At 43.3% G+C, this 104,920-nt stretch overlaps 6 protein-coding genes, 1 long non-coding RNA gene and 1 pseudogene across 10 annotated transcripts; 4 read left to right on the forward strand and 4 right to left on the reverse strand.

Annotated features, from left to right (window-relative positions):
* Window positions 1-2,507: 2,507 nt before the first annotated feature.
* On the reverse strand, window positions 2,508-14,852 carry LOC120031054 (WD and tetratricopeptide repeats protein 1-like). Of its 3 annotated transcripts, none has more exons than XM_038976599.1 (16): window positions 14,796-14,852; window positions 13,897-14,032; window positions 13,599-13,682; window positions 13,373-13,419; window positions 13,166-13,277; window positions 12,872-13,059; window positions 11,891-12,073; window positions 11,474-11,568; window positions 11,136-11,251; window positions 10,851-10,923; window positions 10,360-10,453; window positions 10,018-10,188; window positions 9,535-9,770; window positions 9,090-9,258; window positions 5,092-5,284; window positions 2,508-4,633 (listed from the first exon to the last, which is right to left on the reverse strand). In XM_038976599.1, exons 2-16 carry the CDS (start codon window positions 13,960-13,962, stop codon window positions 4,430-4,432), a joined length of 2,031 nt encoding a protein of 676 aa, XP_038832527.1. In that variant the 5' UTR covers window positions 13,963-14,032; window positions 14,796-14,852; the 3' UTR covers window positions 2,508-4,429. The 3 variants fall into 3 exon arrangements, with proteins under 3 accessions (XP_038832527.1, XP_038832526.1, XP_038832528.1); XM_038976598.1 differs by lacking the exon at window positions 14,796-14,852 and adding an exon at window positions 14,523-14,787; XM_038976600.1 differs by lacking the exon at window positions 14,796-14,852 and adding an exon at window positions 14,425-14,508.
* Window positions 14,853-18,150: 3,298 nt separating this feature from the next.
* On the forward strand, window positions 18,151-31,303 carry LOC120031515 (centrosomal protein of 85 kDa-like). Its single transcript, XM_038977296.1, has 13 exons — window positions 18,151-18,289; window positions 20,177-20,308; window positions 23,408-24,210; window positions 26,273-26,406; window positions 26,833-26,950; window positions 27,091-27,276; window positions 27,486-27,638; window positions 27,909-28,063; window positions 28,270-28,387; window positions 28,522-28,572; window positions 28,683-28,790; window positions 29,120-29,363; window positions 29,822-31,303. The coding sequence occupies exons 2-13, from the start codon at window positions 20,191-20,193 to the stop codon at window positions 29,983-29,985; spliced, it is 2,352 nt and encodes a 783-aa protein (XP_038833224.1). The 5' UTR covers window positions 18,151-18,289; window positions 20,177-20,190; the 3' UTR covers window positions 29,986-31,303.
* Window positions 31,304-33,091: 1,788 nt separating this feature from the next.
* Window positions 33,092-44,458, reverse strand: LOC120031582 (annotated as a pseudogene).
* A 1,998-nt stretch (window positions 44,459-46,456) lies between these two features.
* Window positions 46,457-51,429, forward strand: LOC120031542. The gene is made up of 3 exons (XR_005473743.1): window positions 46,457-46,565; window positions 46,761-46,787; window positions 51,140-51,429. It is a non-coding gene; the product is annotated as an uncharacterized LOC120031542 (long non-coding RNA).
* A 3,690-nt stretch (window positions 51,430-55,119) lies between these two features.
* Window positions 55,120-70,928, forward strand: LOC120031583 (vegetative incompatibility protein HET-E-1-like). Its single transcript, XM_038977392.1, is given in 12 exon segments — window positions 55,120-55,138; window positions 62,965-63,078; window positions 63,352-63,483; window positions 64,706-64,796; window positions 64,954-65,042; window positions 65,584-65,619; window positions 65,622-65,662; window positions 66,945-67,164; window positions 67,291-67,407; window positions 67,596-67,756; window positions 68,651-68,738; window positions 70,840-70,928. Coding segments are annotated over 12 exon segments (1,197 nt in total).
* A 1,812-nt stretch (window positions 70,929-72,740) lies between these two features.
* On the forward strand, window positions 72,741-76,213 carry LOC120031584 (PILR alpha-associated neural protein-like). Its single transcript, XM_038977393.1, has 3 exons — window positions 72,741-73,089; window positions 73,710-73,788; window positions 76,066-76,213. Exons 1-3 carry the CDS (start codon window positions 72,741-72,743, stop codon window positions 76,211-76,213), a joined length of 576 nt encoding a protein of 191 aa, XP_038833321.1.
* A 4,389-nt stretch (window positions 76,214-80,602) lies between these two features.
* On the reverse strand, window positions 80,603-91,902 carry cops7a (COP9 constitutive photomorphogenic homolog subunit 7A). Of its 2 annotated transcripts, none has more exons than XM_038976856.1 (8): window positions 91,798-91,902; window positions 90,254-90,376; window positions 90,045-90,120; window positions 88,934-89,022; window positions 86,747-86,949; window positions 86,235-86,340; window positions 85,259-85,428; window positions 80,603-81,197 (listed from the first exon to the last, which is right to left on the reverse strand). In XM_038976856.1, the coding sequence occupies exons 2-8, from the start codon at window positions 90,374-90,376 to the stop codon at window positions 81,158-81,160; spliced, it is 807 nt and encodes a 268-aa protein (XP_038832784.1). In that variant the 5' UTR covers window positions 91,798-91,902; the 3' UTR covers window positions 80,603-81,157. The 2 variants fall into 2 exon arrangements, with proteins under 2 accessions (XP_038832784.1, XP_038832785.1); XM_038976857.1 differs by having other exon boundaries at window positions 90,254-90,425; window positions 91,798-91,871.
* A 2,751-nt stretch (window positions 91,903-94,653) lies between these two features.
* On the reverse strand, window positions 94,654-98,517 carry LOC120031003 (C-type lectin domain family 4 member E-like). The gene is made up of 6 exons (XM_038976518.1): window positions 98,199-98,517; window positions 97,369-97,479; window positions 96,778-96,909; window positions 96,004-96,155; window positions 95,798-95,919; window positions 94,654-95,470 (listed from the first exon to the last, which is right to left on the reverse strand). The coding sequence occupies exons 1-6, from the start codon at window positions 98,284-98,286 to the stop codon at window positions 95,308-95,310; spliced, it is 768 nt and encodes a 255-aa protein (XP_038832446.1). The 5' UTR covers window positions 98,287-98,517; the 3' UTR covers window positions 94,654-95,307.
* Window positions 98,518-104,920: the final 6,403 nt, after the last annotated feature.

Below are 104,920 nucleotides of genomic sequence, written 5' to 3' on the forward strand. Positions count from 1 at the left end.
ACAAAACTGCACATTTTAGAGTGGCCTTTTATTGTCCCCAGCACAAGGTGCATCTTGTCATATTTGAGTAAAAGGAAATATTCCTTAATAGAAAATGACAAGTGAAAGTCACCCAGTACAATACTTCTTGAGTAAAAGTCAAGGTATTTGGTTTTAAATATACTTAGGTATTGAAAGTCAATGGAATATCTAAAATGTACTTAAGTATCAAAAGTAAAGGTATAAACCATTTCAAATTCCTTATTTTAAGCAAACCAGACGGAACAATGTTATTTTTTTTATTGACGGATAGCCAGGGGTACACTTCAACACTCAGACATAATTTACAAATTAAGCATTTGTGTTTAGTGAGGCCGCCAGATCAGAGGCAGTAGGGATGACCAGGGATGCTCACTAAGTGAATTGGACCATTTTCCTGTCAAAATGAAAATAGTACTTTTGGGAATCAGGGAAATTGTTTGGAGTAAAAAGTACATTATTTTTATGAATGTAGTGAAGTAAAAATTGGCAAAATAGTAAAGTACAGATACCCCCAAACAACTACTTAATTAGTACTTTAAAGTATTTTTTACTTAAGTACTTTACACCACTGCTGAATGGGTTCCTGTTCCCAAGAAAGCTAAGGTAACTGAGCTAAACGACTACCGCCCCGTAGCACTCACTTCCGTCATCATGAAGTGCTTTGAGAGACTAGTCAAGGACCATATCACCTCCACCCTACCTGACACCCTAGACCCACTCCAATTTGCTTACCGACCCAACAGGTCCACAGACGACGCAATCGCAACCACACTGCCCTAACCCATCTGGACAAGAGGAATACCTATGTGAGAATGCTGTTCATCGACTACAGCTCAGCATTTAACACCATAGTACCCTCCAAACTCGTCATCAAGCTCGAGACCCTGGGTCTCGACCCCGCCCTGTGCAACTGGGTCCTGGACTTCCTGACGGGCCGCCCCCAGGTGGTGAGGGTAGGTAACAACATCTCCACCCCGCTGATCCTCAACACTGGGGCCCCACAAGGGTGCGTTCTGAGCCCTCTCCTGTACTCCCTGTTCACCCACGACTGCGTGGCCATGCACGCCTCCAACTCAATCATCAAGTTTGCGGACGACACTACAGTGGTAGGCTTGATTACCAACAACGACGAGACGGCCTACAGGGAGGAGGTGAGGGCCCTCGGAGTGTGGTGTCAGGAAAATAACCTCACACTCAACGTCAACAAAACAAAGGAGGTGATTGTGGACTTCAGGAAACAGCAGAGGGAGCACCCCCCTATCCACATCGACGGGGCAGTAGTGGAGAAGGTGGAAAGTTAAGTTCCTCGGTGTACACATCACGGACAAACTGAATTGGTCCACCCACACAGACAGCGTTGTGAAGAAGGCGCAGCAGCGCCTCTTCAACCTCAGGAGGCTGAAAAAAGAAATTTGGCTTGTCACCAAAAACACTCACTAACTTTTACAGATGCACAATCGAGAGCATCCTGTCAGGCTGTATCACCGCCTGGTACGGCAACTGCTCCGCCCACAACCGTAAGGCTCTCCAGAGGGTAGTGAGGTCTGCACAACGCATCACCGGGGGCAAACTACCTGCCCTCCAGGACACCTACACCACCCGATGTCACAGGAAGGCCATAAAGATCATCAAGGACAACAACCACCCGAGCCACTGCCTGTTCACCCCGCTATCATCCAGAAGGCGAGGTCAGTACAGGTGCATCAAAGCAGGGACCGAGAGACTGAAAAACAGCTTCTATCTCAAGGCCATCAGACTGTTAAACAGCCACCACTAACATTGTGGCCGCTGCCAACATACTGACTCAACTCCAGCCACTTTAATAATGGGAATTGATGGAAATTATGTAAAAATGTATCACTAGCCACTTTAAACAATGCCACTTAATATAATGTTTACATACCCTACATTACTCAATTAAACAATGCCACTTAATATAATGTTTACATACCCTACATTACTCATCTCATATGTATATGTATATATTGTACTGTATATCATCCACTGCATCTTGCCATCTTTATGTAATACATGTATCACTAGCCACTTTAAACTATGCCACTTTATGTTTACATACCCTACATTACTCATCTCATATGTATAGACTGTACACTATACCATCTACTGCATCTTGCCTATGCCGTTCTGTACCATCACTCATTCATATATCTTTATGTACATATTCTTTATCCCTTTACACTTGTGTGTATAAGGTAGTAGTTGTGGAATTGTTAGGTTAGATTACTTGTTGGTTATTACTGCATTGTCGGAACTAGAAGCACAAGCATTTCGCTACACTCGCATTAACATCTGCTAACCATGTGTATGTGACAAATAAAATTTGATTTGATTTAGTTGTGGACCTGTGTGTAGCCTATTTCTGCACCTGGAACAGTGTGCAGGTGGAAAACATTAGTAATACAATCCAAATCATCATTACCCTGGTTAAATACAAGTCGGAGGTGAAACAAACTCAAGACACGTGGTTCAACAATATTAGACCTCTTTTATTTTTCTCTTGCAGCAAACTTTGTAGTTGGATTTTTCCCAAAGAAAAATAAACATGAAACATTTCTTAAATACATTTTTTAACAAAGAAATTACACATGGAAGCCTAGTGTTAGAGGACTCCATCCTTAGGTTTTCTTTGAACCCACATGTCATCAGTGAGCTGGTGGTTTGCTGGTCAGCTAAAGGACCAAGAGGCTCATTGTCCAAATTTGCCATTTACAATGTTACCTTTAGACAAAATGTCATAACCTTATAAGTAAAACTCCAACTGCAGCAGAGGACTCATGCTGGGTCCAAAGCTACAGGAAGGGAAAAAAATCCCTATTCCATTCAATCCCCAAAATGTTCTGGGGAAAGCTGAAAGTGCTTGTATAGGGCTCCTGAACCCCAAAAGCCACCAAATGGATTGCGTCTACGAAATTGTCTCTATGCCATGCATGAGTGATATTAGGACTGGTAGTATTGCCCTAGGATAGTGAAATACCCTTCTCTCTTCATCACTTTCCCTCTCTGTTCAGAGCATTAGTCCAACATAGGTTAACCTTCCCATAATTCCCAGGTTTTCCAGAATTACTGGTTGGAAGATTCATGATTTCATGCTTATTCCATCCAGATCCTGGTTATCTACCAACCGGGATATCTCCTAAAAACTGGGGATTTTGTGGAAATTACCAGAATCTTGCAACCTTAGTACAACAAAGTTCGACAGATTCTGACCAATCAACACCTATCAATTAAATCAAACCCCCTAAACTTAACCCCACAACCCTTCCGGTTCTACATCGTTATCAACAAATGACAGAGGAGCAAATGTCTAAGTGTTGGAGAAAATGTGAGGAGCTACTGCTTCGGTTTGACAGCTTTGTCTTAACCTACATAATAAAAGTAAAAGGGAAACATTTTGCATACCTGTCAATAAAATAGGCATATAGAGCGACAAGAACTTCTCAACAACAGACAAAGCAAATGCAACATGGATCCTTGGCCATTATTTACTCTTAAAACTAATGAAGAGAAACGTTTCTTTTGTTGCCAGACCGAGTTTAAAAGAAACAAGGTGCACAGCCCTATCAACACATTTAATTTGAGTTGGAGAAACACTTCAAGACTGGGTAACACTTAAAGTCAAGACTTCTTATGCTCTCTTCCTGTTGACCAATATTCCAACTGTAAATCAAAAACTTTAGGTAGAGACTTTCAGAGCTGGAGAGGGGCTGAGAGTGACCTCTTATACTCCAATTGAAAAGCCCACTAGAGATGAAACAAAGCAACTTCCTGTGGCCTCAAGTCTCATCCTCCAATGAGGACACTGACTATTGGGGCCTCGCTTTGACCTCTAACCTCTGAGCCGTCTGCAGGCTACACTACCAGAGGCCTGGGGCTTCTGCTTGTAGTGTTTCCCTCCAACGCGCTCCCTCTTGAGGAGGGTTTAGAAGTGGTTGACTCCTAGCTCATAGTGAGAGATTAGGGAGTGATGGAATACTCTCTTCTTTACCATATAAGCCCAATAACTCCAGCCTTGGAGCAACGGAGGGAGAGGCCGAGGTGATGTCGTTGGTGTTCTTAAAAGGGGTGAAAGGTCGTCATCGTCACCCCCGTGGAATCCCCTCGCCAAACTGGTTTCCTCCAATCCTGCCTCGGGACGGGATGTGAAGGAGGAGGGCAGTGCATAGTGCAGAGCTGTGACATGACATTCACTCGATGTTGCTTTCGTTTTAGAGGGGCGAATGAAACATTGACAAACGGAATATCTATGGTGCTTTTTCCCCCTCCTCACAGACACACACACAGACGTACACACACACACACAGACAGCCTCGGGGTTTGGGAGGGGGTAGGGGAGGAGTGCCTTGCATCCTGCTGCCTCCATACTGTATGTGGTGTTGGGCCTGCTAGTCTAGCTGGGCCGGCACTGCACCTGTCCATCTGAGCTGTCCTCATCGTCTGAGCCCTCTGGCCCGCGGCCGCTGAGGCCCGTGATGCGGTAGCCCATGTTGAGCAACATGACCTCCAGGGGGTCGGCATTCATACGCCGCTGGTTGGCTGCAGCGGCTCCCTCCATGTCCTCCACCACCCGACCGTTCCCACTCTCACTCTCCGTCTGGATGACAGAGGGGAAAAGGATATAGAGAAAGAAAGGTTAAAAAAAAAGGTTAACTTCTGGTGTTTTGTAAATATAGCCTTTTTTTTTTTATTTTTATTTTTTTTACATCAGACTACTACAAAGGAGGCCATAGGAAAGGACAGGTGCAGCCCCAATTGTGACAATCCAATAATCAGATGTATAATTGTGTTTATTTATTGCATAATCCTTGATAGTTTTTAATGCATGTATTGGCGGTAAACATTTTTTTTATCATCAAATACAGTCAATCAAAGAATCAATCATGTCGGTGATTGAATGGATTGCTTTTTAAATGCATCTCCTCTACGTATAGTGTCCTTGGTGCTGAGGTGTGTTTTTACATCCTGTTTCTTGCTGTATGTAGCCTACTATTCCACACAAAAGAAGTTTGCTCGTGGGGAAAATGAAGTTATTTGAATAATGTTGTTAATGACCTCTGGCCTGGGGTTCCAGAGCCGCACCACAGGGTCGATGCCGCTGGTAGCCAGGAAGCAGTAACTGGGGTGAGGCTGCAGGCAGTTGACTATGGACTCGTCCCCCTGGAGGATCCGCACCAGGTTAGCAGTCTCCTTCTCCCAGATGAAAAAGGAGCCATCGTCGGAGCCGCTCACAATGTACTGGCCTTTACTGTGGGTGGGGGGGGATTATATATTCACTGAACAACAATATAAAAACACAACAATTTCAAAGATTTTACTGAGTTACAGTTCACATAAGGAAAATCAGTCAATTGAAATAAATTCATTAGGCCCTAATCTATAGATTTCACATGACTATAAATACAGATATACATCTGTTGGTCACAACTTTTTTTTAAAGTAGGGGCGTGGATCAGAAAACCGGTCAGTATCTGGTGTGATCACCATTTGCCTCATGAAGCGCGACATCTCCTTCGTATGGAGTTGATCAGGCTGTTGATTGTGGTCTGTGGAATATTGTCCCACTCCTCTTCAATGATTGAGAAATTGATGGATATTGGTAGAAACTGGAACACTGTCGTACACGTCGATCCAGAGCATCCCAAACATGCTCAATGGGTGACATGTCTGGTTATGCAGGCCATGGAAGAACTGGGACATTTTCAGTTTTCAGGAATTGTTGACATCAGCAAACCGCGTGCCCACATGACACCATACACATGGTCTGCAGCTGTGAGGCCAGTTGGACATACTGCCAAATTCTCAAAAACGGAGGTGGCTTATGGTAGAAAAATGAACATTAAATTCTCTGGCAACAGCTCTGGTGGACATTCCTGCAGTCAGCATGCCAACTCCACGCTCCCTCAACTTTTGACATCTGTGGCATTGTGTTGTGTGACAAAACTGCATATTTTAGAGTGGCCTTTTATTGTACCCAGCCCAAGTGGCACCTGTGTAATGATCATGCGGTTTAATCAGCTTCTTGATATGCCACACCTGTCAGATGGATGGACTTTCTTGGCAAAGGAGAAACGCTCACTTAAGGATGTAAATACATTCGTGCAATTTTTGGTTTTTGAGAAATACGCTTTTTGTGCGTATGGAACATTTCTGGGATCTTTCATTTCAGCTCATGAAACATGGGAACAACACTTTACATGTTGCGTTCATATTTTTGTGAGAGTGAAGCAACTATTAGACCTTGTTTGATACTGCACACAGGTGGCAGAGACATTTACGTAACATTTTAATTTGAAGGGTACTTAAATAAGGACGCCATAAAGCATTCATAATCAAAACGTTCAGAAGCAGTACATGAGCATTCTTTCATTCTTACGTCAACTACCCCAATTTGACACCTTATGAACTGCTCATGCGTTGTGAAGTTCTTCAGGAAGCACCGCTGTTTCTATAGAACATCATCATGTGTTTTGTCTTCAAACGTCTAAAAACAATTATGCTGCACATTTACACTGCCGTTCAAAAGTTTGGGGTCACTTCGAAATGTTCTTGTTTTCCATGAAAACATATGAAATGAGTTGCAAAATGAATCGGAAATAGTCAAGACGTTGACAAGGTTATAAATAATGATTTTTAATTGAAATAATAATAATTGTGTCCTTCAAATTTTGCTTTCGTCAAAGAATCCATTTGCAGCAATTACAGCCTTGCAGACCTTTTGGCATTCTAGTTGCCAATTTGTGGAAGTAATCTGAAGAGATTTCACCCCATGCTTCCTGAAGCACCTCCCACAAGTTGGGTTGGTTTGATGAGCACTTCTTACGTACCATACGGTCAAGCTGCTCCCACAACAGCTCAATATGGTTGAGATCCAGCGACTGTGCTGGCCACTCCATTATAGACAGAATACCAGCTGACTGCTTCTTACCTAAATCGTTCTTGCATAGTTTGGAGCTGCGCTTTGGGTCATAGTCCTGTTGTAGGAGGAAATTGGCTTCAATTAAGCACCGTCCACAGGGTATGGCATGGCGTTGCAAAATGGAGTGAGCCTTCCTTCTTCAAGATACTGTTTACCCTGTACAAATCTCCCACTTTACCACCACCAAAGCACCCCCCAGACCATCACTTTGCCTCCACCATGCTTGACAGATGGCGTCAAGCACTCCTCCAGCATCTTTTCATTTTTCTGCGTCTCACGAATGTTCTTCTTTGTGATCCGAACACCTCAAACTTAGATTCTTCTGTTCAATCTTCCTCTGTCCAGTGTCTGTTCTTTTGTCCATCTTAATCTTGTCTTTTTATTGGCCAGTCTGAGATATGGATTTTTCTGTGCAACTCTGCCTAGAAGGCCAGCATCCCGGAGTCGCCTCTTCACTGTTGAGACTGGTGTTTTGCGGGTACTATTTAATGAAGCTGCCAGTTGAGGATTTGTGAGGCGTCTATTTCTCAAACTAGACACGAATGTACTTGTCCTCTTGCTCAGTTGTGCACCAGGGCCTCACACTCCTCTTTCTATTCTAGTTAGAGCCAGTTTCAGAAGAAAGTTATTTGTTTCTGGCCATTTTGAGCATGTAATCAAACCCACAAATGCTGATTGTCCAGATACTCAACTCATCTAAAGGCCAGTTTTATTGCTTCTTTAACGAGAACAACAGTTTTCAGCTGTGCTAACAATTGCAAAAGGGTTTTCTAATGATCAATTAGCCTTTTAAAATTATAAACTTGGATTAGCTAAAGTGCCATTGGAACACAGGAGTGATGGTTGCTGATAATGGGCCTCTACGCGTGTGTAGATATTCCATTATAAATCAGCCGTTTCCAGCTACAATAGTCATTTTCAACATTAACAATGTCTACACTGTATTTCTGATCAATTTGATGTTATTTTAAATGGACATAAAATGTGCTTTTCTTTCAAAAACAACAGTAGTGTATATACAGTGCATGTGAAAGTATTCAGACCCCTTTCCTTTTTCGTTACAGCCTTATTCTAAAATGGATTAAATAAATAATCCTCAATCTACACACAATACCCCATAAAGACAAAGCGAAATACCTTATTTACATAAGTATTCAGACCCTTTGCTATGAGACTCGAAATTGAGCTCAGGTGCATCCTGTTTCCATTGATCATCATGTAGATGTGTCTACAACTTGATTGGAGTCCACCTGTGGTATTGATTGGACATGATTTGTAAAGGCACACACCTGTCTATATAAGGTCCCACAGTTGACAGTGCATGTCAGAGCAAAAACCAAGCCATGAAGTCGAAGGAATTGTCCGTAGAGATCCGAGAAAGGATTGTGTCGAGGCACAGATCTGGGGAAGGTTACCAAAACATTTCTGCAGCATTGTGGGTCCAAGAACACAGTGGCCTTCATCATTCTTAAATGGAAGAAGTTTGGAACCACCAAGACTCTTCCTAGAGCTGGCCGCCCGGCCAAACTGAGCAATCGGGGGAGAAGGGCCTTGGTCAGGGAGGTGACCAAGAACCCGATGGTCACTCTGACAGAGCTCCAGAGTTCCTCTGTGGAGATGGGAGAATCTTCCAGAAGGACAACCATCTCTGCAGCACTCCACCAATCAGGCCTTTATGGTAGAGTGGCCAGATGGAAGCCACTCTTCAGTAAAAGGCACATGACAGCCCGCTTGCCAAAAGACATCTAAAGCCCTTAGACCATGAGAAACAAGAACATTTCCAAAAACCTGTTTTTGTTTTGTCATTTTGGGGTATTGTGTGTAGATTGCTGAAAACCCCCCCGATTTAATCCATTTTAGAATAAGGCTGTAACGTAACAAAATGTGAAAAGTAAAAGCATCTGAATACTTCCCCGAACGCACTGTACTCTCCCAAAAATGGAATGGGGAAACACAACCAACGTTTCAGAATGCAGTGTCTTCTTCAGTGTTGACTATACGTTTAGTCAGCACCTCGACCAAAAAAATGTGTACGCCAGCTCATGCTTTTTACTTTTCCCTTACAGGTCAACAACTAATATTAACAGTGTTTTTAGAATGTATAAGATATCCGTGTCCAAAATGCTCCACTGACCTGCCAAAGAAGTTGGCCTCCTTGATGTCTGTGGTGGTGTTGCAATGACCACAGTAGCGGTGTTTGTAGTCGTAGCTGCGCTCTCTCAAGACGACCTCGTCTTCCGGGATGGACTCCTTCCTGTTGAACGCGTGGAAGCGGATTGAGCTGTTGCCCTTTTTGTCCTCAGCTACGAACAGACACGGCATGGAAATAAACACAAAAAAACGAATTAAACAATGCATTATATCAAATCCATACACTAATTAACACTGTATTCATTTGCATAATTGCCCTGGTGGAATATATAAGGTATTTTGAATTGAATCAACATGTAAAAAACATATTGTAAGTCAACGTGGAAAGGTGATGGAAAAGTCAGAGGTCAGCCAAAATCAACACTTTATTTTTGGGGGGGAAACAGACGATTACCCAAGCCAGCATCACAATTAAAACCCCTTCTCACCAGAGTCCATCTTGGAAAAGAGGGCGGCCTTGATATCCTTATCCAGGGCGTCGCAGGCGCTGCTGTGGGCTTGCTCGGGGAACTTGCCCTTGAAGTCATCCAGGCACTCCAGAGCCTCGGCCACGTACTTCAGCTCAAAGAGGCAGCGCGCCAGCCGGAAGTGGGCCTTCAGGTGCCCAGGGTTGAGGGACAGGGCCTTCAGACAATCCCTCAGCGCATCATAGTGGTCACCGTCCCTGGGGGAGAGAGAGAACACATCACACACACAACCGTATATACCACACAGTCACACACACGTGTACCAGCATAGTGGTAAACTGTTTTAAACGCGATGAAACAAGGACGTTATACCTGAACTCAAATGTTTTGTTTTTCGCTGCAAAACATTTTGCTACAGTATGCCCTACTGAACATGACCATGTTCTGTAATAGGAGAAACACTGAAAAAGAGTGAATGAGGCTAGGGGTTAGCTAGCTGCCTACCACTTGCGCTTCATGTAGGCGGCGGCGCGGTTCCCGTACAGCATGGCGTTGTGGCTGGCCTCGTGGATGCCCAGACTGTAGAACTGGATGGCCTGAGTCCACTGCTGCCGCGCAAACGCGTCGTTGGCCTGCTGCTTTATCCGCTCCAAGTGAGGCGGCAGCTCACCAGAACTAGGGAAGAACGATGAGAGGAGGACACGATGAGAGAGTGATAAGAGAGAAACTAGGGATGTCACACCCCATAGCGTAGTGTTTTTATAAATACACTAGGGCTAGGCTGTTGCTAAATGTAATATGTGGGTGAAAATGAACGAATAAAATCAAACATGAGAAAAAGGTCACCCAGAGAAGACTTTGCTTTCTGCGAATCGAAGTCGGCTGGCTGGCAAGTGAATTCCATTTGACACACCGTTGGTTGTCTTTCCATTCTGAACATCTGTTGGGATATCAAGATTTTAGAAATCCCCATACAGTTCTGGGCATTCTGCAGCACAGTAAAGAACGCTTGCCGCAAAGTGGATGTAACTGCACTGTCAGGAACATTTTTCAAAAACGCATTTCATCACATGGGTTATTGTCGAGTGATTGATAATGACCTTGGTGGTTGATGTCACCCTCCGAGAGAGTAATTTGTCACATTGACAATGTACCTTGATGTACATTGCTGCTGCAATTTTTAATGCCCAGATCTGTATATAAACTATGGGCAGACTTTTAGCAAGCAACTTCACCCCTCCATATAACTCATTGGTCATAAATAATACATACTGTATATGTCATTTTAATGACCAAATACTGTAGTAAGCGTTGGGCTATTTCCATAATCATAATACCTGTTGATTGACACTTTTTGGGAAGCAGATAGGTGTACGGCTTCTGTTTGAACGTCAAGTCAAATAGATACACCTGCAGACAAGAGAAAACACATTCCTGGCAAAGTTACCCTTTTGAACCAACCACAGGTAATCATCAACTTTAATGATTTGGTTTGAGAGTTAAAGTACTATGCTTGTTGGAATTCAAACCTGACAATCTGAGAAAGAGATGGATTTTTGCCTAGTAGGCTGACCCGGAGGTTTGACCAAAAATAAGAGTTTAACTTCTAAAGCCGCCTTTACCTGTTCTCCTCCCATGTTAACTAGCAGCTCGGTGCCGTCGGGGCTGAAGGTGACGTAGGTGGCCACTAGGACCCTCAGGCGGTTATTGTAGTCAGGGAGCTTCACTGGCAGGTGCCCTGAGGTAACGGAAACAAGGAGAACAAGTTGGGTGAGAGGCATACAGAATCACCTTACCTGTCCCACTAGTTCAGTTCCATGTATTGTAAATGACTGCGTTATAAACGCACATATTGTCCATGTGTGTTTTACCTGTTTATAATACATTGTAGATACTGTATGGGCTGTTTTTTATTAATACATTTGGTGCAATAAGCCAAACCATACGATCACACACACACCTGCAACATAATACTGCCCCGCTCCGTCTGGGATGGGCTTCTGCCTGTCGCAGAATGTGTGCACTCCTGCCGATGTGCTCTGACTCGCAGACTTCCTGTGAATGGGAGTGGAGGAGAGAAACATAAATGATTACCAAAAACTCTCAAAGCTGAGAAAATAACATTGGTATGACTTATGATAGCCCAGACTAGTAGGGAGACATATTGGACGTTCTATCCAATATACTCCTTATGTGATACAAAATGAAAAACTATTCAATTAAAAACTCAAATTTGACAGTCAAGCAGTGAGAGCGAAATCCTAACTTCAGATTTGAGATGTCTTGGACTTTCAGGTAAATTATGTATTGATGCCAATGGAAACATGAGCCACAAGCGTCGATCTCAAGTTAGGATTCGAGCCCGACTACTACACACCTGTGGTTGTGGATCATGCGCATGTCGTAGAGGCGTACAAAGGGCCCGTTGGCCCCCACTGCTAGGTAGTTATTATTTTGCGGGTTGACAGCCAAACACTTGGCCTCCACCAGCTGACCACAGTATTCCGTCAGGTCGATGAGCACTTCTGAACGCTTACTGCTCTCCCTCAGGTCATATTGCCTAAAATAGTAGAAGAAAGCACATCATGAGGGCATCAATCATCTCCAGAGAGTCAGAACGTAGCTCTTTAAAATATTGTTTTGAATTCTAATCAAATACTAAACTTTTTGGCAAGGTTTAATTGCAAGGTTGAATTAAAACTGCAATTTGTGTCCATAGCCAGCTTGCTCAAAAATAAACAACTAACTACTATACTCTGTACGTGGGAGCCATATTTTGAGGTTGTAGACGACTGGTTGGGTTAGTCAAAAAACAAAAACACAAGCCACTAATTCAACATTGGCCCTTTGAGTCATAAGCAGAGGCGGCAGTCAGGCAGTGACGCACTGTAGAGAGAGTAGGATACTAACTGCCTGGGTCTGAGCTGAGCTGAGCTATGGGAACCATCGCCTGAAGCCAACCATGCATCTGCAGTAGTCCACAATGCCCACTGCACACCTGAGCTTTGAAGGGTAGTTAAAGGGTATTCTCTGGAGATACAATAACCTCCCAGACAGGGTGTGTGATGGAAGTGCTGCAGGAGGCATGTGGCCACAGAGACCAGGGAAGAAGTCCCTGGGAGAGCCAAGGAACTGACAGGGAATACAGCTTGAGGTAAGAAAGGGGCTCATGGCATAACACTTCCATTCCAACCTTACTGTTTCACGTCATCTTTTCACCTTCGATATTCTACTACAAGCCAGTAGAAATAACATGATACTTCTGACAATGTATCTGACACAGTGTCACCTTAACCAATGAACATCTTTGGATGCGACAAGGATGCTCCAATGGTTAGCTAGCTACTGGGGCTCTGACCTGATGATGCCGTCCTCCGCAGCACTCCAGAAGATGTTAGGCCACATGGGGGCTGTAGCGATGCGCTTGACTCGGTTGGTGTGGTCGGAGAACATGTGGATGGTCTCCTTGACAGACACGTCATGCACGTGAACCTTGGTGTCCGCTGCACCCGTCACGAGGATACGGTCACCTGAGTGAGGGAGAAACTGCAAAGGGGGACGGGAAAAACAAGAGGATAAAATAAGAAACAATAAGAAAGAAGCTTCATTTCTACGCACATAGACTTTCCCATCAAGCAGTTTCTGTTTTTACCTTCACAGAGAAGATGTTTGCTGCATGCCCTGTGTGCATAGTGGTGAGCTTCTTGTGTTTGAAGGGGTCCCAGATGATGCAATGTTGGTCATCTGAGCCCGATGCCAGCAGACTGAATAGAATAAATATTACAGATAGGCCAACATAAAATGTAGAAGTGGTAAATACGGTCATTAAATAGAACCCTGCTTTCAGCTCAGGACTTACTCTCCTCGTTCGTTCCATTCCAGGCAGTTCACACACCCAGTGTGGCCCTGTTGACACAACAGATACAGGCTGTCAGATTGGCAAATACGTTAATGCTGTATGTGCGCAGAAACACACACACACACACACACACACACACACACACACACACACACACACACACACACACACACACACACACACACACACACACACACACACACACACACACACACACACACATCACCTGCAACTCTGCCTCCAGTCCAAGTCTATTGATGAAGGGGTCTGTGACATGATACTGCCTTTGGAAGCCCAATGCTCTCTTGTCCTGCAGACATTAAGGCAAAACATCACCTGTCTCTCTCCAAAATCTCCTGTCTCACTCTGTCCAACATAAATAAAGCATTTTTGGTGAATACTGGTGTTCATTATTGAATAGATTGCAATGCAGATTGCATTTCAGGGTTGTTAGCTAGGGCAGTTTGTTTGGGTAAAATAGTACAGTATTTCATAAAAACAATGTCTTAAAACGTTGGACCCACCCTGATCTGCCTGTGCAAGATGTCTCTGGTGATGTTCACAGCAGACATGGCCTCACAGCAAGTCATAGAGCACGGACTAGAGGTGCAGGGTCCGAGGGTCAAAGGTCAGATGGCATCTGCAGTCTCTAGGAATGGACTGCAATTTGAGAAATAGAATAGAACTGACATCACACAAAGAACAAGCTTACTTAGATAGGATTAATATGTAAACAGAGATGTTTGTTTCTCTACTAGGTACATCAGTCAATGGACACTGGAGTAATGTACCCCTAAATTGATGAGGGGTTCCCAAGTGTTTGAGGTTTAAATACTGAAACTTAACTGTTAGCTAACTAGAACAACAATTGGTTATATCTCAGCTAGCCAAGTGGTGGTCTTCAGATAGCCATGTACACACAATTCCTTCCTAATACTAGCCATTGCGAATGGTGATGTTTACGTTAGCCAAATAACGTTAACGATAGCTAGCTGGATTAGCTGCTGTGATGCTAGCTACCAATAGCCAATAATAACAAGCCGTATACGCACAGTGACAGCAGGCTGGGTTGGCCTCCCAAAAAGACAGACATACAGCTCCGTCACCGTAACTAGATATTTCTGACATTCCCTAAAAAAAAGCGTTGTACCTGTGTCGTCTGGCATTCAACTCGAAATCGTTCCCAATCTTTGCCCAAGTTTCCAGATAACGATAGAGCCAGCTCAGCTACTGAGCTACAGTAGCTAGCTAGCTGAGCTAACGTGAGATGATTTATTCAAGAAACAGGGAATTCTCAATGCTCTAGTTCTCTATCTAGCATTTAAGCTAGTCCTTACCAATGAAAGTCAAACTGTAACAAGAGCGCTTCATATTAAATATTTTGGTAATAATTTACAAGTGTTGACTGTCACTGCTTACTTACATGGGTTTATCAACTGACTGAACCCTCCCACTACCCTTACGTGAACTAGCTGACGTGAACTAGCCTTTGGATATGAATTTTAGGAAGAAAATTATGAGTACACCGCTCTGTGAATTGCACCGCTGTTGTTTTTCGTTGCACGACTGTAGTGTTGAGTGACAGGTCAATTAGACAAATGAAAAAGTTGCAAAGTTCCTTCGAATGTTTTTATTTTTTTCCAGTGGTGTAAAGTATTTAAGTAAAAAATACTTTAAAGTACTACTTAAGTATTTTGGGGGGGATATCTGTACTTTACTATTTATATTTTGGACAACTTTTACTTCACTACATTCCTAAAGAAAATTATATAATTTCTACTCCATACATTTACGTAGCAGGACAGAAAAACACCTCTGGTTATCCCGACTGCCTCGAATCTGGTGGACTCGCTAAACACAAATGCTTCATTTGTAAATGATGTCTAAGTGTTTGAGTCTATCCGTTTTCTGTCTATCCGTAAATAGAAAAATCATAAACATTGTACATCTGGTTTGCTTAATATAAGGAATTTGACATTATTTATACTTTTACTTTTGATACTTAAGTATATTTTAGCAACTGCATTTACTTTTGATACTTAAGTATATTTAAAACCAAATACTTTTACTTAAGTAGTATTTTACTGTGTGATTTTTACTTTTTACTTGAGTGATTTTCTATTAAGGTATCTTTACTTTTACTCAAGTATGCAAATTTAATCATTTTTCCATGTCTGTATTTTTCGACTTATTAACCTAATATTAACCTAATATGAGATCACCAGTGACATTCAGCACTGTTTTCCTGGTGAGATGTATGAACGAGTGTGGACTGTGGGACAAAATAATGAATTAATAATAAATTAATCCTGAAATAATTAATAAAATAATAGATATATCCTGATACATATGTACTTGGTCTTTCATTACTTTCAATCATGATATTACTGCATGTCAGCGAGACTTGTCCAGTGGCATGGACTGGTCCAGTGGTTATTGACTGTACGTTTGTTTATCCCATGTGTAACTCTGTGTTGTTTGTGTCGCACTGCTTTGCTTTATCTTGGCCAGGTCGCAGTTGTAAATGAGAACTTGTTCTCAACTGGCCTACCTGGTTAAATAAAGGTGATATAAAAAAAAATGACAATTGTCTCAAAGTGGAAAGCACCTGTAGACATTCACCAGTGCTCACTGTTGTATCTACATTATGATATCAGATCAGTGCAGATGAGGAGAGGAAGCTGCTTTCGAGTATTGACTTTTTGAAATAGAGAAGCAAAGAACTCGGCTTTGTGGAAGTCACAGGTGAACCTTGCTGCTTGTGCAATTAACATAACAACCAAAGAGGTAGTGATGAATTTCCTCAAACTTCTTTGCAGCTTCTATTTATTACAGCTGATGGTCTGTCTTGGTGAGGCAAAGTGTTCAGTTCACAAGCTGGAGACAGGCATCTAAGGGTAAGCACCCATTCTATGGATGTTCAACTTCTTAGAGAAATTCTGAATGTGTTATTTAACCCTTGGCAAAGCTTGGTACAGTGGCTTCTTCTACACACTCTGAAGAAGGCATAGTAGCCAAAACACATATGTATGTAGTTTTAATTATGCTTGTGGACATGACAAGATCATAATGGCATTAAATTGCACCAAAAATGAAGAGTGACATGGTATTTCTTCAAATATGAACATTTTATCACGAATAATCCAAAGACCACCTTCAAAATGTTTGTACACCTGTATTCACACAGGCAGCAACCTCTGCCTCTAATTAATTCTATGATCGATTTGATGTGCCATAAACTGAAACTTATTTTTTTCTTCTTCTGTGCATGTCAAGAAGTCAATGCCATGGTTCTGGAGATTGTGTGGAGACTATTGTCACCAGTGCAGTGGAGTCTGTGTCTTTTATTCCTTCTCCTGCTTCTCATAGTATCAATGTTATTATGTGCGATCCGTTCAAAAAGGTAATACTTCCTCCTGTATTATGGCAGTTTATGAGCATTTTTAAGGTATTGCTGACATCCTGTCTGCATTTTCCATTAGTAGAAAGACGTCCAGGTTGTCATTGGCTGAAATGGGACCGATCTCTGGTGAAAGGGTCAGTGTACAAAATACCTGGGAATGTACCATTCACCTTACCAATTCATTTACATGACCATTTGCTGTTGTTTGTGGATGTCCTGCTCCAGAAAATAGTCAAACTTAATGTAAAGCTGGAATTCAAATGTATGGAATAATCAAACTGAACTGAAACCAATGGCTCCCTCTGCTGGTACTTATATGATTGCTCATTGCAGCCTCCAGATTCAATTGAGGTCACGACCTCAGAACTAAGGAAGAACATCATTGGACCAGCATCCTCAAAAAGAAAGTCAACCCAGTCCCAAAGAGAACACAGAGGTCAGAGTCAGTTGTTCATCACACTTGCAGTTGGACAAGTTTCCCCACATCACACTCAGCTCACTGTTTATGTTTCACTCTGTGCAGGGTCTTTCCCAGGGCAGGATACCCCAAGGCCGGTGAAGAAGGCTTTGAGGCAGTTGCCTCCCTTACCTGAGCTGGAGAAGAGCAGTGTCCGACGACACAGCAGCTACACTGGGTCCGTAGTGTACGACGTTGTGGCCACACAGGTCTGTAATCCATGGCCCACTACAGACAACCAGGCTTCTCAACAACAGACAGCAGGCTGCAGCAACCACCTGGAGGAGGAAGATGAAACTGGGGAAATTCCGTTTCCTGTCTATGCCAAAGTCAACAAAACCAAAGTTTGCTCGAACTCATCAAGACGTTCACCACTGTATGCCAAAGTGAACAAGACTACCTCCCGGACTGTGAAATCTGAACTACTGTTCTGCAGTGACTGATAATAAATCAACACGGTGACTGGCATGTCCTCCAAATGCTAAATAGTCTACTATGTTTTACGCCAAAAGCTTATTTGAGATAATTGCTTCAAATGCCAATCTGATTCGTGTAAACGGATGACACTTAATCCAATAGACAAGAAGAGTAAAAAGTATCACTCAATCACTGAGCCAAATGCATCAAGTTGTTTTGTACTTTCCTAAATGTTTACATGCGTATGTGTTTCGTATGTTGTTTCTCAGGCCCACAATGCTACAAAGACACATAAATGACTTCTGTTGTAATTTACTTGAGTCTCAAGACAAGGAATTACGTTTGTTTGCTCTATGTTCAATAATTCTACTGCACAATCTACCAATTCTATCATAATCAGATCAAAGGACTAGGCCAGACAAATGGAACGTTCCCATGTCTCCCTTCTATTTTAAAATGGGCGGGACTCTGAAGTTGCTAACAGCTTGTAGTGTTGTTTGAGTCAAATCAGAGACGGTTAGCTAGCTAAACTCTAGAACAGCAGCTGGCAAAGGAGAACGATTTCTTGAGAGCGACCGAAATTACACATGTGCTAATCTCGGCACACTCAAGGAGTTAATTTTCAAGTATTGCAGAAAAGGTAGGTTTAGGTGACGAAGTTCTGTTACGCTGTCGCTATGGGATGCTAGCGTTACTGATAGCTAATGTTATGTCATTAACGCAACTTTGTTAGCTAGCTAACGTTGTTTGTATTGAGCTAGCTAGCTAATTTGCTAGGCTATGCAGCCGACCAAACTTGGCTTTTTATTAAACAAGATAGATAACTAACAAACACAATTAACATGTAAGTTAGCCATCGACTTTATATTACAGTTACGTTAGTTAGGTAACGTTAGTTAGTTGAACTAACGAGATAGTTAACGTTAGCTATCTCGTTAGTTCAAGGGTCCGTGCTATTCTTTCCCCCCAGCATTGAAGTTAACGTTTTAAAATGGTTAAGATAAGGTTTCGGGTAGGGTTTAGTGAAGGCACGTCCCAAGAATCCCGGATTGCACTGACCGTGTTCGCTTGGTAACGTTATTTAGCTGACCAATAGCTAACTGGCATAAACTATATCTAGGTAGATGGTTAGTTACACAGATCTCGCTTTCTAACTTAATCAGAGCGAGAATCATCTGTTTTCCAGTCATTTGGGCTAACTTCAACTGGAATATGGTATCTTCAGCAGATGACATTGAGTATTTCTGATACAACTGTGTAACATTCCCCTCGCCCCCTTGGCTCTTAAATTGAGTTTAGACTCTGTCACACCCCTCCATTAAACCACTCAAGCTCCCGTTATGTAATCTCGAGGTGTTTGTTCTTGCCAGCACAGTTGATCTGTGTCTGCCCAGAAATACTCCCTGAAATTCCTAATGTTCCTGTGGCTCTACTTTGTGGTCTTTTGAGCAATTGCTGTGATCTTTTTTTTAACAAGGGGGAGGGAAGGGCTTGTGTTTTGTATCTTCCTATACTTTTCTCTCACTGTTCTGCAGTTCACATTGCTCAAGGGCTAGAACAATCTGTGCTATTTGTCCACTCAAGGAGCACCTTCAGCAGGACACAACATTTTGAAACGTTCAGATATAAATATATTATTTAGAACATATTATGGCATTTCTATCTGCAACTGAATGTGGCCCAGAACTTCACACAGATGTTCATAATATCACTCTCCTTTCTTGACAGGTGACATTTATTTTTTATTTATGTAGGCAAGCCAGTTAAGAACAAATTCTTATTTACAATGACGGTCTAGGAACAGTGGGTTAACTGCCTTGTTCAGGGACAGAACGGCAGATTTTTACCTTGGCAGCTCGGAGATTTGATCTAGCAACCTCTCTGTTACTGGCCCAACGCTCTAACCACTAGGCTACCTGCCTGACGTGAGTGGAATGACCACCTCACAGAGATACCTGGAGACTTCCCAGTAACAGTTTGCGCCTATATTATGACATTTTGGTCTTTGGCAGGTTTCTTCCCCGGCTGTTTGCACACTCATATATATATATATATTTGTAGCAATTTCAAGTTTTGTAGCCGAAGTCTACGCCCATTCGTTGGTGATCGGTCAACAGTACTACTCCTAGTAGGAGTGGGAACAGGAAGTGTTTGTCACCCCACAAAAAAATATGACTAAGATGTCCTCTGAAAAATCATCAAAATGAATTACAGTTTTCTTGATTTATCTTAGATTAATAAAGACTATTTTGAGAGTGTTTCTGGCAGTGTTGTTGCTACGGTGGCTCAAGTGGGACAAACAACAATATTGCCTTGTTTTTCTTTAAGCAGAGGTCTTTAGGGAGTATGAGAACACACTCGCTTCGCCTAACCAAGTTCTGCTAGGAGCAAACAACCTATGTAGCTATGAGGACGCCTTTAGCCTCCATCAAAATGAAGAGGGGGGGAAATACCTGCTTGTCGTGAAATGCTATTAGTGTCATCTTGTGGATGTTGGTTGTACTTTTCACACATGTATGTGTTTCAGCTGGGATTCCTGACATGGAGTGGCAGACGCCAGCTGTGTCTGAGAAGTTCCAGAGCCGCTTTGGCCGCCGACCTGGGACAGCGGACAGTGGGGACACGGGGCTAGGCGTCACCCCATCTGACAGCACAGAAGGTGAGAACGTTCCCTCTTGCTCTGACTTCCTGGCGTGTACTACCGTAACACCCATGCTTATTATACAGCACGTGGTATAGCTCAGTTCTGTAACACCCCCACACAGCCGTACACAGTACACACTGTTCTCTATGTTCACCATGGTGCGTAATGTTAGTTACACTGCTGAGTGCTGACTAGCTCACAATTTTAATGTCTTGTTTTTTAAAATTTTACCTTTATTTAACTAGGCAAGTCAGTTAAGAACAAATTCTTATTTTCAATGACGGCCTAGGAACAGTTAGCTTATAAAAGTTCGCTTTTTGTTCACATCGACCTCTGTGAATATCAATTTGAAATGCCTTAGTTCCAGAGATGCCAGACATTCATAGAGTTGGAAAACGATTATCAGGTGTATGAGGTGATTGTCAGGTTTATTGGCTTATCACAATGCTGTTGTCAGATTAGCACAGATCAAGGAATGTGTGACTCGCTGGACTTACATTGAAGTCATTTTGCAGATGCTCTTATCCAGAGCGACTTACAGGAACAATTCGGCTTGGGGGGATTCGAACCAGTGGCCTTTTAAGTGACTGGTCCAACACTCTAAACCGCTAGTCTACCTGCCGCCCTACCTACCATATCAACTTGAGAGCAGTCGATGGGAATGAAGAGGAGAAACCCACAGCAGGTTGCTGTTTCTCTCTGCGACTGTTATGTTTGGAACAAGGGGTCGGAGGTCAGCATCCTCTGTTGTTGAGTACAGCCTATTTATAGGCAGGGTGATGTGCTCAGGAGATTTACAGGGGTAGATTATATTCCTTACCAGGTGGCTCTGCCAACCTAATTGAGGGATGGGGGGGGGGGGGGGTGGAATGCCAGGGGCTGGACAGCTAAATGGAAACATTGAACCCTTGCCCCCTTTGCTGAGTGATACATGTAATGCTCACAGATTAGCTGCACCCGATGGGGTTTAAATGAGAACATCATTTGGGAAGTACTAAGACTGGAGGTGTGTGTACTGTCTGTGTGCCCTATTGAAGGTGAGACTGGAGTGCTTTAGTAGTGTGTGTGTAGTGTGTGTGTGTGTGTGTGCGCACGCCTGTGGTAAGCCTACTTGTGATTCTATAGTTCCTAATAATTGGGCGTGAGTCCATTAAACTATTGTAATCACGCCATGCCATCTGCCTTCACAATTGAACACCTAAAAGGAGAATTGCATTTAACGAGCCATTTCTGTTTGGGCCCAACTGTCAAGCAAGCTAGTGCAGCTGATTTTCCCCCGTGCTGTAACTGATAACGGTGCTTAGCAACATGAGTCTTGACTCCTTCAACTCCCTTACTCCAGTCTAAACTGTCAAAGGAAAGGGTCAGTGTGGACATAGTGTCATGTCAGAGAGTTCAAAGGTCAGTCTGACAGGTCATCTTTCATAGGCACTGATGTGTTGTTTTTGGGGCCCTGGATGAAGGTGTTTGGTCTTTGAATGCCCCTGATTGTATCCTACTATCCAATTGTCTATTTCTATTTGTGATACATTTATGTTTTGGTCACAGTTATTCCGGTACTGCTGGAGTAGCATTTTATATTAGATCTTTGCCAAATTAGGTTTTGAGTGAGTTTACAATCCATTACCTGCTGGAGAATTAACTCTCAACTTCAATTCCACATAGGCCTAGTTTGTTCTCCCTCAAAACGTCAGAGCAGTTTGGACTTGTTCTAGCCAGACAGACTCATGAATCAGTCGAGCCTTGAGGGCACCTGAACGTTTAATTTGAAGAATGTTTTCACTGGAAGAGCCTCTCTTTGCCAGTTCCTTCCCGTTTTCGTGCTCACTAATTGTTATTTTCCCCTGCCATTGCTAAGCATGGCTCTGTACAAAATGAGCCGTGTTTTTGGGGGGGAGGTTTTTAGCCTCCCTCACTGTTTTTAGTCTCGCTTTTGGGGTGTACGCATGTGACGTGCGCGGGAAGGTGGGCGAGGACTAGGTGCTTAAATAAGCAGCCAGCACGGATCACTCTGTAACCTGAGAGTGGGGCTATAAATACCCCTAACCTTTCCTGCCTGTGTCTGTTTGTGTGTGGTTGCTCCGAGCGCTGTACAGGGCAGCCTGGCTTGGTTATTCTCTAGGACAATACTCCCTGCTGTACAAGACACTACACTGATGTCAGCCTAGAACCTTCGAGCCTCCAGAAAAATGCATTGGAAGGAATTAGGCAACCGCATTTAACATCTTGCTGCTGCAGCTCACCCCTTCCACTGGGCTGTTAAATGTCACGGTTAATAAGACGTTTCTCCCAGTGTCGGAGTGAGTGCCAGGTGAGCAGTGCTGTCGGTTTCTCTTGAAATAGCTGTAATGAAATGGGGCTTGTGTATGGGGTCTGCTGTCACACAGGCCTAGTTGTTTTTTTACTCGTTTCCAGTGCTTTAAACGCTGATGTTTCTTCATTTGAAAACCGATGTGTCTAACGGTTTCCATTTCAAAATATTGCTTTGTAGACGTTATCACACTTTGTAGCCGTTATCTTTGGTGTGTGGTCTCATGATCTGAGGTTAGGCTATTTGCCTGTCTGTTCTTGCATGTGGTAAGGAGGCCGCGATGGGTTTCTCGGTTCGTGCATGAATGGTCTTTCTGTTGGCAATGAAATAAAAGCAAACACGTCTCGTTAAGGTTTATTTGAATTATACGCTGCCCTTTTTTTTAAATGCATTGGGATGGACCAGGGATGACCCCCTAAGACGCATGTTCTAGACCTGTTACTTTTAAGTTGAGTTGGCTACGGTCTACTTACTAGGTCTGTCAGTACTAGCGGTGTCACCTGACAGGCAAAGTGGGCCGCCCACTGATGCTTCACATCACCATCTGAAAATAGTGTGGCTGGTATTGAGTAGGTATATCATACCAGCTCATACCAGCTCTCTGTAAAGGAATCTTAGGCCAGAGATTGTTTGGAGAAAGAAAGAGTTGTACTCTAAGGCCATTCACTGAGTTCAATGTCACCCGAGTGGCAGTTTTGTTCACCACTTCCCAGTGAAAGCAATGTACCTTTTTATTGTTACTGAATGAATGCTGCTTCAAATTCGTACCCAAATCCAATGGTCCCTTTCTTTTACCCCTCCAGATTTCTGCAGTTCCAGCAGCAGCCCCTCGTTCCAGCCCATCCGCAGTCAGATTCCCATCCCCACTGCCCATGTCATGCCTTCCACGGCCGGACCACCGGCCTCCAAGCCCCAGCCCTGTTCCCAAGAAGATTGCCAGGCTTCTGCCGAGGCACACAGGCCCTCCTCGGGCTCCCGAACCTCCAGTGGCACCTCCAGCTCGAAGTCGTCCTCCCTCTCCAAATCAGCCTCTTCCCCCAACCTGGACATGGCACAAGACGGCATGGGGGGAGCCGAGCCCACCGGGCCCAAGCCAGACTGCTTGAGCCGCTACCGCAGCCTCGTGAACGGACTAGACCACTCTTTGTTCCCCTCGGGGGACCACTCTTGCATGGAAGAGGGCCAGAGGTTTGACATGCCCGCCATGGAGCCCACAATGAACCAATCTGCCCTGCTGGCGGGCTACTGCCCCGACGTCCGACTCAGGCTCCAGATGACCAGCCTGGGGGTGACTCCCGAGTGCAGCGGAGAAGCCTACAGGGGCGCCATGGAGCACTCGTACAAGGCTCTCCCAGAGACAAGGCCAGGGGTCCCCGGAGCTCCAGACCCCTACAGCCAGAGGAGCAGCCAGCCCGGTGGAACTGTGGCTGGGTCAGCAGGTGTGTACCCCAGCTCTCTGTATCTGCAGACCCAGGCTCTGTTGAGAGAGGCCAAGGCCTATGAACCCATGCTGCAGGAGAGATGCAGCGAGCTGCTCAGTTGGCAGCAGCAACAGCAGCACAAGCAGCAGCTGGAGAGTCTCCGGGTGCAAGTGGAGCAGATGCAGGTGAGCTGAGCATTTAGACGTAAGAACAGCTAGCTTAAGACTGACCCATTTCACTCTGGAGTACACATGTAGTTAACATTAGACCTGCTCAAAATGCCCATGTTAGGACAACGAAAAACATTTTAAGTGAGTAAAGTGGTTGAATGTTGCCAAATTTAGAGAAGATGGCCTCCTTTTTTACATTTTTGTATTTATTGTAGCTTCCATCAGTGTTATTGTCTGCATCACTTCCAATCCCCCATATGCAAAAAAATATATACATACATACATACATACACACACACACACACACACACACACACACACACACACTACCAGTCAGAAGTTTGGACACACTCATTCAAGGGTTTTTCTTTATTTTCTACATTGTAGAATAATAGTGATGACATCAAAATGGAATAACACATATGGAATCATGTAGTAACCAAAAATTTGTGTTAAACAAATCAAAATATATTTTATATTTGATTTTCTTCAAAGTAGCCACCGTTTGCCTTCATGACAGCTTTGCACACTCTTGGCATTCTCTCAACCAGCTTCACCTGGAATTATTTTCCAACAGTCTTGAAGGAGTTCCCACATATGCTGAGCACTTGTTGGCTACTTTTCCTTCACTCTGCGGTCCTACTCATCCCAAACCATCTCAATTGGGTTGAGGTCGGGTGATTGTGGAGGCCAGGTCATCTGATGCAGCACTCCATCATTCTCCTTATTGGTCAAATAGCCCTTACACAGCCTGGAGGTGTGTTGGGCCATTGTCTTGTTAAAAAACGAAATTATAGTCCCACTAAGCGCAAACCAGATGGGATGGTGTATTGCTGCAGAAGGCTGTGGTAGCCATGCTGGTTAAGTGTGCCTTGAATTCTAAATAAATCACTGACAGTGTCACCAGCAAAGCACCCCACACCATCACACCTCCTCCTCAATGCTTCACAGTGGGAACCACCCATGCGGAGATCATCCATTCACATACTCTGCATCTCACAAAGACAAATTTTGACCAAAGGACAGATTTTCACTGGTCCAATTCTCGTGTTTCTTAGCCCAAGCAAGTCTCTTCTTATTATTGGTGTCCTTTAGTAAACAATAAAGAAAAACCCTTGAATGATTAGGTGTCCAAGCTTTTGACTGGTTATATATATATATATATATATACACACACACACACACACACAGTGGTGTAAAAATACTTTAAAATACTACTTAAGTAGTTTTTTGGGGTATCTGTACTTTACTTTACTATTTATATTTTTCACAACTTCTACTTTTACTTCACTACATTCCTAAAGAAAATGATGTACTTTTTACTCCAAACATTTTCCCTGACACCTAAAAGTACTTGTTACATTTTGACAGGAAATGGTCAAATTCACCCACTTATCAAGAGAACATCCCTACTGCCTCTGATCTGGCGGACACACTAAACACATGTTTTGTTTGTAAATTAATGTATTGTGCCCCTGGCTATCCATTAAAAAAAAAAATTGTGCTGTCTGGTTTGCATAATATAAGGAATTTGAAATTAATACTTTTACTTTTGATACTTAAGTATATTTAGAGCCAAATACTTTTACTCAAGTAGTATTTTACTGGGTGACTTTTACTTGAGTCATTTTCTATAAAGGAATCTTTACTTTTACTACAGTGACCTTTGAGTACTTTTTCCACTTGTGTGTGTTTATTACCTTACCACCCCTCCCCCAACTGGAGCAAACTAGTGAACAACAACACTTAGACCCTGTATTTCCAGCTTATACATACTATATACATTTTATAGACACTAATTCTATTTTGCTTGTTTTTAGTCCTGGCCTTCCCCTCCCATCTATTTGTGATGTCCATCTGGTTTGATTTCTATTTGCCATATCTTTCAAACTGAGCTCTTTCCAAAAAGTTCTTAACCTATATACGTTTTACGGACACAGTATGTTTCACATTTAGTTTTCTTTCTATTAGTTATTAGTCACAACCTTCAGCTCCATTCAACCCCTCCTTGGTTATAAGGCTGTTGGGTATTCTTTATAGTTGAGTCAGACATGTCCAATACATCGTGTGTGTGCAGATGATGACTGCTGGAGTGGGCCAGTACCCTGCTCTCTACTCCACCCCCTCCATGCCACCAGAGACCAGGAAGTGGGAGGCGGCGATCAAAGCCAACGAGAGCATTCTGAAGGAGAAGGAGCTCGTCATCGAGAGGTACACACCTATTACTTCAGATTGAAAAGGTTAACCAAACTCACTTCGGCCTTGCTTGAACAAAAGAATCAGCTGCGGGATAATCCCAAGAAAGTATTCCTTACTCCAGGACACTGCAACTGGTGACTATCCAGGAATATAAGGAAAAAGTGCGTGCGTAGATGTGTTTTTTGGGGGGGGGGGGGGGACGACAAACAGGCTTACGTTCTGGCGTAGTGCGCCTTTATCAGAGCCTTGGGTAGGCTGAAAATAATCTCTGATCCATGAAGATGCTCCTTTTAAAGTGTCCTGGGGTAAGAGATATCTAATGACCTACCTGGAAAAACAAAATATTTTTTATACACTTACAGCGGGCTGTATTAGGGGAAGTGTGTGTGTGTGGTATCTGACCATGTCACTGGTGTTTTACTCTGGGCTGTGTTGTAGACAGAAGCAGCAGATGTCTCAGCTGGAGCAGCGGCTGCGGGAGAGCGAGCTGCAGGTCCACGGAGCCCTGCTCGGCCGCGGCGCTCCGTACGGCGACGTGTGTCTGCTCCGACTGCAGGTGAGCTGAACACACACTCGCCCATCCTTTCACGTTTTGTCACTTAGCAGACTCTCTTATCCAGAGCCCCACACGCACTTCATTGAGCTGAAACTGCACGACCACGGATGACCTCGAAGTCTTCCCTGTGTGTCTTCCAGGAGGCTCAGAGGGAGAATGCCTTCCTGCGGGCCCAGTTTGCAGAGCGCGGGGACTGCGCCGCCCAGGAGAAGGCGGAGGCGGAGCGCCGCCTCGGTGCCGTGGAGGCGGAGACGCGGCGCCTGAACGAGGCGCTGAGGGAGACCAGCGAGCGGCACGCCGAGGAGCTGAAGAAGCAGGAGGAGAGGGTGAGAAGCGGAGCGTCGGGCCACAACATCACACTGCTACATTGGTAGTCCAGTTGCTAATTACATAAACTGATTCCCTTTTCGAATTGCATAACGTCACAGTTATTTCATGTGACTTAATAACTGGGTGTGTGTGGTGTTGCAGTCTGGGAATTTTTCTATTTATGAAAAGTGACCGTTATTCCATACTTAACGTTGCGCGTGTGTAGATTCGCAGCCGGGACAAGCACATCAACAGCCTGAAGAAGAAGTGCCAGAAGGAGGCAGAGCAGAGCCGAGAGAAGCAGCAGCGCATCGAGACTCTGGAGCGCTACCTCGCTGACCTGCCCACTATGGAGGACTACCAGGGCCAGAGCAAACAGGTCAAAACCAGCACAGACTGCATTAAACACACTCATACCTTCATCTCACTCAACACAGCTACGTCCTACCTCGTCAAAATGACTGGGTGTTTATGGTCAATTTCCAGGTCGTCTTTTTATTGCTGTCTGGCGATTTTTTTTTTTTTTGTGTTCACTGTCTCAGGAATCGCATTAATGAGATGTATAAATCGTCTGATATGCGCAGCTCCGGCGCAAAAGCCACACACGAGCGTGCCCTGAGTTTAGTGCTGACGTGCGTGTGTGTTTTAGCTGTCGGAGGCGGAGCAGCGGGCGTCCCAGCTGCAGGGCCGAGTCAGAGAGCTGGAGGTGTGTCTGGAGGAGGGTCGCTCACACACCCGGGAGAAGGACTCCCAGCTGGAGGAGCAGAGACGCAGGGAGAGGGAGCTGCTCACCACTGTCACCAGGTACACACACACACGCCAATCTAAGTTCGAGCAAACTCTCTGAGCTAACCAACCAGGGCCAAGTATTTTACTACCCCACACACAGCTATACACTGATCTTATACCAGGTATACCACGCACACTGATTTTAACATGCACGCATACTCTTATAACCTACGCTGTTTGTATAATGACCCGTTTTGGTCATTCATTTTTGTGTGTGTCAGTTTACAAGAGCGGGTGCAGGAGGGCCTGGAGGACGGGGCAAGGTTACCCTCCCTGGATGTGGAAATACTCCGAGGGGAGAACATCAGCCTGAGAGAGGAACAGCAGAGACTTAAAAAGGTCAGTCTTTTCATCTTGTTCCTTCCTTACATTGACATTTTCACCCGGTACATTACATTCTGAAATGTTGCTCTGCTTTTTGTGGTCGTCGTCTAGTGCTGGTTCTAAAACGTTCCCGTTCGTCTCTTCTCCAGGTCCTAGAGAAGCAGCTGAGGGTGATGGAGAAACTGGGCGCCCAGATCGTAGTACGTGATACGAATTCAATCAGTTCACACCTCGGATGATATCTCTATGAGTAACCAAGTGGACTTAGTAGCCATGCCTAACCCATGTCCAACCTCTGACCTGTGTGTAGACCCTGGAGGAGCAGCTGTCTCAGGAGGAGAGCAGCTCCCATGCGATGAGAGAGGAGGTTTGTTCTAAAGAGCAGGGTTTGCTCCAGCTCCGCACAGCCATGAAGGAGGTGAGATGGTAGGACAGGGCTACACCGCTACTGGAAATAATGCTCTGCTCCATGTTCTGATGGGAATCCTCTTGAGAGCCCCAGAGCTCATGTTCTGTCCTAATGCATAAAATGATGAACTGGACAGTAGGTTACATTTCGATGCTTATTCATTAACCATGCACATACGTATTGAATCTTTTGTAACGCTGTAACTGTCCATTTTATTTTACATGGAGTATCTATGACGAGTCTCCAGCACCCAACAATTTTAGGTGTAGAAAAACTTTGAGTTGAATATGTTGCTTATTTCTGTCATTCCTAACGGTGTGTTTTCTACGTATTCCCAGCTGTCGGCCCAGAACCAGGAACTAATGGAGCAGAACCTGACCCTCCATGAGCGTCTGGAGGACTCGGAGAGGGTGAACCTGGACCGGACGTTGTCCTCGCTGCGGCCGGCCGGGGCCCGCCTCACCCAGCGTCTCCACGGGGAGATGGCCTCGTGCCTCTGTGACCTGCGCTCCCTCTGCAACGTGCTGACCCAGCGGTCACAGGGCCGAGACCCCAACCTCTCGCTGCTGCTTGGCATTACATGTGAGTGATGACTGCACTGCAGGGTTTAGTAGCATTTTTAAAAAGTCTGCCGCTATTTTTCACTTAATCCTGAAACGCTTATCAGTTGTAGCTTGAGCAATGGTAAAAGATGAATGTTTGATCAATTTAAGTGCTGTAGCCACAGAATACTTCCAGCGTTGTAATACGTTGTCACCCTACGTCATACTTCCAGGTCTGTCACTTATCTTTTGAATGGGCTTGATGATTGTATCATCAATTTCCTTTCCGTTTGGTTATTTAAGGTCTGTGTGTTTTTTTTATGGTTGATGAATTTACTTCAGCCAGAGGCCTTATGTGTTTGTGCTGAAACCATATGCGCTACATTTTTGCCCGTTGAAGACCATTCAAAAAGTAAAAAAACGACACGGCTACATTCTGAAGAGAGAGGAAAAAAGTCACTTTCATAGTGTGTAGTAACTGTTTCTTCTTCACCCCAGCTCCCCCGCCCATGGCAGAGCAGGTGGAGGATTGGCTGAGTTCTGAGGTCCTCCAGAGGAAGTTGACTGAAGCCCAGCAGCTGCGTCGTGACGTGGAGGAGCTCCGCACCACCGTCTCAGACCGCTACGCCCAGGACATGGGAGAGAACTGCATCACCCAGTAGCCCCAGCTGCTAGCCTGTCTCTAAAACAGACTGAACCATCAGGCTAATTGGTTAAGGGTTCCATGTTGGCCTTGCTTCTTCCATACTCCATTGAGTATGAACTGGAATCTCATATTGGCCCATTGGGGATGGAATCCTTGATCAGGTCATGCATTTCAGTCAAAGGGCTTACGGTGAAAGAACTGTTCTCAAACCAGTGTGTTTTTTTGTTTTTATAAGTGTTTTACTGATACATTTGTGTCTTTGTGATGTCAGAGGCCCTCCCCTCTTTTTATGACACACATGGATAGGGTTGTCTTTTTAAATGTAACACTATTTTATTATTTAAATCTTCCCTCTGGGGAAGTAATGTTGGATGTGGTTGACAATCAACTGAAAATATTTAAATCTGTTTTTGAGTGATTCAACAGGGAATGTTACTAACCCAGTTTTTTATTTTTTATGGCATATTTGTAGCATTGGACTCGGGCGTGTGGGTGGCTTTTAACAGTGGTAGGGCTAATACTGAAAAGACATCCTGTCAGCATTATAACTGAGATATTGTTCAGAGCCATCTGTCCCGTCTGTAAATTATTATTTTTATGTTAGCAGATATTTCTCTCAGGTAGTGGGCTTGCTTTGATGTCCAATCGTGCCTGTCTGTGCTTTTGCTGTCGTCACCATGCAAGCCAATACACTCCCAGGCAAATTTGCTAGTGGCTTTCTTTCTCTCAACTTGACTTATTTTGGTGTTTCAGCCGACCGATCATACATTCCTTAAACATTGCTCCATGGGTTGTCCTCGAAGAAGAAGATATTTGTCACAGTTAGTTATGGGGGAAGCCATTTTACACACTCCTTAACAGTGTTTGTGGTACTGGTTTGTTGGTAAGGGTCTGTTCAGTCTTGCAGAGCAACATACTGTAACCTAACAGGTGAGTCCCTGTGCCTACTTTGTCCTTATACACTGTTCACTTTGGTGCCCTTATCTGTACTAGCAAAATGCTATCTAATAGCAAGAAATGATTGGTTTCAAATGAATAACTTTAACTAATGGATGTCAGTATTTTGTCATAAAAAAAATGTGCGACATGACTGAACACTAACTTTATTCTAGTTTGTTTCAGTGGTCGAAGAGCAAAAAGAGTTCATTTATTGATGGAATGTCACGTCAAATGCTTTCCTTCAGTTGACGAACATCATGACACTAAGTTGGGACAGACTTGCCTAGATGAGACTGAGTTGTCATTTGAACTTTAACCAAGTTAGACAATTTGCCTCATGTCATATTTTTATATTGAATTTATCCTTAATTGTATTTACTGAAATAAAGTTTGTTTTCAATAAGTTGGCTTGGCGATCTCCACATGTTGAATTGTAATTTACTTTGTTTTAAAATCTTTCCAGCGATGTAACGTAGATGCAGTGGGTCAATTTTCCGCAACAACTAAGATCATTGGAGCGCCAGGCTAAACGTCTCTGCTGTTTTGATCCCTTAGCTACCACATAAGATCTCTGCTGTTTTGATCCCTTAGCTACCACACAAGATCTCTGCTGTTTTGATCCCTTGGCTACCACATAAGATCTCTGCTGTTTTGATCCCTTAGCTACCACATAAGATCTCTGCTGTTTTGATCCCTTAGCTACCACACAAGATCTCTGCTGTTTTGATCCCTTAGCTACCACATAACGTCTCTGCTGTTTTGATCCCTTAGCTACCACATAAGATCTCTGCTGTTTTGATCCCTTAGCTACCACACAAGATCTCTGCTGTTTTGATCCCTTAGCTACCACATAAGATCTCTGCTGTTTTGATCCCTTAGCTACCACACAAGATCTCTGCTGTTTTGATCCCTTAGCTACCACATAAGATCTCTGCTGTTTTGATCCCTTAGCTACCACACAAGATCTCTGCTGTTTTGATCCCTTAGCTACCACATAAGATCTCTGCTGTTTTGATCCCTTAGCTACCACACAAGATCTCTGCTGTTTTGATCCCTTGGCTACCACATAAGATCTCTGCTGTTTTGATCCCTTAGCTACCACACAAGATCTCTGCTGTTTTGATCCCTTGGCTACCACATAAGATCTCTGCTGTTTTGATCCCTTAGCTACCACATAAGATCTCTGCTGTTTTGATCCCTTAGCTACCACATAAGATCTCTGCTGTTTTGATCCCTTGGCTACCACATAAGATCTCTGCTGTTTTGATCCCTTAGCTACCACACAAGATCTCTGCTGTTTTGATCCCTTAGCTACCACACAAGATCTCTGCTGTTTTGATCCCTTAGCTACCACACAAGATCTCTGCTGGTTTGATCCCTTAGCTACCACATAAGATCTCTGCTGTTTTGATCCCTTAGCTACCACATAAGATCTCTGCTGTTTTGATCCCTTGGCTACCACATAAGATCTCTGCTGTTTTGATCCCTTAGCTACCACATAAGATCTCTGCTGTTTTGATCCCTTAGCTACCACATAAGATCTCTGCTGTTTTGATCCCTTAGCTACCACATAAGATCTCTGCTGTTTTGATCCCTTAGCTACCACATAAGAGAGTGAAGCAAACCCATGCCCATGTGCAGATACTGTGTGACTGAGAGCGAAGTCTATTTTATTATTTACCTTTATTTAACTAGGCAAGTCAGTTAAGAACAAATTCTTATTTTCAATGACGGCCTAGGAACAGTGGGTTAACTGCCTTGTTCAGGGACAGAACGACAGATTTGTACCTTGTCAGCTCGGGGATTCGAACTTGCAACCTTTCGGTCCAACGCTCTAACCACTGGGCTACCCCGCCCTGCCGTCTTGCATCTTGCTCATTGCAATATCTGCGGTGCTTCTTGTGCACCGTTATTTCGTTAACTCTACCTTTTGTAAGCAGTCATGGTTCAAGGTGAATTATCTACATCCACATCAATAATTATGCAAGTATTCCTATGGAAATTAGGATTTTTCCCATGTCATGATCCTGAAAAGGATAGTTCTGTATGTAAGTGTTGGCACCCCCTAGTGTGACATCCCTATCAGATCTGAATATACATGCTTATGAAAGTAAATACAGTATTTCATAACCACGAGGAGAGCGACAGGGCGATTGTTGTTCTGTCATTGAGGTGGGCCTGGCTTAGTTCAGAGCAGCATTGGGAGTGAGCCCACAGGAGAGGAGTGTCAGAGTCCTCACTGTACCAGCGCTGTGGGAACGCACTGATGTCATATGCTGGGGCATCTGTCCATCTGAAATTGTGAGGGGAGAGAGAGAGTTGATAGTGATGGCACAGGACTGGGCTTTCATAACATGTCAAACAGACTGGGATGCGACTTAGTTCTGGTATGCAGATTGTCACTGATCATTTGGACAAATCGCGATTCCCCATTTAGAGGAGTGGATACTTCACTAGCCTCGTTGGTACATTTTCTAGCACGTCTCCCTCGAATTTAATTTTTTTCAATGTAGGACGTGGATCAGCTTTAATATTGCAAATAGAAGCCACAATCAATGTAATTGTCTACATTTACTTTTTATATATATATATATATATATATACATATTACCAGTCGAAAGTTTGGACACTTACTCATTCAAGGGTTTCTTTATTTTTACTATAAATCAAAATATATTTTATATTCTTCAAAGTACCCTTTGTGTTGATTACAGCATTGCACACACTTGGCGTTCTCTCAACCAGCTTCACCTGGAATACTTTTCCAACAGTATTGCAGAAGTAACCACAAATGCTGAGCACTTGTTGATCTGCTTTTCCTTCACTCTGCGGTCCAACTCATCCCAAACCATCTCAATTGGGTTGAGGTCGGGGGATTGTGGAGGCCAGGTCATCTGATGCAGCACTCCATCACTCTCCTCCTTGGTCATAAATCCCTTACACTGTCTGGAGGAGTGTTGGGTCATTGTCCTGTTGAAAAACAAAAGATAGTCCCACTAAGCGTGAACCAGAATGGGTGGCGTATAGCTGCAGAATGCTGTGGTAGCTATGCTGGTTGTGTGCCTTGAATTCTAAATAAATCACTGACAATGTCACCAACAAAGCACCCCCGCACCATCATGCGGAGATTATCCGTTCACCTACTCTGTTTCACAAAGACACGGCGGTTGAACCAAAAATCTAATTTGGACTCATGAGACGAAAGGACAGATTTCCACTGGTGTAATGTCCATTGCTTGTGTTTCTTGGCCCAAGCAAATCTCTTATTATTATTGGTGTCCTTTTTGTAGTGGTTTCTTTGCAGCAATTTGACCATAAAGGCCTGATCCTCTGAACAGTTGATGAGATGTGTCTCTTACTTGAACTCTGAAGCATTTATTTGGGCTGCAATTTCTGAGGCTGGTAACTCTAATGAACTTAATCTCTGCAGCAGAGGTAACACTGGGACTTCGTTTCCTGTGGCGGCCCTCATGAGAGCCAGTTTCATCATAGCGCTTGATGGTTTTTGCGACTGCACTTGAAGAAATGTTCAAAGTTCTTTAATTGTATATATTGACTGACTGTCAATATGAAATGTCTTAAAGTAATGATGGAATGTAATTTCTCTTTGCTCATTTGAGCTGTTTCCATAATATGGACTTGGTCTTTTAACAAATAGGGCGATATTCTGTATCCCACCCCTACCTTGTCACAACACAACTGATTGGCTCAAACGCATTAAGAAAGAAATTCCACAAATTAACTTTTAACAAGGCACACCTGTTAATTGAAATGCATTCCAGGTGACTGCCTCATGAAGCTGGTTTAGAGAATGCCAAGAGTGTGCAAAGATGTCATCAAGGGAAAGTGTGGCTACTTTGAAGAACCTACAATATATTTTTATTTGTTTAACACGTTTTTGGTTACTACATGATTCCATATGTTATTTCATAGTTTTGATGTCTTCACTATTATTCTACAATGTAGTAAATAGTACAAATATAGAAAAACCATTGTCAACATTTGAATGGTACTGTATATGTTATCCTTAAAATATATAAATTATATATATATATATATATATATATACACACAGTTGAAGTCGGACGTTTACATACACTTAGGTTGGAGTCATTAAAACTCGTTTTTCAACATTTCTTGTTAACAAACTATAGTTTTGGCAAGTCGGTTAGGACATCTACTTTGTGCATGGCACAAGTAATTTTACCAACAATTGTTTACGGACAGATTATTTCACTTATAATTCACTGTATCACAATTCCAGTGGGTCAGAAGTTTACATACACTAAGTTGACTGTGCCTTTAAACAGCTTGGAAAATTCCCGAAAATGTCATGGCTTTAGAAGCTTCTGATAATCTTATTGACATAATTTGAGTCAATTGGAGGTGTACCTGTGGATGTATTTCAAGGCCTACCTTCAAACTCAATGGCTCTTTGCTTGACATCGTGGGAAAATCAAAAGAAATCAGCCCAGACCTCCAAAAAAAATGTAGACCTCCACAAGTCTGGTTCATCCTTGGGAGCAATTTCCAAATGCCTGAAGGTAACACGTTCATCTGTACAAATAATAGTACGCGAGTATAAACCCCATGGGACTACGCAGCTGTCATACCGCTCAGGAAGGAGATGCATTCTGTCTCCTAGAGATGAACGTACTTTGGTGTGAAAAGTGCAAATCAATCCTAGAACAACAGCAAAGGACCTTGTGAAGATGCTGGAGGAAACAGGTACAATTATATCTATATCCACAGTAAAAACGAGTCCTATATCAACATAACCTGAAAGGCCGCTCAGCAAGGAAGAAGCCACTGCTCCAAAACCTCCATAAAAAAGCCAGACTACGATTTGCAACTGCACATGGGGACAAATATCGTACTTTTTGGAGAAATGTCCTCTGGTCTGATGAAACAAAAATATAACTGTTTGGCCATAATGACAATTGCTATGTTTGGAAGAAAAAGGGGGAAGCTTGCAAGCCGAAGAACACCATCCCAACCGTGAAGCACAGGCGTGGCAGCATCATGTTGTGGGGGTGCTTTGCTGCAAAAGAGACTGGTGCACTTCACAAAATAGATGGCATTATGAGGGAGGAAAGTTATGTGGATATATTGAAGCAACATCTCAAGACATCAGTCAGGAAGTTAAAGCTTGGTCGCAAATGGGTCTTCCAAATGGACAATGACCCCAAGCATTCTTCCAAAGTTGTGGCAAAATGGCTTAAGGACAACAAAGTCAAGGTATTGGAGTGGCCATCACAAAGCCCTGACCTCAACCCTATAGAAAATGTGTGGGCAGAATTGAAAAAGCGTGTGTGAGCAAGGAGGCCTACAAACCTGACTCAGTTACACCAGCTCTGTCAGGAGGAATGGACCAAAATTCACCCAACCTTTTGTGGGAAGCTTGTGGAAGGCTACCCGAACCATTTGACCCAAGTTCAACAATTTAAAGGCAATACTAATTGAGTGTATGTAAACTTCTGACCCACTGGGAATGTGATGAAAAAAATAAAAGCTGAAATAAATAATTCTCTCTACTATTATTCTGACATTTCACATTCTTAAAATAAAGTGGTGATCCTAACTGACCTAAAACAGGGGATTTTTACTAGGATAAAATGTCAGAAATTGTGAAAACTGAGTTTAAATGTATTTGGATGAGGTGCATGTAAACTTTCAACTTCAACTGTAGGTGTGTCCAAACTTTTGACTGGTACTGTATATTTTCAACTGTGCTGTTATGTTTCACAAAAATTCTGAACCTACTGTATATACATTTTATGGACACAGTATATTTTACATGAGTTTTCTTGTTTTTTGGTTATTTTTAGTCCCACCATTCAGCTACCCTCAACCCCTCCCAATATACATATTTGAACACCATCTAGTTTTGATTTCTATTTGCCATATATTTTTCAATTGTGCTGTGACGTTTCAAACAATTACTGAACCTTTCTATTCTCATAGTTTCTACAGATTGTAAATCAAAGAGAAACATTTTTGCTAAGATATTTATATACAGTATTTTATACAATTGATCGATTGTCAATGACTTTTCAGATCACCCAGTAGTGCTATTTGCAGAGTTAACACCAGGTAAATTCCTGAACCTGCGACCAAAAACAAGCTACATATGGACAGTACCAAAACAAATTATGTAATGATTCTGTCTCTTCGCAGCAAAATCTGAAGAGCTGGGATGGTTGTATCCATCATATACAGTGGCTTCGGACCCCTAGACCTTTTTCCACATTTTGTTAGGTTACAGCCTTATTCTAAAATGTATTTAATTGTTTTTTCCCCCTCATTAATCTAAACGCAATACCCCATAATGACAAAGCAAAAACAGGTTTCGAAATGTTTGCTAATTTATGAAAAATAAACATGTTACATTTACATAAGTATTCAGACCCTTTACTCAGTACTTTGTTGAAGCACCTTTGGCAGCAATTACATTCTTGCGTCTTCTTGGGTATGACGGCACACCTGTATTTGGGGAGTTTCTCCTATCAGGCTGTCAGGTTGGATAGGGAGCGTTGCTGCACAGCTATTTTCAGGTCTCTCCAGAGATGTTCGATCGGGTTTAAGTCCGGGCTCTGACTGGGCACTCAAGGACATTCAGAGATTTGTCCCGAAGCCACTCCTGCGTTGTCTTGGCTGTGTGCTTAGGGTTGTTTTCCTGTTGGAGGGTGAACCTTCGCCCCAGTCTGAGGTCCTGAGCGCTCTGGAGCAGGTTTTCATCAAGGATCTCTCTGTACTTTGCTTTGTTCATCTTTCCCTCAATCCTGACTAGTCTCCCAGTCCCTGCCGCTGAAAAACATCCCCACAGCATGATGCTGCCACCAGCATGCTTCACCGTAGGGATGGTGCCAGGTTTCATCCAGACATGATGCTTGGCATTCATGCCAAAGAGTTGAATCTTGGTTTCATCAGACCAAAGAATCTTGTTTCTCATGTAGTCTTTACGTGCCTTTTGGCGAACTCCAAGCGGGCTGTCATGTGCCTTCTACTGAGGAGTGGCTTCCGTCTGGCCACTCTACCATAAAGGCCTGATAGGTGGAGTGCTGCAGAGATGGTTGTCCTTATGGAAGATTCTCCCATCTCCACAGAGGATATCTGGAGCTCCTTCAGTGACCATCGGGTTCTTGGTCACCTCCCTGACCAAGGCCCTTCTCCCACAATTGCTCAGTTTGGCCAAGCGGCCAGCTCTAGGAAGAGTCTTGGTGGTTCCAAACTTCTTCCATTTAAGAATGATGGAGTCCACTTTGTTCTTGGGGACCTTCAATGCTGCAGAAATGTTTTGGTACCCTTCCCCAGATCTGTGCATCGACACAATCCTTTCTCGGAGCTCTACGGACAATTCCTTCCACCTCATGGCTTGGTTTTTGCTCTGACATACACTGTCAACTGTGGGACCTTATATAGACAGGTGTGTGCCTTTCCAAATCATGCCCAATCAAGTTGTAGTAACATCTCAAGGGTGATCAATGGAAACAAGATGCACCTCAGCTCAACTTTGAGTCTTATAGCAAAGGGTCTGAATAATTATATTTTTAAAACATTTGCAAAACTTTAGAAAAACCTATTTTTGCTTTGTCATTATGGGGGTATTGTGTGTACATATTATTTATTATTCCATTTTAGAATAAGGCTGTAATGTAACAATATGTGGAGAAAGTCAAGGGGTCTGAATACTTTCAGAATGCACTGTATATACTATTCTATTGGTTGCAAGAATTTTGTATAATTTAAATTGAAAAAACTATTAAGTTTTGAGTCTGGTGTCGTTTTGTGTATCAGTTCATAAACCATGTGCCAGGTACATTGAAAATCTCTTCGCAACTATTTTGCAATCTGTATGGCACAGCTGTCCATTTTTTGGTCCTTAAATGAAACTGGTGTACTTTTTTTATTTATCACAATTTTCTTGAACCTATTTTGGTTTTTAATGCAGGGTCGACAGACAAGTTCCTTGCCTTCTCCCTTTTCCATTTGCCTCTTCCATTTTTGCGGTATGCAAGATTTTAGTTCTGGGTGTCCGAGATTAACATGACCCAAAAGTCACTGTGACTAAGATGAAGTACTGTGAACCTGATGGACTTCCTGGGCAAAATACTCTGCACAGCATTTTGTGGTAATGGCTCCCAACCCACCTGTGCTTGTCCAGATACTGGTGCAGGTGACCTATGGTCTCTGAGAAGTGCATTTTCATGATGTCGGTGTGCTCACCCTCCTCTGACTTCACCCTCAGTGTGGTGACATCACGGGCCGTGTTAGGGGGATCAGTCTCATGCAACTCCAACCTGAGTTACAGTAGGAGACAACAGGTTCATAACCCACATTAGCAAATGTGTGTCCCTCTTCCAGGGTCTCCTCTGTCACAAGGTCCCACAAGGCCCCCTAGTGGTGGAAGTGAAAGTATTGTGCATAGTTCTAGAGGGAGACGGCACAGTACGCGTGTTCTAGGCTGTCTGTTGATTTCTCCCCCTCTGTGCATCCAACCACAGCCTGCCCCATCCCAGGGAACTCCGCCCACGGTCGACTCTCTTGGAACTCCTCCTCTCTCCTGTCGTGAACCTGTGTACACCAAAAGACGACGTGCCACTACTCACCACATAACAAACAGGAAATACATTGTCCATGTAGTCAGTTTTCCTACCGTAAGCACATTTGAAATTCACGCGTGCACACAAAGCACACACACACACACACACACACCTGAAAGGGCACCCCATCTGCAAACCTGTCCTGTAGCTCAGAAGGGAAGTATCCGTCCATCAGGTCTTGCATGCACTGCTGTAAAGTCACGAGCGGCAGGGTGTCAGACACACTGGACTGAGATCCAAACGGAGCTTTCTGTACTTAGTTATTCTGTCTGCTACAATCTGAGAGAGAGACAATATATGGAAACATTGAAATCAAAGAATGTTCAGTGAAAATGTATCTAAAGCCATGTCTGGTTCAACTATCTAGTCTGTTTCAGGGCCTGGTCTAGGTATGTTGTACTCTCTCGTAATAGCCTTAACAGTAGCTGATTTGGTTCTGGGTGCTGAGACTATGTACTGACTAGCCAGTCAGAGTGTAGCGAGTATTCCCTATACAGTCTCTGTCTGTACCTGTGTGCTGGCTTCCTGGTAAGAGCGGAAGGGCCCATTGAACATGAAGATGCCATTGCTCTAGAGTCTTAGTGGAATGAGGTGCTGCTGGGCCAGCTGTGCCCCTCTGGACGTGACCCTGACGAAGGACTCTCCCTCCCCAGCCAGGATGTTCAACTGCTGGATGTTCTGGAGCACCAGGTCAAAGTTCATCTGGACGTTTCTCCTGGCCACAGAGGTCTCTGCAAAACACAGGCCACCATAATAAGTGAATGCATAATTAAAGATGTTCTGTTTGAAAACCACCCGGCATCACATGAACACAGCTCTGTAAAACTTTACTGCTGCATTGAAAAAAACATCAAAGTCGTGAAAGAAACCACTCTTCGGTGTTGTTTGGCAGCTGCTTTGTACGGTTGGAAATGGCAGTTTGAAGATGTGATTTGATTAGGTTTCACTTCACGTGTATATTGAAAGTCAGGCCTAAGGTGAGGATTAGTGGGTTACTGAGTACTGGGGCTGCCTGTTAAGGAGGGTGTACTGTTACAGCATGTTCAGATAGAAATGTATCATGTAGAAAGAATATGACTGTCAGAATAGGGAATCTTAGCAGCTCTATTAACTGCTTTTTCAGTCACTGCAGGCTTCCCTTTGTGGTCTCAAACTGGTCTTGAATGTACAAAAAACTCAATTCATGACCTTTACCAGAGCTAGAACTCTGCCATAGAAGGTTAGCATTGTCACATCTGGTGGATTAACCATTGAAAAAGTGTCATCCTACAAATACCTAGGTATTTGGTTGGATGACAAGTTGTCCTTTAAAGTTCATGTGGATGATCTTGTGACAAAGCTTAAATTGAAATTGGGTTTTTATTTTCGTAATAAGGCTTGCTTCCCGCTTATGGCTAGAAAGAAGCTTGTTCAGGCCACTTTTCTCTCTGTAATTGATTATGGTGACTTGTTGTATATGCATGCAACCTCCTCTGTCTTAGAGACTGGACTCTGTTAATCATGCATCCTTGCACTTTATTACAAATGCCAAGTCACTTACCCACCATTGCACATTGTACCAAGTGGTAGGTTGGACCTCACTTTATATGCGCAGAAAGATACATTTGTATGTGTTCATCTACAAAGCCCTTCTGGGTAAACTCCCTCTTTACCTCTGTAGTCTGGTCTCCTTCACCACCAGCAGGTAAACTCCCTCTTTACCTCTGTAGTCTGGTCTCCTTCACCACCAGCAGTTACCATACCATGTTAGGTGGTTGCTACTAAAAGTCCCCAGAACATTCACAGTATTAGGCAAGACTGCCTTCTCTTTTTGTGCACCAGACTCATGGAATAATCTACAATCCATGCTTCATCTAGATATGTTAGTGCCACTGAACGAATTTAAAATATTGACGGGAGACTCTGTTACAGAGGAGTGTAAATGCTTTTTTTAGGCTGGATCATGTTGTATTGTATTGTTGTATGTTTTAATTATGTAATGTAATAATTGTTGCTGCTTTCTTGGCCAGGTCTCCCTTGAAAAAGAGACTCTGGGTCTCAATGGGCTTTTCCTGGTTAAATGTCTATCTGCAACATAAGGTTCAGCACTTAATACGGCCCTGGTTTCTTTACCTGGCTGCCACCCCTCAGAGCTCTGGGTCTGCTCAGCTTCCTTTACTTCCTGTTGTGTTGAACTCCTCTCCGCACCCTAGATCATGCTGTACTCATGCTGTACTCATTCAGAAACCACTGAGTGGTTAAAAAACCCACTGTGAATTAAAAAAAAAAACTTTTCAGTGACATTGGTTAAAGAGGTGAACTAAACTATAGAACAGACTTAAATATGAGTCAACCACCACAACTCAACTTCTATGTTATACTGTATGTAGAAAAGTTCAAGTCTAAATTGGACAAGCACTGACTTCGTAAGATATATTGTGAATCACACAGACACAGGTTCGTGCTTCCATGGCTTTCAATACAGTGCGGTCCATCCATGTCTGTGCAATGTACCAAACTGTTAGCTGAGGACCAAAAAAGACATTGCAACAAAAACATTGCTCCGTTGTATCACCATGGCGATGAGAACACTACATGGGGCTGTATTTTGTGACTGGAGCTCTGTGGTTCCAGAACTGTGTGAGATATACGATAGGCTGAAATAACTTTTTCCCCATTTTGTTACGTTACAGCCTTAATCTAAAATAGATTAAATAGCTTTTTTTCCCCTCATCAATCTACACACAAAACCCCATAATTACAAAGCAAAAACAGGTTTTTAGAAATTGTAGAAAATGTATAAATCATATTTTTTTACTGAAATATCACATTTATGTAAGTATTCAGACTCTTTACTCAGTACTTTGTTGAAGCACCATTGGCAGCGATTACAGCCTTGAGTCTTCTTGCGTATGACGCAACAAGCTTGGCACACCTGTATTTGGGGAGTTTCTCCCATTCTTCTCTGCAGATCCTCTGAACCTCTGTCAGGTTGGATGTGGAGCATCGCTGCACAGATATTTTCAGGTCTCTCCAGAGACGTTCGATCGGGTTTAAGTCCGGGCTCTGGCTGGGCCACTCAAGGACATTCAGAGACTTGTCCCAAAGCCACTCCTGCATTGTCTTGGCTGTGTGCTTAGGGTTGTTGTCCTGTTGGAAGCTGAACCCTCGCCCCAGTCTGAGTTCCTGAGCGCTCTGGAGCAGGTTTTCATCGAGGATCTCTCTGCTCCGTTCATCTTTCCCTCGATCCTGACTAGTCTCCCAGTCCCTGCCACTGAAAACATCCCCACAGTATGATGCTGCCACCACCATGCTTCACCGTAGGGATGGTTCCAGGTTTCCTCCATACGTGATGCTTGACTTTCAGGCCAAATAGTTCAAGAGTGATTATCGGGTTCTTGGCACCTCCCTGACCAAGGCCCTTCTCCAACGTTTGGCCGGGCGGCCAGCTCTAGGAAGAGTCTTGGTGGTTCCAAACTTCTTCCATTTAAGAATGATGGAGGCCACTGTGTTCTTGGGGACCTTCAATGCTGCAGAAATTTTTTGATACCCCTCCCCAGATCTGTGCCTCGACACAATCCTGTCACGGAGCTCTACGGACAATTCCTTTTTGCTCTGACATGCACTGTCAACTGTGGGACCTTATATAGACAGGTGTGTGCCTTTCCAAATCATGTCCAATCAATTGAATTTACCACAGGTGGACTCCAATCAAGTTGTAGAAACATCTCAAGGATGATCAATGGAAACAGGATGCACCTGAGCTCAACTTCGAGTCTCATAGCAAAAGGTCTGAATACTTATGTAAATAAAGTATTTTCTACAAACATTTCGAAAAACCTGTTTTTGCTTTGTCATTATGGGGTATTGTGTGTAGATGAGAGAAAAAAAACTATTTAATAAATTTTACAATAAGTCTGTAACGTAACAAAATGTGGAAAAAGTCAAGGGGTCTGAATACTTTCTGAATGCGCTGTATACCGTATATTCCTTTGGCGAAACATTTCATGGGTAGTTGAGGTAGTTAATTACTTTTTTGCCATGTTGCAGTGTAGCTAACTACTGAAAAGACTACGAAGATTTGAATTTAGGTAAACTACCACCAAGCTACTGCAAAATGTAGGTAAATGACTATTTCAATGACATAGTGGAACTACTCCCAAACACTGTCTGTTTTCAACTCGACAGCACAACTTTGGAAAATATGTGGCTGTTTGAGGAGGTCTCTTATTACCTCATCACACAAACTATAATAACTATCTTGTCATTCAATATATGAGAAGTGTCTTATACAATCCATAGTATAAGGAATCTCTTGTCAAGCAAACTATAAGGAACAAAGGTCAACTATAGAATACCAATGCAACATTCACACGTTTGGCAGATTTTGTGTAGAAAACATTTACCGGCACCTCACACATACTGTAGCAGGAATATGTGTAGACTTAACACTTGTACGACAGGCATCCTGTATGTACAACTTCATCAGCATTCTGTGGTTGAGCTTTCCTTTAAAATGCATGCTTTTGATTGGGTGTTGTGGAGGATCACAGAGGTTGATGTGGTTGAGGTCGATTTCAGATCTAACCAAAACCCTTGTCACAGGAGCTCGATGCAGAGTTGTTACCGTTTTTTCCCATCGATTGCAACGGAAAGTCGCTCTGGATAAGTGTGTGCTGAATGACTCAAATGTAATGTACAATGTAATTTGTATGTCTGAAGGTGTGTCGTACTTGGCTCCCCTTGTGGTCAACGTCCAGGGCTTGGGTCTTCACCTTGGTGAAGGGTCAGCCTCTGTATCATGGAGGGCATTAGCTCAAAATCACTAAGGGGTGCACCTGTAGGGTTCAGTCAGAATTCACTAGATCAGGCAGCGCAATGCCTGTATAATAAAGGCACTCGGTATGACACTCGGATGACGTTTTTTTTCTTCCCCCAAAGCGTCTTACGGCACAGTGATGCATACATTGTTACTCATTCTGAGAACACTGTTTGTTACTGTCCATTATCAGAAACCCAAGCTGTCTTTTTTGAAACCCACATTTGTGACCACAGTGCTGTATTAGGAAAATGAGACACTTTATTTTGTGGTCCATGCACACAACATACAAATCTAACAACCATGCATGAGATTTCCAGTGTTATCGAAATTGTATGTGCTCACTGCACTTATTTCGAACATGACGGATGTGACGTAGGTTGTGGTTGTGAATATTTCAGCACAGGGAAAGTTGCAAGGACATCAAAGAAACATACAAAAGGAGTTGCTTTTCCTTTGTTTGGCCTTTGATTTGGAAGGACAGGCAATATCAGTGGCTTGAGTCTGAGGCGTAAGGTGATTCAAAGTAGATACATCATTCAGCAGAGTAGCTTCATATTCTAAAGAAAAAATAATATATATATTTTTTTTTAAACAGAATGACCCCAGGTTTTTAAAGAACTATATTCAGAGGCAGCATAGGTTTCAAATCATTGGATATCTCATAGTTAGACTATAGCATGATTCCCCAACTGGCGGCCCGCTGGACGAATTTGGCCCGTGGGTGATTTTATTTGGCCATCCAAGTTTTATGAGCAATAAATAATACTAAAATGTTTTTTTGTTTTTGTTGTTGTTCATAAACGACTAAAAACACCAGCAAATCAGCTCCAAGTGATTTTAATTTTGGAAATCTATTCCAAAGTATTCCCACGCACCAGAGAGATATGTGATCTTATACAAATGTATGCAAGGTTTGAAATTATTATGATTAGTAAAATAGTATATCTTCTTGTGGTCAATTTGCAGTCTACAAATGATTTGTAATATATTCCGCCCTCCCCCCTGACCATCTGCTCTAGAAAATAATCTGCTTTTAAATACCTTCATTCCATACCTGCAAATGGATTCTCCTTGAAAGGCACTCATCTCTTATTTGAGCAAAATTAGCAATCATCAGTAACGGAAATAAACATGGACATCCATCTAATTGCAATACTTTTTGTCTTGGAAAAGATCCACTTTGTTTTCTCTCGAACATACCCTTGATGATTCCATGGGCCCAGGAAGAGGAACCTGTCGGTTTTTCCCCAACATTGAAAGTGGTGAGCTCATCTCCTGACATTCATAAAACACTTGGGGTCGATAGGATGCACAAATGGCTAGCAGACTAGTTTACAGAGGTCATTTTGTGATTCAACAACGAATGTAAAAAACACAATATTTATGAGCACCTGGCTGACATTGACATGGTTGACGTGCAAGCACATAGCAGCTAAAAACGCTAAATAAATGTCCTGAAAGTCTACACTTGTTTCAGTTATTAAACTCAATAAACGAAAGTAACTTTTATTTGCCATGCAATGATTTTATAATTACTTACAAGTGAATGGCTCTAGATTCTGTAGGTTGGAATATTATTACTAAATGATTGTTTGGAGTTCATTGCGATTGTTAACGTGGATCGTGACATTTCAGTGGCTCGTTGCTGGTTCCAGAATTCAATACACCCTCTTTCCAGCCGTGAGGAACCCGCCAAAGGGATACGTTGTAATTGAAAGTGATACATTGTTATTCAAAGTATGACATTGTAATCAGCCATCGACAAACCTTGACATGAATTGAACGATGTATCCAAACACCAGTCTACTTTTATTTCAAAAGTTGTCACACACCTAGCCCTAGATCAGACCACATACTAGGCATGCTATACAAAACATAACAGCACAATACAATAACCTACAATACAATGCAACACGATACAATAAATAGGCTATCGACCTATATGGAAAAATAGAAGAATAGAAAAATACCCATCTGTTTCATTCGTGCCAAATAATTTGTAGGCCCTATTAAAGTGAATTTACACTGCTCATGACTGTAAAACAAATGTCTGTTCTTGTGCACATGCAGTCATGGTGCACACACCCCTTTCAGACCCATCCTCTTCTAGCTGAAATAGACACAGATACACTTTTGCTGTTCAGAGACTCAACCCTCTTCAACATGAACAAAGCTCTGTTCTGTGCTGTCTTCATCTTGCTGGTGCTTTCTGTGTTCACAGAGGACATGGAAGAGAATTCTCCAAAGGCCAAGGTAAGAACCAACATATCAGTATTAGTAAAGTATTAAGTAGAGATTAAACATTAATTGTAGAGTTCAGCAATTGTATACATATCATCAATAGCACTAACTTGTGGTGATTAGTTTCCAGGTATTGTGTTAACATTTAGGTAACAGCCTAAAGTGTTGTGAAATGTCTAAAATGGTCCTATGTCCTTCGTCTTTCAGGTGAATGGAACCAGCGTCTCTGACAAGGTATTCCCATTTTTTACAAATTGATTGAGCTAATCAGTGAATTGGAGATAGAGAGGGGAATTGTAAACTAAGAAAGTGTCTATAGGCCTACCCACCATAAGGGTTGTTCTTGAATCGCGGTGTTATTTGGGTGTGGCATTTTGGAGAGAAAAAAATGAACTTCATTTTTCTCTATTTTTTTCAATATATGAGAAGTCTCTTATACAATCCATAGTATAAGGAATCTCTTGTCAAGCAAACTATAAGGAGCAAAGGTCAACTATAGAATACCAATGCAACATCCACACATTCACACGTTTGGCAGACTTTGTGTAGAAAACATTTACCGGCACCTTTTAGCTACTGCTCACACATACTGTAGCAGGAATATGTGTAGACTTAACACTTGTACGACAGGCATCCTGTATGTACAACTTCATCAGCATTCTGTGGTTCAACTTTCCTTTCAAATGCATGCTTTTGATTGGGTGTTGCGGAGGATCACAGAGGTTGATGTGGTTGAGGTTCATTTCAGATCTAGCCAAAACCCTTGTCACAGGAGCTCGATGCAGAGTTGTTACCGGTTTTTCCCATCGATTGCACCGGAAAGTCGCTCTGGATAAGTGTGTGCTGAATGACTCAAATGTAATGTACAATGTAATTTGTATGTCTGAAGGTGTGTCGTACTTGGCTCCCCTTGTGGTCAACGTCCAGGGCTTGGGTCTTCACCTTGGTGAAGGGTCAGCCTCTGTATCATGGAGGGCATTAGCTCAAAATCACTAAGGGGTGCACCTGTAGGGTTCAGTCAGAATTCACTAGATCAGGCAGCGCAATGCCTGTATAATAAAGGCACTCGGTATGACACTCGGATGACGTTTTTTTTCTTCCCCCAAAGCGTCTTACGGCACAGTGATGCATACATTGTTACTCATTCTGAGAACACTGTTTGTTACTGTCCATTATCAGAAACCCAAGCTGTCTTTTTTGAAACCCACATTTGTGACCACAGTGCTGTATTAGGAAAATGAGACACTTTATTTTGTGGTCCATGCACACAACATACAAATCTAACAACCATGCATGAGATTTCCAGTGTTATCGAAATTGTATGTGCTCACTGCACTTATTTCGAACATGACGGATGTGACGTAGGTTGTGGTTGTGAATATTTCAGCACAGGGAAAGTTGCAAGGACATCAAAGAAACATACAAAAGGAGTTGCTTTTCCTTTGTTTGGCCTTTGATTTGGAAGGACAGGCAATATCAGTGGCTTGAGTCTGAGGCGTAAGGTGATTCAAAGTAGATACATCATTCAGCAGAGTAGCTTCATATTCTAAAGAAAAAATAATATATATATTTTTTTTTAAACAGAATGACCCCAGGTTTTTAAAGAACTATATTCAGAGGCAGCATAGGTTTCAAATCATTGGATATCTCATAGTTAGACTATAGCATGATTCCCCAACTGGCGGCCCGCTGGACGAATTTGGCCCGTGGGTGATTTTATTTGGCCATCCAAGTTTTATGAGCAATAAATAATACAAAAATGTTTTTTTGTTTTTGTTGTTGTTCATAAACGACTAAAAACACCAGCACATTCTCCAAAATGTGGCATTTTGGAGAAAAAAAAATGAACTTCATTTTTCTCTATTTTTTTAAATTAAATGTATTGGGTACATCTTCCCATTGTAAATGAACTAATATGGTAGCTTAATGACTTTTAATAATGATTTACTATTATGATAACATCGTGCCACCAGCAGGAGTAGTTACACCAGTGACGGTAACTCCAATGGCAACATTTTGGTAATTGAGGATTTTCGAAAATGGAGGGCACAGATGCTCGAATCGAGTCATTAAAACGTAAAAAATAATTGACCAAAGTGTTTTTGATTCATAATTTTGCTCACAGTGTAATTTCCCTTCATTTAACATTTGTAACACCAATTAATCTATTTAGACACACCAAATGATCAATGGAATCCTCAAATGTATGAGACACTAAAAGGGTGTGATTAGCTAATAATTGTATTTAATATAGACCTTTCCAGTGCAACACTTTTCCACTGGAGGTCAATGCAAGGTCCGTGTAAATCTTTGTAATGAGTGATTTTCAAGGTGGTTACACCAATGGGGATAAAACTTAGGGACACATATTATATTTGTAAAATTAGTAATAGCCTGTTTTGTTTTTATTGATAAGTACAATATACAGTTGATGTCGGAAGTTTACATACACCTCAGCCAAATACATTTAAACTCAGTTTTTCACAATTCCTGACATTTAATCCTAGTAAAAATTCCCCTGTCTTAGGCCAGTTAGGATCACCACTTTATTTTAAGAATGTGAAATGTCAGAATAATAGTAGAGAGAAAGATTTATTTCAGCTTTTATTTATTTCATCACATTCCCAGTGGTTCAGAAGTTTACATACACTCAATTAGTATTTGGTAGCATTGCCTTTAAATTGTTTAACTAGGGTCAAACATTTCGGGTAGCCTTCCACAAGCTTCTCACAATAAGTTGGGTGAATTTTGGCCCATTCCTCCTGACAGAGCTGGTGTAACTGAGTCAGGTTTGTAGGCCTCCTTGCTCGCACATGCTTTTTCAATTCTGCCCACAAATTTTTTATAGGATTGAGGTCAGGGCTTTGTGATGGCCACTCCAATACCTTGACTTTGTTGTCCTTAAGCCATTTTGCCACAACTTTGGAAGTATGCTTGGGGTCATTGTTCATTTGGAAGACCCATTTGCGACCAAGCTTTAACTTCCTGACTGATGTCTTAAGATGTTGCTTCAATATATCCACATAACTTTCCTCCCTCATGATGCCATCTATTTTGTGAAGTGCACCAGTCTCTCATGCAGCAAAGCACCCCCACAACATGATGCTGCCACGCCTGTGCTTCATGGTTGGGATGGTGTTCTTCGGCTTGCAAGCATCCCCCTTTTTCCTCCGAACATAACAATGGTCATTATGGCCAAACAATTCTATTTTTGTTTCATCAGACCAGAGGACATTTGTCCAAAAAGTACAATCTTTGTCCCCATGTGCAGTTGCAAACTGTAGTCAGACTTTTTTATTGCGGTTTTGGAGCAGTGGCTTCTTCCTTGCTGAGCGGCCTTTCAGGTTATGTCAATATAGGACTTGTTTTACTGTGGATATAGATACTTTTGTACCTGTTTCCTCCAGCACCTTTGCTGTTGTTCTGGGATTGATTTGCACTTTTCGCACCAAAGTACGTTCATCTCTAAGAGACAGAACGCGTCTCCTTCCTGAACGGTATGACGGCTGTGTGGTCCCATGGTGTTTATACTTGCGTACTATTGTTTGTACAGATGAAAGTGGTACCTTCAGGCATTTGGAAATTGCTCCCAAGGATGAACCAGACTTGTGGAGGTCTACAATTTTTTTCTGAGGTCTTGGCTGATTTCTTTTGATTTTCCCATGATGTCAAGCAAAGAGGCACTGAGTTTGAAGGTAGGCCTTGAAATACATCCACAGGTGCACCTCCAATTGACTCAAATGATGTCAATTAGCCTATCAGAAGCTTCTAAAGCCATGACATAATTTTCTGGAATTTTCCAAGCTGTTTAAAGGCACAGTGAATTTCATGTATGTAAACTTCTGACCCACTGGAATTGTGAGACAGTGAATTATAAGTGAAATAATCTGTCTGTTAACAATTGTTGGAAAAATTACTTGTGTCATGCACAAAGTAGATGTCATAACCGACTTGCCAAAACTATAGTTTGTTAACAAGAAATTTGGGGAGTGGTTGCTAAATGAGTTTTAATGACTCCAACCTAAGTGTATGTAAACTTCCGACTTCAACTGTATGTAATGCTTTTGTTAACTTTCTAGAATTCAAAAATAATACATAGATTGACAGCTTTAAATCCCCAAAAATATGTCATTATAACTGTACATTAAACAATGCATAAACATAACGTTTTGCATTATAAAGCACTTGCAGTATGTTTTATGACTGATAAACAGTCCAATTTAAACAGAAAACATGTATAATGTGTAACTATTTGTCATTTCGAAGTGTTTTTTCTTTGGATGTGAATGCCACCGCAATTCAAGACCGACCCATAAAGGGTTCTTCGGCTGTCCCAGAGAACCCTGTTTGGTTCCAGGTAGAATCTTATCACCAAAGGGTTATTAAAAGGTTATACCATGGTTTGTTGGGTAAGTTGGGTTCTACATTGGTTCTACATCGGTTCTACATGGAGCCAAAAAGGGTTCTCATACAGGGACAGCAAAAGAACCCTTTATGGTTCTAGATAGCCCCTTTTCTAAGAGTGTAGAAATTCAGTTCTTTCTCTCTCTGTCTCTCTCTCTCTCTTCCCTCTATCTTCTCTGTAGGCATCGGGGGCAAGCACCTTGGCACTTCCGTTGTTGCTGCAGTTGGTGCTGATGGTTGCACCTGCCTTACTTCAAACTCTACTGTAGCACTTGCTATGCTCTCCTTCCACAAGACTCTGCAGAACTTCTGCAAGAACGGGCGCAACAACAATAACAATAGCTTCAATGACTAGGCCTACTATATTTACCGGTGCTGTAGACCCTAGCTGACCCGTTTCCATGATTGAACACCATGAAATTCTTAACCCAAATGATCTTGTAATAATCATACAGATCCAGAAATAAATGTGTGTATCTACACTCTTCTTGATTTTTTCTTTCTCTGTCTGATAGATGGAGCCGTGTGCAGACTATGCCTATGACATATTGTGGGCTAGGGATAGGCTAGGCCTTGAACAGAAATGACAAAACGTTGATAGTGCCGCAAAACGCACAGCAGGACATAGAAGAGACAAGATGTCAAATGAAAAGCAATACCTCCACCTGGTTTCAAAAATGCTTTCACACATACAATATTGAAAGTCTATACCCCCTTGAACTTGTATTTATTCATTTGGCATTACATAGCGGGATTGAATTATATTTCATCGTAATTCTTTGCCATTGATCTACACAAAATACTCCATAATGTCAAAGTGAAAAGAAAATTCTACACATTTGTACAAATTAATAGAACATGTGTAACTAAACAATAGTTGTCGCATAAGTATTTACCCTCTTTGTTTAGGCAATCCTAAATTAGTTTCTAAGTCAAATTTGGGGCTACTCCCGAGTGGCGCATCTGTCTAAAGCTGCATCGCAGTGCTTGAGGCGTCACTACAGAACCGGGTTCGATCCCAGCCTGTGTCATAACCGGCCGTGACCGACCAGGAATCCCATAGGGTGGCGCACAATTGGCCCAGCGTTGTCCGGGTTAGGGGAGGGTTTGGCTGGGAGGGGGGCTTTACTTGGCTCATCGCACTCTAGCGACTCCTTGTACCGGGCCGTGCGCCTCCAGGCCGATTTCGGTCTTCAGTTGAACAGTGTTTCCTCCGACACATTCTTCTGGGTTAAGCAGGCGGGTGTTAAGGAGCGTGGTTTGGCGGGTCATGTTTCGGAGGACGCGTTACTTGACCTTCGCCTCTCCCGAGCCCGTTGGGGAGTTGCAGCGATGAGACAAGATCGTAATTGGATAACACGAAATTGGGGAGAAAAATAAGTCAAATGTAACAAATCACATATTAATAAGTTATATGGACTCACTCTGTGTGAAATAATAGGGGTTGACATGATTTTTGAATAACTAGCCCTTCCTCTGTCCCCCATACATACAACATCTGTAAGGTCCCTCAGTCAAGTATCGAATTTCAAGCACATATTCAACTAAAAAGACCAGGGGGCTTTTCGAAAGCCTCATAAAGTAGAGCAGTGATTGGTAGATGTGCAATAATAACAAATCAGACATTAAATATATCTTTAAGCACGGTCCAGTTAATAATTATGCTGTGGATGATGCATTAAACTACTTAGACACATCAAAGATGCAGTCTTCCTTCTGAACTGAGCTGCAGGACAGGAAATAAACTGCTTCGGGATGTCATGAGGCCATGGCCATTGGTGATTTTAAAACAGCTGCAGAGTTCAATGGCTGTGATGGTAAAAAAAAAAAAATGAGGATGGATCAACAGCATTGTATTAACCTAATTGACAGAGTGAAAAGAATAATACAAATATACAGACAAAAATATTCCAAAACATGCATATGTATGCAACAAGACACTAAAGTAATACTGCGAAAAAAATACGCTCTAAAGGAATAAACATTTTGGCCTAAATGCAAAGCCTTATGTTTAATGCAAATCCAACACAACACATCACTCAGTAACTGCCTCCTTATTTTCAAGCATGGTGGTGGCTGCATCATGGTATGTGTATGCTTGACATTGACAAAGACTGGAGAGTTTTTCAGGATGAAAATAAATGTGATGGAGCTAAACACAGGCAAACTCCTAGAGAAAAACCTGCTTCAGTCTGCTTTACAGCAGACTGGGAAAGGAATTCACCTTTCAACAGGACAATAACCTACGACACAAAGCCAAATCTACACTGGAGTTGCTTACCAAGAAGACAGTGGATGTTCCTGAGTGGCCAAGTTACAGTTTTGACTTAAATCTACTTGGCAAGACTTGAAAATGGCTGTCTAGCTATGATACCCAAAACCTTGACAAAGCTGGAAGAATTGTGAAAAGAACAATGGGCATATATGGCACAATACAGGTGTGCAAAGCTCTTATGAGACGTACCCAAGAAGACTCGCAGCTGTAATCGCTGCCAAAGGTGATTTTAACATGTATTGACTCAGGGGGTTGAATACTTATCTCATCAAGGTATAGTAGAGTTTTATTTTTCATTCGTTTAAAAAAATATATCACCTTTTTCTTCCACTTGGATATTATAGAGTATTTCATGTAGATAGTTGCCAAAAAGGACAATTAGTCTAAATCTATTTTAATCCTACTTTGTAACACCATAAAATGTGAAGAAATCCAAGGGGGTTGTAGAATTTTATAGGCACTGTACACAGTGTAGTGAAAATGCTTGTGCTTCTAGTTCCGACCGTGCAGTAATATCTAACAAGTAACCTATCAATTTCACAATAACTACCTTATACACACACACACGAGTGTAAAGGAATGAATAATAATATGTACATATAAATATATGGATGAGCGATGGCCGAACGGCATAGGCAAGATGCAGTAGATGGTATAGAGTACAGTATATACATATGAGATGAGTAATGTAGGGTATGTAAACATTATATAAAGTGGCATTGTTTAAAGTGGCGAGTGATACATTTATTACATCCGATTTTTAATTATTAAAGTGGCTAGAGATTTGAGTCAGTATGTTGGCAGCAGCCACTCAATGTGATGGCAGTGGTGGCTGTTTAACAGTCTGATGGCCTTGAGATAGAAGCTGTTTTTCAGTCTCTCGGTCCTAGCTTTGTGCACCTGTACTGACCTCGCTTTCTGGATGATAGCGGGGTGAACAGGCAGTGGCTCGGGTGGTTGTTGTCCTTGATGATCTTTTTGGCCTTCCTGTGACATCGGTGGTGTAGGTGTCCTGGAGGGCAGGCAGTGTGCACCCGGTGATGCGTTGTGCAGACCTCACTACCCACTGGAGAGCCTTGCGGTTGTGGGCGGAGCAGTTGCCGTACCAGGCAGTGATACAGCCCGACAGGATGCTCTCGATTGTGCATCTGTAAAAGTTTGTGAGTGTTTTTGGTGACAAGACAAATTTCTTCAGCTTCCTGAGTTTGAAGAGGTGCTGTTGTGCCTTCTTCACCACGCTGTCTGTGTGGGTGGACCATTTCAGTTTGTCAGTGATGTGTATGCCGAGGAAATCATGTTTACTATGGAAGTTATAACAACTAATTATAACAAATGGGGCATATTGGTGTTATGATTGAGCACTTATTTGTTATTGAATTAAATGGCTATTTAAATATTTTATCTCACAAACTGAATTATTGAAGACCAAGTCCCATTCTCATACACTGAATATAAATAATGATTAAGTTATAACACCAAACACTATTAGGCTAGAACAAAAGGCACACATTGGCACAGAAATTAAATCTTATCAAAACAGTCACTGGAGGGGAGAAGTGAACGAGGGTAGAAATGAGGGAGCACATTTATTTGAATGAAACGCTGCCTTGATATTTGGATTTAGTAAATTAAGTTCCTCTCCATTCCACCTGGTGTCACTGTAAATCAGAGCAATGTCTGTAACCATCCGGAAGACCAGAGAAGTTAATAAAGCGCCTGTGCTTGTTTGAGATCTACAACATTGCAGTCGGACTGCGCATAATCACTAATCTACAGAAATCATCTTGGGTAAAACAACTACTCATTATGTGATGAAGATTAGCGTATCTGCACAGATCCTTGCTCAAATGTATCCCCTCAAACAGGCTATCTACCAGAGGTGGGACCATGTCATTACAAGTCACAAGTAAGTCTCAAGTCTTAGCACTCAAGTCCCAAGTCAAGTCCCAAGTCAAGACCATCAAGTATCAAGTCAAGTCTCAAGTCCTAAACTTTGAGTTTCGAGTCCTTAACAAGTCATAATGTGCTCTTCACCAAATGTAATACCATTTCATATTTTTAACAAGAGTAATAGTATATTACATTTACGCAAATCATGAATGCTTTTAAGAATATCTATATTTTTATTACATTCCAAATAAATGTTATATTTCCATGGAAATACATGGGTAGCCATGAGAAAGAGCCCCCCCCCCCCCCTCTCTCTCTCTCTCTCTCTCTGTGACAGCGGGAGAGGCGTGGTAGGTTGGGTCGGGTCGTGTGGGGTGGGGTGGTTGCATAGAAATACATCACCTACAACAGCCTTTGCCGTGTAGAATAGAGAATCGAGTACAGATCTATATATTGCATTTCTATCTGGAAAACTGTATCTGAATGCGGTGCCTCAGATGAAATAAGCCGCCGTTCTTCATTCATTATCAATGGAGAAAGCGCAAAACTGCGGAGGACAGCAGAGAGGGGGAGGGTGGGATTTGTGTGAAGCATAAACACAATCAGAGGTTCAAGCACTCGCCGTAATCAGCAGGTTAGGAAGAGTACACAACCATTCTAGGAGGCACTCTGCCACAAATGTGCTCATTTGATCTTTTCCAGCTCCAAACAGCGTGGTGGCGAGTCAATCTGCAAGTCTAATCTAGGCAAGCAGGGAGGATCGCACATAACAATACAGGCTACAGACATCACAAACCAGCAAAAAGAAACTCATGAAACAAGTTACACACACTCATAAACACACAACCTCGTGTGATGGATAGCTGTCGGCTATATTAGCCACGACTTACCGTTCTTTGTGCAGCTTCAAATGTCGAACGAAGTTGGAAATTGTTGCGCCTCCGTCTAATTTTCTAATTTTGCAAGTTGCAATCTGTTTTTTGTTGATACAGCGTTGTCTTTATATCCGAAAATAATAATTTTGGGTATCATCTTTCCAAGGGCTCCATCTGAATTTACCCGCCGACGTTCCTCTGCACTGCCATGCCCAATTTGATTGGCCGCTGTCCGATTCAAACTGTAATCCGTTAAATGAAGAGTTGATGCGCTGCACACCTTTTTTTAATAGCATAATTTTTAACATTTGGGCTTGGGGAGGGTATCAAGTCAGGTCGAGTCATAAGGCTCACGTCCAAGTCAAGTCACGAGTCATTGGTGTTAAAGTCAAAGTCGAGTTGCAAGTCATCATATTTGTGACTCGAGTCTGACTCGAGTCCAAGTCATGTGACTCGAGTCCACACCTCTGCTATCTACCATTGTTGCCATCAGCGATGAGACACGTCTATGGAAACAATTGACTGTACAGAGAGAGGACAGCAAATTAGTGAAACACGGTAGAAACACTTAAAAAATAAATGTTGCATGACCCACAAGCATCGTGAAACATTGTACACAGAATAATCAGGAACAGATGTTGGTGCTTGTAGAATAGGGGTTTCAGATGGGGGCGGTGAGAGAGCCCCAGAAGAAACTGAGACAGATTGAGCATCTGGAGATCCACATTTCACAATCTCTCACTCCAGAAGAAAGAGTTAAGGCACAGAACACGACTTCACTTCTCATCTTCATCCGTAGTTTTAATATCAGTCGTGTCGTGAGCGCACCGGTGCTTATTCCACAATCCTGAATAGATTTCCCTTGGTACTAATACTCCCGGATATGACTGTACTCGCTCCCACGAGAGATCTTGATGGAGCACCTTAATCCCCCAATACCATTCTTGCAGGTTACATTTGACATTATTACACTCTCGATCGTGAGTGGGTTCAATTGAGGCCAACCTAGCTGGAGCACACCGAGACTGAACAGCTGATCATTAAATCATTTCACCCAAGTGAGATAGAGAATTGGCTCGCCTGATCATAATCTTTACAAATATAGTGGTAAACAACTTGCGTTCTCATTAGGCTTTGGCCGAGTTTTAGATGTGGTTTTAGATGTGGCTTTAGATGTGGTTTTAGATGTGGTTTTAGATGTGGTTTTAGATGTGGTTTTATATGTGGTTTTAGATCAACCTCATCTACACTGGCACTAATTGAATATACCAAATGTAAGCATAACACGATACCCTTCTCTTGTGTCGAAATGTATCACGCCTTTCTAATCTTGATTGAGTGTCATTGTCATAGGGGCTTTGGCAATGAATCACCATGTAAAGGGGGGGGGGGGGGGGGGGGGGTTGCGTTTATAAACCCTGTATTGCTGATGCTATGAGAGGCTTTGAAGCCACCGGTCGGCCATATTGGCACTCCATAGCAGGAGACCTTCATAGAAATGAATGGAATTCTACAGTATTTCAATTCAATATTTCTAGGACAAAGTGACATGTATTTAAGTATTTTTGTTGTTGTAGTGGGGACAGTAACATTAGTACTCGCAAAAAAATATACTTTGTAGATCTTTTATTTTTATTAAACATAGCTCACATAATATAATTTTAAAGTATACATTAAGGTGCCTGTAATAGAATAATCGTGTCAGAAACGAATGTAGACATTAATAAATACATTTCTGTAGCTTCCAAAATATACTTTTACAATTGAGGAGTGCCAAGATGGCTTCGCGGTGGCTTCAATACAGCGCCCCCTGTCAGTCATTCAGGGTTTATACAAATTGTTGGGAGGCACATATCAATGGTCTACAGTGGTCATTTTGTCTCCTTTCCTTCATCAACTCTGATCTGGAAACACATAGGATCGGTGACAGTACTATAATGGATGGATGTCTACTCACTGTCTTTTATCAGTCCATCTCTTCTCAGATCAGTCCGGATGAAGGAGGGGCGACGTTAGACTATTGAGACGTACCCAGATTTCTACGGTCATGCATGTTATTATTAACCTAAATGATGTTCAAACAAATCTAAGCCCAACCCCCCCCTTCCCCATCTTCAGATCTCCAGGAAGGCGGAGCTCCGCACCAGATTGGCTGAACTTCTGCTGCAGCTTTCTGGCCCCCAGCAAACTCCGGGGATTGTGGGAGAAGGAAAACATGAGGAGATGAAAAAGTGCAAGGAAAGAGAGAGAGAGGGAGGGAGAGCTAGAGGGCGATAGGGGAGATTAACATCCCTGTTCACAAGCTGTAACATTCACTTTGATGCTTTGATCTGGCTTGAGTCTAGCCGACATAGGTCAAAGTCAGCCAGTCTTTCTTTCAAGGCATCCTAATGTATGGGAGTAGTAGAGGGGATAGTACGTCATGTAGCCATCACTTAGGGATTCCTTCCACACAGTCACGACCGGGCACACTCTCCCAGGGCTTTGAAATACCAAGGGAATACCAGGGGAAATGTCATTATCACAAAGTAGTATAAAGACATGATAGTGATAATCCGTTAATCAACGTTAAACAACGACAACATCAATCTGTCTTCCACGCCATGGCTACAAATGTATATTTATGCACTCTGAGATTATACTACATTGTTTGTAAGCTTGCGTGTGTGTCTATGGCTTAGCCTATGTACTGTCCTGTATGTCTGTGCACGTGATGTTTTCCTGAATGTGACTGCACTGTCAATTCACTCTTGGTATTTGGTGTGTTTTCTTTTTTTGCTCGGGCACAGTGAAGCCACCTCTGAGGCTCTTCCGTCGCACAGCCCCTCTCCTACCAAGATCCCCAAGGGAGAAGCAGGGCCGACAGAAGAAGACAGGCAGTCAGAAGGAGACGGTAAAAAGGGGAGAAACAGGAAGAAAGGAGGAGACGGGAGGACGGAGAGAGACAGGAGCAGGGGGAGAGCAGTCAGAGCTCCTGTCTAGCTGTGACCGACACAAGCCCCAAGGAAAACCAGGAAGGCTGGGTTATCTTTCAACTAGGGTTTGTTAGATTATGTAGACACATTCTCACACTCATTGGTATCTCACAAATGTACTGTGATTGAAGGAATCGAAATATGGTAACAGCTTGGTAGGCTCCCAGAAATCATATCACAAAAAGTTTACGTTTCGATCTGTCCTTCCCACCTGGGTTGTGTTCATTAGGGTCCACTGTAGGCACACTGAAGCAAAACGCTTCACAACGACAAACCAAAACAACCATTTCATAAGTTCAGATCGTACCTACCTGTTTCAGACTGTTTTCTTCTGCTTTGTGCCTACTGAACACAAGACTGATCTGTCTGTTTCCAAAAAACAGAATACAGCCTGGATTTGAACCAGGGACTGTAGTGACGCCTCTTAGACTGAGATGCAGTGCCTTAGGCCGCTGCGCCACTCAGGAGCCCCCTTAAAGGCAAAACGGATCCTAGATCAGTGTCTATTTTGACTTCATTCGCTCATAATGCCACCGCCTTTACGTGCGATGAAACAATGAATAAGGTTGATGCAACCTGTCGGTTCCAAGTGGAACAACGTATTTGTTATTTTTTCTGATAGATATAACACCATTCTCCATGCACTGTAATTTACAAATTGATAAGAGCTATTGATAAGAGATAGGTAAAGTAAGCCGCTGTTACGTTCTGACCTTTATTTCCTTTGTTTTTGTCTTTATTTAGTATGGTCAGGGCGTGAGTTGGGGTGGGCAGTCTATGTTTGTTTATCTATGTTTTTCTATTTCTGTGTTTGGCCTGATATGGTTCTCAATCAGAGGCAGGTGTTTGTCATTGTCTCTGATTGGGAACCATATTTAGGTAGCCTGTTTTGTGTTGGGTTTTGTGGGTGGTTGTTTTCTGTCTTTGTGTGTCTGCACCAGACAGTACTGTTTCGGTTTTTCACATTTGTTGTTTTTGTATTTTGAGTGTTCACCTTCATTAAACAAGATGAACAATTACCACGCTGCACCTTGGTCCTCTTCTTCTCCTCCAGACGACAACCGTTACAGCCGCTTAGATAAGGGGATTGTAAATATTACTGACAATTGTTTCAGATCTATTTTGACTTATGATCGCTGGAGACAAATGTGAAACCTGTCATATGGCAGCAAACTAAAGCATATCAACATATCAACTTTCCCACAGTGATGTTTATACAATTTTAGCCTTGTAACTTGCAAGAATGACATTTGGAGACAAACTATATGTAGCGACTCCTACCGAAGGTGGCTCCCCTTCCTGTTCGGGTGGCGCTCGGCGGTCGTCGTCACCGGCCTACTAGCTGCTACTGACTTTTCCTCCCCCTCCTTTTTTGTTTAGTGGTTACACCTGTTTGTGGTTAGGGTGATTAATGGGGCTTTATTACCCAGCAGCCCGGCCTGCTGGGTGTGCGGGATTGTTTTGTGTACAGGTTGTACGTGCTTGTGTGTCACGGTTCGTGTACGTGTTCTCATGGTATTTCGTGTTCTCGTTTATGCGGTGGAGCATTCATTTTAGAGTGGCGTTGTGTTCACCTGTTTGTGGTATTAAATTAGAACGCTACTCTGAACTCTCTGTCTCCTGCGTCTGACTCCTTCCTCCACTACACCCCGGGCATTACACTATAGGCTTCTGTAGCCATGCGAAAATTAGTGTACAGAGCCAAACCTAGAGAGTTGATTTATGGTTCCTAGAATGTTTTAATTATATAAACAGACTTTTGACTGTATGTTTTATAATTTGTATCATGTTAAATATTAGCCAATATTGGTAGCCACTGTCAGTTATACCCACATACATTTATAACTGTCACTAGTGTTAGTTTCCTTACATTTATAACTGTCACTAGTGTTAGTTTCCTTACATTTATAACTGTCACTTTAGTGTTAGTTTCCTTACATTTATAACTGTCACTTTAGTGTTAGTTTCCTTACATTTATAACTGTCACTAGTGTTAGTTTCCTTACATTTATAACTGTCACTTTAGTGTTAGTTTCCTTACATTTATAACTGTCACTAGTGTTAGTTTCCTTATATTTATAACTGTCACTTTAGTGTTAACTTCCTTACATTTATGACTGTCACTAGTGTTAGTTTCCTTACATTTATAACTGTCACTTTAGTGTTAGTTTCCTTACATTTATAGCTGTCACTTTAGTGTTAGTTTCCTTACATTTATAACTATCACTTTAGTGTTAGTTTCCTTACATTTATAACTGTCACTAGTGTTAGTTTCCTTACATTTATAACTTTAGTGTTAGTTTCCTTACATTTATAACTGTCACTAGTGTTAGTTTCCTTACATTTATAACTGTCACTAGTGTTAGTTTCCTCACATTTATAACTGTCACTAGTGTTAGTTTCCTTACATTTATAACTGTCACTAGTGTTAGTTTCCTTACATTTATAACTGTCACTAGTGTTAGTTTCCTTACATTTATAACTGTCACTTTAGTGTTAGTTTCCTTACATTTATAGCTGTCACTTTAGTGTTAGTTTCCTTACATTTATAACTGTCACTTTAGTGTTAGTTTCCTTACATTTATAGCTGTCACTTTAGTGTTAGTTTCCTTACATTTATAACTGTCACTTTAGTGTTAGTTTCCTTACATTTATAGCTGTCACTTTAGTGTTAGTTTCCTTACATTTATGACTGTCACTAGTGTTAGTTTCCTTACATTTATAGCTGTCACTTTAGTGTTAGTTTCCTTACATTTATGACTGTCACAGTGTTAGTTTCCTTACATTTATAACTGTCACTTTAGTGTTAGTTTCCTTACATTTATGACTGTCACTAGTGTTAGTTTCCTTACATTTATAACTGTCACTAGTGTTAGTTTCCTTACATTTATAACTATCACTAGTGTTGGTTTCCTTACATTTATAACTATCACTAGTGTTAGTTTCCTTACATTTATAACTATGACTAGTGTTAGTTTCCTTACATTTATAACTATCACTAGTGTTAGTTTCCTTACCTTTATAACTATCACTATAACTGTCACTCTCCTTACATTTTGCATCATTCCATTACACAGTTAGTTCACCTTTCTTTCCTCTGTCACATTCGTGTGGTTGTTCCTGAGGATCGCTAGCAATAGTGGATCACATCGGGCTAACGTATTACAAGTTGTGCAATCATTTGGGACATGTAGCCTATTGGAACCATTATGAACTGTAGACCATACATACAGTACATGTAGCAGGTTGAACCTGGAGACTGGCGCACTGTTCACGACAGCTGGACTGTTCTCATCACAGTTCCATGATTAGTGAGGATTATTAGGGTAGATTGATAGGACTACTATTCAACCCCTATTGTACACTTTTCTCACCTTTCAATATTTCATGGATTGATTCATTGAATATGGCAACGTTCAGGATGAATCAAACAACAGTATTTTTGATTCACCAATATATTTTTTTGCGTAAAGGCTCTCCAAACCTGTTTTTTTTAATTATTCATAAATGCTTTCCTAACTCTAAAAAGATCAGAGTGTTTTTAAATTGACCAAGTGGTGCTAAAAAGCAGATAAATACGTATGTACTTACATGGCTTTCTTTAATTGATCCCTAATATTCTGAACAGTTCTCTCAATATATTCTAGTGAGTCTGTCGACTAAATTCTAATTAAAGGTACACCAAATTTAAAGGGATGGCTTTATATAAATGTACTGAAACCCCTATTGGATGAAAACTCCAGGGGAAATCTGTCAGCCATCAAGTGGAAGGATTTTCAGCGGTTGATTTAAATTGATTCAGCGCACGCAAAGGAACCAAACCTATAAAGCCTGTTACGCACCTGCACAAAGCCCGTTATGCACACACATCTGAATACCAACTACTGAGAAGTGCATAGGAAAGGCGTACAAGTCTGAATTTGTCCCTCTGTAAAAAAAGTTCACCCAAGACTTGGGTTCATAGTGATTATGATGGGTCCCTTTTTTTTCAGATGCCGAGTTTACATCTCTCAAAGCATCATGGGAGAGAGCCAAGTTTCGCTTGAGGTCGATGGAGGGTCACAGTGACATCATCACCTGTGTGGTTACCGTCGACAACCTGGTGAGTGAGTCATTCTCCAATTAAATAATAGATCTCATAACTGTGGATAATATAATTCCATGAATTTCTTTCTTTCTCCCTCCTCCTCTCTCTGTAACTCTGACATGCTAATTGTCTCCTCCTACCACTGAGAGCCATTCTCGCCTGAACAGAGTGTTATTGAGCCACTTGAACCTTGTCTGCTCTCACTCTCGCGGTCTCTCTCTGTCTCTCTCTCTCTCACACTCATTTCATCGCTCTCCGTTGTTCTCGCCATCTCTCTCTCTCTCTATTGCTCTCTCTCTCAGTCGAGACACAACAGTAAAGTTGTGGCCCGTTCCTACGGCAACAGAGCAGTGGAATCTCGGAGGTCACACTGGTGGAGTCACCTGTCTGTCTGCCCCTCCGCCTGAATACTGTAGGAGACTAGGTAGGGAATGGACACACACACACACATGAGCACGCGCACACACACACACACACTGTCACGCCCTGACCTTAGTTATCTATGTTTTCTTTATTATTTTGGTTAGGTCAGAGTGTGACTAGGGTGTGTATGCTAGTTTTGTCTTGTCTAGGGTTTTTGTATATCCAGGGGTTTTGTAGGTCTAGGTATATACAGTGGGGCAAAAAAGTATTTAGTCAGCCACCAATTGTGCAAGTTCTCCCACTTAAAAAGATGAGAGAGGCCTGTAATTTTCATCATAGGTACACTTCAACTATGACAGACAAAATGAGAAAAAAAATCCAGAAAATCACATTGTAGGATTTTTTATGAATTTATTTGCAAATTATGGTGGAAAATAAGTATTTGGTCAATAACAAAAGTTTATCTCAATACTATGTTATATACCCTTTGTTGGCAATGACAGAGGTCAAACGTTTTCTGTAAGTCTTCGCAAGGTTTTCACACACTGTTGTTGGTATTTTGGCCCATTCCTCCATGCAGATCTCCTCTAGAGCAGTGATGTTTTGGGGCTGTTGCTGGGCAACACGTAACACATGTAAAACATGTACACACACACACACACACACACACACACACACACACACACACACACACACACACACACACACACACACACACACACACACACACACAACACACACACACACACACACACACACACACACACACACACACACACACACACACACACACACACACACACACACACACACACACACCCTTATTCTCAGTCAGGCATCCTGATTTCAGGCAGTGTAATTATAGTTTTAGTTCATCAGGTCAAATCCACGGAGAGAACTAGCAGCAGACACTCTGGGTTACTCTCATTCTGACTGAAGGAGGGATCGTTCCACTACTTGAACTTCTTTGCCCTTTCCGTCTCTCCTCCCACGCTCCCCCTCTCCGTATCTCTATCTCACTCTCTCCAGGTTTTTTTGCTCAGGCTTACATTGCCAAGACGAGAACTCGGAAGCATATCATATTAAATCAACAACATGGATGATAATTATATGCATAATGACTATGAACTGTACAATGATAACAAATAAAATTATTATTATTCCCTCCCCCACATTTCTCTCCATCTCAATCTTCCGTTCAACACCCCCTTGTCTCTTCCCCTCTTTCCCTCCTTTCCCCCTACTGTCAATCTCTCTCTCTCTGTCTCTGTCTCTTTCTCTAGCCAAGGATCTGTCTCCGGGAGACAAGGAGAGGTTCCTCCTGAGTGGCTCAGCAGACTGCTGTGTGAGGAACTGGGCCTTAAGTACTGGTGAGTTCACTACACACACACACACACACAGTCTGAGCCCTACAGCTTTGTCTGGGTGAGTGCTTGTGTGTGTCTGTGTGTGTGTGTGCCTACGTGTTTGCATGTGCCTACGTAATTGTGTTGTGGACAATTAAATCAGTGTTCCCCTCTCTCCGTCCAAGCCAGTGTGTAAAGTCCATCTATACCTTTAACGTTGTGACTGCTCTCTGCTTCGTGCCTGAAGGCGATGGCTACATCATCACTGGATCAGGTTTGTGTGGATGCAGTTTCTGTGGGGGGATGTGTGTGTGTGATGTGTGTGTGTACTCGGTAGACCAGGGGTAGACAACCCTGTTCCTGGGGTGCCGCAGGTACTGCAGGATTCTGTTCCAATTGGGCACCACACCTGACCAACTGAGCTAATTGATCAGTTCAGTGATCGCCTAAATTCAACACACCTGGTCTTCCAGGTTGGTTAAATCAAAAACATGAAGTGCCTGCGGCCCTCCGGGACCAGGGTTGCCTAACCCTGCAGTAGACAGTAAGTGTGGTCAGACTGATAGAGGCAGACAAGTGAGGAGACTCAGGCTCACAGGTATTTATGCAAACCATGAGTAATGTCTGCCAGCAACTGTCAGGCCTAGTTAACCTCTCTTTCTCTCCCTGACTCTCTCTCTCTCTCTCTCTTGCTCTTTACCATCCCTCCCCTCTTTCTTTTCCCGTACTTCGTCTCTCTCTCTCTTTCCCTCCATCTCGCTCTCTCTCTCTCACTCCTCCTCCCTTCACCCCCCTCTCTCTCTGTCTGTCTGCAGATGGGGGTAAAGTTCAGGCCGGGAGCTGGACAACTGTCAATCAATCAACGCAAATGAGGAGGCTGTGACCTCCCTACAGGTGGCTGCCATTATCGAGGTCCAATAGTGTCACATTCTATGCTTTTAAGCTATAGTGCTTCTATAACTATGGTTGTGTTCAAACGGGAAGAAAATGGACTGAAACTGGTCCAATAACAAACAAACATTTTTGTTTTCTGTTGTGCGCCCCAATGAACATGAACTTGTGTTTTCATCAAGGCCTTGCTGAAATATTTCCACACCGTTGCCAGATCTGTGTGTGTGTTTTAGCCAACGTAGTAGTTGTTGTCACGCCAAATAAATTGGCTGAGGCAGAAACAAAAATGCTGCCTGAAGGAACACATATCTTGTTCTCCTTATAGGCTACACACTTGTAGGCAGTGTGGAAATAAATTATTATTTAAAATAAATGATTAAGAAGATATATAGATTCCAATGAAGTTCAAACGAGTATTCGGTGCTCTTTTCCTCGTTCTTCCTTACCTTCAAATACAAATGCATTATATTTGCTAGGATAGAGGATCAGAAATGGTTTATACATGTTTGGCTAAAATACTTTGTAAGGTCCCTTGGGGGCGTAAGCTGTTAAAATACATAGTTTAAAGGTCCAATGCAGCTGGTTTATCTCAATATCAAATAATTTCTTGGTAACAATTAAGTACCTTGCTGTGATTGTTTTCAATTAAAATGGTCAAATAGAAACAAAAATTGCTTCTTAGCAAAGAGACAATTCTGTCTGGGAGTGGTCTGAGTGGGGAGGGGAAAACTAGAGAGATTTGGAACTGTCTTTCTTATTGGTCTATTAACTAATTTGTCACCATCCCACCAAAACAGGCTGACATTCTTGGCGACCTTTTCAAACAGCAATATAAGGGCATTATCATAATTTGAGCAATTTCACATTATTATTCCAACATCATAGTCTGGAAATATATAAAACACAAGAAAATCAATTTTTTGACTGCCCTGGGCCTTTAAGACTTACATTTATTTAGTGTTACAGGCTCAACACAGTTAGGCCAAAGCAGTGAAAGCACCATCCCCACATTTGTTCATTAATCATGCAAAACCATGTGAAACCACGCACACACACACAAGCATGCATGCACGCACAGACACATACATGCACACACACACACACATACACACACACACACACACACACACACACACACACACACACACACACACACACACACACACACACACACACACACACACACACACACACACACACACACACACACACACCGTATCCATGCATTGTATTCAGCCACTGCATTCTGTCTCCATGACAACTGCCCCCTATCTATCCTCTGCAGTCCCAGGGTCCCCTGGTGTTCAGCAGCTCAGCAGAGGGTGGGGTGTCTGTGTGGGAGGGGCTCTGCACCAACCGCGACCCCCTGCAGCTGTTACATCCTTGGGACGCAACGGTAACGGGCTGCGGGAGTCAGGGAGGTCGTTTGGCCCTCTGTCCCCGTGGTGACAGGCTCTCCGTTGCCTACGGCAGAGCCAACCTCGGGATCCTCAACTGGAGGATAGGTGAGAAGCAGTGTGTGTGTGCGTGCGTGCACTATATAGAAGAGCCAGTTTAATACGGTACTGTGCTAGACCTTACAGATCTGTGTACTATCTGATGTTTACCGTTCTGCTGTCCAATCACCACAGGCACCGTGTCCAGGCTAACCAATCACAGCAGCTTCGCTGGAGTAACAGATTGTGTACATCAGACACTCCTCATTGGCTCATGCTACGATTTGGCGGATGGGGAAAGCACCTTGAACTGTGAGTAAAGCTAACACAACTGGTTGTTCCCTCAATATTATGGTACAATTGCCAACCTATAGACCCACGCTGTTCGTAGAATGCATCGTTCCCTAAATCTATTTTGGTTTTCATCAACTTTTTTCTCTACTTCTCTCCTTCCCCTCTCTCTCTCTCTCTCCCTCCTTTTCTCCTTCCATCTCTCCCAGTGTTCTCTCTACCTCTGTGCCAGTACCTGGCCTCGCTGACCTGTGCGGATGCTCAGAGAATCGTCTGCTTTGCGGCATTGCTCACGGGCCGTGGGGGTCACCGCTGGGTCACCGGGGGTCGTGCCCTTACGGTGTGGGAGCAGCTCCCTAGCTCCGGGAAGCACCTTTCTGTCGGTACTCATCTAGATGAATGAATACTGAACTGATGATTTAATGATTTGCAGTTTAATATAACTTCTTTATGGGTGCACCTGACAAAAAGTTCACTATTACTCATGTGTCCCTATCCTCACTTCTTCATGTACTTTACACTAAACCAATGTCAGTTGAATAATATTTATTTGTAGTTTTTGTAAAAGAGAGGGGTCTCCCTTCTTTTTTGTGTGTTTTTTTTGTTGGTTTGTTTAACATGTAGGACAGTGTAGAATAACAGGGAAGAGAGAAGAGAGTTTCTTCCGAAGTAGCAATGGAACTGGGATTTGATCCCATGCGTACAGGCTACTGACATGAGTACCACAAGTAGTACCACAATGGAAATACGCCTTCGGGCTTTATCCTGTTTTAATCCTCCATCATTTTTTATGTATGCAATGTTGTCTCTGGTTGTCTCTAGCAGCCTGACACTTTTAATTATCAAAGCAATTCAATTCCATATTTGTGCTGAGGGGGTGGTGCTAATCATTAGACCACCCCAGGCCACAGTTTAAAGAATATTAATAAACAGTAATATATATGCAACAATATAACAAGAACAATATGGACTGTCAGTGTCAATTTGAGCAATAAGGCATGAGGGGGTGTGGTATATGGCCAATATACCACGGCTAAGGGCTGTTCTTATGCACGACACAACGTGGAGTGCCTGTACACAGCCCTTAGCTGTGGTATATGGGCCATATTCCACAAACCCAGAGTTGCCGTGTTGCTATTTTAAACTGGTTACCAACGTCATAAGAGCAGTAAAAAATAAATGTTTTGCCATACCCGTGGTACACGGTCTGTCAGCCAATCAGCATTCAGGGCTCAACCCACCCAGTTTATAATGGTGATGTTGTCACAGGGGTGATGTCACAACGAAGCGAGACAATCGATTGGACGCCTCCCTGATGGAATCAGAGGGAGATTCTGAGGAGGACAGTGGTGGTGAGGAGTGGGGTGACAGCGGGCTGAAACACACGCACAAGTAATATACAGTTGAAGTCGGAAGTTTACATACACTTAGGTTGGAGTCATTAAAACAAATTTTTCGACCACTCCACAAATTTCTTGTTAACAAACTATAGTTTTGGCAAGTCGGTTAGGACATCTTCTTTGTGCATGACACAAGTCATTTTCCAACAATTGTTTACAAACGGATTATAAATTCACTGTATCACAATTCCAGTGGGTCAGAAGTCTACATACACTAAATTGACTGTGCCTTTAAACAGCTTGGAAAATTCCCGAAAATGATGTCATGGCTTTAGAAGCTTCCGATCGGCTAATTGACATAATTTGAGTCAATTGGAGGTGTACCTGTGGATGTATTTCAAGGCCTACCTTCAAACTCAGTGCCTCTTTGCTTGACATCATGGGAAAATCAAAAGAAATCAGCCAAGACCTCAGAAAAAAAATTGTAGACCTCCACGAGTCTGGTTCATCCTTGGGAGCAATTTCCAAATGCCTGAAGGTACCACATTCATTTGTACAAACAGTAGTACGCAAGTATAAACACCATGGAACCACACAGCCGTCATACTGCTCAGGAAAGAGACGTGTTCTGTCTCCTAGAGATGAACGTACTTTGGTGCGAAAAGTCCAAATCAATCCCAGACCTTGTGAAGATGCTGGAGGAAACAGGTACAAAAGTATCTATCTCCACAGTAAAACGAGTCCTAGATCGACATAACCTGAAAGGCCGCTCAGCAAGGAAGATGCCACTGCTCCAAAACCGCAATAAAAAAGCCAGACTACGGTTTGCAACTGCACATGGGGACAAAGATTATACTTTTTGGAAAAATTATCTGGTCTGATGAAACAAAAACTGTTTGCCCATAATGACCATCGTTATGTTTGGAGGAAAAAGGGGGCGGTTTGCAAGCCGAAGAACACTATCCCAACCGTGAAGCACAGGGGTGGCAGCATCATGTTGTGGGGGTGCTTTGCTCCAGGAGGGACTGGTGCACTTCACAAAATAGATGATATCATGAGGATGGAAAATTGTGTGGATATATTGAAGCAACATCTCAAGACATCAGTCAGGAAGTTAAAGCTTGGTCGCAAATGGGTCTTCCAAGTGGACAATGACCCCAAGCATACTTCCAAAGTTGTGGCAAAATGGCTTAAGGACAACAAAGTCAAGGTATTGGAGTGGCCATCACAAAGCCCTGACCTCAATCCTATAGAAAATTTGTGGGCAGAACTGAAAAAGCATGTGCGAGCAAGGAGGCCTACAAACCTGACTCAGTTACACCAGCTCTGTCAGGAGGAATGGGCCAAAATTCACCCAACTTATTGTGAGAAGCTTGTGGAAGGCTACCCGAAACATTTGACCCTAGTTAAACAATTTAAAGGCAATGCTACCAAATACTGATTGAGTGTATGTAAACTTCTGACCCACTGGGAATGTGATGAAATAAATAAGAGCTGAAGTAAATCATTCTCTCTACTATTATTCTGACATTTCACATTCTTAAAATAAAGTGGTGATCCTAACTGGCCTAAATCAGGGAGTTTTTACTAGGATTAAATGTCAGGAATTGTGAAAAACTGATGTAACGTTCGTCGTCTGAAGATGAGGAGTCATCGGACCAAAGCGCAGCGTGGTAAGTGTTCATGTTAATTTATTAAAACAGAACACTAAACAAAATAACAAAAGAGAATGAACGAAAACGAAACAGTCCTGTCAGGTGCAGCAACACAAAACCAAAAACAACTACCCACAAAACACAGGTGGGAAAAGGCTACCTAAGTATGGTTCTCAATCAGAGACAACGATAGACAGCTGCCTCTGATTGAGAACCACACCCGGCCAAACACACAGAAATAGAAAACATAGAACACACTTATTAAAAGAGCATGAACTGAAAAAGGATCGTTTTGGTCCATTGTTAGCTGTTGCTGTTCTCTAAGGAAATAATCCCTATCAACAGGTTCCTACTGTATTCCTAATTATCTATATCATTGTATATCTATATCAATCACAAATCCATTATTCGTCCACCGTTTGACACACGTTTAACTATGACTCCCCACGTTACTGTAGATTACGATGATGACAAAGAAGAGGACTGCACATCCCAAGATGCATCAGAGTCGGGCTCAACGTCGGGGCTTCGCTGTGTTCTCCAGTGAGAGCCAGTTTCACGCCACCCGCCACCACCAAGCCCAAGACGCTGCGCCTCACAGCATGAAGAGCAATGAAGGCGAGAGGAAGGGAGTGAGGGGGACAGAGGAGAAGGAGAGAGAGAGGGGGGAGTGAAGTGTGACAGATTGAGAGTGGCGGAGGTGGAAGGAGAGCATACGGAGAGGGAGTGAGTGCGAGCGAGAGACAGATAATTTTCTATGTAAATGTTGTTGTTTCGTGTATGCAATAAAGCTGTCATACTGTGACCTTCCTGCCTCCAAATATTTCTCCTTCACATTGTGGTGTCACCTCATTTATTATGAACACGAGTTATTCTGTTCATCACCCCACTCAACCTGTCCTTGTGTAAATTAATGTATATTCATTTTCCTCCACCTCTCTGTCTCGCCACTCTCTGGCTCGTCTCAGTTTTATCGAAACATAACAGAGTAAATGTTTTCCTCTGCTCCCAAAATGAGAGTATTCATGTAATTTTCTGTATCTTCGTTATTTCCGTCCTCAAATGCGTTTCATCTTTTTTTTTTTTTGCTGTCCATTTAATTGAACGAGTTGAAAGCGTAATAAGCATTTCAATATCTTTCCTACAGTCTCCCTCCGTCCTCCTCCACTCGCTCTCTCTGACTCTACATGTCTCTGTCGCTAAGGCAACCAATGCCTTTTCCGACTCGCTCTCTATATCTCCCCCTTTCTCACTGTCTCGCTCATTCCCTCTCTCTTCAGCCAGAGGTAGGCATGTTCACTGGTATCTGTCTGAGTGAATGTGGTATGCGTGCTGGTGTGACAGTGAGTTGTCTGCTGGTGTGTGTGTGTGTGTGTGAGAGAGAGAGAGCGATAGTGCGTGTGTTCCTGTCTGTGTTTGACTGAGTGACAGTGGTAGTTGATATGAAGTCAATCTTTCTCGAGCTAAAAGTAGCAGCATATGGGATGTTGGCTACATGCGTGCCTATGAGGAATGTTTTGTGCACAGGTGTGTGCGTGCAAGTCTGATGTGCCAACTGTATTAGCATGTGGCATAATTAAGCTCTGATTTTTGGACAGCCAGGACCGAGAGAGAGACAGAGAGATGTGTGTGTATTCCTGTACTGCCTATGAGTGTCTGTTTACGTTTTCAATAACAGTCAGTGTCAGAAGAGAAGTGAACCCCCCCTCCCCTCTCTCTCTGTCTCTCTCTCTGTCTCTTTCTCTGTCTCTCCCTGTCTCTCTCTCTCTCTCTCTCTTTCGCTCTTCCTCTCTTTTCTTTTTTTTCTTTCCTCCCAGAGAGAGAGATGATCGGAGGATTGGGGGCTCAGTGAACAGAACGAAGCGATGGAGAGATGGTAAGATGGAGAGAGTGAGCAGATGTTAAGACAGACACAGAGTCAGACCCTCTGGTTGTATGCATGTTACATGAGGAGTCCAGTTAGACAGTGGACAATGCATTTGTAATGTTAATCGTGCTCTAATTCGCGTTCTGTCTCCCTCCTTTTCTCTCCCACCTCTTTCTGCTTCTCTTTATTTCTGCCACTGTCTCTCTCTTCTTTTCTCTCTCTCTCTCTCTACTTCCTTCCTTCCTTCCTTCCTTCTCTCTCTCTCTCTCTCTCTCTCTCTCTCTCTCTCTCTCTCTCTCTCTCTCTCTCTCTCTCTCTCTCTCTCTCTCTCTCTCTCTCTCTCTCTCTCCTTCTCTCTCTCTCTCTCTCTCTCTCTCTCTCTCTCTCTCTCTCTCTCTCTCTCTCTCTCTCTCTCTCTTTCTCAGCTCCATCTCTCCTGTCAAACGACTGACCACCCTCCGCTGCCTTTTCTTCCTCATGGTTGCCGCGGTGATGCGACCCTCAACCTGTAACCGTGACGACGAGGGCGAGGGGAAGGTGGAGGCCCTCTCGGCCCAGCTGTCCGTCCCAGGACAGGTCACACCGACCCCTATTTGGTCCGTGGACTGGGGCCCCACACTAGCCCTGGAGGACGAGACGCATCACATCCTGTCCAGCCAGGAAGCGGACCTGCACCACCATGGCCATGAAGTCCCCACGACAACCGCCGAGGCCTGGCCGCATCATCAGAGTGCACCGGGCAGCGCTTTGCCCCAGGAGCCCTTGGACCTGCTGGAGGCCCCGGACGCAGAGGGAGTGGAGGATGGAGGAAGTGAGGCGGAGGAGAGAGAGCCTGAGGAAGGTGGGCACCGTAGAAATAAGTAAAAAAAAAAAAAAAATACGATTTGTGTTGGTGGGCATGAGAACAGAGTGTTTTGGAATAAAGACATCAGAAGAACTCTGGGGGCATCAGGGAGAAACTTCAGGGAGTAACAGCGGTAAATTCCCGCTGGGCTGGCTTTGTGTGGATGGATGGCTGTGTCTTGGTGATGGAGAATGGTTCATAGAGCTTTCTGAACTCACAAAAACACACAAAAAGGAAATGGGTGACATCACACACCAAGCGATGGAATGGATGACTTCATCGGCTCATTCTCTTTTGAGTTGCTTTACTGACAGTATGGTAACTCTCTAAAAGCAGAGTTGTGTTTTTTTCTTACATCATTGCAGTTAACCTGGGTTATATTCATAAGGCACCAAACGGAAGAAAAAGTACCGAAACAGGGACGGTCTACCTGGACTTGTCCAATAAGAAACGCTCATTTTTGTTTTCGGTTGCAAAACATTTCAAAGCGTTCTCCGTTGCATGCTCTAATGCACATGACCCTGGTTGCCTTCTGTTGTGCTGATTTGATTGTTCCTTCTAGTTGTTCTGATTTCCAACCATGTGAAAGGTAACTCCTCTGTGTGTGTGTCCTCCAGTGGACCCTCAGTTCTACGTCACAGTGACCATCTCCTCTCTGCTCATCCTGACTGCTGTCATCATAACGGTCAAACTCTGGTAAGAATCCTCTCTCTTTCCCCCATCCCCCCCCCACCTCCTTTCTTTCTCTTTCTACCCCTTCTCTGATACATTTTTTTTTAATGTACATCAGGGAACTTCAACGGTGTTATTTGTTTGAACGTGGGAATGGTTAAAGTCGGATCTAGATAGCGGATGAAAATACCTTCCCAATGTTTAAAGGCTTTCAGAGGTTTAAAGTGGCGCAATTTCAACCACTCGAGGTCTTGATATCCATGACACTGTGTTGCTACATGCCGGTACCATCTAAACAGTTTGTGGGTTTTCTCTTTTGTTTTCACATGATGTTTGATGTACCGTTCACCTATAAAATCAGCTGGGTGTGTGTTGTGCATACTCTAACATGAAATGAGAACTCTGATCTCTGGAATGTAGAGCAGGGCTCGTGCCAATCGCTTCAGTTATTTGACAATGGAGGTCTCTTCTTTCCACCTGCTCTCTCACTACTTCACTCCTCCTGTTCTCCCATCGGTCTCTCAATCTCTTTCACTGTCTTGCCCTCTGCTGCTCTTTCCCCTGCTCTGTTACTTACCTTCTGTCACTCTTCATTTCTCTCCCTCGTTCCTGTCTCCCCTCTCTCTTTTCCCCCCCCCCCCCCTCTCTCTCTTTCTCTCTCGTTCTCTTTCTCTCTCTCTCTTTCTCAACCCCATTCCTCATCCTTTACTTTAATTTAGCTTCATCGCCTTTCAGTAATACTGGGTTCTGGTTGATCCTTGATCGTCACATAGCGTTCTTATCTTCTTCCCCAGTCTCCTATCACTCCCAGCGCTGCCCAGGCGAGCTCCAGATCCTCAAGTAATCCCTCTGCTCACTGTATGCCGATACACGATAAGCCCCATCTCCCTCTGTTGCTCCCTCTCACTCTCTCTTTTATTTCTTTCTTTCTTTCTTTCTTTCTTTCTTTCTTTCTTTCTCTCTCTCTCTCTCTCTCTCTCTCTCTCTCTCTCTCTCTCTCTCTCTCTCTCTCTCTCTCTCTCTCTCTCTCTCTCTCTCTCTCTCTCTCTCTCTCTCTCTCTCTCTTTCTCTCCCTCTCTCTCTCTCTCTCTCTCTCTCTCTCTCTCTCTCTCGCCCTCTCTCTCTCTGAAACCTGCTCTAAATGTTTCTGTGTTTAGCTAACTTAATTAACCTCCACTGTAGGCTGGTTGAAAGTGTGTGCGCTGGCTTTACAGTGTGTGTGCTGAAAAACAAGTGTTAATTGGAGCAGCAGTATCTCTCTCTGTGTTGTGTATGTGTGGGCTTAGGTTGCAGTTTCAGTATGACTGTTAATATACCTAGGGGGTGAATTGTGGTGCGGAATGGAAGGCGGGTTACAGTGGGAATTCAATAGGTGTTTGACGGGTAAAAGTGGGGGATTGAATAGAGGAGAGACAGTATAGAATTGAATAGAATTCTATTGATTGATAATGGGAAAAGCAATTGATGTTGGAGAATGTTTCACCATCCGGTGGGATTCTTGGTGAATAACGTGTGTGTGTGTGTGTGTGTGTGTGTGTGTGTGTGTGTGTGTGTGTGTGTGTGTGTGTGTGTGTGTGTGTGTGTGTGTGTGTGTGTGTGTGTGTGCGTGCGTGCGTGCGTGCGTACGTACGTGCGTGCGTGCGTGCGTGCGTGCGTGCGTGCGTGCGTGCGTGCGTGCGTGCGTGCGTGCGTGCGTGTGTGCGTGCGTGTGTGTGTGCGTGTGTGTGTGTGTGAGCGCGTATACATACATATGTGGATAGTTTGCCTGACTGGAACTGCGTGTCTGTGATCTACAGTGTGACTGTGAAAAAGGCTTTGTTGTGTGTGAGTGCTCTGAAGAGCTGTGTGTATACTCTACCTGTGACTCTCACTGTGCCAACATCATCATAACTCATACACGTAATTGGAATAATGTTTCCCCACATCAGCCCTGTATCCCCTTTCTCTTGCTCTCTCGTTTCATCTCTCCCTCTTTCTCTCTTTTCATTCCCCCTTTCTCTTTACCCTCTCTCTCACACCCTCTGTTTCCTTCACCTCTTTACCCTCTTTCTTTCTCTCTCTCTCTCGCTCTCTCTACCCGCTATTTCAACCTCGACCACCACACTCTTTCTTTCCCGCCCTCCCTTTCTCGCATCCTCTCTCCTCTTCTCCCTCTCGTCTGATAGTGCTTTAACGAGTCAAATGAGTGCATTAACTCTCTCTCAGAGGCGGTGTAATGTGTTCGCCGCTGCTAAATGGCTCTGTCATTCCCTCTTTTCCTCTCACTCAGCCTCGCTCTCCGTCTCTCTCTCTCTCTGCCAGTTACGACCGCAGCTGTTCCCAGCACCCACCCCCGCTTTCCCGTGGCGTGGCCCCCCCCCCCTCTCTCGCCCTCCCTCGTTCCCTGGCTCTGGAGGACAGCCGGCAGACGCTGCGCGGCACTCCCTCCTTTACCGACAGGGAGAGGTAATGAGTCGCCTCACCAGCTCGCTGGAGAGAGAGGGAGAGTGTTTGTGTGTGTATTTGTGTGGAGTTGTTAGTACATTGATTTGTGTGTGTGTGTGTGTGTGTGTGTGTGTGTGTGTGTGTGTGTGTGTGTGTGTGTGTGTGTGTGTGTGTGTGTGTGTGTGTGTGTGTGTGTGTGTGTGTGTGTGTGTGTGTGTGTGAGCACTTTTGTGTCTGAATCAGTTTATGTCTGCGAATGTCTGCATGCGTGGATGCATGTGTGTGTTTGTTTGTCAGTGAGTGGATGATGTGTCAAGGAGTGCTTGGTGCCTCTCCCTGTATGGTGTACGAGCATAATAATGGTATATGTGCATAATTAGGCGATAGTGTTAGTCTCTGTGGAGTACACATGCCTGAAGTGTTATGGATGTGAGATGTATGTGTGTTTTAGAACTTCCTCTCCTATGAGTCACACAGCTCTGGAAGCAGTGAGCGCACAATCCATGAAATTATGCTTTTATAGCCGGGGATTTAAAGTTAATTTCAATCAGGATAATTGGACTCCTCGTTTCTCCTCTCCATCTCGTCCTTTCTATCCCCTCCCTTCCTCTTTCTCCCCCCACCCTGCTCCAGTTCTACTTCTCTCTCTTTCGTTCCCCTACTCTCATTTTCGTACTTTTCTTTCACCTACTCCAAATTCTCCCTACTCTAGTGTTATATAATACTAATAACGTATTCTGTTCTCTTTTCCCTCTCCTCCTCCCCTTTTCCAGTTCTACCCTTCTCCTGTCCCTTAACCCTTGTCCTCTGCCCTCTCTATTCCCCTTCTTCTAGTTCGGCATATATATTCTCATCTCGCTCTCTCTCTTTCTCTATTCCCCTTACTCTAGTTTGACACATACGATATCATCTCTTTCTCTCTCTCTCTCTCTCTCTCTCTCTCTCTCTCTCTCTCTCTCTCTCTCTCTCTCTCTCTCTCTCTCTCTCTCTCCGTCAGGATCCCCGTGGTGAACCTCTAAGGCGAACGTTTTCGATTTGATACACATTCCTACGGGATGCGACGGAGAACATCAACAAAGCCAGAGGGTGTGCCCACCGTGGTCTTCTATTTATCTTTGACTGTGAAAATGAAAATCAGGAAAGCAGGTATCCAGCCATGGCAAAACCTCTTCTTCCCTCCATCCCTTCCTCCCGAAGGAGAAAAGCCCAATCTCACCCCTTCCTTCCTGCTGCCATCCTCCTGCGCCTCTTTTCTCCACTTTTCTATGGCTCTGTGTCACTGTAGACTGACCAAACCTTCCGCTCTGTTTTATATTCCGTTGTCTGTACTGCCCCAGGCTGTAGCAGCAACACACGCACAGGTCCCTCCGCTTGATCTGCTTTGACTAATTCACAAGCAAACAGTGTTAGGTATCAATAGAACGTTTTAGTCCCGCCGGTGCCAAAACCGCATAGCTATATGGGGCTATTTGGAATATTTCATACAGCTATCTTGTGTAGCTGAACTTTGAACTATGATGAAATAGTGGACTTGGTTATTGAAACTTGGTTGAAAGTGAAATATGTGTGTTATCTGAAACTGAAATATAGGTGTTCAGCTAGCTGGTGAAGGGTTAAAAACATTCCCGTTTCCTCGGACTGAAGGGGGTATTTCACAAAGCTGGTTGGCAATGTTGTCGCCAGCCGCCAATGTACTTAACACGACACGGTCCAAAAATCGCTGTTTACTCCCGCTTGGAAGCTTGGAATGCAAATAGGCCCACTGCAGCTTCCACATTCGCAATGTGTTTTCTGGGTGTTTTTTTTATTCCCTAAACTGTATTCTTCGTTTGTTCCTTTAATTTTCTTGCTTCTTTGCCGCCACTCTCTGTTGTGCATTTGTGAGTGTGTTATCTTGTCTCTGGAGCATGGGGATGAGCAGGGTTTATATATTACTGCTCTATATAGGGTTGTGAAATTCTGTAATTTCCCCAAAATTCCCAGGTTTTCCAGAAATTCCGATTGGAAGATTCCTGGAATTAGGAGGGAAGGAAATACAGGAATTTTCCAACTGGGATTTCTGGAAAAGCAGGGAATTTAGGGGAAAGTTATCCTTGTTGTATATGAAAATAGTGGTGCAAACAATGTACAACACGTTTGCATATATTGCAATCAGTACAATCAAACGATACATGTGGTACAATCAATGGTGGTGTCAGGTAAACATAATGGGTATAAATGCTACAGTCCAGAATTAATGAGTCATTTTACCATCATCTGTTGTTTTCTGCTCCGACTTCAAAGCTTAAACTAGTGTTTACTGTAGGATCTTAGGGTAATGTACCTGTCCAACTCAACCACCAGCTTTGAGCAATTACCCTCTGGACTTCCACTACACTAGTACACATAGTACTGTGACGTCATACGTGACTCGTGTCGTTCTGCAGTCTAGTGTTTCTTGGTTCCCAGTAGCATTCCTGTAGACGTGTGGCTCCACTGTACGGAACAACAATAAAAACTCAACACTGGTGTTTTAGCACTGTATCTGACTGGACTTTACTAGCCAGTGGCTTTGGGACAAGATAGAATTGACAATGTGCGAGGGCCAGCCTTACAGGAGAACAGTGGATGTATCTCAACTGTCCTGAGTTGCCTCCTTTCCTTCATCTGTCCTAGGTTGAAGATACCCAGGTTACGACAACCTAATAATTCCATGAGGAAGCTTTTGAAAAATCAACAGATTCATGGGAACCAGTGCTGTTGCTAACTAGCATCCCCGATCCCTTCGTTTACAATTCTTCCTCATTTATGCAAAGACATATGGAATATTATAATTATTTTGTCTTAACCTTTATCTCCATCTGTACTAAACTTGAGAAGGAGAAAAAGATACCAGGAAATACACGAGAGCCATATGTTCTAATTGTGTCATTCAAATCCATTGACTTGAGTTCTATTTGGCTTCTACTGCAGATCAGAGCCATATATTTAGATATCAGAGCCATGTATTAAAATATAAATATATGGCACTGGTGCAGTTATACATCCTGATTATGACATCATCTCTCTTCTTCTAAATGTTATCCTAGGTCAGGTGATGCTTGTCAGGGCAACACTACATCATCCTAAACTTGAATGTGTTTTCATATCTGTAATAAGACACAGGAGAGCAAGCCACTTTACACTTTTGAGACATAGAAAATCCTAAATATACTGGAAGTATTAGAATCTGCAGCATGAGAGAGACCAGACAGAGATGGACAGTGTCTGCTGTTCCTTTTTCATTTCCTCTGGGCATTTTAATGATCAATCAAAGTAATTGATTGGTCCACTCCAAAGTTAACTACTGGTTGATTATAAGTCCAACCAGCTGACCCTGTAGTACTCCATAGTCTCTGCGTTTAAGGAAGGACACACAGTTAGGTATACACACGCAAAGTCACACCTGAAGTTTTACGCACACACACACACAAAGTATTCCTCTCACAGCCACGCGCACATAAACACACTTTTTTTTCATGAAAAAAGTGTTATCTTTATTTAACTAGGCAAGTCGGTTAAGAACAAATCCTTATTTACAATGACGGCCTAACCCCGGCCAAACCCAGATGACACTGGGACAATTGTGCGCCGCCCTATGGGACTCCCAATCACAGCCTCCCAATCACATGTGATGCAGCCTGGATTCGAACCAGGGACTGCAGTGACGCCTCTTGCACTGAGATGTGACACCTAGGTGTACAGCTGCTAGAATTCACAGCTCCCATCTGGTAGGAACCGAGCGAACTGTGAAACAGTAAAGCTCAATCACACTGACTGAAATTAACATGGCTATTTATAGAGGGGGAGAACGAGAGAGAGACGGAAAGGGGGAGAAAGAAAGTTGGGACGAAATGGGGTTAACGGAATAGGATCATTTCCCTGTCTCTCCATCCCCCTTTTCTCTCTCTGTGGGTGCCATGGGAGTTAATAGCTACCATTAACGTCATGCAGGATAGGGTTTTTAGAGAAAACAGAGGGAGACTGAGGAGAGAGAACGAAAGACAGCGAGCGAGAAAGAGACACGGACAGGATGAATGTGAAAAATTAAATGTGGAGCGTGTGATGGGGGGGGGTGGCAGACAATTCCGACAGGCAATTTTGACGGTGAAATAGAAGCTTTGGGCAAAATATAGCGATATCAAATATGAACGCCCTGTGTGTATCTGTCTGATGCGTGTATGTGACAGGGAAAATGAGGTGTGTGTGTGTAACCAAGCCAACTGATCACAGGGGTAGTTCCAGCGCTCTAATATATTAGTCTCTTTGGGGATAACCTAATTAAGGATCTGACCTAACAGAGATATCCCCCTTCTGTGAGTTAACATTTAGCTAGTGATGCAACCTCCAGTTGCACTTTGAAGTATGCACAAAAAAAAACAGTAACACAGACAGATACTAAATGAATAGAGGGGCTTCAATTTATTACCAACAATTCATATCCTGATTTTATACACGTCTCAACTCAATCCTCAGCAGAAAAAAAAATACAAACTAACAAAAAGTGTAACACAATAGAATACATCAAATACACACATTCGGTTTCACTGCCTGTGGCTCTGCTTCTCCTGACAGCAGCAAAGCTCTGCCCAAAGCAGATTATTCTCTGTCTGTCTGTCTGTCTCTCTCTCTGTGTGTACATGTTAGAATGGGTTTGGGTCTGTGTATATACACAGTGAAGATAGTCCGTCTGTCTGGCTGTGTGTACACACCTATCAGAATGGGTGTCGAGTCTGTCACTCACTGAAAGTGTGTCTGTCGGACTCGGTGTCTGTATACATGTGTGTGTTTCCGTGCGTGCATGGATGTGTGAACGTGTGTGTAAATCATAGTGTCCGTCTGTGCATTGGTCACATTATCGGTCTATGTGTCTGTCAACCTGTGTGTCAGTCTGTCCCATCTGACAGTGGATCAGCGGGGGTGTTCAGGGTCTCTCTGCATCTCTCTGCCTTCAGTTGGACTTGGACCAGATCTTCCCACTTCCACGGAGCCTGAGACAACAAAAAACAACAGACGACAGTTATTACATTACCCTAAGATGATGTCCCCGACAAGCGGCCGTTTCTTATAAAGGCCGGGTATCGCTTCACATTGCAGCAAATAAACGTCGGTCTCTAACAGACGCGGGCGGGTGTCAAAGTGTCATTTCTCGCGAAGGCAGATTGCCGCTCTGCTCCGAGGTCATTTCGCACACTGCACCTCGCGCTAGATCAGTGTTTTCCCAAACGCAGCTTTGGTTATTTGAATCAGCTGTGTAGTGCTAGGGCAAAAAGACTAAAACATGTACCCCTTGGGGGGTCCCCAGGACAGAGTTTGAGAAACAACACTTTACATGGTTGATCCCTACATGTCAGTGGGGGGGGGGGAAAGTCCCCTAAATCCCCAAATCATTGTTTTTTACAAATACATGCATGCCTGTGGCTGGTCTAGTGTGTAAGACTACCGCCTGCAGAACACATACGCCAACACAACTGGGGTATTAATCCCGACCCCACCGTTAATCTTCATCTCCCCGTCTCTGTCTCCCCACTCATTTCGCGCTGTCTGAATAAAATCTACAGGTCGGAGCAAATCAGGATATTATATAACAGGTAGAGCATGTCCACAGTCCCCACTTCAAACGGCATTTAAAGGCTTATCTCCAATACACGCCTGTCTTCAATAAACAGAAGAGGGGTATGAGGATGACGTCAGCTTGACGTCGAAACGCCAGTCACCTGTTCGCATCCTGTACAACAGGGGCAATACTACGATGCAAGCTAGATCTACTCCGGGTCTTTATAAAGCTAGTCAGCTTCAGTTAGCTTCCCATTCCAGCTCAGGCTTTATCCATGTTATGAAGTTGCAGGATGGATATTGATCGCGCACCCGCCGCTTACTCGAGCTGAGCTTGTTCATATCGAACGGCGAACTCTTGACTAAGACAACGCTGAAACGTCAATCCAGTGTCACATTTTCATTTGTGTCGAAATCAGAATGAAAGAAAAGTTACCTTGCAAATTTAGCAGGCTATGGTGGGGAATAGGCTGTTAGAAGTGCCGTCTTTCTTTTATTACGTATTGTAATGCCGTCTTTGGTGTGCTTATCAAACAACAAGCGCCTTTTACCCACTACTTTCGGTAACATATTTTGATTAAGTCGTACAAATGTTTTATTGTGCGTGAAGTTTCAAATGCATTCGGTCATTTCTAAATGTGTACTGTGATAGGTATTTTAACAAAAAAAAATATTTTTTTTTAAGTTTAAAAAAATAATTTGATTAATAAAGTACTTAAATCAGTCGTCTTCCGCAAATGAAGGGGATGACGACGCAATGCGATTTCATTGGTCCTTAACTCGCGGCTCAGACAATATATTCAAATAAAAGGAGTTAGCCCCGAGTTAGTCTGCCCCAGAGCAGGTTAGTTCTGAAGGATTCTTGGCTATAGAAATATAGCCACATTCGTGTCACCGGTTATCCCGAGTTGAACTCAGAGTTGACCAAAGTTACCTCGCTAATTACTCAAACCAGATTCGTAGTATAGGGCGCTGGAAAAATGTGTTAAATAATCTGGGGGGGAAAAGCTGGCTTTAGCTGGCTAACTCATTGATCCTGCTTTGGAGTATACAGTTGAAGTCGGGAAGTTTACAGACACCTCAGCCAAATACATTTAAACTCAGTTTTTCACAATTCTTGACATGTAATCCTAGTAAAAATTGCCTGTCTTAGGTCAGTTAGGATCACCACTTTAATTTTAAGAATGTGAAATGTCAGAATAATAGTAGAGAGAATTATTTATTTCAGCTTTTATTTCTTTCATCACATTCCCAGTGGGTCAGAAGTTTACATACACTCAATTAGTATTTGGTAGCATTGCCTTTAAATTGTTTAACTTGGGTCAAACGTTTCAGGTAGCCTTCCACAAGCTTCCCACAATAAGTTGGGTGAATTTTGGCCCATTCCCCCTGACAGAGCTGGTGTAACCGAGTCAGGTTTGTAGGCCTCCTTGCTCACACACGCTTTTTCAATAATGCCCACAAATTTTCTATAGGATTGAGGTCAGGGCTTTGTGATGGCCACTCCAATTTCTTAACTTTGTTGTCTTTAAGCCATTTTGCCACAACTTTGGAAGTATGCTTGGGGTCATTGTCTACTTGGAAGACCCATTTGCGACCAAGCTTTAACTTCCTGACTGATGTCTTCGAGAGGTTGCTTCAATATATCCACACAATTTTCCTCCCTCATCATGCCATCCATTTTGTGAAGTGCACCAGTCCCTCCTGCAGCAAAGCATCCCCACAACACAATGCTGCCACCCCTGTGCTTCACGGTTGGCATGGTGTTCTTCGGCTTGCAATCCTCCCCCTTTTTCCTCCAAGCATGACAATGGTCACTATGGCCAAACTATTCTATTTTTGTTTCATCAGACCAGGGGACATTTCTCCAAAAAGTACAATCTTTGTCCCCATGTGCAGTTGCAAACCGTAGTCTGGCTCTTTTATGGCGGTTTTGGAGCAGTGGCTTCTTCCTTGTTGAGCGGCCTTTCAGGTTATGTCTACATAGAACTCGTTTTACTGTGGAGATAGATAATTTTGTACCTGTTTCCTCCAGCGTCTTCACAAGGTCCTTTGCTGTTGTTCTGGGATTGATTTGCACTTTTCGCACCGAAGTACGTTTATCTCTAGGAGACAGAACACGTCTCCTTCCTGAGCGGTATGACGGCTGCGTGGTCCCATGGTGTTTATACTTGCGTACTATTGTTTGTACAGATGAACGTGGTACCTCCAGGCGTTTGGAAATCACTCCCAAGGATGAACCAGACTTGTGGAGGTCTACAATTGTGGTCTTGGCTGATTTCTTTAGATTTTTCCATGATGTCAAGCAAAGAGTTTGAAGGTAGGCCTTGAAATACATCCACAGGTACACCTCCAATTGACTCAAATTATGTCAATTAGCCTATCAGAAGCTTCTAAAGCCATGACATCATTTTCTGGAATTTTCCAAGCTGTTTAAAGGCACCGTCAACTTAGTGTATGTAAACTTCTGACCCACTGGAAATGTGATATAAGTGAAATAATCTGTCTGTAAACAATTGTTGGAAAAATTACTTGTGTCATGCACAAAGTAGATGTCCTAACCGACTTGCCAAAACTATAGTTTGTTAACAAGAAATTTGTGGAGTGGTTGAAAAACGATTTTTAATGACTCCAACCTAAGTGTATGTAAACTTCCGACTTCAACTGTACGTCCCTGGGCAATTTCCCAAATCAAGCAAATAAGTTCCTGTTTGTTTTAGTTCAAGATTTACGATAGTTGTAACACAACACAGTTATGAACAAGGTCTGTTTATGATGGCCTTTGTCACCTTTGGTCCAACTCATTATGCCACATATTATTGCAGGGATGTTTCGATTACAATGTTGGCAAACAAATGACTATATTACTGTACTACTCTCCTACCACTTACGGTCAAGTGAATTATAATGACTCATTTAACTGGAACAGAAAAACTAATCCTGTCATGTAATAAATAAATAAATAAACATTTCCTTTTAGCACCTGAAGCTTTAAAAAATAAATTTCGCCTCAGTGACATTAAGCCCAGAAGAGCGAGAGAGGGCCCCAGGTAGCGCTGTGAGTACCGCTACAAAGCACAGCCTCTCTGGCTAATGAAGATACGCTATGCAGACACACACACACAGTCACTATTCCCACTTCCACTGGCAGCTGGCGTTTAAATGGATGTTTGTTGTAAAAAAATGACCAAAATATTACTGTGTTCGAGTTGAAGACGCTGCGAAATAACATGAAACGCAGTGGTTGCATAATGGACTCCGTGCTGTTTGAATTCATCTGAAGCGATTGGAATGTTTTTTGCAACACACAAATGTTTCTTCCTGCCTCGGCTTGAACCACACCTCTGTCGTGACCCTGCCGTGACCCTGGAAGGACGAGGTCATGCTCAAAAGGCACCTAGGACTGACTAGCCCACCAACATCAAATGGTAACGCCTATAAAATAAATAAAACAATGGAAATATGGGATTGACCTAAGGAATATCACCTTACTTACCCTTTGACCTTTGAACTCTTCTTGCCCGGTTGCCGTGGTTCCTGAGAGGAGGCGGGGTCTCGTGGCTCGGCCGGCTGGTCTGCATCCTGATTGGACGCGGCTCCAGCGGCGGCGGGGCCGGACGACGGTGAGGCGGAGCTGGCCTTTAGCGTTTTCTGGAGGTTGGACACCTGAGAGAGAGAGATAAGGAAAGGTAAACTAATGAAGTTAGCGCAGAACAGATGTGCCTGATTCAAACTAAAGCCAACTCAGAATGTACTGGGCTGGCTTGGATATTTTCTTCTCACAAGGTCCTTTCCAGCAGCTATGGTGGATGTGTAATCAGGCCAGCCCCAATACAGCTTGGCACTGGTTTGGCTCAGTAATGTGAAAAGCTTAAGGTGTTGTTACTATTTCTAATAAGAAGAGGTTAGAGAGTAACTTCTACCTAAAGCTGGAGAAGACTGACTCAGAGGACAGAAAAGCCACCTGTGGCCTACAGCCTCAATAAAGACACTGGAGAGAGCTCTAAATTGGACACTGAAATAGGTCATTGAGTAATGAGTATACGTTTTGCTTATGGCTTCACCTCTAGTGTGAGGGTTTACTCCAGCCAAAACCTGTCCACAAAAATAAGACCACGAAGTGAGGAATTCTTGTATTGAGGTTAATGAGTGTCAAATTTGGCCAACAAAACATTTAATTGCTAATTTGCTATCGTAATGGTTAAGTTTTTACGAATGCACTGATGTAAGTGGATACACATGGCATTTCGGCATGTGGCAAAACGGCTTTATAATGGAGTTGTGCCTATTGTTGATAGGCGCATCTGCCCTCTCATTAGATAGAATGGACCCACCTGATCTCGCCTCCTCCTGCCTGCCTTCCATCTTTGAAGACATGTATTTCCATTGTTAAGAGCTGTCACTCGACTATCTTGTCAACATAATAGATCATCTTTTACCCTACCCAGAGAAAAGTGGCTACTGGTACTAACCTCTGTCTCCACCTGAACTTTGACCTTCAGCTGGCTCTCTCTGTATTGGTTGGCTCTGGTTACCTGCTCCTCGATCCCACACAGGACCGCCTCACACCCTGAACACCTGAGAGAGACAGATCATTATTTAGACACTGATATGAATGATCATACTATCTATTTTATATCCCATTCTATACATCATATTTATTGCATCTATCATGTCCACTGTTATTTTATTGTTTACTATTTTAATTTGTCTCGTTTAAAAAGCGTATTGGTCATTATTATGCATCCACTGTAAGAAATGTGTTCTATAAATAAAGTTTAACTTCGTCCCACACACACACACACACACACACACACACACACACACACACACACACACACACACACACACACACACACACACACACACACACACACACACACACACACACAGCTGGGTTGGAGTAAATTCCATTTCAATTCATGAAGTAAACTGAAATGGCACTTCTAGCACCGCTCTTCGCACACACATATCACTAACTAACCACTCCTGCAGTGTGTTGGCTATGTTGGGCAGCTCGTTGGGCCCCAGGTCTCGGCCCACGCTGCAGTCCACCTCCACCTGCTGGTTCCTCTGGTCCAGCTTGCCCTGAATGATGTCACAGTAGACCGCCTCAATCAGCAGGTCCTCCAACTCCCGCACGTTCTTCAGCTCCAGCTGCTGCAGGAGCAGGGAGTAGGGCAGGCACTGGGGGAAGAGGGAGACAGAGAATGTCAAATTCTATTATGTTGGGTCAATAGAAGTGAACAAGCACAGAGAGAGAAGAGAGAGAGAGAGAGAGATGTTGAATTTGAGATGCTCTTTATGACGTTAGTGAGGAGGGAGTCGAGCGAGGGTGGTGGGGACAGAGAGAGGGCAAGAGAGAATGTCAAATTCTTCTATGTTGGGTCAACAGAAGTTATCTGGTACAGAGAGGGAGAGAGAAAGAATTTGAGATGCTCTTTATTACTTCAGTGAGGAGAGAGAAGAGATGATGTAAGAGTGAGGAATGGAAAGGTAAGAGAGAGGGGTATAGGAAGGGAGGGCGGGTCAACATAAATGTACAAAACCATTACATCAAAATAGCTACCAGAGATAGAGGGGTTTAGAGTTTTAAAGGGGCAGTGCAGTAAAAAAAAAAATATGTAACTTGTATTTATTTATATATTTCCACACTATGAGGTCAGAAATTCAGAAATTGTGAAAATTGTGATTATGACTTTTGTGTAAAAGCTGTTTGAAAAAAATGCTTGGAATTTCAGCTGGTTCAGGTAGGATGGATTTTTTTTGGCCCACATCATGATGTCGCAATGTAATATGATTATATAGACCAATGACTGTTCATCTGGGTAAGGGAAAGGGCTTTAGACCATCTTATCAGCCAATCAGGGCGGTGTATGTAAATATCTTCAAATTTGTTTCCTAACGCCCACACGATCAAACTGAGCATTTCAAGGGCCAAAGGAGGCTCGGGGAAATAAATTATAAAAAATATATTTTGTAGTTATTTTCATTAAATAAACAGTGATTTATTAGACATAGTGATGATTTAAAAATACAATTACAAAGACTGCATGGGGGCTTTAACAAGTCTTTATTGGGCAATTCAAGCATAGATTCACCCATTTTGAATGTTTTTGTGCATCTCTGAGCGATGTTCTGTCGATTCCCGGGGTCATTTCATGTTTTCATGTGCATCTGAGCTATTCGCCGTTAAAGCAGACAGAAATACAGCCGGCCAATAACTCAGATACACATGAAAACCTGAAATGACCCCGGGAATCAACAGAACATCGCGCAGAGTTATAATGATATAACATTTGAATGGGTGAATCTTTGCGTTAAGGTGTGCCCGTACAGAGGTTCAATGTGGCATACTTATACTATGACAGTATAAAAAATAAGACGGGAAGAGAAAGACCAGAGAGAAATGGGGGAGGGAGGGAGAAGGGAGAGTAATAGAGAAAGAGAGAAATGAATCAATCAATTATTTATTGGGGAGAGTGGCGAGAATGAGATATGGGTGAAAGCAAGGTAGGAAGAGAGACGGCAGAGGGAGAAAAAAATAATGAAATGTGGATGGGCTCGAAATGAGAGTTAGATGAATAGACAACAGAGAGCAACAAATACATAAAGAGACAGAGAGCTCAAAGAAGAAAGGACAGAATACTTAACACGGTATCTAGACAGTATCTCATAATGATTTCAATCTCAGCCGCTGTCATTCTCATCTATGTGATATAAATAAAGTTAAACCACATCACAGACAGACTCTTAATCAAGTCCTTCACAACACAGAGTCATTTATCTTGTTCACGTGTCAAGAGTTACAAAGCAAGTTGTCTCATAACCACATCATTAAAATCAAAGCTGAGCAAATTACTTGCTATTTTTGGTACTGAAGCTTGCTGAGTATTGTTAGGACTACCGTTGTAGGTAGGCTATTAGAGTCCATGGAAATACTGCACAAAATTATTATTTGACCGGCAATCATTTAATAACAAAATAAACAGAAAAACTAGACAAGATAAATCCAGAGAGCGTTACGTTCAGATTAAATGGATGATGGCTGTCATTATATTACATATCATTATAAACTACTTATATAATTATAATGTGAGTGACACCCATTGAGCGTACTAAAGCTAGCAGGGTAAGGAATTTAAAACCAGATGAACAGGTGGAACTCTACCTTGAGATTGGATGCCAGACTGATGATGGAGAGGTGACGGAGTTTGTTCCTCTGGGCTGGGGTCAACTCTGGGAGAGAGGCTGCCCTCTCTGAAAGAATAACATAACGCAAACAGACAAGGAAAAGAAACAGACAGCGAAAGAGCAACAGAAAAGGGACACATTATGACAGGGACACATCATGACAGGGACACATCCCTACAAACACAAGGGTACAGGCTCTGTCCAGGCAGAAACTGCTGCTGCCTGCTAAATTCCACAAGGGAATACAATGAAAAGTCGTTTGAGTGTGTGTGCCTGCGCATGTGGATGCTTTAAAAAAAAAAACTTGAGTATTCCTCTGTGCTCCATTTTGCAATTCTAAAAAGCACTATGAAAGTGAATACGGTATGTTGACATAAGATGTGTACTTCTCTCTTCCGTTTTGCTCGTCTCTTATGAAGTCTTGTTACATAAATGGGTTGCTAAAGAATGACAAGTCCTTTACATATTCCGGTATTTCAAAGGGCATTCAGGATTTCATTTGGCAGTTTGTGAAAATGCAACCAATTACAACCAATACTATGTCTATCCAATGTCTATCAAAACGTCAGAGAAGTCTGTCCCTGATTAAGTCCCAATGAGCTCTCCTTCCTCCTAAAGTGCGCACTTGTTCACTATTCCCCACAAATGTAAAAGCATTGGATTGACGTAGGCAGGCTAGAGCAGTGATAAGTCAACTGTTTCAGCGGGCACCCCCTTTCTTCCACCAGAAGTTCTGGGGACCCCATTTTTTTTCACCAGTAATGCTAGCGGGAGTTTCCATATACCAGTTATTTAATTCCAAATCCATGAAGGAAAGTGAACCAGTGCATACTTCTAGAGAAAGGAGAGTTTATTGGGGACGCAACCTCTGCCGTGCCAAACATTGTCACTTGGCTCCTCGTATAGGATCAAATAAAGTCTTGTGGTTGACTCTGTAAATGATCGGGGGCTGTGACAACCTACAACATTGATGAGTTGCATTGCCTGCAGGGCCGATGAGCAGGGATAGAAATACTGCTAATAATAAAACAGCTCCAGGGCCACTACATGACTTATTCACACAGCACCGCTGCCTGCCACTGTCGTACCTTTATAGTCACAGTAGGTTCCATAGGCGAAGAGGTTGAGTAGCTGATACACTGGAGCGTGCGGGCCTGTCTCCAGCTTGGGGTAGAGTAGAAGAAGAAGGTGGGTGGGGGGGACAGATAGAGGGGGCTTGTTAGGGTCTCTAGCTATACCACCTCCAGTGAGAGCTGTGCCTTGAGAACGGCTGTGACTGTGTGCGTGTGTGTGTTACCTCTCTGACGTTGGGCAGCTCAAGGATGTCTGAGAACACGTAGAGGCCTGGTGTCTCCAGCAGAGAACTTATGGCCTGGGCCAACGCCGGGCCTGAGAGAGAGAGGAGCTGCTCTACCTCCATCTGAGAGATAGAGAGACAGAGAGTGAGAGAGAGTGTGCAAGAGAGAGAACTAGCAAAAAAGACAGAAGGCAAACAGAAGTGAGTAAGAGAAAGACGAAATGAGGATAAGAGAAATAATGACAGATAATGCAAGACAGTGAGAGAATGGGGGAAGAGAGGGGAGGGAGGAAAGGAAAAAAGTGAAGAGACTTAAAATTGTCTTGAATAAAATTGTTGACCTTCAATGAACCGTTAATGCTGCATAACTTACATGTATGAGGCTGATCGGCTTCTTTTGAATAGCAAGACAACTTGAATGCTTTGTTAATGTATGCCTGTAGCTCTGTCTAACCAAAACAATTACACAAATAACCCTTGTGGCAAGACTCCAAGTCAGTAATTCAATTTTCCCTCTCATAAACTGATGTGTAGGCAAGTGTTTTGAAAAACACCCTTCTGGTCAAAGCCAGTCACAGTCACAGACACAGATGATTATTTTACATAATTAAATAGGTCTTGCTTAATTTGAATATGAAATTGGCCCTACTAAAAGCACTGAGAATGTATTATTTGAGATCTATCCTATTTGTATTTGATATACTGTGCTATTTGGTGAGAATAATAGGCAGACACAACATTACTTATAAATAGCCTAGCTAGCTACGTAGTAACCTTCCTAGGCTGGGCACTAGGACACTCCATACCATTGTCAGATAACCATGACTTTGCACACCTAGCTACTACTTCACAATGTAGCTATTTAGGTAGCCTATTAAACTCAACTAGTCGGCTACTATAGGCTAGCTTGGGCACAATGTTGTGGAAAATATTGACTGACATGTAAAACAAGGAATCATGTCAGATCAATTCTATCTGCATCGTTCGACCTACTAAACTTGGCACTAGTGTGGAGTGTTTTGAGTCAAGTTCATTCATTGCTGAGTCCCAGGGCAGGGACCGATTTTCTGACTAGTAGTAACGTTGGCTATCTAGCTAACGTCACACAGTCTTGTGTCTTTTTTTAATGTCACACAGTCATGAACAACCGATTGCATGCTAGCCTAGAAAGGAGCTAGTTCACGAGCTCTTTGTGGTCGATTTTCAAGAGAAATTATACTTAGAAACTGTCCCAAAGAATCACAAACTAAAAAGATTGCTAAAGTTTGACCAACTGTTGTAGCAAAACTAGCACATAGGAGCTAGCTAGCTAGCTAGCTTACTACAGCAGTATGACTATGAGGAGTCATGCTAGCTGCTGCTAACGTTACCACTACAGCTCGAGGCATGACCGTAAAGCTGTAATGTTAGGCCTCTTCCTGTTTTTCGGTTGTCTACCGACTCAACTCTAACGTAGCTAAATGATGCAAGGGCAACCATGCGATTACCTTTATTTAAAACTAGTTTACAAATATGTCCATAGGGGGAAGAAAGCAACAAAATACCTTATTGGTAAGCTAACTCAAGTTGATAGCCTGTCCCCCGAATCCCTCAGTTCCGCCGTCCGTGCACGTTTGACAACAAAGGAGAACATCACTGCTCATTGGGCGAAACGTGAAAAGGAGGAGGGGAGTGTTTGTCTTGACTGACAGGGGACTGAGCGGACCAGATGGTTGCTTAAAAGAGTGCCATCTTGTGGCAAAATATTATTTTCTTCGATGTGGTTTATTGGCGATTGCCATCCAACGTTATGTTGGATTGCCGCCACCTACTGTACTGGAGTGTGGGCCAGAGACAGGGAGAAGCTAAATCCTATCTGGCAGCCCCGTTTCTCTAAAAACAGATAACCAAATATTTGAGACTATATCTAATGACGTTCTACTCAATATACTATTTAAACAAATTTTCTGTATTCCCTTCTCCCTCACACTAGATATCAGCCCCTCTCTTTGCCTCTGATACTGCCCACACTGTAGCAATACATGCTCCACAGTCTCTGTTTCCTAGTAATAATCACATTTTCCCGTTGAATGCTTTCCTATCACGTTTAAGGTCTTATTCAACTGGCTGTGACCCACCCTTAATATTGTACGAAAAATTGCCTCCTCTCTCCTGTCCCTTGCTGCCGTCCTCCCCTCCCCAACTTTCCTCTGTACTTGAAATAAATGCCTGCCCTTAGTATCTCTATTCCACTGTTCCTACCATCTCTGCAACATCACTGTCCATATCAGGCTCGTTGAAACTACAACATCAACATCCCCACTAATAAGTGCTTATTTAGCCAGTACACTAACTGCCTCGTTCCCCTCCACCCCGACATGGGCTGGGACCCAAGTAAGTCTTATCTGTTTAGTTCTTGTCTAATACGTGAGCTAAATGACTGGTGACTCATCAACACTGCCCATGAATCAGAGCAACTATTCTGTCTGGCTTGACTTCCTCCACCCACTGCCAGGCCAACAGTATGGCCATCAGCTCCGCTGTACATACACATTCCTGCACTACAAATGCTGACCCAGTACTTCCTGTCCTCGGATCTTTTGAACCATCTGTGTAAATGGCCACAGAATCCTGAAACACAGTATCCAGACGTCTCTTGAACAAATCAGATGGATCAACACCATCCCTATCTTTGTGTAGTCTCTCCAACACTTCTAGATCAACTATTGGAGGCGAGAGTAGCCATAGTGGATTTACAGGAATAGCTACCGTTGGACTAAACTCCCTTCAATACAGTCCCATCTCCTTTGCCTGGATATTTCCCACCCAAAGCTTGTGTTCTGTCTTTGCTCATGTTCCCAGCATGCCTGTAAAATCCCTTCCGCAGGATGAGACATCCCATGTCCCTATAGGTTGATCCAATAATTAATTGCCAGCTGCTGTCTGCTAATCTGCAATGGCATATCCCCCATCTCCATCTGTAGTGCAGCCACTGGGGACGTCCGAAACACACCACTACATATTCTGAGTCCTTGTCCCTGGATGACATCTAGCCTTTCCAATGAGGTCTGGGCTGCCGAACCATACCCTATACTGTCATAGTCTACTACAGATCGGATCAATGCAACATACATGGACCTCAATGAGGAACGCCCAGCCCCCCCCCCCCCTCCTTCCCCGTCAGACAGCACATCACATTTAGCTCCTTCTTACACTTTCCCACCACTGCCCAGGTCAGTCAAAAAAGAGAGAACAAGAGAATAGAATGAAAGACGAAGAAGAAAAGTATACCCCAGGGAACATGAAGGCCCCAACCCTCTCCAAGTTTCTCCCATATAACCTCAAGCGTTCCTCATCTCCCACCTTCCTCCTGGCAAAAAAACCACAGTCTTGAGTTTTCTCTACAGAGAACCTGAATCCCCACATTAATGCCCACCGCTCAACCTCATCGATTGCTTCCTGTACCTTCCTATGTACGGCACATTTCTTCCTCTCTTCCATAAGGCCCCATCATCTGCAAATAACGTCTTCCCAATATCCGGCCGTACCTGAGAGTTAACATCATTGATCATGATTGAGAACAACAGAGGACTAATCACGCTCCCCTGCGGTGTACCGTTATCCATCAGGTAGCTGCCTGATAGAGATTTCCACACCCTCACCAAACAGGAAATCCTTTATCCAGTTGTAATTTCTTCCTCCTACCCCAATAATATCAATTTTGATGAACAACCCCTCCTTCCATATCATATTATATTCCTTCTCCACATAAAAAAACTACAACAGTCTCCTTGTTCACCTTGAGCGTGATTAGTCCTCTGCTTCTAAGCAGAGCACTGGGTCCATATTTGCCCTACCCTTCCTGAATCCACTCTAATGTGGATTCAGGAAGGGTAGGGCGCCACACTCTAATGTGGCGATAATAGCCACCTGATCTCCAGAAAGTAATTTAGCCTCTCCGTAATTATACGTTCCATAATCTTACATACATGTGATGTTAAAGCTATTGGCCGATAGCTGGTTGGCCTCGTTGGGTCCTTCCCTGGCTTCTGGATTGGTACCACTACTGCCTCCTTCCAACTACTTGGTAGTTTCCCCTCCTCCCACCCTCTGTTGTACAACACCAAGGCAAAATATTATGTCAGAAACAGTGTTGTCTTAAAGAAATTAAAATACGATTTCTAGATTAGAGATACGAATTAAAAAACATAATTTCAGCAAATAAATGTGTTTAAATGTGTAAAAAAAAAAATCAGGCTACATCATTGAACAATAAAACAATGGATGAGCAAAGACACAGGAGAAAGCAACAGATGTTCATCAAAGTCAATTCAAACATTTTTTTTTAATTCCAGTAAAATGTAACATGCACTGGAAAAAACCCAGACACAAACCAGAAAGAAACATCAGAGGAAGAGTAATTCATTTGAAAATACAGTTTTTATTGACACATTAACTCTCAGGAATACATGTTCATGGTTAGTGCAGCAATACAGTATATTTTGGAGATTTCTGTACAGGTCACACACATTAAAAAAAGGCATGCAGATTGCTCAAAAGTATCACAGTAATCAGTTTGGCAAGCAGCAGAGTTGATTAGAGCATCTACCTCCTTGATTGCAGTAACTGATTTACTAAATTGAGTGCATTAATTTAAATTTTCCTTGCAGAAGGTGCCAGATTTGCTAGATATTTGCATCTGTTATTTTCAGTACGGAATGAACATTTCATGAAACTAGCTATACCATAAAACTATCTTTATCTCCTCTTGTCATTCGATATCTTAGTCCTTCTCTTAACCTCTCCTGTCCCATTTTGTTTTATGTTTTCTGAAAAATACTAAGTAATATGCACACTTGGCATTGTAGTTGAGTACATCTGACCCATAACCTAGTTCAGTTTCCAGAACAGTAATTTCACTTTTATAGCGCTTTTCATTGCACTAAAACATCTCAAATCGCTTGAAAGACAGAAGAAGGATCAACTATTTAAGACAACATTGCCATCATTCATGAATACATGGACGGCAGATCTAGGTGACCGGGAAGTTCATGGCTTAGTTTTAGTCCTGTGAATCAGTCCAGCCGGATGGCATCCATCTGACAAATGCGTTTGTAGATGTTGTCACACGGCACGTCAAACCAAGTCTGCGAATGGCTGTCCAAGGTGGCACAGTCTTCCCCATGTGATCCTCCTGACTGATGATTGTCAGGCTCAGAGCTGTACTCATTCCAATACCTTAAAGAGAGACAGGGAGAGAGGAGAGGAGAGATAGAGATAGAGAAAGAGAGACAGAAGGGTGGAGGGAGAGAAAGAGAGGGGGTAGGGAGAGGGAGTAAGGGAGTAAGGGAGAGAGAGACAAATAGAAAGGCCAAAAACAAAAGGAGGGAGGCAGTTAGGGAAAGAGGTAGAAAAAGAGGGAACGGGAGAATAGAATGAAAGAAGAAGAAGGAAATAACAATTGAGAAAGGGAGCAAGGGAATGAGACAGTGTAAAAAAGTTACTATTTGCCTCCCTCTCATTATAACACGTGATAGTGGATTATTTAGAATGGGCTTCACATACTTGTTTGTCAGTGTTGTGTTGTCCACCCATCTCCAATCCCCTTCCTTCTCTATATCTGATAGGCCAATCCAGAAGTGGTAGTCAAACCCGCCAATCCTCCGGGCCTCTTTTTCCAGAGCGTCCTACAAGCAAGCACAGTTATGGTTACAATGAGGGGAATAGACATACACAAAAACACACACACACACACACAGACACTATCTTACATGCTGTTCCTTGCTGTGCAGGATGGTAAGGTGGCTGCCTAGGGATGCACAACTGTCTCTGCTGCTCGGCCAGTCCATCTTGTCATTACTGAAGGAGTAACATTTCTCATCTACATGAATCCAGCCCTCAGGACACTCCCTACACTTCTTTACTGTGAGAAGAGGAGAGGAGAAAGAGAAGAGGAGGAGAACAGGAATAGAGAGGTAAAGAGATGAAGAAGGGAAGATGAAAAGGACACAGAGAGACAGATGAGTGAATATGCATGGGTCATTAATGTCTTATGTATACTGTATAGTGCACACTGTAAAGTAAAACTGTAATTGATATGGTCATTTGGGGTATTATCAACAGTAAAATACTGTGAAACGTTTTACTGCAGCATACTGTAAATTATGTTGCATTGTGGGAACATTTTGTGGGCAGGGAAAGAATTGCTGTATTTGGAATGGTACTGTAATTCCGTCCCATAGAATACAGTACTGTACCGTATTCTTGGAGCACCAAAAACCTTTTGACCACTAGTGGGTGCATGGTATTGTTGATTCTAGCTCTATTTCTGATGCACCCTTTAGTGAGAGTGCTGTACCAACTTAACTGGTATGTAGTAGTGCCGCATCAATTTAAAGTATATAGTTGACAGATGCCTCCAAGTAACTGTTAACTTCACGGTAACCCCTTTACAGTGCACCATTTCTTACGTGAAATAATGTAATAGTGAACGACAGTTGTCTAAAGTATCTATCCACTCTGAATTACACTTAGTCCCCCTTTACCTGTCTTTGAGCAGGTCTGGCCCAGTTTGGAGTAGTCATCACAGAGACGGACATAACGTCCTCGAACTGAGTTCAGCTTCAGGGTCAGAGCCGCTGCCTCCAGGGGAACACTAGGTAACGGCCTGCTAAACACTGAGAGAGAGAGAGAGAGAGAGAGAGAGAGAGAGAGAGAGAGAGAGAGAGAAAGAGAGAGAGAGAGAGAGAGAGAGAGAGAGAGGGAGAGAGAGAGAGAGAGAGAGAGAGAGAGAGAGAGAGAGAGAGAGAGAGAGAGAGAGAGAGAGAGAGAGAGAGAGAGAAAGAGAATGAAAAATAAGAATATATACAGAATTGGTGTTTCTTTAAAAATAGTGAATGCTCTCAGTGTGTTATAAATACTAAACAGCCTGGGCTGCCAGAGAGTGAGAGTCCTGGGAGGGAACAAATTTCACAATTCTGGACTTTTGTTCCTCTTGGATTGCACAACTCCCACAACTATCGTTACCATTCTGCATGCCAAAGAAGGCATGACAAGTAAAAGTAAGGGAGAGGGGGGTGCTGGGTTGGAGAGAGAGAAAAAGAGACAGAGAGAGAGAGAGATTGATGTTTACTCACAGAGTACGCTCAGAGCGATGTTGGCACAGATGGATGCCAATAGACCAATCAGCACAAAGAGGGCAGTCTGACCTCTGAGACACTCTGACCCCCTCTTCAGCTCCTGGGCATCTGATTGGACAGATTACAGCTTAATGCAAAGGATGACACATTTACAATTCATTTACATTGGAGTCATTTAGCATTTAACTATAGGTAAAAAAAAACACATATAACAGTCATTGCAAGTCGGCAGGTAGCCTAGTGGTTAGAGCGTTGGGCCAGTAACCAAAACGTTGCTGGATTGAATCCCTGAGCTGACAAGGTAAAAATCTGTCGTTCTGCCCCTGAACAAGGCAGTTAACCCACTGTTCCCCGGTAGGCCGTCATTGTAAATAAGAATTTGTTCTTAACTGACTTGGTTAGTTAAATAAAGGTTCAATTTAAAATTAAGAAGTAAAACCTTCTTCAAAATAACATGAATCTGTCAAATCAGTGCCAGTAAGAAAAAAGTTCATTGTTTTTCACCTGTCATTCACCTTTCATGCTTCAGAAGTCCTTTGACTATGAACAACCCCTCTCTAATCTATCTGTAACTGTCTACAATTTTACAGTGGGCTAACATGGAACCATAACATTGTAAAAAGGTGACAATCACTTCAAAAATATTTAAAAGGATTAGCGCTAAAGGAGTCCAAAGGAACTGATGATAGCCAATACACTGAAAGACTATCTGTAAAACTCACACTGACTATTCCTTAAAGAGATACCATGTCCTTAGAGTTATGGTCCATCTCACACTTATCCATGTACGCTAGTACGCACACACACACACACACACAAACACTTACTGTGGCTGTTTAGGATAGGCTTGTTTCCTCTGCAGGATATATCCTCAGTAAACTCGTTAAGACTGGTATAGTTCTCTACCTCATCCATGATTGAAGTTTCGGTTCTTCACCAGCTCTTCTCACTACAATCACTAGTTAACTTACTAATACCAACTATTGCAGAACCTCCCAACTTTGTAACTAACTGTAAATAAAGTTAAAGTTGCAATTCTGTTCCACAAATTGTTTGCCCAGTATCCTTTCAGCAATATTTACTGTTGCTCCTCCAGAAATTCACCGGCAGTTCTTATAGTGTTGCATCAAACCTGCTTGCTCTTGCACTCTCTCTCTCTCTCTCTCTCTCTCTCTCTCTCTCTCTCTCTCTCTCTCTCTCTCTCTCTCTCTCTCTCTCTCTCTCTCTCTCTTTCTCTCTCTCTCTCTCTCTCTCTCTCTCTCTCTCTCTCTCTCTCTCTCTCTCTCTCTCTCTCTCTCTCTCTCTCTCTCTCTCTCTCTCTCTCTCTCTCTCTCTCTCTCTCTCTCTCTCTGTTTGAATTAAGTGCTGAATCTAGCAAGAAGGACTGTGTGACAGGGGGATGAGTCAGGAGAGCGTGTGTGTGTGGGTGTTTTTGGAGTTTTGCAGTGACATACTGTGTGTGTTTCTGTGAAAAGTACTGGATTTAGGAAATATCAAAATCATGCTCTGAAGTAACGTCTTTGTCTCTGTTTCTCTATGTGATTTGGTGTGTTCGAATCTGGCCAAAATGACTGTGTAAGGTGCTAGTGAACTGTAGCCTGGGGGGACAAGAGCATACCAAGTTATGCTTGGCATCTTACAGAGTCTTACGGGAAGAGGTTGGACAGCATGCTGTGTGTGTGTGTGTGTGTGTGTGTGTGTGTGTGTGTGTGTGTGTGTGTGTGTGTGTGTGTGTGTGTGTGTGTGTGTGTGTGTGTGTGTGTGTGTGTGTGTGTGTGTGTGTGTGTGTGTGTGTGTGTGTGTGTGTGTGTGTGTGCACGTGGAATTGATGCAGCTGCTCATTTGTGAAAACAATACAAGTAAACCCATGCTGTTACACAGCGTTTGGCTTAAAGTGCAATGTCATGCTTTTGTAGTAAACCTCTCTGTCAACCTCATGAAACTGCACTGTCATGTTTAGTGACAGAGAGAGAGAACTTTGATCGCTCAGACAATTGGCAAATAATGTTCAAACTCTGTGACAAATCCACTTCGTTCGGAAGCATTTGTTTGTTCACTGAGACTACTGATCCAACTCTGCATGACCAGCTGGGCTATTTGGCAGCGTAGCCTAGTGGTTAGAGCGTTGGACTTGTAACCAAAAGGTTGCAAGATCAAATCCCCGAGCTGACAAGGTACAAATCTGTCGTTCTGCCCCTGAACAAGGCAGTTAACCCACTGTTCCTAAGCCGTCATTGAAAATAAGAATTTGTTCTTAACTGACTTGCCTAGTTAAATAAAGATAATAGTAATTCCATGACAGATTTTCTGTTATTACACCACATCTATTGCTCCACTTTTCCCATTCAAATCTGTCTCAGGTCCAGTATAACGTTATTTCCACAATTTGTACTTTCCAACCATCTGCCTACACTCACACACACACACCACGTTGGTATGTAACACCACCTCTGAGCGGAAAGAGAGACACGTTTGATTTATAACTAATCATGTACCAGTGATATTACACAGAGAACATGGAGCTCTACCAATATAAGCAAGGGAAAATCAACTTTTGGGTCTACATCACTGTGTGTGTGTGTGTGTGTGTGTGCATGTGCGTGTGTGCGTGTTTGTGTGGGTGTGTGCATGTGCGTGTGTGTGTGTGTGTTTTTGTGTGTGTGTGTCTGTGTCTGTGTGTATTTTTGTGTATCGAGTTCAGGCAAGTCACTTTGTTACAATGTTTAGGTTCATTTAAATGGCTTCTAAAAATACATCCTGTACGTAGAACTGTTACTAGAGAATGAATTGTCATCTCTATTCTAGTCAGGTTAAACTCTCATCTGATGGACATGAATACTGTATAATATAACTCTGTAGAGGTCTCTCTTTGATCAATCCAATCAGGTTCCCGGGGGGGGGGGGGGGGGGCTTCTGTGCTTATCCATCAGCACAAATCAGGCAGCCCTGTCAAATGCCACTAAACCTGGGGAGACCCCCGAGGAAGAGTTGGCCTCCCTGAGGTTGAAGCTGAGTTCTGTTCTGCGACGCTACAGCCGCCTATGTGATGACTATGCCAGCCTGGCACAAAACTGCTCTGCCACAGGTTAGCACTAGCCAGCAAACACTATGTACATGCTAAAAAATAACTCCATTGCCACCAGACGGCACAGAATCACTGATGGACAAATCACTTATCTCCTAAATAACTGCTCATTATGTGATCATGAGTAGTGCTTCTTGTTCAAACGTATCCCATCAAATATGCTGCATACTGTATGTTCCCAGATGGTTTTCATTACAGTACAAGTACAACGGTTTGATTTGTTTGATCTTAGCTAGCTACATAGCCGTCTTTGTATCAAAGATAATTGTGTAGTTATTGTGTAGTTATTGAGGTTCGCTAGCCAGCTATTTTCGTCCGAACGTAACGTAACGTAGTCAACACTGCTAGCTAGCCAGCTAGCCACCGAATAGCAGCATAGCAGCATAGCAGCACTGGAGAAACGATTACATTACAACGGAACGACTTGATTAGTGTAGTGTTAGCTGGCTACATAGTTGTCTTTGCTATCTTTGTATCTAAGATAATTGTGTAGCTTAGAGTTGGTTAGAGTAATTATTCGGTTAACTAGCCAGCTATTTTCGTAACGTAACGTAGTCAACACTGCTAGCTAGCCAGCTAGCCACCGAATAGCAGCATAGCAGCACTGGAGAAACGATTACATTACAACGGAACGACTTGATTAGTGTAGTGTTAGCTGGCTACATAGTTGTCTTTGCTATCTTTGTATCTAAGATAATTGTGTAGCTTAGAGATGGTTAGAGTAATTATTCGGTTAACTAACCAGCTATTTTCGTCCGCCGCGCTGCGCTGCCGTCTCCTACCTAGTCAACACTGCTAGCTAACACTGCTAGCTAGCCAACTTCTACCGAATAGCAGCACTGTAGAAACTCACATTACAACTTACATTACAACGGAACGACTTGATTAGCGTAGTGTTAGCTAGCTACATAGTTGTCTTTGCTGTCCTTGTATCCAAGATAATTGTGTAGTTTTGAGAAATTGTCGAGGTTACCTAGCCAGTTAGAGGTTACCTAGCCAGCTACACGTTCAAACAAAGTCAACAACGCAGCCACTGCTAGCCAGCCTACTTCACCGCCAGCAGTACTATATCATTTTTAGTCAATCAGATTTTATTTTATTTTTGCAACGTAAGCTTAACTTCCTGAACATTCGAGACGTGTAGTCCACTTGTCATTCTAATCTCCTTTGCATTAGCGTAGCCTCTTCTGTAGCCTGTCAACTATGTGTCTGTCTATCCCTCTTCTCTCCTCTCTGCACAGACCATACAAACGCTTCACACCGCGTGGCCGCTGCCATTCTAACCTGGTGGTTCCAGCGCGCACGACCCACGTGGAGTTCCAGGTCTCCGGCAGCCTCTGGAACTGCCGATCTGCGGCCAACAAGGCAGAGTTCATCTCAGCCTATGCGTCCCTCCAGTCCCTCGACTTCTTGGCACTGACGGAAACATGGATTACCACTGACAACACTGCTACTCCTACTGCTCTCGCCTCGTCTGCCCACGTGTTCTCGCACACCCCGAGAGCTTCTGGTCAGCGGGGCGGTGGCACTGGGATCCTCATCTCTCCCAAGTGGACATTCTCTCTTTCTCCCCTGACCCATCTGTCTATCGCCTCCTTTGAATTCCATGCTGTCACAGTTACCAGCCCTTTCAAGCTTAACATCCTTATCATTTATCGCCCTCCAGGTTCCCTTGGAGAGTTCATCAATGAGCTTGACGCCCTGATAAGTTCCTTTCCTGAGGATGGCTCACCTCTCACAGTTCTGGGTGACTTTAACCTCCCCACGTCTACCTTTGACTCATTCCTCTCTGCCTCCTTCTTTCCACTCCTCTCCTCTTTTGACCTCACCCTCTCACCTTCCCCCCCTACTCACAAGGCAGGCAATACGCTTGACCTCATCTTTACTAGATGCTGTTCTTCCACTAATCTCACTGCAACTCCCCTCCAAGTCTCCGACCACTACCTTGTATCCTTTTCCCTCTCGCTCTCATCTAACACTTCCCACACTGCCCCTACTCGGATGGTATCGCGCCGTCCCAACCTTCGCTCTCTCTCCCCCGCTACTCTCTCCTCTTCCATCCTATCATCTCTTCCCTCTGCTCAAACCTTCTCCAACCTATCTCCTGATTCTGCCTCCTCAACCCTCCTCTCCTCCCTTTCTGCATCCTTTGACTCTCTATGTCCCCTATCCTCCAGGCCGGCTCGGTCCTCCCCTCCTGCTCCGTGGCTCGACGACTCACTGCGAGCTCACAGAACAGGGCTCCGGGCAGCCGAGCGGAAATGGAGGAAAACTCGCCTCCCTGCGGACCTGGCATCCTTTCACTCCCTCCTCTCTACATTCTCCTCTTCTGTCTCTGCTGCTAAAGCCACTTTCTACCACTCTAAATTCCAAGCATCTGCCTCTAACCCTAGGAAGCTCTTTGCCACCTTCTCCTCCCTCCTGAATCCTCCTCCCCCTCCTCCCCCCTCCTCCCTCTCTGCGGATGACTTCGTCAACCATTTTGAAAAGAAGGTCGACGACATCCGATCCTCGTTTGCTAAGTCAAACGACACCGCTGGTTCTGCTCACACTGCCCTACCCTGTGCTTTGACCTCTTTCTCCCCTCTCTCTCCAGATGAAATCTCGCGTCTTGTGACGGCCGGCCGCCCAACAACCTGCCCGCTTGACCCTATCCCCTCCTCTCTTCTCCAGACCATTTCCGGAGACCTTCTCCCTTACCTCACCTCGCTCATCAACTCATCCTTGACCGCTGGCTACGTCCCTTCCGTCTTCAAGAGAGCGAGAGTTGCACCCCTTCTGAAAAAACCTACACTCGATCCCTCCGATGTCAACAACTACAGACCAGTATCCCTTCTTTCTTTTCTCTCCAAAACTCTTGAACGTGCCGTCCTTGGCCAGCTCTCCTGCTATCTCTCTCAGAATGACCTTCTTGATCCAAATCAGTCAGGTTTCAAGACTAGTCATTCAACTGAGACTGCTCTTCTCTGTGTCACGGAGGCGCTCCGCACTGCTAAAGCTAACTCTCTCTCCTCTGCTCTCATCCTTCTAGACCTATCGGCTGCCTTTGATACTGTGAACCATCAGATCCTCCTCTCCACCCTCTCCGAGCTGGGCATCTCCGGCGCGGCCCACGCTTGGATTGCGTCCTACCTGACAGGTCGCTCCTACCAGGTGGCGTGGCGAGAATCTGTCTCCGCACCACGTGCTCTCACCACTGGTGTCCCCCAGGGCTCTGTTCTAGGCCCTCTCCTATTCTCGCTATACACCAAGTCACTTGGCTCTGTCATATCCTCACATGGCCTCTCCTATCATTGCTATGCAGACGACACACAATTAATCTTCTCCTTTCCCCCCTCTGATAACCAGGTGGCGAATCGCATCTCTGCATGTCTGGCAGACATATCAGTGTGGATGACGGATCACCACCTCAAGCTGAACCTCGGCAAGACGGAGCTGCTCTTCCTCCCGGGGAAGGACTGCCCGTTCCATGATCTCGCCATCACGGTTGACAACTCCATTGTGTCCTCCTCCCAGAGCGCTAAGAACCTTGGCGTGATCCTGGACAACACCCTGTCGTTCTCAACTCACATCAAGGCGGTGACCCGTTCCTGTAGGTTCATGCTCTACAACATTCGCAGAGTACGACCCTGCCTCACACAGGAAGCGGCGCAGGTCCTAATCCAGGCACTTGTCATCTCCCGTCTGGATTACTGCAACTCGCTGTTGGCTGGGCTCCCTGCCTGTGCCATTAAACCCCTACAACTCATCCAGAACGCCGCAGCCCGTCTGGTGTTCAACCTTCCCAAGTTCTCTCACGTCACCCCGCTCCTCCGCTCTCTCCACTGGCTTCCAGTTGAAGCTCGCATCCGCTACAAGACCATGGTGCTTGCCTACGGAGCTGTGAGGGGAACGGCACCTCCGTACCTTCAGGCTCTGATCAGGCCCTACACCCAAACAAGGGCACTGCGTTCATCCACCTCTGGCCTGCTCGCCTCCCTACCTCTGAGGAAGTACAGTTCCCGCTCAGCCCAGTCAAAACTGTTCGCTGCTCTGGCACCCCAATGGTGGAACAAACTCCCTCACGACGCCAGGTCAGCGGAGTCAATCACCACCTTCCGGAGACACCTGAAACCCCACCTCTTTAAGGAATACCTAGGATAGGATAAAGTAATCCTCCTAACCCCCCCCTCCCCCTTAAAAGAGTTAGATGCACTATTGTAAAGTGGTTGTTCCACTGGATATCATAAGGTGAATGCACCAATTTGTAAGTCGCTCTGGATAAGAGCGTCTGCTAAATGACTTAAATGTAATGTAAATGTAAATGTAAATGTTAGGACAGGGCCAGGATGTCACATGGTCAGGTTCATGTGATTAGTGGCCCTAATAACATTCCCCAGTCTACATTCCCCTACCTCTTTTAAGAGTGTATTGCAGCAACATTTTCATAAATCTAGAGACATTCCACATTTGACACAGGACATG

This window comes from Salvelinus namaycush, chromosome 37 (genome assembly GCF_016432855.1).
Source record: "Salvelinus namaycush isolate Seneca chromosome 37, SaNama_1.0, whole genome shotgun sequence".
In the NCBI taxonomy this organism is placed as follows: domain Eukaryota; kingdom Metazoa; phylum Chordata; class Actinopteri; order Salmoniformes; family Salmonidae; genus Salvelinus; species Salvelinus namaycush.

Coding starts and splice junctions, on each gene's coding strand:
- LOC120031054 (XM_038976599.1), bottom strand. CDS start 13,962: ATGACTTGCTGTGAGGCCATGTCTGCTGTGAACATCACCAGAGACATC. Junction 13,420..13,598: donor GACTGGAGGCAGAGTTGCAG/GTGATGTGTGTG, acceptor TTGTGTCAACAG/GGCCACACTGGGTGTGTGAA. Junction 11,569..11,890: donor CGCATGATCCACAACCACAG/GTGTGTAGTAGT, acceptor TCCCATTCACAG/GAAGTCTGCGAGTCAGAGCA.
- LOC120031515 (XM_038977296.1), top strand. CDS start 20,191: ATGGAGTGGCAGACGCCAGCTGTGTCTGAGAAGTTCCAGAGCCGCTTT. Junction 20,309..23,407: donor CCCATCTGACAGCACAGAAG/GTGAGAACGTTC, acceptor TTACCCCTCCAG/ATTTCTGCAGTTCCAGCAGC. Junction 28,388..28,521: donor AACAGCAGAGACTTAAAAAG/GTCAGTCTTTTC, acceptor TCTCTTCTCCAG/GTCCTAGAGAAGCAGCTGAG.
- LOC120031584 (XM_038977393.1), top strand. CDS start 72,741: ATGCGACCCTCAACCTGTAACCGTGACGACGAGGGCGAGGGGAAGGTG. Junction 73,090..73,709: donor GGAGAGAGAGCCTGAGGAAG/GTGGGCACCGTA, acceptor TGTGTCCTCCAG/TGGACCCTCAGTTCTACGTC. Junction 73,789..76,065: donor ATCATAACGGTCAAACTCTG/GTAAGAATCCTC, acceptor TCTCTCTGCCAG/TTACGACCGCAGCTGTTCCC.
- cops7a (XM_038976856.1), bottom strand. CDS start 90,376: ATGGAGGTAGAGCAGCTCCTCTCTCTCTCAGGCCCGGCGTTGGCCCAG. Junction 86,950..88,933: donor GTCTGGCATCCAATCTCAAG/GTAGAGTTCCAC, acceptor CTCTTCCCCCAG/TGCCTGCCCTACTCCCTGCT. Junction 86,341..86,746: donor GCCAACACACTGCAGGAGTG/GTTAGTTAGTGA, acceptor TGTCTCTCTCAG/GTGTTCAGGGTGTGAGGCGG.
- LOC120031003 (XM_038976518.1), bottom strand. CDS start 98,286: ATGGATGAGGTAGAGAACTATACCAGTCTTAACGAGTTTACTGAGGAT. Junction 96,910..97,368: donor CATCGCTCTGAGCGTACTCT/GTGAGTAAACAT, acceptor TCTCTCTCTCAG/TGTTTAGCAGGCCGTTACCT. Junction 95,471..95,797: donor AACACAACACTGACAAACAA/GTATGTGAAGCC, acceptor TCTCTCTTTAAG/GTATTGGAATGAGTACAGCT.